This window comes from Muscardinus avellanarius (assembly GCF_963383645.1).
Source record: "Muscardinus avellanarius genome assembly, chromosome: 5".
NCBI lineage: Eukaryota > Metazoa > Chordata > Mammalia > Rodentia > Gliridae > Muscardinus > Muscardinus avellanarius.
The window spans coordinates 116,935,698-117,079,876 of NC_137790.1; the positions used below are offsets into that span (position 1 = coordinate 116,935,698).

Sequence of the window (144,179 nt, forward strand, 5' to 3'; positions counted from 1 at the left end):
AAGAAATGGGGAATTGAACTAAGTAGGCAATTCAAAAAAGAAGAGATAAAAATGGTCAATAAATACATGTAAAGATGTTCAATATCATTAGCAATCATGGAGGTACAGATCAAAACTACACTGAGATTCCATCTAACCCAATCAGAATGGCAATCATCAAGAATACAACAACAATAAATGTTGGCAAGAATGTGGGGAAATTGGAACTCTTCTACATGTTGGTGGGATTGCAAATTAGTTCAACCACTATGAATATCAGTGTGGAGATTCCTCAGAAAACTGGTGATGTATCCACCACATGATCCAGCTATACCACTCCTGGGTATCTTTCCAAAGGAGGCAAAATCAGAGACCTACATTAAATATGCATATCCAAGTTCATATAAGCACAATTTACAATAGTCAAATTAAAAAACCAACTGAGGTGTCCATTAACAGATGAATGGATTACAACTTTATGGGATATGTATATATACATAGTGAAATTCTAAAGCCGGGCATGGTGCGCACGCTTGTAATCCCAGCATTTGGAGGCTGAGACTGGAGGATCGTGGTTCACGGACAGCCTCAGCTACTTAGTGAGGTCCTCCACAACTCAGTGAGACCCGGTTTCAAAATAAAAAAAAATAGGGCAGGGGGTATAGCTCGGAGGTCAAATCCCCGTGGGTTCCATCCCCAGACCCGCAAAAAAAAAAAAAAAAAATCTAATCAGCAATAAAGAATAAATATATCATTTTCAAGAAAATGGAAGGACCTGGAGACTATTTTAAGTGAGATTATCCAATCAAAAAAAGTGAAGGGTCATATGTTTTCTTTAATATGCACAAGATAGCGAGTAATTGGGATATTACGGGATTCCAGATAGTGGAGGAGAAACCTCAGTGAAGCCAGGGAAGTGGTCTAGGGGAAGGGAAGATCATTCTTTTGAATGATCAAAGAAGGAATGAATATCAATGGCTTTAAGTACATATGTGAAAATACCAATGTCAATCTCAGTATCTTAATGGGGAAGAAGGATGGAGAGAGATGAAGAGAAAGCCCACCAAGTGCTGCATTCATGTATGTCATATTAACATGATTCATAGTATGATGTGAGGTTATAATGCACCAATACAAGTATATTTAAAAATAAATGATTATAACTACAATCAGTATGGAAGTTTATCAGGACTGGAAATGGAACCACCATAAGACAGAGCTATAGCACTCCTTGGTATTTTGCAGAGAATTGTCATTAGAATACTGTAGTGATACATACCATGTGTATATAATCATATATACCAATGTGTATAGCAGCACAAATCATAATAGCCAAATATGAAACCAACCTAGGTGTTGGTCAGTAGATTAATAAAGGAAATATGATATATAATAAATAAAATGTGGTATATGAACACCTTAGAAGATGGAAAGATCTTCCATGTTCATGGATAGGCAGAATAAATAGCATCAAAATGGCCGTACTTCCAGAAGTGATCTACAGATTCAATGCAATACCCATTAAATTATCAAGGTCATTCCAGACACAGTAAAATCAGTCCTTAAATTCATTTTTAACAACAAAAAAATCAGAATAGCCAAAGTAGTTCTTAGCAACAAAAAATATGCAGGAGGAATCACAATACCTGACTTTGAACTGTACTAAAAATCCATAGTAATAAAACAGCATGGTACTGGCATAAACACAGATACATAGACCAATGGAGCAGAATAGAAGACTCAGAAACAAATCTGTACACTTACAGCCAATTGATTTTGAACAAAGGGGCCAAAAACATATGCTGGAAAAGAGATAGCCTGTACAACAAATGGTGTTGGCAAAACTGGTTAATTATATGCAAAAAATGGAAATAAACCTCACTTTCTCATCCAGCACAAGAGTCAATTCAAAATAAATCAAAGACTTGGAAATTATACCAGAGACCTTGAGAAGAGCCTCAGTGCAACACACAGGCACAGGTAAAAACTTTCTCAACAAGACCCCAAAGGCACAAGAAACAAAAAGGTGGATCAATACATGGGGTTGCATGAAAGCAAAGAGCTTCTGTTCAGCAATGGAAACTATCAAGAACATTAACCAAGAGTCAACAAAATGGGAGAAGATTTTTGCCATTTTCTCCTCCAATAGAGGACTAATATCTAGACTATACAGAGAACTCAAGAAACTCAGTACTAAGAAAACAAATAACCAGCTGGGCATGGTGGCGCACGCTTGTAATCCGAGCACTTGGGAGGCAGAGACAGGAGGATTGCGCAGGTTCGAAGCCAGTCTTGCTGGCTTAAGAGACCCTATTTCCAAATAAAATATAAAATAGGTCTGGGAGTGTAGCCTGGAGGTAGATGGATTCCATCTCCAGTACCACCAAAAAAAGAAAGAAAACAAATAACCCAATTAAAAAAATGGGCAAGTGAACTAGACACTTCACGAAAGAAAAAATTCAAATGGCCAATAAATGCATGAAAAAAATGCTCAATATCATTAGCAATCAGAGAGATGCAAATCAAAACTACCCTGAGATTTCACCTAACTCCAACTAGAATGGCACTCATTCAAAACACAAAGAATAGCAAATGCTGGCGAGGATGTGGAGAAGTGGGAACTCAAAAACATTGTTGGTGGGATTGCAAATTAGTGCAACTAATTTGGAAAACTGCATGGAAGATCCTCAGGAGAATGAAAACAAACTTACCATATGACCCAGCAATACCACTTCTAAGTATCTACCCAAAGAATGAAGTAACTACCATCTGAGTATCTACCCAATGCTTGTGTATCTATGTTCATAGTGGCACAATTCACAATGGCCAAATTATGCAACCAGCCAAGATGTCCATCAACAGATGAATGGATTACAAAACTGTGGGATATGTACACAATGGATTTTTTCCTCAGCCGTAAAGAAAAACACAATCATGTCATTTACAGGAAAATGCATAGAACTGGAGAACATTATGCCATGTGAGATTTGTCAGTCATAATAATAAGAAACCGGATGCTCTCCCTAATATGCAAAAGCTAGGGAGAAATTGGGTCATAGGAGAAACTCTAGACGAAGAAGGGGATACTACAGATGAGCAAATAAGGTGACCTGAGGGTATGGGAGGGGGGAAGAGGGAAATTCTCTAATGTTCATGATGTACATTAACAAACATATCAATCACTGAGCCAAACATGAGGAGGGAGGGAGAGGGAAAGGGACAGGAATTGGGTAAGGGCGAATTGGGTAATGTGTACATGTGTGCCTCCACCATCTTATACTCCATTAAGGTATATGACTACAATGCACCAATGAAAAAGTTAAAAAAATAAAAGTAAAAATCTATTAGATTACTTAACTAGAAAAGAAAACATTAAAGCTTCCCAGGACTTTTAATTTCTAAACAAGTAAACATCAGCCTCTACACCCTACTGAAGCTAAAATGTTTCCAGAACTTTTCTTATTCTTACTAAAGTGGAAATGTCCAGAGGCCCAAAAGTGAGAGGGCCCCAGTGGGCCACATCCAGCTCTGACAGGGCCCTGTGACCTCACAGGGCCATTGTGATGGAGTCTCCAGCAGCGGCCATATAAGGCCCTCACCTGGCTGGGTTTTGTCCATTGGTGCAGGGAGCTCTTGGTGGTGACCTGTAGGGCTCAAGATAGTTACAAGTTTGGCAGCTTTGGTTCTGATTTGCTGGTTGGATATTGGCTTTGTTGTTTTGTGATGTGTTTGTTTGGGTTTATTATTTTGTTGTACCTTAGTTTGTTGGTATTTTTTCTTTTTAATTAGCATAGTTAGTTGCTGTTTCATCTTTCAATAAACAGTGCTAAGAGAGTAGAGGGGCCAGGCCAGGCCTCATGGCCATCTCTCCCTGTTAGGATAGGCACATGGACAATTATGTGATCCTGAGGGACTTTAGCAAGGGCAATTTTGTCCAGGTCAAACTGGCCTGCCATTACTTCACCAGGACCGAGGTGGCTGTGAAGATCTTACCTACATTTAGTGACAACCCCTTCCTTTGATCAGAAATTGGCATCATGAGGACAGGGGAGCACCCGAATAGGTCCAGCGGTTTGAGATCATAGACTTGGATGACTCCATCTACCTGGTGATGGAGCACGTGAGTCGGGGGGGGGGGGCTGCTGCTGCACAGCATCTGGCAGACGGCTGGCATAGAGGAGGAAGAGGAGGCCTGGAGGGTACTCTGGCAGGTTATAAGTGGGGTGCACTCCTGTCACTAGAAAAGCATTATGTACTGGGACATGAAGCCAGAGAACACCCTTCTGGATGCCGAAGAGAATGCCAAAGTCACTGACTTTGAGCTATGCTGCTGCTTCACCACTGGGCAGAAGCTGACCATCATCTGTGGCACTGTCTGCTACTGCACCCCGGAGGTTGACCAGGTCCAAGGCTATGGCCCCGAGGTAGAGGTCTGAGGCCTGGGTGTCGTCCTCTACTGTATGCTCAAAGGCCACCTCCTGTTCAACACCACCACCTTGGAGCAACTTAGGTTGCGGGCACTGCAGGGATTGTGTTTGGTGCCCCCCTCACATTTGCTCCCAGGCAGAAAGCCTCATCATCTGCTTACTGACTGCTGACCTGGCCCTGAAGCCCACAGCCATCCAAATACTGGGGCACCCCTGGCTGAAACAGGAGAGGGAGCATTAGCTTCTACCCAGCTGCTCCTCAAATGCCTGAACCCCACAATCCTGACCATGATTGGCACCTGCGGTGTGACCTACACCAGACTAGGCTGTCAGTGGTGAACAGTTTGACAGTGCTATGGGGATATGCCACCTCCATCCCCAGCAGACCCTTTCCCCTTCCTGCTGCCCAGGAAGAGAAGAATCAGCCAGCCTGACCTTGGCATCTGCCAGCTGGCGCCCTCTGAGTACCCACCAGACAAGGAGCACACACGGGGATGCAGGAGGTTGGCAGGAGGGCCAGCCTGCCTGCCATTTTCCTGAGATTCCCAGTCAAGAGGATCCCTCTTTCAGTGCCGCCCTCAGGCATGGCCCTGAGCCCCCCCCCCCAGGCCAGCTATTTCAAGAGCAGCAGCATGGGGAAGCAGAGAGAAGCAGGTCCTCCCAGGGACCAGAAGAAAAAGCCTCCTTCAGCATCCTGTGACCCCCCATCCATTGTGAGCCCAACTCCAGTGTCCAGGACTGCAGGGAGGGCTGGAGGCTGGCCACCAGGAGGATTTGCACAATATGCAGCTGCTGTGTGCCGGCCCCAAAGCCAACAAAGTTGCTCAAAGGGAGGGGCAGAGGCGCCCACATTCAGCAACAGTCGCTTCCAACTCCCTGGATCCTGACTTGGGCCAGAGAGGACAACTCAGGACAGAGGCCAAGGTGCTCCACCTGCCAACTGCTTTGGGTGTCTCCACGCTGATTCCAGTCAGAGGCCCTGCCTGGGAGAACCAGGGACTTTTCCCCAGGAAACTCCCATTTTTTCTGAGATGATGATGACTATTATTTATTTTGAGGTACTGTGGATAGAACCCAGGGACATTCTACCTCTGAGCCAACCTCCAGCCCTATTTTTAATTCTTTATTTTGAAACAGGGTCTTACTAAGTTGTGGAGGGTCTCACTAAGTAGCTGAGACTGTCCACAAACCAGCGATTCTCCTGTCTCAGCCTCCCAAGTACTGGGATTACAAGTGTGTGCCGCCACATCTGGTTTTCGCTGAGATCGTTCTTAAATTGTTTTTTGTATAAAAAAAAAATCCAAACCATAACACTTGGCAAATACTCAACTTGATACTTTCAACGTACTTATACATACAAATCAACTAGGATATATGAGACAGTTACAAAAACAAACATCATCATATAATTTTAGGCTTTAAAAAGCCCTCCAGAGAACATGCACCAAAAATCCTTTAATAATTTTTGAAAAATACACACACACATATGTATGTACGCTATATATGTATGTGTACATATATGTGTATATTTTAGACTGTCTTTAAAATCTTTTCTGTTGCCAGACAATTGATGAGCTTTGTCTTCTGTTATCTTAGACTTTTAAATAAAATCCATACTCATTTATATTATGGTTTTTAATGTCAATGCAGGCACTGAATTAGCCAATACTAAACCATCATTCCTTGCAGAAAAAAAAGTTAAGTTTCTGCAAAGCTTTGGCTACCACATTTTTGTCATCCAATTAGTACATAACTTTGTTTTAGTGTATTTCTGCTTAGACACTTTTATAATTTTTTATCTTTGATCTTATGGCAGACAGTATTGAAACTCATGTCTAATTCATCCAACCCATCTCTCTGTGAGACATATCACAGCCTTCTTGCACTCAGGAATACTGACAACACTTAAGTTCTGCAAAATCAGTAACAGCTGAAATGTAAAGGAAGACTGTTGCCTATCTGACTTGGTAGGAAATGTGTGTGTTATGCAAATCAAAGGTTTTTTAACCTCTGTACATGTACACAAATGATCAGGAAACTACTGCCAATATTAATTAGGGGGTGATGAATAAATTTTAGGGACAGATTTTCAAATGCAGAATCTGTAAGGATCTATTTTACTGAAATTGGTGGCTATGTCTTTTAGAAGGGATTTTTATAAGGGTTGTTAAAAATTCTCTTTACTATTTAGCTAAATTCTACTTCTTCAGTGTTGGGGATGGGTATAGTTTATGGCTATGAAGATTGTGGTACAATTATTTTTAAAATTCTAATAAAAAAAGCTCTCAAACCTCATTCTAATTTGTTTAAGATAAACCCAATGTGACCATTTTTCTTATTTTCTGATTTATAGATGAAGAAAGCTAAGAGACAAGGTAGCTGACACAGCAGGACAAAGATAGGTTTCCATGATATATCCTATATTTCTTCACCAGGCCTCAGCCTAGAAAGATGGACACTGACATCAGTATCTTTCTATTATTAAATAAAAATTATAAAAGGCCAATTGTGACCTCCGGGAAGATGGCGACCGAGAAAAGCGGGGCTTAAGAGTCCCGCTAACAACCAATCTCCATTACCACAAAAAGAGCGCCTTTCATAGCCAGAAAACACCATCACCAGAAAAACAAAAAAACCACCAGGCTCCAGAGAGAAAGCGGACTGAGAACAGAGCTCAGGGCCACAGAGGAGACACACGCGCCCAAGGACGCGGCAGCAGCGCCATACTGCCGGTGGCAGCGGCGAACTCAACGGACGGCTACAGCAAGCCGAGGTGAGCCAATGCGGAACAGCCAGGCGGGATCTTTCGGCGCAGACAGCATTTAAAGCTCCCAGTGGCTGAGCTCAGCACACGCTGAAGGGATTCAGAGTGGAAATCAAAACCAGAGAAGAAAAAATACGCCAGCCTCATGGCCGAGGGCATGGCTGCGGCACCATATTGTCACCGGCGGCGGCAGCAGCAGTGAATTCACCGAGTCCAGTACAGCTACATCTATGTACTCAAGAACAGTGAGTCAAATTGCGGGCCACAGAGGAGAAATCCCAGTATTGTGCCTTCTGGGACTTGACCCAGTGAGGGAGTGGTGGTGGCAGAGATATCACACCATAGGAGAGCGTGCAACCTGGCACCCCCCATAGTTTAAAGCAGCCTCTATCGACTCCCTGGGTCGGAGACTCTGTGATACAACCCAGTAAAGGAGTAGTGGGGTCTGAGATAATACAGACTCGAGATCCAGAGCACCTTAAGTGAAGCCATAGTGACCCAAGGGAAGAACCCAGAGAAGGCACAAACCTCCGAAATCATGGGAAAGAGGAATAACACTGAAGTAATGAATGTGCACAACCCCACAACATCAGAACCTGATAAAACAGAAAATCAGAGATTTCTAGAAGATCAAATCAGGAAAATGACTGTAGAAATAATAGAGGTGCTTCGAAAAGAACTCAGAGAGAGCCAAAAAGAGATAAAGGATGCAATTAATGAAGTAAAGGCCTCAATTCAAAGCACAAACAACCGATTAGACCACATGGAGAACAGAATCTCGCTCTTAGAAGATGAGCAATCCAAAAATGAATGCATAGTTTCTAATCTAGAAAAAGATATCCAACAGCAGGAATCTGACATTGAAGAAATATGGGCCCATCTTAAGAGAGCTAACCTAAGAATAATTGGAATAGAGGAGGGAAAAGAAAGTGATACCAAAGGGATCAACAATCTCTTCAAGGAAGTAATAGCAGAAAATTTTCCAAATATAGAGCAAGAGGTTGATACACAGATCCAGGAAACTTATAGAACTCCCTTTAGACAGGATCCGAGAAGAGGATCCCCATGCCATATAATTGTCAAAATGACCAATGTGGAAGCCAAGCAGAGAATCTTAAAGGCAACAAAAACAAAGGGCCAAGTGACATTCAGAGGCAAACCAATTAGAATCACTCCAGACTTCCCAAACCAAGTCATGAGAGCCAGAAGGGCTTGGAGTAACATATTCCAAACTCTGAAAGAAAACAACTTCCAGCCAAAAATTTCCTATCCAGCAAAACTTTCTATCAAATTAGATGGAGAAATAAGAAGCTTCCATGACAAACAGAAACTGAAGGAATTTATGTCTTCAAAACCAGCGCTAGAGAAAATACTCAAAGAGATTAACTACAAAGAAGAAATAGGTAACACTCACCAGAACCAGAGAAACAAGAGTTTCCATCCAACAGACAACTAAGATTGGTTATCTGTGGAGATTCATTATTTATGTTAGTCTTTTACCTATCTCTAAATTGTATTGTTTGCCTTTATTGTTGTTAATTTTTAGGATTTCTAGTTGGAATATTAATATACCTTCAGATATAGCATTTGGAAATATTTTATCCAATTCTATTAGTAACTTTTAACTCTGTTTACATTGTCTTTGGATATACAATATTTTCTTTTATTTTTTAGGGAGTTTGTATATTCTTCTGTTGCCTGTGCCATTGAAATCATATCCAAGAAATCACTGCCAATTTCAATGTTGTGAGGTTTTATGACCCAGATTTTCTCCTAAAAGTTTATAGTCTTAAGATTTATATTTAGGTCTTTTATCTAGTTTGAGTTAATACTTGTATGTGGGATTAGGTAAGGGTCCAATTTTATTCTTTTCCATGTAATTATTATTTTTCAACAATATTTAGTTAAAAGATTATTATTTCCATCACCAAATCTTCGTGGAAACCTTGTCAAAAATAACTTGACAATATAGGGAAGAAGTTAGCCCTAGGCTTGTATTTAACTCCAATGTTCTATATATCTGCCTTTAGAACAGTACTACACTGTTTCAATTATTGTAGCTTTATATGGTTTGAAATCAGAAAATATACATCTTCTAGCTTTGTTTTTGCTTCGAGATTGTTTTGGGTATCTAGAGTCCATATTCCATATCAGGATACATTTTTTTCTGAAAAATAAATATATGATAGTTTCACCTAAAAAAAAGAAAAAAATATTCTCTGGTAAGAAAGAAAGCAAAAAAGAAATATTGAAATGTTATCTTTAAGTCATCAAAAGCTTGGTATCAGACAAATGAAACTGTTATGTGAGATTATCATTTTTAATTTTGGATAAATTGCTATAATACTAGATGTCAACCACTAAGCCAAGCATGGGAGGGAGGGATGGGGAGAGAATGGGGTGGGGATCGGGTGGGGGCTGACTGGGCGATGTGTGCATGTATGTCTACAAAAGTTTGTATCCCACTATGATGTATGAATACAGTGCACCAATAAAAAAAAAATAAAAAAAAATATCTAAACTAAACCATGAATTCCCTAGTTGAGAGACAGGAGCTCTTAAAATGTACACAGTTCAAGTTAGAGCTCATGTGGCCACAGGGAAAAACAGTGATAGGTTGCCAACAAGTACCGATAATGTTTGTGCCCGTGTCATTTGGTAAAAGACCTCATCCCTTCCTCGAAGCCAGATGTTTCCCAGGCAGCCTACATAGGGGCAGCTTTCTCTTCCTCTGAACCCACAGTACTGATCTTATGAGTTTCTCGCGTACTTACTACAGAGGAAGCAGTTAAGCTTACATAAGGACTTATGTGGCTCTTCTGTCTTTTCCAAGAGTTCCCCCATCATTCTGGATTTTTTTTTTTCATTCCTTCTACTACACACAGCTTTAAAGTAAGCCCTTCAAGCACAGGAACATCATACCTTCAACGTATAATTAGACACCTTGAAGTTGTTTGCCGCCGACAAGGATGAAACGTTGCCCAGAATCGATACTACTGAGGCCAGATCCCCAACTGTATTCGATGGGTTTTGCTCAACAATGACTGAAAGATTTTGTACCACAGATGACACGTCTGCCTCTGTGGCGTTTTGTGAAATCACACCAAAATTCTAGAAATAAAAATGGTTGCATTCTAAAAAAAATAAAAATAAAAAAAAAAATAAAAGGCCAATTGTTTTGGGCTAAGCCTCTGCATTAGGCCCCAACAGACCAGCCTAAAAATAAAAATAGAGTCATCCAAGATGACATTTCACATCACCAAACTGGAACAAAGCTGTTCAACTGAGCTTCAAAAAATAAGGTTTAAAGAGACTCTAGCAAAATTTCCTGAATCGGCGAGTTCCAATTGGCCTCATATTGAAATTTCCTCAGTCTTAACCCTTATTCAAAAAAAGGCAATTTAAAGTAGCATGGTGCTAGCAAGCCACTTTTGTCTCCTTGTCTACACTCTACAAGCTTGAAAGTAGGGAAAAATATACTTTATGTTTATGCTTTAACTTTTTTCTGTCAAATCAATCTCCTCTGCCTGGCTCATTACAATACTTATTCTGTTTTATGGACTGGAATGTTGCCAGACTCTAAAGTGAAAATTAATCTAGTTAAGATCTTTAAACTATTGTTCTCAACAATCGTCTAGTAGTTTCCTCAATGTAGAAATAGTAGAAAAATTTCCTTTTCATATACAACTAACATTTGACTGCAACTAGGAATGGAGATCACAGAGCTGCAGACAGAGAAAGAAGGATTAGGGGATGCCAAGAAGGAGGTGGACCAGAATGCACACCAGAGTTTGGATTTTAGTTTATGGGGAAGGGGAAGCCACTGGGGAATTTTAATCAGGAAACTGACATGATCTTACCTATTTTGTGAAACTCTCTGACTTCAGCATAAAATAATGGACTTTGAGAGCCAAGAGGGAAGCTGTGTCCTCAGTCCAGGACAGAGATGATGATGGCTTGGATGGGGTGCTTAGATAGATTGGTGTCAGTAGAATAGAAGGAGTACATGGATAAGAGAAATATTTTGGACAATGAACTGGCAGGTCTTGCTATGTGTCCAATATCCAGTGACCTTAGACAACGAATCAGGGTAGTGAACCAGTTGCTGACACATTGATAGAAAAGCCTGCATCCCAATATGAGCATAAAGCCATCAAGAATCTTGACTTTCCTTGTGTCTAGGTGTTTAGTCACAGACAGGTGCCTTAGGCTTTGGAGCCCAAATAGGTGTGGTCCAAAATGTAGCCCATACAAGACAAAGTAAAGCAACCGACACAGAAGAAAAACATTATTTGTAAGTGGGATATAAATCTGATAGCTATTCAGACTTTTTCAATTCCTCTGTAATTCTCACTTTTATAAAAGAAATAGTCGTTCGTGAGTGACAGAATGGTCATATACAAGAATTATGGAAACTCTGAACTCCACACAAAAATTTTTAAACTCCACACATTTTTTAAAAACTAAACTCAAATATAACATGCATATTTTCAAGAACGTTAATGTTTTTCTGGACTGGATATCCATTTTGCTGGTCATAGGTTGTCCAGCAAAAACTGACTTTGTAAAAAAAAAAAGCACATAGTTACCTGTTTATAATGGAAGAAGAAATTGTTGAGTATCGTTGAACTGTTATAATCAAATTAGGAAGACAAACAGAGAATGTATGTTGTACAATGCAGCATGTCCTATGCAGAAATCTACATTTTTTCAAAGAAATCTTTTAAAGGAGAATACCCCTATAAATATTTGCTATGAACAGTCTTCAAATTTCCTGTAGTAAAGTAACACTGGACAAAAACATCCTTATGTTTGCACTGAGGACTCAGCAAATTTTTACCTTAGGTTTCCACCACTGAAACTACTAAGTCGACCGCCACTTATTATCTTTACAGTTTAAATATGAGCCAGTTACTTTTGTCTGAGACCACATGGGCAAAGCATACATTTATGAGTCTGCAGCAGTCCAAGATCCTGATTCATTGACCTATTAAGAAATCTTTGATTTTCTTCCTGTAAGTAAAGTGACGGGGAAAAAGAACATGAGAACCTGAACCAAAATAGTGTTTTTAATGTTTCTTTTCCCTCATGGATTTCTCAGTTTTTTGAAATGGATACCCACCATGATCACTTTAGAAAGATTTTTTGTTACCAGAGAAACTTTCCATCTGCTTTTTTGCTTTTCTAAATTATTAAGACCTCCTGGGATGATGTGTGCTAGCCCAATAATAATAAACTCTACCCTTAACATTTTAGCTACATGTAGAAAGACAGCTTCAATCATATATTTATTTTGCCACTTGTGTTTTAACTTGGCTTCTGTTTTTCTTCCCTTTTTAAAAATTATTAAGATTTATTACTTGGAAACTGTATTAAGGCCTAAGCTGGAGAAGTATTAGTTGGTAGGAACTATGAGGGAATTCCTTTCTAGGTTGAGCTGCTGACTCACCTTTGGTTTTAAGACTTTCTGCTACTAAGTAGGAAAATTGATCACATGTGGAAAGTTACAGAAGCTCTGATGACTTGAATAGAAGTTGGAAGGTAAACAGATCTATCATAGGACCATTTCCTTCCCATCCTTTAGTCTTTCCTTTCCCCCAAAGTAATGCTTTTAGGTTGTTTTTCTATAGACTCCATTGTCCAACTTCTTGTCTTTTGCTCCTGTATCTGGAATGTACTGTTTTTCCCCCTATATTTTTTATTACGTTATATCAATTATATATAATGATGGGTTCCACTGGGTACCTTGGTACAAACATAACATAATTTAATCAATGTCCACTTTCCAATGCTTCTCTGTTCCCTCCTTCTCCTGCTCTCTTCTTCTACTTTTTGGTTTTTCTTTTGTGTTCATGATATCATCTCCCTCCTCTCCTGGTTAGCTTCCACATTTGAGAGAAAATCTAGGATATTCCTTTTTCTGAGTCTGGCTCACTTGGCTTAACATGACATTCTACAGTCCTACCCATTTCCCGGCAAATAACAATTTTGTTTTTGTATGTGGCTAAATAAAACTCCATTGTGTGTCTCTACCACATTCTGAGTGTTCAACAGCAGATGAATGGCTGAAGAAAATGTGGAAGGCCCTTCTTATCCAATCCAGTTCTTAAGTTTTCCAGCACCTTCTACCCAGACTTCATAAGCTTGCTGAAATCTTGGCACACCAAGGAATATTCTGGAAATGAACAGGTAAACATTTTCCTTTTCACTCCAGTTTTTTTTTGGAGGGGTGGCCAACACTGTATAGATAAAATGATTTCTCAGCTCAATCCCAGGCTGCTATGATCATAAAGGAACTTTGGTTGTGTGACACACATATAACCCAGAACTAGTAACTTCAACAGCATGACTTTTTCAGGTGGTTTGGTTAACCTCTAAGTTTTTCCCTTCCAGTACAAGGCTAGAAAGATCCATAAAATTCTTTCCTTTAAAGAAGGCCAGAGAGAGAGAGAGCAACAAAAAAGTATAAGTAGAAAAGAAAGACCTTCTACCACTCTTAAGCTATTTTAAGACAACAGGTATCTTCAGCCAACAAGTTGTTGAGAATTTTGTTGAAGTGTACTGATTTTATAATATAATCAAAACCAAATCATTAGGAATGTAGATATACAAATTAGAATAACTCTATACTGACCTTTGAATTTGAGATATGAGAGAGGCTGAGAATTCTCCTCAATGGGTATTAAAGGCCCAATATAAAGAAAAAGTTTTCGAAATGAATGCTCATGAATCAGGACCAGTGCAGAAGGTCAGGAAAATGTAGTCAACCCACCAAAGGGAAGGAGAATTTGATCTGAGTCAGGTATATTTCTTTGGTATATCGTATCCTATTGCTGCTGAAACAAGTGATGATGAATTTAAATGACAATACAATACAAATTTATTATCTTGCAGCTCCAGAGGTGGGAAGTCCAACACGTGTCTCACTGGTTAAAATGAGAAAGTCAGTAGAAATGCAGGGGTGCCTGACTTCCAGAGCATGTAGGAGAAAATCCACGTCTTCCCTTTGCTAGCTCTTACAGGCAGCTCTTTGCATGTGGCCTCTTTCTGTCTTCAAAGTCAGCAATGGCCGATTAAATGACTCTGACACCTGCCTCTGTCATCAGCCTGCCTCTCCTGACTCTTTCACTGATGGAGACTCTGGTTTTGTTAGACTTACCTGGACAATCCAGAGTATTCCTCCATTTCAAGAGCCTTAGTCTCATCTGCCAAGGGAGCATACTTAGAGACGTAGAGATTAGGATTTGGGCATTTGGGGGTCATTAGTCTGACTACCACATGTGGATACTACATGGCTAAGAGTGTCACCAAGTCCTTCTAGTAAGGAGAGTGCAAAATTAACCTCAGGCCACATGATATATGGCTGATTATATCATAAATGTGGGAGAAGTTACTTTTTTTCTCAGAAGCATAAAGAAATGAGAATTAATAATAAAGTGCTTGGTTCATAATAGGTACTCAACACTGGGGTTTATTATTGAGTCTATATTTATATGTTTGTGTCTGCCCTAAGTCTTTGATATTACATGAATGATAGTGCAGAAAATCAAAGTAGCATAGTCATGTAAACTCAGTATTTGGGAGGCTGAGACAGGAGGATCACAGGTTTGAGGACAATGTAGCAATGTAGTGAGACTCAGCAATCTAATAAGACCTTGTTTAAAAAGTAAAAGTAAAAAAAAAATGCTAGGGGCATAGCTTAGAGGCAGAATACCCTTAGGGTTCAATACTCAGTATCACAAAAAAAAATTGAAGGAAGAAAAAGAACATTCAGAAGAGAAAAAAGTTATAAGACATATGCAGCAGACATCATGATTCATGACTTCAAATTATACTTTAGAGCTATAGAAATAAATAACAGCATGATATTGGCACAAAACAGACAAATGAAATAAAAGATACAGAAACAACAAATATACACAGTTATAACCAATTTATTTTTGACAAGGTGCCAAAAAACATGCTGGAGAAAAGAGTATTTTTAACAGATGGTGCTGGGAAAACTGGTTATCCATATATATATAAATAAAATTAAACCCCAACTTCTCACTCTGCACAACTCAAGATGGATCAAAGGTCTGAAAATTAGACCAGAGACATTAAAATTACTAGAGGAGTTCATAGGACCAATACTACAACATACAGGCACAGAAAGAAACTCCCTCAACAAGATCCCCATAGTTCAGGAAATTAAAATAAGAATTGATAAATGGGATGGCATTAAACTAAAATGTTTCTGTGCAGCAAAGGACACCATCTACAGAATGGGAGAAGATCTTTGCCAGATATTCCACTTATAGAGGACTAATATCTAAAATATAACTTAAAAAACTTAACACTAAAAATTAAGCCAGTCAAAAAATGGGCAATTGAGCTGGGCATGGTGGCGCATGCTTATAATCCCCGCGCTTGGGAGGCTGAGACAGGAGGGTCGCACAGGTTTGAAGCCAGCCTCAGCTACTTAGTGAGGTTCTCAGCAACTTAGTGAGACCCTGTTTCCAAATAAAGTATAAAATAGGTCTGGGAGTATAGCCTGGAGGTATAAAGCCTCTGGGTTCCACCCCCAGTACCACCAAAAAAAAAAAAAAATTAAAAGAAATAGGCAATTGAACTAAATAGACACTTCAGAAAAGAAATACAAAAGACCAATAAATATATGAAAAACTGTCCAATATTATTAGCAAATCAGGAAGATGCAAATCAAAACTATACCGAGACTTCATTTAACCCCAATTAGAACAACAATCATTAAGAATACAAACAATAATAAGTACTAGTAAGGATACAGGGAAATAGGAACTTTTCTACACTATTGGTTGGATTGCAAATTAGTGTAGCCACTATAAAGATCCGTGTGGAGATTACTCAGAAAACTGGGAATGGATCTACCAGCTATAGCATTCCCAGGTATATTTTCAGAGGGATTAAAAACAGAATACTAGCATTACTAATATCAGGATATTAGCAATTCATGCATATATATGTTTATAGCAACACAATTCACAGTAACTAAATTATGGAACCAACCTAGGTGTCCATCAACAGATTAATGAATTACAAAATTATGAGATACGTATATACAATAAAATTCTACTCAACAATGAAGAAGAACAAAATTATCTCATTTTCAGAAAAATGGATGAACCTGGACAACATTGTGTTAAGTGAGATTAGCCAGTCACAGAAAGTGAAGGGTCATATGTTTTCTCTCATATGTGGAATCTAGGGAGTATTGGGGATACAAGAGGGATTTTATTTATTTATTTATTTATTTTATATCCTTCATTGAATTGTCTTTATTTGATTTTGGTAGTAATGTGATGTTGGCTTCATAAAATGTACCTGAAAGAGTCCTTTTTTTATATTTCTTTTTTTTCTTTTAACAATTTTTTTTATTGAACATAAATAGTATACATTTAAACTATATTTTGTGCCCTCTCCCCCCCGCCCCTGTTTTCCCTTCCCCTCTCCCACCAATGTTTGTCCAGGTTAACCATGTCTTATTTATAATTTTACACATGTTCAGGTGTAGACCCTCATTAATCAAGGTCGGCCTTCCTCCTCTCCTACCTTTCCATTCAAACTTAGCTAGTATTTCCCCTCTAATATCTGGAGTCCCACTGGTATCCTTTGTGGTTCCTAGTTTGGGCATATTAGAGGAAACATGTGTATCTTCTCCTTCTGTGCTTGGCTGATCTCACTTAACATAATGTTCTCCAGGGCTTTCCATCTTCTTGCAAATGATATAATTTTGTTCTTCTTTATGGCTGAATAGAATTCCATTGTGTGTATTTCCCACAGTTTTGCTATCCATTCATCTGTTGATGGTGATCTGGGTTGGTTCCATATTTTGGCTATTACAAATTGTGCTGCTATGAACATAGGTATGCATACAAGAGGGATTTTAGATAGAGGAGGAGAAACCCCAGTGGAGAGATGGAGGGGGTGTAGGGGATGGTGGTGGTGATGGAGAGAATTAATGATGGGAGCACTTCCCTTGATGTTATGCATATATGTGAACTCACCAATGCCAATCTCAGTATCATGTACAGAGAAGGGGAGGGAGTGGGGGGCGACCTGGGGGGAAAGCTCACCAAGTGCCCTGTGCATTTGTGTCACTATCACTGTGAACTCCATTATATGAGACTACAATGCATCAAGAAAAATATATTTTAAGAAAATAATAAAACTTCATAAAATGGAAAAGCTCACAGGAAAAAAAAAGGAGAGTACATAGGATGTTCCAAGTGTATTACATACTGAAAGACAGTAACGTTCGCGTTTACATTTTTTGAGTTAATATTTCAAAAATAAAAGTTTTTTCTGATTGGCTGTATTACTTTTGTTTCATATAAATAAGGTGAATAATAGTTTTCTAAATTGTTTTGCTTTTAGTATTTCTGTTAATGTTTGCTGGAAAATATATGCTTTAAGTTATAAATATGGTTTGCTTACAGTATGCCAAATTATTTTTTAAAACAAATCCTCCTTTCTACGTGGGAATACATCTACTTTCTTTGGTGCGTCCTTAAGGCAAAAAAAGTATAAGTAAGTTGTCATCATCCTCATTATCTCATATTTTTATTGACTCCCTTAGGCCTGCTTAATTCTCTGTAGAGCATATTTAACTCTCATGCTAATTGGTAAATAATATATTCTAAAAGTCATTAAAGTAATTTTGGTTCTTACTGTCCTTCAGGATAAAAATAACTTTTATCTGCATCTAATAATAGTTTATAGGTAGTATATTATTCTCTTTTTACTTTGCTTCTGTTTTATCATTGAGTATCTTTATGTATTTTTGTTGTTGTTCTCTTGAGAGTTATGCTAAAGAGGAGCTGGGAACTTGCCTAGATCAAATAAGTCTTTGCTTCATTACAAAATGATTACTGCATTTTCTTCCTGGGTATTTTTTTCCCCAGTTTTCAGTTATAATTTAAAGTTTGTACAAAAGTCTTTTTTTTAGAATCAGTTCATAATTATAAAGCTTCTTAAAGGTACATTTTATTCTTTTCTCTGGCAGAGACTTACTGGACTAATAATTCGTCTTAGGAGCTAGAATTTTTTTGTTTAGTCCTCTTACATACAGCATCAAAATGATATTTCATTAACAGGAAGAAAACATATCTTTTTAAATGAAATGTCTCTATAAACCCAGTTTCATAGCACTCTGCAGGTTTTTATTGGCCCTTAGTGACATTTATTTTCTTTACCTATCAATGCTTTTGTTAATGAGGTGCAAGAACAGATATAACTAGGTGCTTTGCAATCAGTCTGGTTGCCTTTATTACACTACCTTAGGGCATTCCCTCTGGGGCACTGGGTCACAGCGGCTTTCCCCATGGACTGAATGGTTGGGACAGACTCTCTAAACCCTAGTGCTCACGCCAGGTGTGGTGGCGCACGCTTGTAATCCCCGCGCTTGGGAGGTGGAGACAGGAGGATCGCGCAGCTTTGAAGGCAGCCGTGCTGGCTTAAGAGACCCTGTTTCTAAATAGAAATATAAAAAATAGGTGTCTGGGAGTGTAGCCCGGAGGTAGAAGGTTTTCCAGGAACCCTAGTGCCACCAAATAAATAAATAAATAAATAAAAATAATAATAATGAAATAAAAATAAACCCTAGTGGTCATTGATGATAATAGAGGAGAGGGACTTTGTCAAGACTGCTACAACATCAGTATTAAGAGCTCAGGATGTTATTTATAACTGTGGCAATGTTGTTGGACTTTGAACCTCCTATTAAAAAAAATGACAGCTGTTCTCCTAATGATAAATGACTTCAGAAGCTTGTAACCCCCTAAAATATACTTAAAAGTATTTCCTGAGGTCAGAAAACTTTTATGCCACAATTTTTAGTAAGTATTGTTTTTCTTTCCTTTCTTTCTCTCTCTCTCTTTCTTTCTTTCTTTCTTTCCTTCTTTCTCTCTTTCTTGTACTGGACATGGAACACAGGGGCTTTTCTACCTTCAGGTTTTACTCCCAGACTTATTTTTATACTTTATTTGGAAACAGGGTGTCACTAAGTTGCTGAGAGCCTCAGTATGTAGCTGAGGCTGGCCTCGAACCTGTGCTATCCTCCTTTCTCAGCTTCCCAAGCTCTGGGATTTCAAGCCTGCGCCACCACGCCCAGCTTAAGTATTGTTTTATATACCCATGGTGTGTGTGTGTGTGTGTGTGTGTGTGTGTGTGTGTGTGTTGTGTGTGTATCACTGCTTTTTGAGAAAATATGCAAAGAACCTCTACTGTGGTTTAGACGCACTTCTATTCTTTAAAGTTAATTTGATGGAGGTGTTTACTACAACTGAAAGCTACTCTAATTAGAAGACTGGTTATCAAATTATCTCATGAGCTATGGCAAGGATGACGCTTTTGCATCTTTAGTATCGACACCACTCTTACTATTTTGTAATTTTTCCTTAAATTTTTATATTTATTTTATCATGCACATGAGACTTAATTTTATTTAAAAATTTCCTTGTAATAGGTCTGGGAGTGTAGCCCGGGGGTAGAAGGGTTTCCAGGAACCCCAGTACCACCCCCCCAAAAAAATTTCCTTGTCGCCTATTAAAGACTGCATACACATAGAGGTGTCTCTCCTACATTGTTCCTCGCTGTGTCTTCATTACTCTTTTGCTTCTGCTTAAATTATTGAAGTGAGAAAGTAAGGAAATTGGCATTCAATAATAAATAAGAAGTCAAATTTGGCTAGGCATATGAAATAAGCTTAACAAGAACCTAACAATGTGGAATTAATAATTTTTCCCATAAGATCTTTATGGATAAAAAAAAAAAAACTGCAGCGGGAAGCAAACACCAAATGTGGAAAGGACACTGTTTAAGGGCAAATCTCTTTTGTTCTCAGCACTGTGCTCGGTGCTAGGTGTGGCCACAGGAAATAGAGTGCTAAATCTAAAACGGGGGAGGGCTATGGGACTGGGTTTAAAGTAATCTCGATGAGGCAAACATGCAAATGAGGAGATGCAACATCATGTAACTCCTGTTCTCAAAACAGTTTACAAAGGCTCAACCCGCAGCACTAAGGGGAAACAGCGTGTTCTGCTAGGACAGGGGGTGGTTGGATAAAATTTTATATGGGAGCCAACCCTTGAAATAGGTTTCAAAGAATGAAGAGGAAGAGTGAGAGAGAGGGAGAGAGAGAGAAACAAAGGGAGTTGTAGATAAAAAGAACAGATGTAAAGTTTGGGAAATGGCCAGGTGATCAGAATAATTCAAAATATCTGCAGGTGTCATTTTACATAAGAATATTTTCTTCTTACCCCCGTTTTCTTTTCAGTGTATAGGTCTCGCTTTTCTACTTAAACCGAATGTGTCTCATGCACAGGAAATCTTTTTGTATCCCACTTGTCGGCCAGATCTGTGTCTAGAGGATGTGCAGTGCATACTTTGATTATATTGATCAGTGGTAACTGAGATGATTAGGAGAAAAATATCGTGGTCTGTATTATTGGACCAGCTTAGTGAATTGTTGTTTTTATGGCTTTTTCCCAGGAAGGATACATTTAGGTGATTCCCATAGGAACTCAAGCAAGTAGCTCTTTTTGACTCTGTAATTTATGATTGTTTCCAACATTGGGGGCTAGATTGATAATAATTATTACTTTTAATAAGTCATAACAAGAGCACTAGCCTGATACTGGTGCTCAGAGGAATGAATGGATACATGTGTATATCACATTTTCATCACCAAGGGCGAGGGGAAGTCTGCTGATAACTCAGTGGAAGAGCTGGACCTGAGAAGAATTAAGGGAGGTGTAGGAAGAGAGAGGAAAGATTGATAATAACACTATTAGAAAATGGAATTTATTTTTAATAAAATTAATCTCACTTTTCTCTCAGAATCTGCATTTAGATATTTAAGTATATGCACTAGTAAGAGCTATCTAATGTTTCTTTATTAGGAAAACGAACTAAATTTTTTGAGAGAAATATACCCCAATCAGAAGACACAGAGCCAATAACTGGCAGACCCAGTAGCTGAACGCAGGTCTCTCTCCTGGATAGACTTTGCAGGGCAGCGGGCTGCCCACCTTAGCTTTGGCGTGTAACTTTGACAATGGACACTTCTCAAAGATTCTGTTATATAAGCATCCAAGCGCTACTTGTTTATTGCATGTGAACATTCGCTCTGCCTGGTGCTTAACTTGAATCCCTCCATTTAGAGAATTGTTATCTGTTACTAACAAATATCAGGAAATAGCAAAAAAATAAGCTAGTCTTTATTTAGAGGTTGAGGGAATCCCCTCATCCTGGACATTTAATGTTTTGCTCAGATAGACAAAGATCTAGTTCACAGACATTTTATTTTTACAACTATCATTTAAAGCTGTGGTCATGTCAGTTAGCTGCCACCTGCTCCTTTATGAGAATTTCTTTTCTCCTTGCGGATAGAAACAGTGCCTCTTTATTGGTGATTTTATGAAACTTTGCTTTTCAACAGAAAAACTACCTTTGCTTTGAATCCCTCTCCAGTAGGCTACAATTTCCCTCCAGACTAAAAATTCCTCACTAGACTGTACATTTCTCTATACTTCAGTTGCGTATCTTAAAGATGGCAGATACTTTATTTATTAGCTATCTAAATTCAGTGCACAGTATTTTCAACCTGTTTCTATGGAACTTAATTTTACCCACATCCGGGAGCTTAAAAAAAAAAAAAAAGAAAAAAACATAATTCGAGTCAGGCATGGTGGTGCACGCTTGTAATCCCAGCATTCAGGAGGCTGAGACTGGAGGATAATGGTTCGCAGACAGCCTCAGCTACGTAGTGAGGCCCTCTACAACTCAGTGAGACCAGGTTTCAAAATAAAAAATAAAAAATAGGGCTGGGGGTGCAGCTCGGAGGTAGAATGCCCCTGAGTTCCATTCCCAGTACTGAAAAAAAAACAACATAGTTAATGGATAATAAGAAATATTAAAGCATCAGTCTTGGTGATGAAGAGGTACAAGGAAGAAAATGGTGCTGTACCTAAGGGCTGAAAGGGAGGGAAAAAAGCTATGGAGGACTTTGGAGGGGCAGCAAAGTACATTCACAAGGTCCCAATTTGCCAAATGCATTTCAGATATCAGAAATAGGGAAATGTGGATAGTTGAAAAGCACCATGGTGGGTGATGGGACTGTTAATCGTTTGATAGAAAGGGATCTTTGAGCCATACCTTCTGCATTGGCCAGGGGTCACTAGAGTAACAGAACTCAGAACCCATATGTGGTTAAGGGGGATTTATCAAATCAGCTTACAGTCCAAAGCAGTGTAGTCCTAATCTGCTGACTGCACGTGGAGAGCCGGAGGAACCAGCTGCTGGATGAGCGGCCCAAGAGCTGGAGTCTCAGAATCAGAGGGAACACTGATTCAACCTAGTCCAGGATGGAAAGGCCAGGCAACTCTCCAGAGGAAGAGTTAGTGAAGGTTCAGTTAAAAGAGCTGAAGGCTGATATCTCAGATGAGAGCAGATGCGCTTCTTTCAGGAAAAACCACACCTACATTTGCATGGCTTTATCCTTCTTTTAACCAAGTCCTATGCCTATGGACTGTGCTGCCTGCATTCAGGGTGGGACTTCTCCTTCAATCTCAACAACACACCCAAAGTCACATAATTTTAGGTGTTTCATTATCTAATCAAGTTGATGATTCAGACTAACCACCACTCCTTTTATATTGCCTGTGGATGCACCTTGACTGATAGACTTATTTCCGAGGGAAAATTGTGTTCCTTTGTGCAGCCTGTGACAAGAAATGCTCAATTATCACACCAGCAAGGCATCACCATCTTTATCTTTCTCCTCTTTTGGTTGCTTTTATAATCATAGTCTGATTTCACTGAGAACACCCAGAATGACTTTAGGTCTCTGGGCCCAGCTTGGATTTATGTGCTGCAATTAATAAAAATTCCTTTAGAGAACATTAAGGTCTTAAATCCCAAACACATTTGGATATTTAGTGCCTATTGTTAGCCAAAGGAATCAGAGAACATGTGGCAAGAAGCTGTGCTCTCTGCACCCACTCTGAGGAGGAAGGGATGGGGAAAATGGCCAAACAGCCCAAGTCTACCCTGGATTCCTCACCCCAGGAAGCCAGGGCATCCTAGCCCTCCTTTTTATTCTCCACCCTCCAACCTCACACCACTCCTAACACCATCATCATCAACGTCTTCTCTTGGTCTCAGATAGATCTGAGCCAGTTTTTCATTCTGAGGTATGTCTGTGAGGTCATGATGTAGAGACGCTGTTAGCGATTTTTTGAAGAAACAACCTGCGATAGTTTTAAAGAACAAATGGACACCTAACTGTGTAATATTGGGCATGAAGGAGTTGATCAAGGAAGAATATCTTTGGACTGTGTCAGGTCTTCCTAACAGAGCCTACTCTGACCCTGGAAGATGGTCATCTGATCTTGAGGGGGAAGGCCAGGTTGAACATCCCTAATCTGAAAATCTGAAATCAGAAATTACCTCAAATCTGCAACTTTTTGAACACAGACATAAGACCACAAATGGAAAATTCCATACCTGATGTCCTGGGAGGTTAGCTTGCAGTTATAATACAGGTGCATGGAAAGTATCATATAAAATTGCCTTCAAAAGTGCATAAAAACCATAAATGAGTTTCATATTTCTATGTATATAAAGTGCATAAGAAACATAAATGAAATTCACATCGCACTAGGGTACCATCCCCAGGTATTTCATTATATGTGCACAAATACTCCAAGAAAATATATACAAAATCTGAAACACTTTTGGTCCTGGGACTCTCAGCTTGTAGCTACCTGGAAGAAAATTCAGAGAACATCAACTTCACATGAGAAAACCAGCTGTTTAAATTTTGGTGTTAGTAACTGATAAAAATTTTCATTTATTTGTTTTTTATTGCCAATTGTTTATAGAATGTTATTTAAAACAACATTTATATTTGTAGGATACCTAAAATGAAAATAAAATGAAAATTCTGTAAGGGGAGGAGTGGGCAATGGTTGAGAGAGACATGAAACTATCCCAGAAGTTCTCACATCTGCAGGTGGAGGACTGAATTATTTCTTTTATCTCTGTCTAACTCCTCCATGTACCCATAAGTCATTTGGGGAAAATAGCCAGTCAATACCTCCCCTCCATGGTCAAACCTAAAATGTTCTCCAAAGATCCCACTCTGCTCACACCACGTGTGTGTGTGTGTGTGTGTGTGTGTGTGTGTGTGTGTGTGTACTGGAGATTGAACCTAGAGGCATTAGACTATTGAGTTACATCCCCAGCCCTATTTTTATGTTTTATTTTGAATCAGGGTCTCACTAAGTTGCTGATGTTCTCATTAAGTTGCTGAGGCTGGTCTCAAACCTGTGAACCTTCTTCTCAGACTCCCAAGTACCAGTTTTATAGGTGTGAGCCTCCACACCTGGCTTCACAACACTTTGAAGAGATAAGCTAGAATACTTCACAGATAAGCCGAACAGGTTAAAAGCACAGATGTTACTTTTAGAAGCCACACATGGCAAGTTTGAATTCTTGCCAACACCAAGTACTAAATGACATTAACTGTACTTTTTTTAGACTTATTTAAAATGTAATGCAATCTCACCATCTCCTCATTGTTGATCCTTCTTCCAAAAGGTTTTGAAGGAAGATCTGACCTACATTAAAGTTTTTTACTTTGAACACTGCATGTGTTTTCCAGAAGGGAATCAATAAAATTTGAGGGTAGAATAAAAAAAAAATGTATTCATTTCCAGGGCAGCACCTAGATGACCCAAAGTGCTTCATTTAAAACTTTGCAAAATCTCTTGGGTGTGTTCTTTTTAGGTTTTCTTGTTTATTACTAATTCAGCCAATATTTATGGACCACTTGTAGTGGCCAAGAATGGTAAGAAATAATTGGAGAGATAAAGATATCTCAGCTGTAAAGAACTTCATAATTTGAAGGAGACCTTTCCATGAAGAGATGATCAGAACTTAATGAGACCAGGACTATAAAAAAGAATTATGGACAAAGGTTCACAGCAGAATTTTAAGTCTCTGAAGTGAGGGACTAGATGTGACAGGAAGGTGTCACTAAAGAGTCTTTTTATAAGGGCAGAGACCTTAGACAAGGGAGCAAAAGGCCTTTGGGGCTTGAGGATGATGTCCCATGTAAAAGTGTGGGGCACTGACCAGCCTGTCTTTCCTGCTGTAAGACTGTAGCACACGCACACACACTGTTGTACTTAGCATTTGATTTTATGTTATCATTAGAGAGCAAAGTTAGCTGGCAGTTGGCTTTTGCATTGACTTTATAATCATAAAGATTTACTACAATGATTGGATATTTTGTGTTTTTTGCATATTGGTTTTCTTTTGGTTTTGTGGTTTACTTGTGGTTAACTTGGCTGCCTTGAACTTTAGACTATGAAACAATCAACTCAAATTTATTAAATATGCAGGACTTGGGTCATCTCAAAGGGGATGATTCAATAAACCTTGGTAGAGTCTAAGAACCTAGATTTTAAGAAGCCCTGAACTAAGCAGGGTACTGTGGTACATGCTTATAATCCCAGTACTTGGGAGGCTGAGACAGAAGGATTGCAGATTCAAGGCCAGCCTCAGCAACTTAGAGAGATTCTTAGCAAATAGGGTCCCTGCTCCCCTCAAACAAGTGAGGTCTTATTTTAAAATGAAAATAAGAAGCCAGGCATGGTGGTGCATGCTTATAATCCCAGTACTTACCTGAGACAGGAGGCTAAGACAGGAGAATCAAAGTTTCAAGGTCAACCTCAGCAACTTAGTGAGGCCGTCTACAATTTAGTGAGATCCTGTTCCAAAATTGAAAATATAAATAAATAAAACAGGGCTGGAGATGTAGCCCAGAGGTAGAATGCCTCTGAGTTCCATCCCCAGTATCACAATAAATAAATAAATAAATAAATAAATAAATAAATGGCTGGTGATACAGCTCAGAGGTAGAGTATCCTCAAGTTCAATCCCTACTACTAAAAATAAAAAAGTAAAAAAAAGGCCTGCGCTTATTTTAAAGTTGTCAGAAGATTGCACTTTGAAAAATGCTGTATTAGGGAGGTTAGAAAGCAATAAATCTTGTGTTTCATGTTATAAAAGTGTCAGTTACTCTTTCTACCTTGTGAACAATGACATAGACAGGTGAGAAAACAAGGCTGGACAAGGCTGGGAGTGCACTTTTTCTACCTTATTCTGCATCCTGACAGCTTGTACCACAAATGCAACTGTGTTGCAGGTTGAGTGGATTCCTTGTAGGAAAACTAAGGCACTGAGGATAAAATTCTGTCTAGAAATTCTGAAGCTGCAGTCATTCTGAGCCCCCAATATGGGCAAAGAAACTATCAGGGTAGACTTTGCCATTTTTACTACTGTAATCTAAAACACCTGACCACCACACAACTTAAAGAAAGGCAGATTTACTTGCTCACAGTTCTGGAGATTTCAGGGGTTCGGTTTATTTCAGGGGTTCAGGCCAGATTATGGTGGTAGAACCTGGCAAGAGGCCAGAAGTAGAGAGAAAGAAATAGAGTAGGCTTACAGGGACTTTTTTCTCCCACCATGGAGGCCAAAAGCAAGAGAGAAAGTGAGAGATAAAGGGGATTAAAGAACACAAATACAATCCCCAAGGCCATTTTCCCAGGTATCCTCCAGCCACACCCCAAGTGCCCAGGTTGCCAATGGATTTATTCACTGATGAGATTACAACCTTCATGATTTAGTTATATAAATTCTGAACATCAGAGCATGAGCTGACCATGTCTGATGATTTCATGTCTAAATCATGACACCCTTTATGCAGGCTTCCTCACCATGTGGCTGCCCCGAGCAATCTGGTATACTGCTCAGGTTCTCAAACTTGAGCCTGAATCAAAGTCCCCTAAAAATCTTGCTAAAACACACAAATGCTTAAATCCCATTTCCAAAGTGTTGACTCATTCGATTTGATGTGTGGCCCAAAAGTTTGCTTCCTTTCTCTTTTATTTTTATTTTATTTATTTATTTATTTATTTATTTATTTATTTATTTTGATACTGAGGATTGAACCCAGGGGTGTTCTACTTCTGAGTTTTACTCCTAGCCCTTTTTTATTTTCTTTAAACAGGGTCTTAATAAGTTTCTGAGGCTAGCATCAAACCAGAGAGCCTCCTTTCTCAGCCTCCCCAGTACTGGAATTATAGGTATGTGCCACCATGCCCAGGGACAAGTTCCCCAGTGATATGGTGGCTGCTAGTTTAATGATCACCCTTTGAAAACCATGCTTTAGTTAAGAGTATAGGCTCTGGAGCTAACCTTCCCAGGATTCATCTTAGGCTAGTTATTTAACCTCTTAGTGCTTGATTTCCATATTGATATAATGAACATAATTATAGAAACTATTTCATAAGTTTATAGTGAGGGTTTTATAAATTGATAAACAAAGGGCTTAGGACAGAGGTTGGCTCATCATAAATAAATGCTTGCAATTTCAGAAATCTTGAGACAATGTTCCTGGAAATAGAATGATCATCTGTTTCTGGGAAAAGTTTCCTTCAATTGCTGCAATTTTTCATCAATATTTACACTGAGGGCATGAGGAGAAATAAAAACAAATTGCATGAAGCAAAAATAATGATACGAAGCTTGAGGAGAAATCAACTCTATGAACATCAAGTCATGACCAGGCTGAAGAGTTTCTAGAACCAAGTCAAAGAAAAATAAATTGCATTGCTTCTTATCCTTAACTCATATTGATGGCTGTAAAATACCACACACACACACACACACACACACACACACGGGGGGGGGTGGGGGTGGGGAGAGAGAGAGAGAGAGAGAGAGAGAGAGAGAGAGAGAGAGAGAGAGAGAGAGAGAAGATATGCCTTTGGCTTCCAAGTGAGACACATGGCAATCATTTAGTCATTTCTTACCTTGCACTGTGGTTGAAGTAACTGGTTTCATGCCACGGATCAGGTTTGCTGAGATTTAAGCAATTCTTTGGCTGTCCTATGCCTGAGACTTTTGCTTAATCATCCAGAGCCATGAAATCTTGCATCTAGAGTTGCAGTAATTATTTCAGCATTTATGGTACTCATGGAGTGTTCTTGGCACTGTGTATTTTAATGTGATTTAGGTACAAATAGCCTCCCCCAGACTTAGGTTTTCTTTATAAATGTTCCTCTTTCCTTTCTAGCACAAAATGTTGTGCTGTTTCACTAATTACAGCCATGAACTGGATAGTGAATTTGTGATACAGATAAGCCTATTATTATTATTATTATTATTATTATTATTATTATCATTATGGAACTGGGAATGGAACCCAGGAGCATTCTACATTTGAGCTACACCCACAACCCTTTTCTTATTTTTTGTTTTGAAACAGGGTCTTGCCAGGTTTCTGAGTCTCACTACAGGGCTGAGGCTGCCCTCAAACCTTCCATCTGCTTGTCTCTGCCTCCAAAGTATTCAGAATACAGGCATCTGCCACCACACCTGGCTGACTCATTATTTGTGACATAATTCTGGGCAAAATTCAATGTCTTCAGCAAATATATTTTTCTACTCTACTTTAGCTATCCACTTTCATGACACTACTCAGGATATGGATTAATTAAGATTGATTTATCTCTGAAAATTTGCCTGTTGGCCTTCCATACTTTGACTATAACTCTTGTTTCACCTAATTTTCTCTTGCCGCCCTGTATCTCTGATTGCCAACTGAATCCCCATGTTCTCAGCTCATGTCCTTCCTTTCCCAACCTGAACCCTCAGTAATCACTCTATCCTCCTCCATGGTCTTTCCAACAACCACTGTCAAGTCATCAATCATGTCCAACCAAACCATCCTTTCTCTTTGGATTCAGGAGCATGCACCTGAACAGGTTAATTAGTGTCATAACTCATGTGTGGTTGACAGTCAGGGCTGAACCTTTAGTGACTTGTAACCACAGCAATGGGCTCCTGTCTTTTCTGTGAACTGGGGCATGTCGTGTGCTATGCAGAAGCAGGACCTTGCTCATTTAATGATGACTAATATTTCTCTAGAGGAAGATTCTAGGAATCAGTTAATATAACAATAGAATGAGTCATACAAGGCACACTGTGTTCGAACGTTTTACTAAAGCTGTTTTCACTGCCAAACTTTCTCCTTCCACTAGCAGCATAGCGGCCCTCTTCCTGGATGGGATCTGAGAAACACAGATTTCTCTGGCTCCTTATGTCTTTGATGTTTCGTTTCAGCAAGAGGCTCATATTTTTAATGCTATATAGACATCAAGCAATCACGTAACTACAGGCACGGGCTTCTCAGGGTCCTGTTGCAGATGCAGGGCTCAGGATGACTTATATTTCTGCAACTTTGGTTTTTCCAGTTGTTTACCTGAGTTTATCTCTTCCCAGCTCATATTCTCTCTGTCTCTCTCTATTTATTTATATATTTTTTGAGAGTCTGGGGATGGAAGCCGGGGGCATTTGACCTCTGAGATACACCCCCTGCACCTACTTTTTATTCTTCATTTTGAGTCTCACTGAGTTGCAGAGGGCCTCACTAAGTAGCTGAGGATGTCTGCAAACCATGATCCTCCAGTCTCAGCCTCCCTCATGTTGGGATTACAGGTGTGCACCACCACACCTGGCTTTCATATTCTCTTGATTAATTCTTCTTTTCTCAATTCAGTTTCTAGCTCAATTTAAGATGCCATCGTTAGGATCCCTTCTATTGAAGAGTCTTGGAGAAATTATAGTTTCTTTCTGGGATGACCAACTCTCTTCACCTGCCTGGGGTTGAGGGGTTTCCGAGGATGCAGGACTCTGGAGGGTACAGTCTGCACAATCCCTGGAAAACCAACATGAGTTGGTCATGTTATTTTATGTTCCATGCTTCCCTGTTATCCCCCATATACCCCAAGCTTGCTTATATCAGAAAAATATAATTCTCATAGTATTGAGAAGTAATATTCTCTAGGGACTTCTCTCCAGTTAGCCAGTTTTCCTGTGAGGCAGTTAATTTTAAAACAAAACATTTTCATGCATTACAAAAAATCACAAAAGTGGCTCTTAGTTGCTACATAGATACTTGGTGAAGTGAGAGTATTTGCTACTTAGAGGTAAAGTTGTAATCACTTTTAGCCAAATATTTCACTGGGGGTATGGATCCCCACTGTAGAAGGTGGGTGTACACACCATCAAAGCTCTTGAAAGTGAAACTCTTTGGAATTGGGTATACTTAGTATAATATTCTCAAGTTTCATCCATTTTTCTGCAAATGGTCTAATTTTGTTCTTCTTTATGGCTGAGTCATATTCTATTGTGTGTATATACCAAAGCTTTGTGATCCATTTGTCCATTGATGGATATCTAGGCTGATTCTATAGTTTGGCTATTGTAAATTGTGCTGCTATGAACATGGATATGCAAGTCTGATTTTAATTTTTTTTATTTCACTTTCTTTGGGAATGAATAAATATATGTTCTCTCTTATATGTGGTTGCTAGAAAGATATTTGGAAATAAGATAGAGGAACAGGGACTACAGGGGTATGACTGTGGATGATTAGAGAAGGGAGAGAAATAGTTATAAAGAATTCATAGTTGAAATAATTCCATGAACATTTATAAAATTGCCAATTCCAATCTCAAAGACTTGTGGGATGAGGATGAGGGGGAAGGACCTAGTGGGGATGGCAACAAGAGTTGTGTGCATGTATTTTTCTAACACTTTCTGCCCCAATGTGATGCAAAATGACTATGCATCCAATAAAAAAAAATAAAATAAAAAGCAAGGCTCTACATCACCCACTTCACTTTACCTTGGTCCCTGCCTTCTCCAGTGAGGGGCACACATGTAAAGGACAGGAGGTGTGCCCACATGTTTCTCCTTCTGCTCTGCTCTGTGGTTCTGTTGTGTTATACTGGGGCTCTTTTATTCCCCTGCCTGATCATACTCTTAAAACTCATAAAACTGTTGTACATGCCACATGGGCCAATGGCACTCATTTGGAGAAAAGTACATCCTGACTTAAGTCTTATGCGGCAGACATTTTCTTTCACTATCTTTCATGATCCAGGCAGTATGTGTCCAGAGTCATGCATTGAAAACATGGCCATCACCTTGGTTTATGAACATGATACTTATCCCCTCTCTTTCATGGTTTTCATGTTTTCAGTGGGCCTCAAGGAAAGGGATGGAAGAAAGCCACTGTTAACTGATATCTTCACTAGAACCATTACTTGGGAAAAAAATATCAATGAGACTTTTTTCTTCATGAGTATTAATTTCTTCATGAATATTTATTTTTTCTCTCCCTTCTCTTGGGCATGTGTGGTATACTGAAGACTCACACAGACATTGGTTTCTCACACTTTATCTCAACCAACCTGAAGATCAACTAAGCACAGACTAAGTATATTTTCATTACTTCTATACATTCTGTTACATGTCTTTTTTTTTCCAGAGAAGAAAAACAGTATAATATTTTATCAAACTGTAGATGGCATTTGGGAGCTCTTTAAAATTGATGGGAAATTCTTTTTACTTTTTTGCAAAACTTTTGGTGGTCTTTCCTTAAATGCTTTTCTCATCATTTAAAAAAGACAGGTTAAAAATCCAAGATTCTCTTTATCTTAATAAGAAACATCTTGTAAAAAATTAGGAAAGCGTTTCTGATTTAAAAAAATGTAAGGAATGACATTCTCTCTCAAAGACTCAACATTCCCATTTAAAGAAGATTATGATAATTATGATCATTTTATTTGTTTCTTTGTGGCTTACAAAAATTTTTTTATAATAAAGTGAGGCTCTTCCCTCTTGTGTGGTTGAATATACATCTTAAATTTAATTAAGCTATTATAATTAAAAATCTAAGTTCTTCCTTATGTGTCTGAATTATGTAAGTTTACATACTAGCTTGCTAAATGTCAAATGCCTACACATTTATTACTTCATGGTGTAGTAGTAAAGCTCCTTCAAAGGCTGAACTCTGCTTTGTAAATAAGACTAAACCCAGTGATTCAAACTGCATTAGCAGAACTGAAGGTTTATTCTGTTTAACTGGAGGGGAAAAAAAAATAACTACTTTGACTCTAAATCTACAAACATTGCAAACCTAATGACATGTAAGATAGCATTTTCTCTTCAAACCTACCTACATTAATTTACAAATAAACTTCTCTGTGATATGTCCAATGTCCAGGCAGTAGGAGAAGAGTTGAAACGTAGAGTCCCTTTTGTCCAGGGGCTCATTCTTGTCATTCCCCTTGTGACAATGGCCACTCTGTGCTTTGGGGTTCTGGAATTACACTTTAAATTCACATAGCCATATGCGTTCAGCCACATTCTGGAAAACATGGCTCTTGGATTTACGTTGAACATGAAGCTTCTCATCTGAAAAGCAGTAAGAACTGCCACTCATCCTCTGGCCCTTGAGGTGCCACCCCTTGCCCCATATTTGGCTTGATTACATTTTAATAAATTTCTTTCCTTTATTTTTCTTCTTCTGTACCTAGTCCCTTTTCCTGGAGACTTTAAACAAAGCTGGCTGTTCCGAACAAACAGGGAGAGGGTAGCAGGGTATCAGATTCCTGTTTTTTTTCCCCCACCTTTCCAAATTTTTGTTCCCCAGACTCCTTTTATGTACCCAACTCCTATACTTGGCCTCAAAATATTAGCATTCCACTGGATACTAACCTGGACGGGTATTCTCTTTTGACCATGTACTCTCCTTAGGCAATATCCCTATTTCCATGATCATAAAATCCATTTACCTACTGACTCCACAAAAGATTTCTAAATTCAGTCTAGAGACTGCCTGAATTCAAATCCTGGTTATGACCTTTGTCCATTCTCTATAACTTGGGAAAATTACTTAACCTCAGATGCTTCAATTATTTTCATGTGAAATGTAGTCTTAGTAATAGTACAGAACTTGGAGGTTTGTTATGGGGATTCAATGAGTTCATGCAGAAAAATGAATTTGATAATATAAAACATATGGGTTTCTTATAGGGCCTGAATTAATGTGTATGTTTGTGTGTATATATATATATATGTGTGTGTGTGTGTGTGTGTGTGTGTGTGTATATATATATATATATATATATATATATATATATATTTGTATACACACATATGAATAATACATATTAGTCAGTTTGTACTTTTATAACAGTAATACAAACCAAATGCCTTAAACTGCATGGCTTAAACAACAGAAATTTACCTCTCACAATACTAGTAGAATAGCCATTCTTCCGACTCATGGAAGCTCCAGGTCAAGGCATTGATAGACATGGTGTTTGGTGAGGCCTCACCTCCTTTTTGCAGATGGCCATGATCTTGTCATGTCCTCACATGGCAGAAAGCAGACGAGGGCCCTAATTTCATCCAGGAGGGCCAACCTTCATGACCCTGTCACTTCTGAAAGACCCCTTGCCCTAATACCATCACATTTGGAAATTAGGATTTCAATGCATGTGTGTGGGTAGTAGAGAGACACAATATTCAGTCTAACAACATGTAGGGCTGTTCGATTCAGAACTCAGCAAGTCATCAGTATCTATTGGCTGGCACACCTAAATCCTGCCCCCCCCTGCCAAATATATATATATACTTTATACTGAGGGTTGAGTCTTGGGGCATTCTACCTCCAAGCTACACTCCTATCCCCCTCTTAAAAATTTTTGAAACAGGGTCTTGCTAAATTTCTGAAGCTGGCCTCAAGCCTGTGATCCTCCTCTCTCAGTCTTCTAAGTAGTGGAATTACAGGTGTGCACCACCACACCCAGCTCAAAGCGTCTTGAAGTCACAGTCGTCCCTCATCTCTTTTGGGTGTCACTCTTTTTCATAGCAGAAAGCACTAACTTCTACATAGTTATTCAGACCAGAAGCCAAGGACTGCTTGGTAGTACTTTTCCATCCTTGCCCCTGATATTAGAGATATCAGTAAACTCCCCTAGTCTCCAAAATTTTATAAACCCACTAGCTTCTCTTCAGTTTTATGTCTAATTTTCTAGCCAGGTCCTTGTTAGCTAGTCTCTGGACCACTGTAGAAGCTGTAAAGCTGATTTGTCTCCTTTGCCCTAATCTCCCACCCCAACCTCACTCACCCTGTTGTCCACACTGCAGATGCCATCTGCGCCTGCCACCTCCCCACTTACATGCTGTGGCGGGCCCCTGGCTCCCTTATATCAAGGTCTATCTCCTTACCACGTTACCACGACGGATGGGTGATGTGTGGCCTCGCCCCTCTGCCTTGCCGGGGCCATTTTGATTCTCATCTCCTTGCCTGATGTGCTCAGATTACGCTTTCATGATGGCTCACAGAGGAATCAAGTGCCTTTCTGTCCAAAACCTTCAGGTTGCTGAGTCTGAGAAGTCTTCCCTAGCTCTTCATACATTTCTACCATTCTAATTCTTCAAGTATCAACCTTCATGTTACCATTGGCCGCCCCATCGGAAGCAATCCCACCCATTTCAGACTCGTCCTGTTCTTTCATAGCTCCAAGACAGCTTGCTCAGAAGCCCTTTCATCAATTTCTTTCAGTTTCATAGGTCTGATCTGTTCTGGTCCCTTGCTCCAGAATTGAGGAAAGGGGCCTTGTTGGTTTTGTTCACTACTGTATTTATTGTTCAGCTCATAGATACTCATTCAATAGTGTTGGAAGGAGAGGGGGGAAGGAGAGAACTGAGTTTTACAGCCCTGACTTTTCTTAAAATATTGAATAAACTCATAAAATATTCAAAACTATGTGCAATGAAAAGTAAGTTGTTCTTATATTCTATCCCTATGGAAATCATTAGTAATAGCTTCGTGTTTACTTTAGTGGAGATATTCCATTTCACATACAAACAAGTATATATTACATATATAAACACATTAACAGAATAAATGCAATATTCTGTATCTTAATTTTTGATGATAGCAATACATAACAGATAATGCCTTATTCTTTTTTTATTTTGGTTTTTATTCATTTGTTTGGTTTTTATACTGAGCATTAAAACCAGGGACATTTTACCTCTGAGCTATTCCTCCCCTAACCCTTTTTAAAATTTTTTAATATTTGGTCAGGTGTAGTAATGCACACTTGTAACCCAAGTACTTAGAAGGCTGAAGGAGGATCAAAGGTTCGAAGCCAGCCTCAGCAACTTAGTGAGATCTATTTCTAAATAAAAAATAAAATAGGGCTGGGTTGTAGCTTGGAGTTAGAATGCCCCTGGGTTTAATCTCTAGCAACACACACAAACACACAAACACACACTTTGAACCTGCAATCCTCCGTTTAGCCTCCTAAGTACTGGGATTACAGTACTTATCTTATTCTTTTAAGAGGCGACCAACTATTCTATTGCGTAGATATGTATGCATGATTTATTTAGCTTGACTCTTAGATATTATGGTTACTTGGCTTTTTTTGATCTTGTAAATAACACCAACGTAATTATCTTTTTTTGTCTGTGTGGGTCTGGGGGTGGAACCCAGGGGCATTCGACCTCCGAGCTACACCCCTGCCCTATTTTTTATTCTTCATTTTGAAACAGGGTCTCACTGAGTTGCAAAGGGCTCACTAAGTAGCTGAGACTGTCCTCGAACCCGGGTCCTCCTCTCTCAGCCTCCCAAATGCTGGGATTACAAGCATGCGTTACCACGCCTGGCTAGCATATTTTGACATAACATTTATACATTAGCTTAATATATAATATTTTATGTATTTTCATATTATTTTATCTTCTGATGAACTAAACCCCTCAGTTCTCTGACTTTTTATCACTCTACTACAGATTTTTCTTCATTATTTTTGTATAAAAATTTTAAAATCAGCTTATTGTTGAAATCATTCTCCCGGACATCTTATGATGTTGAATCTGTCTTCCTGAGGACCTGGTCTCTCCCAGCTCCTGTCTTCTCTTGTATCCTCCAGCAACATTTTAAACTTTCCCCCAGAGAGATCTTTTATACCTCTGTTTGATTTTTTTTTTTTTACTATGTTCATAGTTTTGCTGATATTGCAATTGAGGCTTTCTTTTAACATTACATCTTCTGATTGATATCGTATGCTAATTCTTTGCATTTCTGTATTTAATTTTATGTTCATTTACTTTGTTGAATTCTCTTGTTATAGTTTTACATCTGGTTCTCTGATTTTCTTTTTAGAGGCAGTAGTTTTCTAACCAAGATATACAGTGAATCATCTGGGATATTTAAAAAATGCAAGTGCTTGATTCCTGCACTTGAAGGCTCAGTGTTCTAACCGTCTATATTTCATTTACTCTCACATGTAATTTTCAAGCTTATCTACCACAAAAGTATTATTTTAAAATAACAAAACATAAGCTAAAATACTGAGTTCTGAATGGTCGATACTAAAGATAACCATAAAATAGAAATTTCACTGTTTTATAAGCATTAAAAGTGTTCACAAGAGTGTGGAGTATAGGCCAGGTGTGGCGGTGTACACTTGTAATCCCAGTACTTGGGAGACTGAGACAGGAGGATCACAGTTTCGAGAACCTCCTTAAACAACGTAGTGAGACTCTAAGCAACCTAGCGAGACTTTGTTTCAAAATAAAAAATAAAAGCAGGTCTAGGGGTGTGACTCAGAGATGGTATACCCCTGAGTTCAATCTCCTATACCAAACAACAACAATAACAAACAATTATAAACATACCACCCTTCTTTCTTTCTTTTGTTCATTCATTTCTTTGTTCTTTCTTTCCAAAAGGGAAATGTAAATAATGCAACCTCGAGGTATAGCTATAAATAAAGTCCAGGTCATATACTCTGTAAGCTTTCTTTTCCTCATTTTTTTTTTTTTTGTGGTACTGGGAATGGCATCCAGGAGCACTCTACCTCCAAGCTACACCCCCAGCCCTATTTTTTATTCTTTATTTTGAAACAGGGTCTCACTGCCTTGCAAAGGGCCTCACTAAGTAGCTGAGGCTGTCCGCAAACCATGATCCTTCTGTCTCAGCCTCCCTAATGCTGGGATTACAAGTGTGCGCCACCATACCCGGCTCTCTCACTTTCAAAAATTATTATTATACAAGTATCGGTCTTATGTTTATGTGAATTTAAAAAAAATTATTTACATAATGATCATAGTGTGAGTTTTCTCTTTCAGAGCAGATTCTATGTAAAAATGGTTAGGCAAAGAAGGTTGGAGGGATACCACGGCACAACTTAGGTGTGTAAGGGAATATACCATTAATTTGTAAAATATGTGTTAAATGAATGTTGATCAATTTACAACAGAATAATTTATATCTATAGGGAAGCACAGTAAACGTGCTCAGTTCTGGTATTAATTAGATCAGGACCATTCCCCCCAAAAAATTCAGAGGTGGGACCACGGACTGGAAGTAAAAAGAGCTCAAAGGGAAATGAACAAAGACCTCCTAATTCCCTCCTTTACTTCTCTACACCTGACAGTCTCCTTAACCCTGACACATAAGCTTGCAAACAAACCAAAATAAACTTCTGATCATACTGGTTGTCTTCTGCCTGTAAAATGTTTAGCTCTTCTTTTGTGTGAGTAATGATTCCTATGATCTGCTCGAGGATTGCTGTGATTTGAATATATTTATGCCCTTAAACTCATGCTAGAGTTTAATCTCCATTGTGAGGGACGATATTAAAATTCAATTCAATTATAGGGTTGAGAAAAGGGGCCTTTGCAAAGTGGCTAAGATTTAATAGGCTTTTTAGGCTGGAGCCTCCATCACTGAATTCTGGTGGCCTCTTAAGAGAAAGAGAAATAGACACACAGGTTCACTCTGTCTCTTGCCAGGTGACGGGCCACCGCAGGACTCTGCCAGCAAGAAAGCCGTCACCAGATGCAGCCTCTTGACCTTGAACCTTGAGAACCATGAGCCACGATGAACCTCTTTTTTTCACAAAGTAAGCTGCCTCAGGCGTTTCATTATACATCTCACTCAATGTTGTTTCATTACAGCAGCAACAACAACAAAAAAACCCCCAGACAACTACATAGATCTTCCAATGATGGATTAAACTACTGTTACAGTAGAAAATCTTGAATCTTAAAGGCAGAATAAATCCTTCTAAAAGGCTTTGCTCACATTCTCTGAATTGTCACAGCATACATATCAAGAAAAGCTTTGGCTAGGTGTGGAAGAGTGTCATCAAAAAAGTTCCTCACAAAACAGGAGCAATGACATATGTAAGGCTTGTATTTTGGCATTCAGCCTTTACATAGTAAGCCCTCAATAAATTACAGAACAGAGGAAAGAGATCCCCACTGCATGGCGATCGGGTACAGGCTCAGAGGAAATTATTTGTATTTGTTCATTACAGGAGTTCCACTGTTGACAGCTGACAATTCTGGAAAAACCATCCTTGAATCTTCTTGAAGCTTGGCTCCCAAGTTCTGGAAAGCTATTCACAGTCCTTCTGGTTTAAAAGTCAAATGTTATTGAAATTTCTTTAGATTTTTTCTTCCTGGCAGACCACTTTGTTTGAGGCTATTTATAGTCAAACTACAACCACAGCAGTAACTCTAAATGGCGTTTTTTGGTTCTTCAGTCTCTTCGTAATGAGATGGAAGAAACCAGAAAATCCCAGAGAGGATGAATGACTCCTTTTGGCTTTAGACTCTTACAGAGATGACTAAAAATCCTTGCTCCAGGGTGACATCACAGGTTCAAGGGGCTTTCTGGCTTGGTCCCTTCATAGACTTATGAAGTAGAATCAGTCCCTGTGGATTTGCTTAGCCTCATATCAGGGCAGGCCCGGTTCAGCACTGGGGATATAACAAAGCCTTGTTTTCTCATTTGGGCAACATCACTCAAGACAAGAAGTGAGAGCTGTCCTGATGTTTGTCCCAGCTGTGTGAACCTTCTCCCCTCCTCGCCTGTCCGTGGAGTCTGCCTTTAACACACTCTTCTTTCAACAATAGACATACTTGAAAAAAATCTTTTGGACACTATCTTAATTCTTACTTTCTCCTTCACATTTTAGGAATGAATTTACAAGTTTTTTCTGTAACTCATGTGGATGTGTGTGTTATTGCATACACACATATCCTTTTTTTAAATTTTTTTATTGATGCATTATATTCACACATCTTACTGGGATGCAAGATGGTGGAGACATATGTGTACACATCACCCAATTAGCCCTTACCCAATTCCCACCCCGTTTCCTCCCCCTCCCTCCTTCTCATGTTTGGCTCAGTGATTGACTTTGATATGTTTGCTAAAGTACATCATGTACATTTGAAAATTTCCCCCTTCCCTCCTCCTATCCCCTTCTGTTAGGTCGCCACCCTGAATGTGCCCAATCTCATCTGATCTCCAAAGCTAAGCAGGGTTGGGCCTGGTTAGTACTTGGATGGGACACACATATTCTTAATGCAAATTACTTCATAATTTCTTTATGCAGCTGTTTGTTCTCATGAGGAATACTTTTGCACCACTGATGTATCAAAGGAGTTAATTACAGAGTCTTTCTGTAAGGACGAAGGAGGAAATCTAGTAAGAATTACTTCTCAGGTCCTACCTGTGGCCTAAGGAGCAGTCAGAAGGAAATACCATAGATGTACTGTATTTTACTCAATGAAAAATAAGAGACTGACTTATCTGGTAAAGGTTTATCGACTACACACAGTATGCCAAACGCTATGGTCTGCTTTTGCTCTTTACAAATACAGTTCTCTAGCTTGTAATAAGGGCATTTTGATTTGGTAAAAAAAAAATTTTTTTGTGGTACTGAAGATGGAACCCAAGGGCTTTCTACTCAGACCTATTTTATGTTTTTTATTTGGAAACAGGGTCTCACTAACTTGCTGAGACTGGATTCAAACCTGTGCAATCCTCCTGTCTCAGCTGCCTAAGTGAGGGATTACAAGTGTGCACCACCATGCCTGGCCCTGATTTGGTAAAATTAAAGGACTATCTCCAGTAAGGAAAACAAAAACAAACAAACAACACCAAAGCAAAACAACACCTTGGGAATTGCAGATTAAAAAATAAAAAGATGTGGAAGAAGATACCTGATCTGGCCAGGTGACGCACACATCTGTATTCCCAGTACTTGGGAGGCTGAGACGATAGGACTGCAGGCTCAAGGCCAACCTCAGCAACTTAGTGGGACCTTCAGCGACTTAGTGAAACCCTGTTTCAAAACAAACAAATAAACAAACAAACCGGGCATGGTGATACATCTTGTAATTCTAGTACTTGGGAAAGAGAGATACTGGAGAAAGAAATTGACCAGGTTATGTATGCACATGTTCAAATACAGAATGAGTTCCGCTCTTATGTGTGGTTATATGCACTAGTGAAAATATGAAAATGAATGGTATTGATGAGGAAACAGGGGAGCAAGAGGAAGAGAAGACCAAATGCAGAACTCAGAAGATTGGTGCCGAAACCGTAACCTAAGGAAGGAACATCCCAAAGGGAAGAAGGCGGGGTACTGAATGGTGTAAAGCAATGCTTCTGTCTTCTTATACAGAGAGAATTCCAAAGTCATCTCATGGCCAGGCAGATGATACAAATTTAGCATTGCTTTTCAGTTTCACGAAGTGCTTTATCAAAGGGACAAGATGACTCTGGTTTGGTAGAGAACTATGGAAATATCATTTAATACCACCTTTCCTGAGGAGACATGACATTATGTCTGCCCCTCTTAGGGAAATCTTCAAAATAGGTAACACACACACCAGAACCAGAGAAACAAGACTTTCCATCCAACAGACAACTAAGATTGGTTATCTGTGGAGATTCATTATTTATGTTAGTCTTTTACCTATCTTTAAATTGTATTGTTTGCCTTTATTGTTGTTAATTTTTAGGATTTCTAGTTGGAATATTAATATACCTTCAGATATAGCATTTGGAAATATTTTATCCCATTCTATTAGTAACTTTTAACTCTGTTTACATTGTCTTTGGATATACAATATTTTTTATTTTTTAGGGAGTTTGTATACTCTTCTGTTGCCTGTGCCATTGAAATCATATCCAAGAAATCACTGCCAATTTCAATGTTGTGAGGTTTTATGACCCAGATTTTCTTCTAAAAGTTTATAGTCTTAAGATTTATATTTAGGTCTATTATCTATTTTGAGTTAATACTTGTATATGGGATTAGGTAAGGGTCTAATTTTATTCTTTTCCATGTAATTATTATTTTTCAACAATATTTAGTTAAAAGATTATTATTTCCACCACCAAATGTTCGTGGAAACCTTGTCAAAAATAACTTGATAATATAGGGAAGAATTTAGCTCTAGGCTTGTATTTAACTCCAATGGTTTATATATCTGCCTTTAGAACAGTACTACACTGTTTCAATTATTGTAGCTTTATATGGTTTGAAATCAGAAATATATATCTTCTAGCTTTGTTCTTTTTCAAGATTGTTTTGGGTATCTAGAATCCATATTCCATATTAGGATAGATTTTTTTCTGAAAAATAAATATATAAATATATGATAGTTTCACCTAAAAAAATAGAAAAAAATATTCTCTGGTAAGAAAGAAAGCAAAAAGAAATATTGAAATGTTATCTTTAAGTTATCAAAAGCTTGGTACAGACAAATGAAACTGTTATGTGAGATTATCATTTTTAATTTTGGATAAATTGCTATAATACTAGATATCAACCACTAAGCCAAGCATGGGAAGGAGGGATAGGGAGGGAATGGGGTGGGGATCGGGTGGGGGCTGACTGGGTGACGTGTGCATGTATGTCTACAAAAGTTTGTATCCCACTATGATGTATGAATACAGTGCACCAATAAAAAAAAATCTTCACATGCTCAGAAAGTAAGCATTTTACAGTAATTCTCAATGTTTAGTAATATTATTATTCAGTATCATTCGCAAATTATTTCCAGTAGCTTGGATGAAGTTTCTTTTACATAAGCAAATAATTCTGGAGAATTTCATGGAGTGGTTTTTAGCATATGTTAAATATTAGCTTTTATTTTATTTCTGCTTTTTTTTTCTTTTCATTGAGTCGTCTAGTATAAAGATACTGTTTCAACAACTTTAGAAGCAATTGGAAAATAAAAATAGTAAAGTCCATTCAGAGACTTTATGTAATTTTCCATGCAATTTTGACACGTGTAAGCCATCAAGGCAGGTGCAGAGGTCAAGAACTGAAACTTGCTGTCCCTTTAATAGGAGAGAGCTGTCACACCCCACAGGTCTAGAGATAAGATCAAGCTCACTAGAGATACAACTAGGCAAAATGTCCTGAGCTTCAGAGGCTCAGTCACAGGAAGAGAAACCTGTGAGTGGGTTGTGCGACATATAACAGGCTACCTGTGCTTGCTTTTATTTATAGTCCTTAATAGGTGTGGAATGACAGAAGCCCTTAGCAATATGTTACATTCATTCCTTGCTTCACTTATTATGCACTGAGTTACCTAAGAGTAGTGGAATAGTCTGTTAAAGGCACTTGGGATGCTAGATGACTCAGTCAACTAGTCTCGCCTTGAAGTATTCATTTAATGGCTTCTGTGATCTGCTCCTTGCTCTCGTTTCTGTCACTTTTTCTCATCTCCTCTGCTGTGTCCTCTCCATCTGCTGTCTCAGTTTTGGGCCTTTGAACTCTGGATTTGTAAACTCATCTGTCTTCCTGAAATATCCACTCTACTAAGTAGCGCATGTTCAACCTAAAACAGATACTACCTCCCTCTAGCTACTCTGCCTAGCAGTTTACATTTCCCCTCGATCCAGAGTTGATCATGCCAAAAAGATGGGAGCTATTCTAGTCCCAGTATCTTTGTTCAAGGAGATGCTTATAGAACCCAGGTTATTGGACTATATGGTGAATTTTATAACGTAAAATTAACAGAAAGGGATTGCAATAGCTAATTGTGTATGTCAACTTGTCTAAGCCTGGGTACTCAGATATTTGGTTAAATACCAATTTAGATGTTGCTATGAAGGTATATCTTTCTGATGAAAATAACATTTAAATAGTCAGAGTCTGAATAAACTAGGCTATTCTCTATTATGTGGGTAGGTCTCACCTAATCAACTGGAGATCTTAAGAGGAAAGACTGAGTTACCCCCGGAAAAGTGAGTTTCTGCCTTCACACTGCAACCCCAACTCTACCCTGGGTCCTTGGCCTGGCAACCTGCCCCACAGAGTTTGAATTTATTAGCTTCAGCAATTGCATGAACTAACTTCTTAAGATCAATTATCCCCCTCCCTGATGTGCGCACCTGGTATGCATGCACGTGTACACACACACACACACACACACACACACACACATACCCCTCTAATGTAGATTTTGGCAGGGAGTTTGTGGTTGAACTGTTCATCTGTTCATATTTTTCTATATTTTCTTCTGGCACTAACGTTTTATGATTGATAGACCTTCATTGAGGATTAGGGACTGAGAGAAATCTCAGTCTTAAAACTACCTTCACTTGGTTCTTTGATTGAGGTGTTCTTCCCTATGGCTTCTTTGTTCTTTCTCTTTGAGTAACTCTGCTACTCTCCTCCCTTTCTCTTGAGTAGTCCAAGAGTTTTGTGTGTTCTGAAAGATTCACATCGACAGCATGCATTCAGAAACTTTTGTTGTTGTTTTGTTTCTTTTGAGCCTGTGTTTTTCCTTCTGTGTGAGCTAAAGAAAAAAGTTAAAAAGAAAGAAAGAACAAATCACTGGGTTTTAAAAACAGAGCAGAGTGAAACACCAGAACACACAAACGATCTACCTCCCCCACAGCTGTAAGCCAACAGCAAAACAATAATTATGCCTGAAATATGCCCAAAGTCTTGTTTTCTGGGTCTCATGAAACTAATCATTGTTATTCACCAAATTGCTGTAGGAAAACATTTCGCATATATAGCCTTAGTTCCAAGAAATATCTCTTCTTGCTCTGTTTTTCTTTCAATATCATCTCCGAACACTAAATAAATTACATCTTTCTTTATCTCAGAAGAATTTGTTGGAAACCACATTGCATTCAGTGCTCAGTGGCTTGAATCCTCTGTTTGGTTTGTGTGTGACTATCATGATCTTGTAATCTCTACTTTAGACTTACATTCTATAGAAAACAAAAAAAATGGTATTTACCTTCAAAAGAATTATAGCAATATTGAGTGTGCCTTCTTTTACCTATAAAATCAAGTAGGTTATATTGTGATTTTGAACCAAAAGATAAAGCCTCTGGAGTTATTTAAGATTTGGGTTTAGAAAATAGCTTCAGTAGGACATTTTTTTTTTCTGATTTGGTGCTGTACCTTATCCAGAGATCAGACATTTCAAATATAACTTTTTTTGTGTGTATGTGGTACTGGGGATGGAACCCAGGGGCCTTCTACCTATGGGCTATACTCCCAGACCTATTTTATATTTTATTTGGAAACAGGGTCTCTTAAGCCAGCTGAGGCTGGCTTCGAACCTGTGGGATCCTCCTGTCTCAGCCTCCCAAGCGCGGGGATTACAAGTGTGCATCACCACTCCCGGCATAATATAACTTATTAAAATGCTTTCATTATTTTGGAAAAATGTAGTAACATAAAGATGGAAAAACTTGGTGCTCCATATTTCTGCTTTAGATATTCTAAATATTTATTTTTTTATTTTCTGCAGTACTGGGGATGGAACCCAGGGGCATTCTAACTCTGAGCTACAACCTCAGCCCTATTTTTTATATTTTATTTTGAAACAGGGTCTCATTGAGTTCAGAGGACCTAAGTAGCTGAGGCTGACCTCGAACCACCATCCTCTTGTCTCAGCACCACCACGTCATTTTGATTTTAAAATGGTCATTCTATGAGGTACTTCTCAGACTAACTGCACCACGGGTGAGGCGGTCACCTTCTTTTTTGATTTCAGTTTTCACATATGGGAATTGATTGGGTCTTTGCCAATTTCAGGTTGTACTGTGTATCTTTTCAAAAGTTACTGGTGGGGTGTGGTGGCGCACGCTTGTAATCCACACATTTGGGAAGCTGAGACAGGAGGATCGAGGTTCGAGGACAGCCTCAGCTACTTAATGAGGCCCTCTGCAACTCAATGAGACTCTGTTTCAAAATAAAGAATAAAAAATAGTGTTGGAGGCATAGCTGAATTCCCTCCCCAGTACCACAAAATAAATAAATAAATAAATAAAAATAAGTCACCAGCATGGCCTTATCTGTGGCTCAGTGTCATTGCCTTAGACGCAATTGTATTTCATAGGGAACTTGCCTGACCCTGTCCTTACCCAGGGCTCACCAGAGGAACATAGGAATCAGGAACACACAGCAGAGGGAAGGAGAAGAGAGGAAGAACGAGGGCTAAAGTGCAGGGCTGACTCTGAGAAGGAGTTCAAGGCAACTGTTGGCCAGTATTCAAAACAGTGAGCAGGCCCCATGTTGATGTGGGCAGACAGATGCTGAGTGAGGTTGAGGTTCCGTTAACAGGTGAAGTGCGAGCAGGTGAGTCGCTCCAGTTAGCAGGTGGAGTCCTAGGGCAGGCCGTGTCCTGATAGGCACTGGGCTCCTACTGGTTCTGGGAAACGGAGGCTTCTGAGTAGGGCCTATGGCATGGTGGGGATAGGGTGGGACTATGCTTTCAAGAACCAGAAAGTTTCAGGCAGCCTCAGATAAGCAAGCTGGATATATAAAGTTTGAGAACAAGACTGAAATCTAGTTTAGAAATTGGGTTGATCCAAAAAAGGGAGATTTGGAGACCTGATAGGCGAGCAGGTTATTTACAGACAATGCTTGAAGGTGAGAAACATTAATGCTGACTGCTTTACAGGCTGACTTGCTGGTGGGATGATCCCTTTGGCCTGTTTGAAGGATGCCTCAGTATGTGGTCCCAGGCAGGACATTTGTAAGGCTCTAATGTTCTCCACTGAAATCTTACCCTTTTCTTATTTCTCCTTTGATTTTCCTTTTATTTTATAGATAAAAAAGAAGACATCCTTTACCATCCTTGAGTTCATGATAGACTGTACCACCCTTTTAACAGTAGTTCTATTACATTCAGACTTTTGTTGTAAGTGTAAACATTGAAATATAATTCAGTTTTATAGAATTATTATTTAGGCCTAGCATCTCTTCTCAAAATACTGGGAAACTCAATAAAAGAAAAAAAAAGTATCTCTCTTAAATTCTAAGAGATTCCACACAAAATGAAGTGGTGGTATATTTATATCATTTATATCATATATTAGTGTACCTAACAGTGCTTCTACTTTTTCCACTAATCACCTTTGTATTTTCTTCACCAAGATAAATAAGATTAATATTTTATCACCAAGATAAATAAGATTAAGTAATAAAAATTAGGGGAGGGAAAGGGGATGGAATGGGACCTGGAGGAAGTCTCAAAAAGTACTGTGTGCATGTATGACTCTATTACCCTGATTTTCATCAAATTGTATGGATTACAATGCACCAATAAAAATAATGAAAATTATGCTCTGAGAGGGAATTTCCAAGCCATAAGTCAAAAAAAATTTTATAACTAGGAGCCAGAAGGTAAAGTGTTAGTTTGAGATCATATACCAATTTTGAGAAGAAAATACAAACTTATCAGAGACTTAAAAGAAAATACAAACACAACAGAAACTTTTAAACTAGCAAATCTCTTTTAAAGTGGACTCAGTGATTTGATAATTTATGTGTAAATGAATCAGCAACATTTAGATTTGATTTCTCTTAGGTTGAATGTGATTGTCCAAAAATGAGATTCTTTCTAGAACAACATATTTTGAATTTTAGTGATCATTTTTGGAAGTATGCTTACTTTCAAGAAGAGTGAGTTTAAATACAGTTTATTTTTCATTATGAAGTTCTGCTCAAAATCTCCAAACATTCTTGGGCCCTGTTTTTAATCCATGCTCTTGAAATGTTCATATTAATGTTTTTTTCTCAAATTCCTCACTACCTTAATCTGAAAGCATAAAATCATGGAGGTACATATTTGCAACAAGTTTTGCTGTACATTTTTTACTTAAAATTTAAAATACTATGTATTAATGTAGTTCTGGACCACATAATGAGGTTTTGGTCAACTTTGGACCATATATATAGCAGTAGCAGTATATGTTAGGTTACATTGCCATAGTTACCTATAACCATCCTAGTTTATGTAAGTCCACTTTATAGTGTTAATACAATGAAGTAATTGACACATTTTTCAGAATACATACCTGTGGTTAAGCAGCATGCAACTATACTGTAACTGCTTGGAATCCAGATACTGAGACAATCTTATTTTATTGTTGAATATTTAATTACTTTTTTGAAAGGATTCCAGCTTTGTCTCTGGTCTCTTTAGAAATAATATCTACTCTATGGTTTGGGGACTTTTTCAAAAACAGCTGTGTAATCTATGAAAAGACCACTTATAAATGCACGATAATTTAACAAAAAATACATTGGATATTTTTGGCTACATAGAACATTCTCTTCTACCTGACACATGAATTATGCCTTTGTATGTAAAACTCTTCTTCTTTTGATGAATGATTCTTTGGCCCCGGCCAGCCCCAAGTGCATGTAATGTCTCATCTGGGTTTACTTTTCTTTTCTGGAATCATGTTTACTGAAAGGATGGTTTACAAAATGAAGCCATTTGTTTCCATTTCAGCAAGTCCTAATCAGGCAATTAATAACAGATTTTTTTAAATGAGAAAGAAAGCTGTTCTCTTTTGCTTTAAAAATTTTCAAGTAACCCTTTTAATATATTGGTATAATTTGAAGATTCTCTATTAAAACAAGTCACATTAAATGGGCTCTTCTACAGGAAACCATTCTTTCAGCAAATCTATGCCTAAGACCCTGCCATAGAAGAGTTACCATATTACAGTTAGTCTTTTCAAGGAGGGGAAAATAATAAATCTTTTTTCTTTTTCTTTCTTTTTTTTTTTTTTTTTTTTTTGCAGGTCTGTGGATGAAACCCAGAGGCGTTTGACCTCCAAGCTACACCCCATGTCCTATTTTTTATTCTTTATTTTGAAACAAGGTCGTACTAAGTTGCAGAGGGCCTCACTAAGTAGCTGAGGCTGTCTGCGAACCGCGATCCTCCAGTCTCAGCCTCCCTAATGCTGGGATTACAAGCGTGAGACACCTCGCCTGGCTGGAAAATAATAATTTGCTCATTTGATTTTCCTATGAGTCAGAGTCAAACATCATTACACATCTCTAGCACTAAGTATTTCCAAACTCAGGGAGCTAGCATCTTGGAAAATGAACTCATGGCATTACTTATTTAGGAACCAGTGCAGCAAACTTAATGTCTCTGCTTTATGGTTTGAGGATAGGAAGATGCCTTTCCTTGCATTCTTATGTGAGGTGCTCAATAAAATTAGTAGTAGGCCAGGTAATGGTTTTGCTCTTAGTCTTTGCTTCTGGGAAAAATGACCGAGCATATTATATTTTCTCATCTTGAATAGACTAATTTTGTATCACTTCTTATTTACGTTTTTGGCTTCTAGCTTATGTAAAAAAATGCCTATTTCTCAAGTATCTTATATAGTTTTTTTAAACATCAAGTTATTCTGAAATCTGGACAGTTTTTACAAAATATTGCAAAAATATTTATTTATTCTTATAATTCACACTGAGGATGCACAGTGAGTGGCTCAGTTAGGGGCTTGTATTAGCTGCAGGGACCAAAGTTCTCTCTACTGATTTAACTAAAATTATTTACTATGAGTTTGTTTATGTTTTGCTTTCAAATCTGTCTTTTACCCTCATGCTTGCTGTTGGATTTTTCCACTGGATTTGTTTCAATAAAATTACTTGCTAAAAATAGGTATTCAGCTCAAATAAGATCCTGAGAAATGTTGGATCCATTTATTTTCCAACCCCTATGACAATAAATACCCACTTTAGAATTTTTCTGTGAAGCCATTTTTTCTTAAGAACACAGGTTTCAATTTTCTTGGATGTGTTACTAATTAAATGGCTACTTTTCTGGTTGTATATGAGTAGAGCAAATAAGAAAAATAAGAAATGGTAGATGATTTTCTCATCCCTTACATATAATAAAATCATTAGGAGTAATGTTTGTATGTTCTGAAATTGAAGAATATTTGCTTTTTCTTGGGAAGAAAGGATTATATTGGGGTACTACAGTGCCTCTCAGTGGTTCATTTAATATTTCTTTCTTTTTTTCTTTCTTTCTTTTTAATTTTTTTGGTGGTACTGGGGTTCCTGGAAACCCTTCTACCTCCAAGCTATACTCCCAGACCTATTTTATACTATTTTATTTGGAAACAGTCTCTTAAGCCAGCACGGCTGGCTTTGAACCTGCGTGATCCTCCTGTCTCCACCTCCCAGGCACGGGGATTACAAGCGTGCGCCACCACTCCCGGCTTAATATTTATTTCAATGACATTTTTTTTTTTTTTTGCCATACTGTGGATTGAACCCAGGGGCATTCTATCTCTGGGCTACATCTCCAGCCTTTATTTTTATTCTTTATTTTGAAACAGGATCTCACTAAGTTGCAGAGGGCCTCACTAAGTAGCCGAGGCTGGCAGTGAACTTGTGATCTTCCTGTCTCAGCTGCCCAAGTACTGGGATTCCAAGCATGTGTAACCATACTTGGCCCAACAAATTTTATAAAATAAGAAGAAAAACCCTGAAATTTTGTAGTAGTAAGTTTTTCAGGCTCAGTGAATTCCCACAAGTGACAGTAATGTGAATTTCTTTGTGTCACATGTTCGTATGACCTCATTAGTGAATATCTAGGAACCATATTGTCTCATGAAGAATTTCGGGGTCTGTTTTCCCTGAAGCAGGAATGATTGATTCTCTATGGAAAAAAAGCATTGATCTAAGGAAAAGGAGAGGGTAACAAGTCAGGCTGAGGAGAAGGCACGTTGAGTTTGGAAATATCTCATCTCTATAGATAGATTATACTTAGGAATAAACTTAACCAAGGAGGTAAAAGACCTCTACAAAGAAAATTATAAAACATTGAAAAAAGAAATCGAGGATGATCTTAGAAGATAGAAAGATCTTTCATGTTCATGGATAAACAAAATAAATATCATTCAAATGGCCATACTTCCAAAAGTGATCTACAGATTCAATGCAATTTCCATTAAATTACCAAGATCATTCCTCACAGACATAGAAAAATCAATCCTTAAATTCATTTGGAACAACAAAAGACCTAGAATAGCCAAAGTAGTTCTCAGCAACAAAAACCATGCAGGAGGAATCACAATACCCAACTTTAAATTATACTACAAGGCCATTGTAATAAAAACAGTATGGTACTGGCACAAAAACAAACACATAGACCAATGGAACAGAATATAAGACCCAGAAAAAAATCCACATCAAGTTGCCTTTTGAGCAGATTGTTTCAAGATCAAATTTATAAAATAGCTCTTTGATTTATACTTTAGTGTCCTAAGAATAAATCTTGCAAATTACAGAGTTAAGAATTTACTTTGCTACCTCTGTGGATTAAATTGTTCAACATGTGAGCATGTGTGTATGTGTGTGTGTGTTTGTGTGTGTGAATGTGTGCATATGCCTATGTTTCTGTGCATGTATACAAAGGTATGTATGTATGCCCACAGTTTCCTATGAATGGCATTATGCAGGTGGTACTCCTGTGTAAGCCACAATTTCCTATGAATGGCATTATGCAAGGGTGGTATGTTTGCCCACAGTTTCATATAAATGACATCATACAGGTGGTACTCCTTTGTGTCAGGCCTCTTTGGCACAGCATTATTTTAAATCCATCTCTGTGTAAACATTCATCCAGTGGTTGATAGGCATCTCATTATGTGATAGCCATAGAATGTACCACTCAGACTTCCTCCACAGAATGGGCCACAGCAGGTGCCCCTCAAAATCTACCACCATATTCATGTCATGGCTCCCCTTCTCTAGGACTGCTCCCAGCATCAAGTGGGCAGAGAGAACACCATTGTCACGTTCCAGCAGAATGTGTGTGTCCTCTAATGGGAAGTTTTGGCTCTGAGAATCTCAGTTTATCTCATCTGAGAGGAAGAGGATGAGAAGGAAAGAAGGAAGGAAATAAGGAAGACAGGAAGGAAAGAAGAAAGTAATGTAATATTTTTTTCTTTCATGAATATTTTCTTTACACTAATTCACAATCCCTACTGGAAAGCCTCAAAGATAGTGCCCAGGTGCTTAATAAAGTTATCTCTCATCCTCATTCTCTCCCCCCTTCCCCAAACATACTCACTGGTCGATGGTCAGGCTGCCAGCCACAGCCAGACTTCATCAGCCTCCTTCTGGCCCCTCTAATCTTTCTGTGCCTTAAGTAACACACGTCCCTGTTTCTCCCATCCTGGTTTCACATCCTCATTGTGTTTCCCTTGACACACACATACGAGCCTGCCGCCACCATCAACACTGCCCACACAGTGGCTTTCCTGGCTATGGCTTCTCAAGACTGAGTTCTCAAGACCAATGGGGAAAAAATAACAACAGGAGTATGTGCGTTATTATAGCCTAATGTGATAGCATGGAGAGCAACAGGGCACTTTTTGTGCTGTACTTAAGCTTTGGATGTCATCTGAGGGAACATGGGGGAAACATGTGTCTCGCTTTGTAAAGAAGCTTGATAAAAAGAGTCCAATGAGACAGTGCAGAAATACAAACAGGAGGTGCAGACAGGACTGAGGTGTGGAAAAGCACCCTGGCCCCCAGACAGGCATTAATTAGACACAGGTACCATCTAATAAATACTAGCACTGCTTCCTGAACCATTTTTGTTTCATAGTCTAAAAAAAAAGCCAAAAATTATCCTGGAATACTTCTGGATTCAGCTTCAGCCTTAGATTTCAGTTGGACTATGTAGTTGATAATTTAAAATGCTGTTGAAATGTATCCATGAAACAACAGGCTCTGGTTCCCAAAAGAATGAATCTCAAGGGTAAGAGGACACAGCCAGTGAAGGTGCTGATGAGCATCTTATATCTAGGGGTGGGAGTAGAAAGGAGCTGCTATGGCTAGATTCTCCTTGTTTCAGCATGGTAGACTCACAGCACTTTCTGTAGTTATTCCTGAGAACTACAAGTGAGAAAAGGGGAGAAGTGGGTCAGTTCAAGACCACCTGGAGAACTATGCTAAAGTCCTCCCCCTGACCCAGATATCTGACTTAACAAAGCTCATTTATTTCATGGGACCAACAACTTCCCCAGACCTGGATGTGGAGGATTGTCTCACAAGATTTATGTAGCCCCTGGCTCATGCAATCCCAGGGCAGCATCATTGAGATATAGTCAGAAAAGATTTTACTGGGCCAAGAGGACATCTACAAGAAGCACAATGGCTGGAAATGTTGGAAAAGTGCCCCAGCCCAAGGTCACAGGGATCCCTGTGAGCAGTTGCCAAAGAAGTGAAAGACAGATCCTCCAAGTAGTCTCACTCCCTGCACCCAGCACGCCTGCTTCCAGATCCCCTAACTGAGTCTACAAAGCATTTGTCTAGGTACAGGAGTAAGTATTTGTTTTCAATCACTCTCTCTTTCCAGCTGGAAAGATCTGGTGGAATTCTGCTGTTTAAAACAGCCTTCCTAAAGGCTTTGAGAGGTACCTATGGGGCTGCCAAGGCCTCAGCACTGGAAAAGGCAATGGCTGCCATCAGAAGGGGCAGATTTCTTAGTGTTTTTTTTTAATTTTTAATTGGTGCATTGTGTTCATACATCATAATGGGGTAAAAAACATGTGTAGACATACATGCACACATCACCCATTTAGCCTTACCCAATCCCTACCCCATTCCCTCCCCACCTCTCCTTCCCATGCTTTGACTTAGTGGTTGACTTTGATATATTTAAGTACATCATGTGCTTTAGAGCTTCCTCCCCCCCCCATCCCCTCAGTTAGGTTGCCTTGTTTGCTCCTCTATAGGATCTCCTTTTTCATCTAGACTTCCTCCTATGACCCATGTCTCCTTAGCTTTCACATATTAGGGAAAGCATCCGATTTCTTATTTTTTGTTACTGACTAATCTCACTCAGCATAATGTCCTCCAGTTCCATCCATTTCCCTGTAAATGATGTAATTGTGTTTTTTTAAATGGCTGGGTAAAATTCCATTGTGTACATATCCCACAGTTTTGTAATCCATTCATCTGTTGATGGACATCTTGGCTGATTCCATAGTTTGGCTATGGTGAATTGTGCAGCTATGAACATAGATACACGTGCATTAGTTTGGTAGTTGATTTCCTTTCTTTTGGGTAGATACCCAGAAGTGGTATTGCTGGATCAAATGGTAGATTTGTTCCCATTCTTCTGAAGATTCTCTATACTGTTTTCCAAAGTGGTTGCACTAATTTGCAATCCCACCAACAATGTCTTAGAGTTCCCACTTCTCCACATCCTCACCAGCATATGTTGTTGTTTGTGATTTGAATGATTGACATTATAGGTGGAATTATCTCAGGGTAGTTTTGATTTGCATCTCTCTGATTGCCAGTGATGTTGAGTATTTTATCAAGCATTTATTGACCATTTGAATTTCTTCTTTCATTTACTGTCTATTTGGTTCACTTGCCCATTTTTTTAATTGGATTATTTGCTTTTTTAGTGTTGAGTTTCTTGAGTTCTCTGTATATTCTAGATATTAGTCCTCTACGGAGGAGTAGGTGGCAAAAATCTTCTCCCATTCTGTTGGCTCTCGATTGAGGTTCTTGACAGTTTTCTTTGCTGTACAGAGGCTCTTCAGTTTTATGCAATCCCATGTATTGATTCACCTTTTAGTTTGTTGTGCCTTTGGGGTCTTGTTGAGAAAGATTTTGTCTGTGCCTGTGTGTTGGACCTATACCCTTTTCAAGGAGCCTCAAGGTCTCTGGTCTAATTTTGAAGTCTTTGATCCATCTTGAATTGATTCTTATGCAGGATGAGAGAGTAGGATTAATTTCAATTTTTCTGCATATGGTTAGCCAGTTTTGCCAACACCATTTGTTGAAGAGGCTATCTTTTTTCCAGTGTATGTTTTCGGCCCCTTTGTCAAAAATCAATTGGCTGTGTGTGGATTTGTTTCTGGGTCTTCTATTCTGTTCTATTGATCTATGTATCTGTGTTTGTGCCAGTACCATACTGTTTTTATTACAATGGCTTTGTAGTATAGTTTAAAGTCAGGTATTGTGATTCCTCCTGCATGGTTTTTGTTGCTGAGAACTACTTTGGCTATTTTAAGATTTTGTTATTCCAAATGAATTTAAGGACTGATTTTTCTATGTCTGTGAGGAATGATCTTGGTAATTTAACAGACATTGCATTGAATCTGTAGATCACTTTTGGAAGTATGGCCATTTGAATGATATTTATTCTGCTTATCCATGAACATGAAAGATCTTTCCATCTTCTAAGATCTTCTTTGATTTCTATTTTCAATGTTTTATAATTTCCTTTGTAGAGATCTTTTACCTCCTTAGTTAAATTTATTCCTAAGTATTTTCATTTTGTGGAAATGGTGAGTGGAAGTGTTTTCTGAATTTCTTTCTCAGTGGGTTTATGATTATTGTACAGAAAAGCTTCTTATTTTTTAAGATTAATTTTGTATCTAGACACTTTGACAAATTTGTTGATCAGTTCTATAAGCCTTTTGGTTGAGTTTGTTGGGTCTTCTATTATATAGTATCATGTCATCTGCAAATAGTGAAAGTTTGAGTTCTTCTTTTCCTATTTGTACTCCTTTGATTTCCTTTTCTTGCCTTATTGCTCTGGCTAGAGACTCTAGTACTATACTGAAGGGAAGTGGTGATATTGGACATCCTTGTTTTGTTCCTGTGTTTAGGGGGGATTCTTGAAGTTTTTCCCCATTTAATATGATGTTGGCTGTGGGCTTATTGTAGATTGCCTTCATGATGATGAGATATGTTCCTTCTATTCTGATTCTCTGCATAAATGGATGTTGGATTTCATCATATGCTTTTTTAGCATCTATTGAAATGATCATGTGATTTTTTGTGTTTGGTTCTGGTTATATGATCAATTACATGGATTGATTTCTGTATATTGAACCAGCCTTGTACCACTGGGATGGACCCTACCTGGTCATGGTGTATGATTTTCTTTATGTGGTTTTGAATCCATGTTGCTAGTATTTTGTTTAGCAGTTTTTCATCCAAATTTATCAAAGATATAGGCCTGTAGTTTTCCTTCTTTGAACTGTCTTTATTTGTTTTGGGTATTAATGTGATGTTGGCTCCATTGAATGTATTTGGGAGAGTCCTGGTTTCTTTTTTTTTTTTTCTATCATGAAATAGATTTAGGAGTATTGGTATTAGGTCTTCAATAAAGGTTTTATAGAATTCACTTGGGAAACCATCTGGTCCTGGGCTTTTCTTTGATGGTAGGCTCTTTATTGCTGTTTCATCTCTTTGATTGTTATTGGTTGATTTAAGAGTTCTATATCGTCTTGACTCACTTTAGGAAGGTTGTATTTATCTAGAAAGTTGTCAGTTTCCTTCAGATTTTCCATTTTATTGGAGTTTAGTTTTTCAAAATAGTTTCTCATAATCCTCTGGATTTCTACATTATCAGTAGTAATATCTCCTTTTTCATCTCTTATCTTCATAATTTGGGTTGATTCTATCTTTTTCTAGTTAGGTTGGCTAGTTGTTTATCTATCTTGTTAATTTTTTTTTTGAGAAACCAGCTTTTGGTTTTGTTGAGTTTCTGCATTGATTTTTTATTCTCTACTTAAGTTAATTTCTGCTCTGATTTTAATAATTTTCTGTCTTCTACTGGCTTTGGGGTTAGATTGTTCCTGCTTTTCAATAGCTTTGAGGTGTGTCATTAGTTTATTTATTTGATGATTTACTGTTTTTCTTATGTGATCACTCAGTACTATAAATTTTCCTCTTAATACTGCCTTCAAAGTGTCCCAGAGGTTTTGATATGTTGTATCTCTATTCTCATTTGTTTCTAGCAATTTCTTAATTTCACCTCTTATGTCTTCTATGACCCATTCTTGATTCACAAGTGTGGTATTCACTCTCCACATGTTTATGTTGTTTCTCTGGGTCTTCTTATACTTAATTTCTAATTTCATTCCATTATAGTCTGAGAAGACACAGCGAAGTATGTCACATTTTTTGAATTTGCTAGTGCTCACTTTGTGGCCCAGGATGTTATCTATTTTGGAGAAGTTTCCATGAGCACTGAGAAAAATGTGAACTCTGCTGTAGTTGGGTGAAATATTCTATATGTGTCCAACAGGTCCATTTGATTAATGGTGTTATTTAGGTCTGAGGCATCTTTACTGACCTTTTGTCCAGAAGACCGGTCTAATGTTTTGAGAGGTGTGTTGAAGTCTCCCAGTGTTATTGTATTAGGATTTAGGTGTGACTTAATGTCACAAAGAGTTTGTTTTATGAAAGTAGCTGCAGCTATGTTTGGGGCATAAATGTTGATTATTGTTATTTCCTCTTGCTGGATTTTTCCTCTTACCAGTAAAAAATGACCTTCTTTGTCTCTTCTAATAAGCTTTTGCTTGAAGTATAAGTTGTCTGATATCATAGTTGCTACTCCTGCTTGCCTTCAAGTTCCATTGTCATGGATTACCTTCCTCCAACCCTTTACCTTAAGCTTGTTGCTATTTTTGTTTGTAAGGTGTGTTTCTTGCAAGAAGCAGATAGATAGATTCGTTTTTTAATCCATTTTGCCACTTTATATCCTTTTATTGGGTAGTTGAGGCCATTTACAATCAGTGTTATTATTGAGAGATGATTTTTAATTCCTAACATGTTAAGATTTTATTTCTGTTTGAAATACTGTTTGTTCTTTTTTGCTTAGTTAGTTGTCTGCTGGATGGAAATTCTTGTTTCTCTGGTTCTGGTGTATATTACTTATTTCTTCTTTGTAGTTAATCTCTTTCAGTATTTTCTCTAGTGCTGGTTTTGAAGACATAAATTCCTTCAGTTTCTGTTTGTCATGGAAGCCTTCTTATTTCCCCATCAGTGTTTCTTCTTTTTTTAAGCACTGACTTTTATGCATGGTGCTAGCGATCTCATAAAGAATATTCTCCCAGAATTATTGACACCTCCTGAAAAGTGCCTAGTAAACCTGAGGTACAGCTTTATGATGTTCATTCAATAGTCTACCTCATTCCCAGGAGTGACATCTAGGAGTATCCCCAGCCTCTCTGGCTACCTCCCTGTGATGAGTGCCAAACCTTCATGGTGTAGATGAGGGTTTGAGTTCTGTTGGTGTAGTTCATCTCTGACAGGATTAGAAATTGCTGTGGTTTGGGACAGAACAAGATCTGGAATGGCAGAAGCAATACTTGGTCATTTTTGATAGCTATAGCTTGGGAGAAATTAAGGAAAGATTTATGCTTCCAGCCTTTGCTGCCATATACTTGTGGAAAGAGCAGATTGACAGGTTACTCAATCCCCCTGTCTGGAACTCAGTTATTCAATACCTGTTAGAAAGGTATTGAACTGGGTTGGGATCACATCCCAGTCCTGAGGCTACTATCTCTGCGGGTACTCATTGTCTTTCTTGCTCAAATGAGAACTTCAGTTTCAGTCAAGCAGTATAGAAAAGGAGGTCACATTCTGTACAAAATTAATTTGTCTGATAATGTCACCCACCCTACTGAAAGGATCATGGATTCTGGCATCCCCCAGAAAGACTCAAGCAGCCTAATATTCCTTAGTCCTCATTGGTACCCCGTGAGATCCTATAGATTACAAGTACTAGGGGATACATTTCCTCCAGATTAGATTCAGAGGGCTTTGTTGGGTATTATGAAGGACAGCATGATGAACCACCCCAGCAAGTACAATCTGGAGGGGAAAGAAGAAAATAGTGGCTGGGAACACTAAGATTGGGATTTCAAAGACTCAGCCTAATCAGGTAGCTCACTGGGCAACTTCACTATCACCAAACATCAATTTGCAACATGTTATGCAGTGCTGTTTCTTTTGCACTGAAGCACAGTGTTTAGACTCTGTCCTATCTATGCTAGTGAGCATTCTGTTTTTCCTAGAAGGAAAAAAGAGAATTAAAGGAGTGGGTAGGGGAAAGGGGCCAGGGACATGAGATACCTATTTCCTCCAGCTAGGTCCCACCATGAAGCTTCCATCACCTCCCAATATCCCATTAAGTTATGACCTATCAATGGAGTAATCCATTGGTCATTGCAGAGCCTTCATTCTCTAATTACTTCTCTAAAGCCCTGCCTCTGAATATTGCTGCACTTGGGACCAACCTTCAACACATGAGCCTTAGTGGGGCATTCCGGGCCCAGACCACCTTGCTGTCCTAGTCAGACTGAGGCATCTCCACACTAGCAGGCCACTTTAATGTTCTTTCTTAATTTGCTGTGAGTCAGATCTTCTATTTCCCTGTGACTTCCTGGCCACAGATGGTAGCCACTGGCCTGCAAATGACAGAGCACATTGAAAGCCTGGTGCATACCAAGAGAGTTTGCACAAAATAGTTTTTGGGCAGGGAAGGATATTCATTGATGCCATGGCTTGGATGTCGTTAGTTTCCTAAAGATGCTAGAAGCTTGGTTTTCAGTGTGGCAGTGCTGGGAGATGGTGGAACATTTAAGAGGCATGACTTAACACAAAGCAACTAGGTCATCGGGGGCGCAGCTCTTGGAAGAGACTAATGTAGTTCATTCTGGCTACTTCCTTTAAGGCTGTTATAAAGAGTGAGCCTGGCCCCTAAATGACTCTGGATTCTCATTTCACTGGGTGACCTTTCCCTCTGGCATGTGCTCCCACTGTAATGCTACTGGCCATGTTGTGATACAGACAAGTAATCTCAGTACCCATGTGAGTGGTGTATTTGTGCCTTTCAGGAAGCAAGCTGTGGCCATCATTCTTGTCCCCACACAGGAGATTCTTCAACAATCCAGTTACTCAGTTGTCATTCTCCTGTACCAAAATATAGGCTTTTGGCAATGGCTCATGATTCAGTGAAAATGTAGTAAGACCTGGTGATAGGCCAGGCCGGAGTGATCGTCAAAGTTCTATCACTATTTGGTTCACTATGCAGAATGTTCACATCTGACCTCAGTTAAGAAAAATGGCCATCATCCACTGGCCAGATGGTGTCTGTAACCCAGTGAACTGTGTCTACTTGCTGTTACACAGAACATTCTGTAAGTGGTCCATACCACCTGTATGTCTCTGGAAGCTGTCCTTTGCCTGTGGAGCCTACTAGTCTCATGAGATCTTAGCTGGGCCATAACTTGAATGAGCAATTTCCACTTGATAACTGAGATCTATCCTCTGATTGAATTTTATTAGTGGGGTTCATAAGGGCCCAAGTAAAAATGGCCAATTCGGGTAGCAGTGTTTCCTGTGTCACATCAGCTATAAGATGCTGCACCTCTGTTAGAGCTCAACAGTGAGTGCAGAACTACCCTTCAAAACAGATACATCTGATGACTTAAATGTCCAAAACCAGAGAGGCTGGTCCCTCCTCTGGCAGCTTTCTGTGGCCACAGAGTTCAGTCAGTAGGTACAGTGGTTTCAGACCTTGTAATTTCACCAGGCTAGTAGACTAAAGGGTTTAAAGGCAATGCCTGGGCCACAGCCCGTTGACTGGCTTTCAGGTCCTTTTACTGCAAAGCATCTTGCTCAATGTGAGTGGTTTCATTGTTCACTTGACTAAGAGGTCCTAAAGAACCCAGGTGTAGTGCATGCTATTTCTCATACCTGAAGAGATCTGCCAGGTATTGGTCCTACTTTTTGCTAGTGGTGCTGCTGGAATCAATTTTTTGGTGCTGCTGGAATCAACAATTTTTTTCTCCATTATCTCTGGAATACCTCTGTGGCATCCCATCCTCCATGGTATAGGCATTTGGCCTGTGATAGTCCACAATTTGTTTTCATGTTTCAAAGTCCTTTTGATCAGCTAAACTGGGCATTAGACTAGCTGGGCTTTGTACCAGCTAAACATTGTGACAGGATCACAGAATGTGCTGAATTAACGAAGTGCTCTACTGCTCTCTACTTAGTATGTTGTTAGTTTCCTAAAGGTGCTAAAGGCTTGGTTTTACAGTATTGCTTTGCTTGCCTTCTTTCCTTCCATTTCTTTATTTCTTTTAATTTTTCCAGGGTACTGGGGATTGAACCCAGGGCCTTTCATATGCTAAGCAAATATAATACAATGAGCAACACCCTGAGCCCCCTCCCCCCCTTTTTTTTTTTGAGACACAGCCTCACCAAGTTGATTAGGCTGGCCTTAAACTTGTGTTACTTCTGCCTCAGCCTACTGAGTAGCTGGGACTTCAGGCCTGTGCATACCAGTATTATCAAATGATACCCACTGGGAATTGGGTAGCTTGGGTGACATTTAAGACTGAATATGCCCTACTGGTATACCTTGGATTCCCAGCTGTGAGGAGAGATGCCCCTTTAGGCAGAGGTGATCTTCCATGCCACATACAGCCACACTGTCAATGCCTATCATGTACTGAGTGGCAGGAACTCTGATCACTGTCACCCCAAGACACTGAAGAGCTCCACCCATCCACCTGTAAATATAACCCTAAACAAGGAAGCACCGTGGGCACCTCTATTCTTCCTTGATCCTCCTGATGTTATCAGTTTAATTTTTCCTTTCAAGTGACCTGGAAACACTGTCATGTGTGCTCCAGTTCTCAAGAATCCTAGAGAAGTATGAGTTTTCTTACTTTGACAAAAGCATGGGATTATTGGCCTTTGAAAGGGATCCAAAGACCTGAGCACTAATCCTGTCTGCAGTCCAAGGTATTTCATTCCCTGATATCTATCAAACAAATACACCAACAGGCTCATAAGGCTTCCTTGGCCTCTCTTGATCTCAGCGCTTTAGCTCCTGAGCCTCTCCTTCTGCAAAGGGACACATCTGCCCGTTGAGCTGTCCCAGGTCCCCCAGGGGCCATTTGTACCTTTCTTGTCCATTCCAGGTGCCTGAAACTCCATCTGAATATCCACTCTAGAAAACTGGTTTCCTGGCTCCAAGAATGAGCCATCACATTCTTTCTCTCCAGTTTAATTTGTGCCGCCAACTCTTTTGTATCCGTGGCAGGGGAGTGACTTACGTCCCACTTACCACCTCTCTGTCCCCATAGAACACCTATCTGTGTATGTCTGTCCCTTAACCTCTAGGATAAGTTCTCTCTTTTGAACCAGATACTGGGAGGTGTCATACCTCTTGTTCTATCAGACATGACTATGATTTCTGAGGCAATGATTTAAAGCAGGTTCACTATGGACTGGTTATCAATTTGACTGACTCTTGGAAGAGACAAAATATCCATACAACACAGCAATTTACATGAAGTTTATTACTTAGATAGGAAGAAAGAAACGACAGAAACACAGCATTCATTGTGAGCTGGCCTTGAGGCTGAGGAAAGATGCCCAGAGGACTTTGTGTGTGTCTCCTTTGTAACAGGGCTGAAGAACCCCAAAGGCAGCCTTCCTGGACTTGTATCTCAGAGAAAACAGAACTCACTGGAGTAAAATACAGAAGGAGCCAAACTCTAAGATCTAACCCCTTCTTCTTCAGAATTTGACCATGTGGGGAACTAGGACCTTCATGGAGCTATCTAGTTTAAGTTAGTTCATTAGGTGTTTCATAATACAAACTGACTAGTGCCCTTCTAAAAAAAGGGAAATTTGGACAAAGTGATACACAGAGAATAAGAAATATAAATATAGAGAGGGAAACCATCCAAACATAGAGTGCTGGAATAATCCTTTCATCTTGTCCCCCAAAAGAATTAACCCTTCAATCATTTTGATTTCTGGTTTCTATTTTCTATAACTATGAGACACACATTTTTGTAGTTCTAGCCATTTTGTTTTTTCATACTTTGATACAGCAGTTCTAGCAGATATAGTACCCCTCTGTTATTTTCCAAGAGAGATTTTACTGCAGTTTTTCCTCTTTACTCAAGAATTAGGCAAATTTGATCTCTGTCACATTTTGTATTCAACATTTCATTGGGGGTCTTTAGCTAGGCAGCTTGGTAAGGCAAGAAAATGTAAGAAATAAAAGTAAGAAAGAAGGACTATTATTTTTCATGTCTGATTTTCTGATGACATAGGAGAGTTAAAGAGCAAAGATAATAATTTTAGCTGAGCGTGGTGGTGCACGCTTGTAATCCCAGCATTCGGGAGGCTGAGACAGGAGGGTCACGGTTCGAGGACAGCCTCAGCTACTTAGTGAGGCCCTCTGTGACTTAGTGAGACCTGGTTTCAAAATAGAGAATAAAAAAAAGTGGAGGAGGTTTAGCTTGTTAAATGTCCCTGGATTCCATCCCTAGGTCCCCCTCCCCCCCCAAAAAAGATTATCATTTAATAGCTACAAGAAAATAAGAAATAGAATCTGTCTAGATAAAATACAATAAAAATCTAATATATAACTCTATTGGGCGAGTAATGAAATATTACCGAAAGAATATTTATATTACTTATGATTACAAAATCCTAAGTGAATATACCCCATGTTCATTGACTAGAAGAATAAATATGGAATTGTCAGCATAATAAAATAACTAATAATTTCAGCAAAATTAAGGAAATATTTCAATCATTTTTATGGTAAAACTTGACAATCTTATTTCAAATTTCGATGGAAGCCATCTCATGAAACACTTCTGTTTTTCATTTTCAGAGTGGTTCGAAAATATCAGGTCTTGTTTGCTGTAACTATTACTCTACTTCTTGTTCTGGTTCTTCTCACCACCGGCCTTTCTGAAATCTCATCGTGAAATCTATCTTTGTTTTTTCAACATGACTACCAAACAGCTTCACTGGCCTACGATGTATGAAACTCCCAGGGATGAAGTAACAACCACAGAAAAATATTTCTATACTTGAAGGGCCTGCAGATTTCAATCAATTACATAATTTTATGTTCTCTAGAGGATCTTTGCTGTTAACATAAGTACTTTGATTTGAAAAAGCAGAAGATAAAAAGACTATTAAATTTTTTTTTCTGTTTTCTGACCATATATTCTATTCTTCAGATAATGAGAAAGGAAAATACCAACTGCCTAGATGGGGAAAAGGCAAGGCCGGTGAAGTTCCATGTGAACTCCAGGGTGGTCAGAGGAGGCAGAAAAGAAAGAGCACGCAAAAGTAGCTAATATTTCGAAATCAGGTTGACGTTGCTGTGATGTAGATGTTGGATTATTCATATTTAGTTAATTTTCAGCCTCCCAATCCTTCCATCTCTGGAGTCCTTTTTCCTCAGCTGTTTTAGGAGAATGACCTTTCTTCCTATCAGTCTGGTGTTCAGATAGATAATCAAATGATGTTGCAATAAAAAAAATCACTGCACAGAGTAACACAGAACCATTAAGAAGAACAGTAATGGTTGGGTGAGGTGGCACACACCTGTAATCTTATTATTTGGAAGGTTGAGATAAGATAAGATTAGATAAGATAAGATTATAGGTTAAAAGCAAGACACAGGAAAGTAGAGGGACCCTCAGTAACAGTGAGATTCTGTTTTCAAATAAAAATAAAATAGGGCTGGGTGTTTTAGCTCTGAGGTTGAATATTCCTGGGTTCAATCCCTAGTACAAAAAAAAAAAAAAAAGTAACAACTCTGTAGCAAAACAAATGGAGAAAAATACCTGGGAGGGGCCTCAGGCTCAACTGAAAAAACTATTTTATGACAAAATTTGGGAAATAGTCAGAAAAATGAAAATTAGAAAGATGGTTAAGTCAGTCATGGTGGCACACGTTTGTAATCCCAGTAGTAGGGAGGCTGAGTCAGGAGGATCACAGGTTCACAGCTAACCTCAGCAAATTTGTGAGGCCCTGTTTCAAACTAAAAAATAAAATAGGGCTCGGAGTATAGCTCAGAGGTAGAATGGCCCTGAGTTCAATCTACAGTATCAAACACACACAATAAAGAAAGAAAAATAATTAAAGAAAGCTTCTATGAAGGAATGGGAAAATGCCAGGTTTGACTCAAGTTTCTAATCCTTTCACCTAATATTAAACTTGGAATAAAGAAGGATGCAATATGTATTTGCTTAATTAATACGTACTTCCCCATGATTACACAACTGTCTAGATTTAAATTTTTTTTCAGGTTTAATGTAAAAATGCATAAATACTTCTGAACTAGATTAATTAATTCTGGTATCTGGACATGAATATCAATTTCCACTCTTCTTGTCGAAAGCTCACCTGTTCATAGTGGATTTAAATTTTTCTAATGAGCTCTGCTATAATATAGACATTGGCCTTGAGGTCAATTAAATGTTACCTAACAGGTTTTGTTTTTGACCTCTTGTCACTAATCTTTGCAAAACAGCCATCAGGAAAAAAAAAAATAGATCTCATATTTCTTCTTGCGCTCTGGTGAGAATCCTAACCTGGTGTCGTCTTGCCAGTGTCCCGGGTGGAAGAAAGAATTCCTGCTAGCTGGTAGGTAGCATTTTAAGTTGTTTGCTATTGATATGTATTTGATTGATTTGTTATACATTCAATTTCAGAAAGCTATGTAACTGCAGAAGCAGTTACTGTGGTCACTGTTAATGTTGGAACTGGATGGTAAGTCAGCATTGCCACATTTGCCATCCACCTATGTCCTACTCTGTAGCACTCAGTATATATGTATGTGGTGATACTGAGTTATTGCCATACAGAAGTTGGGAAGAGAATATAATGGAGTGCAAAATTCTATGCTTGGGATTGTCTTGTATCTTCTTTGCTTACTATATGCATACAAAATTGCCAGAAGACATTGAAGAGCGCTGGAAAGTAGGAACCTTGGATGCTATTATGAAAACAGTTTCCTCTATGGTAATTTTTTTTCTTAGGGAATTGGGATGCCTTATACAAGTATATAAACTTTCTTTCAGTTAGTATTGTGAAAGAGGCTTTGATTTTCTTTTAGAATAATCAACCAAATAATATGAATATGTTTAATTTAGTTCATTATTAATATATTTACTTGAATCTTTATAAAGCAGAGAAAGACAAATATTTTTCTAAGAATATCTATCTAAAGATTATGACCATATATTGTGATGAGAATAAAAGAAACTACATTGTCTAAAATGATATTTAGGGAAGATTTTTAATAGCTTGAAAATATTTGTCATTTTTTAAGGGTATTCTGGGGATTGAACTCAGGGACATTCTACCTCTGGGCTACACTCCTAGCCCTATTTCATTTTTTATTTTGAAACTAGGTCCCACAAAGTTGCAGAAGGCCTTGCTAAGTAGCTGAGGCTGGCCAAAACCCTGCAATCCTCCTGATTCAACTTCTCAAGTACTGGGATTACAACCATGTTATACCCTCTTGGCTATTATTTGTCATTTCTGATGTAACCTAGTCTCACACATTCTTTTAAAACTTACAAATAGCCAGGCATGGTGGCGCACGCTTGTAATCCCAGCATTCAGGAGGCTGAGACCTGGAAGATCGTGGTTTGCGGACAGCCTCAGCTACTTAGTGAGGCCCTCTGCAACTCAGTGAGACCTGGTTTCAAAATAAGAATAAAAAAAAATGAGGGCAGGGGGTGTAGCTCGGAGGTCAAATGCCCCTGGGTTCCATCCCCAGACCCGCCAAAAAAATAAAAATAAAAAATAAAACTTACAAATATACATCAATTATGTCTTTACATTTTGATGTATTTTTAGGACTTTTACTATTTTATTATTTTTCTCTTTCTAATTAGTTCCCAAACTTTCTGATCTTAAAAATTACATTATGTGAGTTATTGAGAACCTAAGAGACATTCTAAATCAGCTACATTTATTAATGTTAACTGCATCATAACTTAATCTCATTAGAATTAATTTACCCAGTGATAATAATGATTTTGGTAATCTCATTGAAGTTAAACCAACTGATATATTCTTATTAAAACAATATGTATTTGTTAAATAGAAAAAGATTTATGAGCATGGCATTTTCCCAGTTTTTCCAGAAAGATACAAGTGAAAACTATTCTGAAATTCCACCTAACTCCTATTAGAATGGCAATCATATAAATGCAAACAATAATAAGTGCTGGTGAGGTTGTGGGGAAATAGGAATTCTTATACATTGTTAGTAAGATTGCAAATCAGTGCAGCTACTTTGGAGTTCAGTGTGGAGGTTTCTTAGAAGACTGGGGATGGAACTACTAGATGTTTCAGACTCTTTTAATGTGTGTCTTTGTAGCTGGATTCTTCTAACTGCTCTTGCATTTGGTCTGTATTTATATCCCATGTCATGTAGCCTTCAGAAAATTCCATTTTGTACTCCCAAAAAAACTTTAGATTTTTATGTAAAAGAGGGAAGAGTGATGACATTACGCATAATCCCAGAACATGTGTCAGAGAGACTCTCAGGGACTCTAAGACCACACTTTGAGATCTGCTGCTTTTATCTATCTTTAGTTTTAAGTTTCTAGATTTTATTTCTTTTTTGCAACAATGCCAGAATTTGAACTCAAATCTACCACATGGAAAATAACTGTGCTCCAGGTCTCGCTAAGTTGCAGAAGGACTCACTAAGTAGCTGAGGCTGGCTGCAAACCCACAATCCTCTTGTCTCAGCCTCCCCATTAAAAAAAAAAAAATAACTGTGCTCTTTCTTCTAAAATATGCTTTTTTTTTTTTTTTGGTGGTCTTGTGGATGATAGTAACAAGGAGAAATGTTAGGGAGAAGACAACAAGAAACAATAAATGATCAGAGAAGAGAAAAAACATATAGTACTTGAGGAAGAGGCTGCCTACAGTCATGCCAGAGGCAAAGGGAAATTTCTCATGCTAGATATCTAAGGCATCGTCTTCTGAAAGTCCAATGTTGGCCGAGTCATCCTGGGCAATTTTTTTTTTTTTGGCAATTTAATTTCTAGTGTCTCATTTTACTCATTGAACAATAAAGGGAAAGGTGAGTGATAATTGTTCTACAGAGAAACTGCTATGTCATCTTCCCCAAGGAGCAGAGATATCTTTAGACTGAATGGACTTTTTTGGTTGTTGTTTCTTCATCAATATAAGCATATTCCCAAAACATGCAATTATGGAATTCAACATTTACTTTTCCAAAGGCAAAATAGAATTCCCATATTGCACAGCTAAAGTAGAGCCAATTCCACACACTTGCTTACTTATGAGAACACATATGTATGAAATAAAATGAAAAGAGAATTATTTCAGTGATCATACTAGTAGTGGATCTGCTTCCCCACTTGTTCAAGGGATAACTCTCTTGTTAGCATCATAATTGAATTACAACAACTCAAGTGATTCCCAAAAGAAATAAAATTCTGAGTATATGTCAGGGAAGCCAACATCACAGTTCTTGATACAATAGTGTTGAGAAAAACACCCACAATATTTTGAAATAATGCATTTAAATTATAGATTGTAAAGGTAGGAGAAAAAGTGTGAGCTTTAAAACCAATTCGATCTTAGAGAGTTTACTTAATCTTTTTGTGGTTCAGTCTCTTCAACTTCAAAATAAGGACACTAATAAATATATTGCAGAAGTGCTGTGAGAATAGCTGGGCACGTGTTGCAGAACATCAGTTAATGTCTGGAGTGGCAGCTGATGATTATGTAATCGACTGTGGTCAGCATCTAATGCACAGTAAGAGAGGATAAAAAGCCAAACGTTATTTATAAAACTTACTTTAAAATGACACACATACTAGATCAAAAGGATTAACACCAACTCGTATTTAAGAGGGTTTTTTTTTTGTACTGGGGATTGATTGAACCCAGAAACATTATATCTCTGAGCTATACCCTCAGCCCTGTTTTATTTTTATTTTATTTTGTTTATTTATTTTTGTGTGTGGTATTGGAGATAAAAACCAGAGGTATTCTACCTTCGAGCTACACCCCCAACCTTATTTTTTCTTCTTTATTTTGAAACAGAATCTCACTGAGTTGCAAAAGGCCTCACCAAGTAGCTGAGGCTGTTTGTGAACTGCAATTCTACAGTCTCAGCCTCTCAAATTCTGGGATTACAAACGTGAGCCATCACGCCAGGCTTTTATTTTTATTTTGAAACAGGGTCTTGCTACCTGTGATCTTCCTGGCTCAGCCTCCTTAGTCCTGGGATTGCAAGCATTGACTACCATGCCTATGTATTTTTAGTATGTATTGAAAAAGATAAAATTCTCTGGGCGTGGTGGCGAACACTCGTAATCCCCGCGCTTGGGAGGTGGAGACAGGAGGATCACGCTGGTTTGAAGCCAGCCTTGCTGGCTTAAGAAACCCTGTTTCCAAATAAAAAGAAAAGAAAGAAAAAACTAAAATTCATTTAACAGTGTGCCTTGCTTACTTAAATTTTTTCTGTGTATGTGATGCAGGGGATCGAATTCAGGGATGCTCTTCCTCCAAGATACACCCCAGACCTTTTAAAATATTTTTATTTGGAAACAAGGTTTTGCTAAATTGCTGAGAGCCTCGCTAAATTGCCGAGGCTGGTTTTGAACCTAAGTATGGGAATTACAGGTGTCTGCCACCACGCCCAGCTTATCCTTTATCTCTTTTTGGCTCTCTCTAAATTCTTTTCGAAACACCTCTATTATTTCTACAGTTATTTTCCTGATTTGATCTTCTAGAAATCTCTGAATTTCTGTTTTATCGGGTTCTGATGTTGTGGGGTTGTGGGCATTCATTGCTCCATTGTTATTCCTCTTTCCCATGATTTCGGAAGTTTGTGCCCTCTCTGGGTTCTTCCCTTAGGTCACTATGACTTTACTTAAGGTGCTCTGGATCTCGAGTCTGTGGTATCTCAGTCCCCACTACTCCTTTACTGGGTTGTATCGCAGAGTCTCAGACCCAGGGAGTCAATCGAGGCTGCTTTAGACCATGGGGGGTGCCAGGTTGGGCGTTCTCCTATGGTGTGATATCTCTGCCACTGCCACTCCCCCACTGGGTCAAGTCCCTAGGAGTACAGTACTGGGATTTCTCCTCTAGGGGCCGCAATTTGACTCACTGTTGTTGAGTGCGCTGATGGAGCTGTAGTGGACTCAGTGAATTCGCTGCTGCTGCCGCCAGTGGTAATATGGTGCCGCTGCCACACCCTCAGCCGTGAGGCTGGTGTATTTCTTCTCTGGTTTTGGGCTCCGCTCTGAGTCCCTGCAGAGTGTGCTGAGCCCAGCCCCTGGGAGCTTTAGACACTTCCTGCACCGAAAAATCTGCAGAATTCCACCCAGCCTTTCTGCAGCAGCTCACCTCGGCTCGATGTCCACCACTCCTCTCTAGAGCCTGGTGGGCTGTTGAGTGCATTTGTCTGGAGCTGTCCGGTGAGGTTGCCGCTGCCGCCGGCAGTAAGGCACTGCTGCTGCGTCCTCGGCCATGAGGCCGGCGTATCTCCTCTGTGGCTCTGAGCTCCATTCTGAGTCCCCCTCCTCTCTGGGGCCTGGTGCTGCAAAAGAAGATGGCGCCCACCGCTCAGCGCCGCAGCTCCAGCCGCAGCACTGCGGTCTGGTTTCTTTCTGGTGTCTCGTTTTTCCAGCCCTCTTTTTCTCTGTCCCTTGTATTTACATTTTTTATTTCTCTGCTGATGGTGTTTTCTGGCTATGAAAGGTGCTGATTTTGTGGTAATAGAGCTTGGTTGTTAGCGGGGCTCGTAAGTCCCGCTTTTCTCCATTGCCATCTTCCCGGAAGTCCGAGTTCTGGAATTCTTCCATTCATGTTTTCTTTTAAAAAGTACAAGCTGGACGTGGTGGCACACACTTGTAATCCCAGCATTTGGGAGGCTGAGACTAGAGGATCGTGGTTCACAGACAGCCTCAGCTACTTACTTTGCAACTCAGTTTCAAAGACCCTGTTTCAAATAAAAAAGACTAAAAAAAGTAGGGCTTGGGGTGTAGCTCAGAGGTACAATGCCCCTGAGTTCCATCCCCAGTACTGCAAAAAAAAATTTTTTTTAAAGTACAATTTAACAATTAACTATATATAAAGGAATATATATAACAATGGCCTCAAAAAATAGGGTTATACCTTGCTTTGCCAGTCACTAAACTTTGTTGGTAACTTGGGCTTTCTGGGTTTCAACATTCTCATTATTAAAGCAGATGGATTAGATGACCTGTAATGCCTGATAAAAATCTTAGCATCCTCAAACAAGTACAATAGATACTCTATGATATGTTAGTTCTATAAAGTATTATAAAATCTTGTTTTATGGGAATAATTTTGTAGCTACTAGTCAAGGACATGTTACAAAGTTGTTAGAAAATTTGTGAGAAATAGTAAAAAGAGCTCTTTTTCAATCTCAGAAAATAAACCAGAGGTTTTCTTTCTTCTTATCATTAAAAAAAAGCTGATTCATAGTTTTTTAAAATTTTGATAAGGTTTATTTTATTTTATTTTTTATTTATTTTTATTGGTGCATCGTAATCATACATCACATTGGAATACAAGACTTGAGAGAATATACAAGCATACATCATCCAATTAGCCTTCATCCAGTCACCTCCCTCCCTCGATCCCATGCTTGTTTGGTGATTAACTTTGATACATTCATTTATGTACCTCCTGCATTTTAAAGAGGCTCCATCCTCCCCTATTCCATACCCTCTGATTGGTCACCTTAATTGCTTCACTATAGGGCCCTTTCTATAGCTCGACCTCTTCCTGTTGTCCCTTTCCTCCTAGTTATTGCTGATTAGGGGAAGCATCTGGTTTTTATTTTCTGCGATATTTCTCTGTGTATGCCGCATTGCAAGTACCGATCCCACTCTTGTCGGCCCCAGTAGTGGCCTGCCTACCCAGTGGACTGATCCAGACTTCGCTGGCTCAAACAGCAGCCTTGCCTCATGGGAGGCCCAGATTCTGGCCTCGCTAGCCCCGACACCAGCCTAACACCTCAGCTGGCTCCGATTCTGGCCTCAGTGGCCCAAGCACCTGCCTAGCCTCAAGGCAAGCTCAGATCCTGGCCTCGGAGGCCTCAGTAGCAGCCTTGCCTCATGGCAGGCTCTGATCCCGGCCTTGCTGGCCCCGGCACCGGCCTAATCCCTCAGCAGGCTCTGATTCCGGCCTCGGAGGCTTTAGTAGCAGCCTTGCCTCACGGAAGGTTCCGATGCCATCCGCTGACCCCAGCACTGGCCTAACCCCTCGGCAGGCTCCAATCCTGACCTCGGAGACCCCAGCACCGGCCTTCCCTCACGGCAGGCTCCAATGCCGGCCATTGGCCCTAGAACCGGCCTAAACCCTCGGCAGGCACCGATCCCAGCCTTGGAGGCCCCAGCACCGGCCTTGCCTCATAGCAGGCTCCAATCCCAGCCTCACTGGCCCCAGCACCATCCTAAGCCCTCGGCACACTCCAATCCCAGCCTCGGAGGCTCCAGTACCGACCTTGCCTCATGGCAGGCTCCCATCCCAGCATTGCTGTGTCCATCGCTAGCCTCATCCCTCGGTAGGCTCCAATCCGAGCACCCTCTTCGCCCAACCATTTGTCCCACGTTCTCGAGGGTGTGTGGTGGTAGCATTCTGCCTCTGGGGTTATTACTTCAAAGTTTCCAGGTATAATGCATCAGATCTCTGCCTCCCCTGAGTACTGGCCACTGCCATTGCCACTGCCTCCACCATTTCAAATCTTTCCTAAGCTCTTTTTCCACTCTGAATGTTGTCCAGTGTTCCTAAGCATGTGCGACAGTAGCATTCAATATTTGGTGTAATTTCTCCAAAAAATATAAGGTTGATAGGATCTGATTTCTGCTTCTCTTGAATACAAGTCTCCACCGCCATCGCAGAGAGTGCTTTCAACACCGCCTTTCTCCTTGGTCTCCGCTAAACTCTCTCATTACAGGTGATGTCCAAGATTCTTAGCAATGTAGAGATGAAGCAGTCCTCCTTCATGGGGAATTTTTCCAAAAGTTCCAGTTCATTTGTATAAGTTTTGTCTGATCTCCAGCATGCTGGTATCCGCCATGGCCTTCTTAATCCCCCTTCTATATTTTCTTTTTTCTTTTTCTTTTCCTTTTTTTTTTTAATAAGAGAAGACAGTATGTGTGGTTTGAGGAGGTTGTGGGATCAGGCACTCAGTAGCACTGTGACCCAGCTGGGTCTGGTGATGGAACCCAGGGACATTCGACCTCTGAGCTATACCCTCTGCCCTATTTTTTTATTCTTTATTTTGAAACTGGGTCTCACTGAGTTGCAGCAGAGGGCCTCACTAAGTAGCTGAGGCTGTCCTCGAACCACAATACTCCAGTCTCAGCCTCCCATTCTGGGATTACAAGCGTGCACCACCACGCCTGGCTTATACCTTCTTTTAAGTAACTGCAAAGTCTCTAGTCTAATTTTCATGTCTTTGATCCATCTTGAGTCAACTTTTATGCAGGGTGAGAAAGGGGGATTTATTTCCATTTTTCTACACATGGATAATGAACTTTCTCTTTTTTCCAGTATATGTTTTGGGCCCCTTTGTCAAAAATCAATTGGCTGTAAGTGTGAGAACTTGTGAGGGAGAGGACCTGAGGGATGCAGGAGGGGGGAGGAAGACTTGAAGAAGGAAACACTTCAATTGACTTCATGTAGGTACACAAATTATCCACACTACCCACAGTGTCAGACATGGTAAGCTGGGGAGGGAGAGAGAGTGGGAACTGGGGAAGGGCTCAACGAGTGCTGTATGCATGTATGCCTCCATCGTCCTGAAGTTCATCACGTTGTATGATTGCAATGCAACAGGTAAAAAAAAGAAAAGAAAAGAGAAAAGAAAAGAAAAGGAAAGAAAAGAAAAGAAAAGAACTAGATCCAGCCAGGTGGTGGCACACGAGGTACTTGGGCAGCTGAGACAGGAGAATCACAGGTTAAAAGGTTAAAATCGTTCCCAATATTATCAGAAACCTAGGGAGATCCTGTTTCAAAACAAAAATAAAAGAGATCTGGGATGTAGGTTAGAGGTAAAATGTCTCTGAATTCAACTCATAGTAGAAAGGATGATGTAGAGAAAAAGAAAGGAAGAAAAGAAGGAAGGAAGCGAGGGAGGGAGGAAGGAAGGAAGAAAGGAGAAATAGTAGATGGCTTTAAATGAAATTACTCTTATTCTCAAATATGGCACACTGAGATTTATCTAGAAGCAACAATAATAATACATGTATTAGGATATATAGTAAGACAGTTACAGTATTATCACATTATTTATTTTTAATTGCAACTTCATATTCATTTGATGATATTAAAGTCAAATTGTTTAATGTTTTAAATTTTTTTTTATTTTGACAGGCTATGTTCTTTGAAAATGTAGGTCTTATGAACTATGAAGAATTGTTTGTGGCACTGATGTCACTGCACACTATAAAGCCAAAATCAGATGAAAACCTTACAGTTATTCTCACAACCTTCAATGACATTCCAGTATGTTTGTACTTGCCGAAAAAAAGGTCAGAAAGAAAGAGACCAGCTGTAATTTTTATTCATGGTGGTGCCTTTATCGTAGGAACTTGCAGTAAGTGCATTTCATGTATCTATGTGTATATTTTGTTTAATATGTGTGTATATTTTATTTATATAAATGTATATTAAAATATATGGTATATAATTAAAATTGACGTAATATTGATACAGCAGTCATTTTGTGAGTATGCACATGCATCTTAGAATAAATAGATTCTATAATCATGTTTTGCTTATATTTCTTCATATAAAACTTGGCAAGTAGCAATAAAATATTAGAGAAAAATCTTGTCTTAAAAATCTTACTATTGAATAAACTTATACCAATAGCATAGTATAAAAGGTTTAAACAGTAAACTGGAAACAAGTTTAAAATGACCAAAACACCTGACTTCACCTTCAGATAAACTGAAGTGAACTATTTGTTTTAAATTCTGGGTTATAAATGATATAATTTGTAGCCACCAAGTAGTGAACACATGCTCTAGCTGTAGACTATGATGCATCTGTAATGTTGAAGCTTAGAATCCAGGGCCCAACTTTGGCCTCAAAATGAAAAGCTAAAGAAGAGCTAAGTAATCATCTCCTACCTTAAAATATGTGCTCCTGTCTAAAATATAGGGATGGTTCCAAATGCAGTCGAATAACATAGACTTGGAAGGCTGAGACAGGAGGATTGCAGGTTCAAGGTCAGTCTCAACAAATTATACCCTCAACAAATTAGTGAGAGCCTGTTTCAAAATACAAAAAATAATAAAATAAAATATAACTGAAGATCTAGCTCAGAGGTAGAATGCCAATGGGTTTAATCCCCAGTTAAAAAAAAAAAAAAGAAAAATAAAGAAAAGGAACTAAGCGCTAAAAAGCACTTAGGCTAGGCAAAATTTAACATGAACTCCAGTTTAACGGAAATTTGATAATTTAAATTTTGTTTTATTTTGACAGGGCATGTTCTTTGAAAATATAGGTCTTATGAACTATGAAGAATTGTTTGATACACTGATATCACTGGACATTATAAAACCAGTGTCAGATTTAAAGCTTACAGTTATTCACATAACATTTAGTGACATTCCAGGATGTTTTTACTTGTCAAAACCTACCAAACTAATTTTAAAATTAGTGGAACTTTAACAACAGTGAAATGCCGACAATACAAGCAAGGGAAATTATTCCTCAGCCTGTGTTGTCAGTAAATGACCAGGAGGTCAATTACGGAATGTTCCTTAGTGGTCACAGCTCATAACCAAGGCCTTGCCACCCTGTTGTCTAAATTTCTTCTCCTAATTGCCCAAACTCAAGGAACACTTTATCATTCAGATACCTTTCTGCTGTTTCTTTATTTATGCCACATTCTTTCAAATGAAAGCTTTATAATATGTGACTCTAGCTATATAACTTGTTACTAAAAATTTGAGTAATATCCACCACCTGTTGACAAAGAAATATTAAATATGACATCCTAATTAAGACACCTACATTCTTGTTTCCTGTGTTGTCTTATTTCCTTTTCTATTTTTTTCTGTTCTTTTCATGGTACTGGAGATAGCCTCTGCATACATTATTTTCCACAACAAATACATTTTTTTTTCTTGCAGGAAACATATTTTTTCCTTCTTATTTGACAGAAATGACCAGATCTTTACCTTTGACAGAATGAATGCCCAGTTAATGTCTTCTGAATGATTTATATTTAGAATGACTAAAAAGAATTTTGACATTACTTTCTAGTAGAATTTTATTACAAAATTTTACCTAATCTATTTCATCTTTCTGCCTCTGATACAGTAATTAGATTCAATCTATAACCAATTTTATAAAGAATTAGAGTGGCAAGAATATTTCATTCTCTGATTTAGACTGAAATTTAAGCTGTCACTTCCGTTCAGAAAAATACCTAAAGCCCCTTTACAAGTTGAATGAATATGAATGTGTCCATGTAAATACCCATGGCTAATAAAGGAAAAAACTCACTTTGCTTTAATTACACTCAGGAATATATCTGGCATTAGATAAACTAATAGCCCTTTGTTGAAAAGGAAAAGCATACTGACTTGAAGATTTTGAAAAAACGAACCACCGTTGAACCTCTGAATATGTGAAAAATTTCCTCCTAGGTATCATAGTATCTTTTTAAAATTTAATTTAACTTTTTAATTTTTTATTGGTGCATTTCCTTATTCGAACATGGTTTTATTGGATTGTTATAACTAAACATCATGGGCTTCAGAGTGATAGCCGTGCACAGGCACACAGTGGTTGGTGTGTTTTTCTCCACACCCCATCCCACTCTCCATCTCTCTGTGCGTATTATTGAGATGGGCATTGATAATTTCCTTTATGTCCATAGCATTATTTGGATTGTTTCTTTCATCAAGTCTCCTTCCCCTCACACCCCAACTCCCTTCTTTAATCCCTTTCTGCTTTTCTACTGATCCCTCTCCTCCTTTATCAGAAGCCCCTTTGTTTTCCAGTGTCTCCCTAGATTCCACATAGAAGAGAAAATGAAGTCCCTTGACTTTCTGAGATTGGCTGATCTCACTTGACACAGTATTGTCTAGTTCTATCCATCTTCCTGAAAATGACATAATTTTGTCCTTTTTAAATGGCTGAGTAAAATGTCACAGTGTGTATGCATATACCACACTTTTGTAATTCTTCTGTCTATTGATGGATACTCAAGAGTTTGGGCTTCTTTTAGCCAGATAGTTTTCTGGGACAGCATGGAAATGAGTATTTCAGTGATACAGAGTCAGGGCATAGACTTCCTTCCTCTCCAGCAAATGCTAAGAAATAGAAGATTCGACCAAGGGACAGTCAAAACATGGTGTCTATCACAAATAAAGCTTGACAGTTTACCAAAGTGAGTATTAGATTGCATCCACTAGTCACAATCCGTGTTTGTATCCCATGTTAATCATTTTTAAGTGGCTTTTCCTTTACTTTTAGTTATAGGGGATGTCTTGATATTTCTTCCTTCCATTTCAGAGTTGGAGAGTTACGACTTTCTGAGTCGACTGACGGCAAACAAGCTCGACGCCATGGTTGTAGCAGTGGAGTAAGAGAATGATTGTTGATAATGCAGTCCTTGCTGGGCTTAGGGGCTCACACCTGGGACACCAGTAATTAGGAGGCTGAGACAGGAGGACCGCAGGCTGGAGGTCAGCCACAGCAGAGTAGTGAGGTCCTCAGCAACTTAGCGAGACCCTGTTTCAAAATAAGGCTGGCGTGTGGCTCAGAGGTGAAATGCTCCTGGGTTTAATCCTCCATATCATTTTAAAAAATGGTCCTTGTCCCTATGACATAGGCATGACTTCCCAAGCAAACCATTCTAGCCTCAACAATTACTGGGTTCTAGAAACTGGAGGGGTTATACTAATTTTGTACCAATAATATAACATCCATGCCTTCTCTAAGGACCTGGCTAGATGTGAATCTGCCACTGTAGAGGCCTCTGAAGGCCACAGTGGGTGAGCATCTTTGCTAACATGGCCTGAAGATCTCTGGGCATGTTAAACTCAGGATCTAGAAGGACCAGGTTACATCCCCAGGTTGGATACTTAGGAAACAGGAGCTTCGTTCCCATCGCACATTGGGATTTGGGGCTTCATTTAAGCTGGTAATGAAAAGAAGAAGTTTGGAAGTGTTCTCGGTTGGAGGAACATTTGAGTGACAAATGATGGAACTATCTGAGCGTTTCAGTGCTAAGTTTATCACATGTTTCATATGACAAAATAGCAAGAGACATCTAGACACTGAGTTAATATCGGCATGTGATTAAGTCACCAATTCTTATGAAAATATAGTAAAAATAAAAAATGAGTCTAATAGAGTAGTCCTCTTAAAAGAGAAGATGGTTTGTTAAACACCACACACACACACACACACACACACACACACACACACACACACATGTCCACATGCAATGCATTAAAACGTTCTGTAATAAATTGGCACATACCTATAATCTCAGCACTTTTTTGGGGGAGGCTGAAACAGAAGAATTGCAGATTTGAGGTCAGTCTCGGCAACTTATTTAGCCAGGCCCTCAGAAACTTAGGAAGACCCTGTTTCAAAATAAAAAATAAAAAAGAAATGGGAGTATAGTTCAGAGGTAGAATGCCCCTGGGTTCAACTCCCAGTACCACAAACTAGTTTTACAGCAAGTATAGTGATCAAGCAAGAGCCCTTGCTATACTGAAATATCATTCATGTTTTATTCTAAGTCAAGTTTTCTTTTTTTTGATGAAGGATTTATTTTTTTAGTTTTATGTGCATCATATTGAAAATGGCATACATTTATTTTTTAATATATTTTTATTGGTGCATTGTAGTCAAACATCACAGTGGAATACAAGACTTGTGAGGGCATACAAGCATCATATTGAAAATGGCATACATTTATTTTTTAATATATTTTTATTGGTGCATTGTAGTCAAACATCACAGTGGAATACAAGACTTGTGAGAACATACAAGCATATATCATCCAATTAGCCCTTATCCCATCCCTGTCCCATTCCCTCCCCCTCCCTCGATCCCAAGCTTGATTTGGTGATTAACTTTGATACATTTGTTTATGTACATCATGCGTTTTAAAGAGATTCCATCTTCCCCCATCCTATCCCCTCTGATTGGTGTTCCATGGGGCCCTTTCTTCAACTAGCTCTCCTCCCATTACCCATTTCTTCCTAGTTTTTGCATATTAGGGAAAGCAATCTGGTTTTCTATTTTCTGTGATGTTTCTCTGTGTATGCCATATTGCAAGTTTCGTTCCCGCTCCTAAAGACCCCACCACCAGCCTTGACCCTGGCAGACTCTGATCCCAGCCTCACTGGCTCCAGCAATAGACTTGCCTCATGGCAAGCCTGATCCCTGCCCCACTGACTCTGGCTCCGGCCTCACCCCTCGGGAGGCTCCGATCCCTTCTTCAGAGGCCCCAGCACCGGCCTTGCCTCACAGCAGGCTCCAATCCCGGACTCGCTGGGCCTGGGATTGGCCTCACCCCTGGGCTGGCTCCGTTCCCAGCCTCGGAGGCCCCAACACCGGCCTTGCCTCATGGCAGGCTTCTATCCCATCACGCTGAAAATGGCATACATTCAGACAGTATGTGGTGCCCTTCCTCCCCCACCCGCTTCACCTTCCCCTGTCCCAACAATGAGTGTCCAGGTTGACCTGCTACATTCATACTTTTCCACATATCTGAATGTAGCTTCTTCATTTTCACATAGTGTTTAGGCTGTGAAATAGGACATACTAACTTTTTAAAATTTAACCTATATACATTTTTAATCTAGGACACCTCTGACTCGTTTTCTTTGAGATCTTCTGCTTTTTAGATCTCTTATGCACTCCTATCAGTTTCTTGGAACCGCCAAGTCTATGGAGAGGTGATGAAGGCTATATAAGTCTCTCTGTTATGGTGAAGTTACGTCTTTGACTCGCGCATCCTCCTGACAATCACATAGGAAAAGGCTCAAATCTACTTTTTATTTTCAAACATTTTCGAAGAAAGCCCAGATTTAGTTGGTGAAATGAAAGATTCAAGGTTTTTTTTTTTTTTTTTAAATCAATGCCTCTGTTGGTTACATTGAGAGATACTTATAATATAGACAACTTAAGTTTAATCATAAGTGTTTTTGTCTCTTCCCAACCTCCTGAAGCTATAGATTGGCTCCTCAATATCAGTTTCCAGTTAGTTTGGAAGATTGTGTTTCTGCAGCCAAGTTCTTCCTTCAGGATGAAACCCTTTCAAAATATGGAGTGGATCCCAGCCGTATCTGCATAACAGGAGATAGTTCTGGGGGTATTTTGGTAGCATTGGTGACTCAAATGGTATGTTTTATGTATTATACATGTTTACCACATGTGCACTATAATTCTAATACACAGAATAATTTTACTTTAGTTAAAATGTGTGTATAATCCTTTATTTATTTATTTATTCATTCTGGTACTGGGGGTGGGAGGATCCAGGGGCTTTTCTACCTCTGGGCTATACTCCCAGACCTATTTTATACTTTATTTGGAAACGGTCTCACTAAGTTGCTGAGAGCCTCACTAAGTAACTGAGGCTGGCTTCGAACCTGCGCAATCCTCCTGTATCAGCCTCCCAAACGCTGGGATTACAAGCGTGCGCCACCATGCCTAGCTTCGTCTTATATTTTAAACTCTGCATGTAAAAATAAGTGAAAAGCCCCGTCCCAATAAACAAAATAACTTTCTGTCCTTTTGCATGATTTTACCTTTAGGTAGATGATATGGCTTTAAAGACAGATAGGGGAGACTAAATACAATACCAAAAAATGTTCTTCTTTATCCTACAAGGGAACTATCTTGTGATATGAAAGGGGGTTTTATATTCCATTGGTAATTTGTAAAGTTTTCCAGGAATATGGGATTATTGTAATTGATGTGTTACATGAAATAACATTTAGTCTGTGTGCCATGCTTATAGAGAAGAATCATCACTGCAACAATAGAAGAAACTGGCTCATGCTAGTGCCCTTGCTGTATATATTTGCATAAATTCTAAATATACCAACTCCTACAAGCTCATAAAATGCTCAAATGTTTTTCTGGAATTGTTATTCTAGTGTTCTGTTTGATTAAAATATTATTGCACAAATAGAGGATAAACAGAGGAGAACAGCAAATGTTTTTCTGGAATTGTTATTCTAGTGTTCTGTTTGATTAAAATATTATTACACAAATAGAGGAAAAACAGAGAAGAACGAATGAAACGTTTTCATTAGAGAATCTCTAAAGTAGGAAGTAGTTTTTGTGTGTGTGTGTGTGGGGGGGGCTGGCGACTGAACCCAAGAGCATCCTGCCTCTGAGCTATACCTCCAACCCTATTATATTTTTTTTATTTTGAAATATAGAGTCTCGCTAAGTTGCTGAGGGCCTTGCTAAATTTCTGCAGCTGGCCTCAAATCTGCAATTCTTCTGTCTCAGTCTCCCAAGTACTGGGATTATAGAAACGTGCCAGGTTAGGAAGTAGTTTTTAAAAAAGAAAATCAAGATATAACTGGACATGAGTTTAAAAGATGTACCATATCTGGTTTTAAATTAACACAAGACTTAGTAACACAATCTAGTGTGAATTCGCAGGTAGAGAAATTCTTAAGGGCCCACCACCCCTCTCATATTAGGTCTTACCACTTTAGGAAGAATTTTTAGAAGTGGAAAGATTTAATGTTTGAGACTAGGAGACTACTGCTTGCCACCGGATATGCAGATAGGTGTCTGCTTTACTTCATTTCTACAGGTAGTATGAGCATAATCTTTGCTAATTTGTTTTCTAGAGGATTTTTCTTTATAATGAATAATTATTTGTCAACTAAAAATGTTTACCCCTGTCTGCAATGAATTTTTGGGAGTACATTTCCACTCATTGTGGGTTGTAAGCCTTCTTCTTTTTTTTTTTTTTTTTTTCTTTCTTTCTTTCTTTCTTTCTTTCTTTCTTTCTTTCTTTCTTTCTTTCTTTCTTTCTTTCTTCTTTCTACTGGGGATGAAATTCAGAGGCATTCTACCTCTGAGCTCCACCCCCAGCCCTATTTTTTTATTCTTTATTTTAAAACTGGGTCTCACTGAGTTGCAACGGGTCTCACTAAGTAGCCGAGGCTGGCCACGAACAGGTATCCTCCGTCTCAGCCTCCCAAATGCTGGGAATGCAAGCGTGTGCCACCACGCCCCGCTGTAAAGTGTTTTTTAAAATTGGAAATATTTCCTTTTTAATTTGATTAACACATGAATTTTGGCATTAACGGTATATTAGGAATATTTTCTTTAATTTGATGAATTTCCTCTTGAGTTTGGTTAATATGAGTTGAGGTACTACCATTTTATTATTTCATTATTATCTTCTTTATTATTAGTATCTTCTTTATTCTTTATTCTCAGTTAGGCAACTTAAAGCTAAAAATCATTTTTAAAACTGGGCATGACAGTGTCTACTTGTAATCCCAGTACTTGGGAGGCTGAGACAGAATAATTGCAGGTCTGAGTACAGCCTCAGGAACTTAGAGAGACACTGTTTCAAAATAAAAAAAATATAAAACCAGGCATGGTGGCACATGCTTGTAATCCCAGCATTTGGGAGGCTGGGATAGGAGAATCGTGGTTCTCAGACAGCCTCAGCTACTTAGTGAGGCCCTTTGCAACTTAGTGAGATCCTGTTTCAAAAACAAATAATTAAAAAATAGGGCTGGAAGTGTATCTCAGAGGTAGAATGCCCCTATGTTTCATCCCCAGTATGGCAAAAAAATTTTTAAAAATGTAATAGCTAGGGGTATTGCTTGATGGTATAATGTCTCTGAGCTCAATACCAAGTATAAAAATTTTTTAAATATAAAGAAAAAAATTTTTTGGTGGTACTGGGGTTACTGGACGCCCTTCTACCTCTGGGCTACACTCCCAGACTATATATATATATATATATATATATATATATATATATATATATATATTTTTTTTTTTTTTTTTTTTTTTTTTGAAACAGGGTCTCTTAAGCCAGCGAGGCTGGCTCCGAACCAGCATGATCCTCCTGTCTCCACCTCCCAAGCGCGGGGATTACAAGCGTGCGCCACCATGCCTGGCAAGAAAAAATATTTTTAAACATAGATATATTGTCTTCTCTAAAGATCTCATAATTATATCTCTATCTGACAGTCATATATGAGCAAACGTGTGTATGTGTGTACACGCATGTGCTTGTATGCAGGGGACTTTATTGATAAAAGTAGAGCAGCAACTTTTAATGTTTTTACAATAAAGTTTAAGTATTATGAGCATACTCACTGGAATTGTGTAAGTTTTTAAAATTTATATATTTCAGATGATTGAAGTAAGGACTTTTACTCCTATGATTGGAAAAACTTTGATTCATTAATATTTTCTTATTTTTCAGCTCCGGGATAATCCAGAATTCAAAAATAAAATTAAGGCACAGGCTTTAATTTACCCTGCCTTGCAGTTTTTTGATACCTTCATGCCATCTTACGTGGAAAACGAGCAAGGTCCAATTATGACAAGGGCAATAGCAATAAAAATGGCATCCCTGTATGTGACTAGAGACAAAGAAATGCTCCAGGTCTTTCTGAAAAACCAACACATGCCTGAAGGTTCAAGACATCTGTTCAAGTTTGTAAACTGGAGTCTCTTTCTTCCCGAGAAGTATAAAAAGAATCATGTTTACCACGAACCCATTCTTAGGCAAGCTGACTCTACACTTCCACAACTTTTGGACAGCAGGCTATCCCCTATGATAGCCAATGATTCTCAGCTGAGGAATTTACCACCCACCTATGTTCTCACTTGTGAACATGACATCCTAAGAGATGACGGGCTCATTTATGTCAGCCGACTTCAAAGGGTTGGAGTTCAGGTCACTCACGACCACATGGAAAATGGATTCCATGGAGCAATGTCATTCATGGGATTTCCAGTATATTTACGTTTAGGCAATACAATCAAAGATAAGTACCTTAGTTGGTTAGAAGAGAATCTATAAACCTAAATAGCACATGTAGCTACCTAGTCATAGGTTGCAATAAAAGGTTATATTTTGAAATGGTGGGAGTTTAATGGACAGAATGATGAGTTTGAAATAAATCAAAGCTTAAGTCTGAATTAAGGCTACTGTGTATCTTTGAGCAAATTATTTTCCCAATTTTAGATTTTGCTAAAGGGAAGGCATTCCAGTAATTATTCTCATTGGATATCATTTGTTCTGCTCAATACGCTCTACGTATGCACTAATAGTAGTAGATTATTAAAATGCCATTATATTTAGAGGCAAGGAAAGCATGGCAGGTTCTGGGCAGACAGGTAGTGGTAGGTGAGGAGAAAGTTTAAGGAAGAAAAATGGCAAAGCTATTTGTATGGAGGAGAATATTACATGACATTTCAGCCATTGTTCAATCAGAGATTGGCCGTACATTAATTGGGTCATATTATGTTGTTGCCTTTTTCCTATTCATCTCATGAAAGAATCTGTGTATTGCTAGGCTTCTTTGCTCCTAAATGTTAACATCTGAACTGAAAAACATCCTTACAGTCTAAATATTTGACCTTTACTCAAACAATTAGCAGCCATATCCCTGAAAGTAGGTAAATTAGCTACGTTGTTTGCTTTGTAGTGTTTATTAGTCTAAGAAGTTCCTTAGCAATTGTACCTGTACTCGGAATTATTTATTCTAATATTTTAAACTCCTGGAAGGAATTGTTTCCCCTCAAAGAGGCTATGTATTAGCAAGATGTTTAAGCTGATGACATGCGGGGATCACACTCATGTCAGCCTCCACTAACCGCACAATCAAACGCCCGCCTGGGAGGGGTGCTAAGAGCAAGGTCTGAGGACCTGAGATCCCTGTGATTCTGTCTTCTGAGGATGGTGTTTTCCCTAGTCTGTGATTTTTTGTTTCTTTTGTACTTTTTTTTTTGGTGCATTGCAATTATACATCATGGTAAGGTTCGAAGTCATACAAACAAATATTGGTACAAGTCTTGCCACGTTTCCCTTCAGACCCCATCTCACCACCCACCCTTCTCCATACATAATAGTGAATTGATAGTCATAATTTCATGCATGGGCAGAGCACAATTTATTTACTTATTTATTTACTTATTTATTTTTGCAGTTCTGGGGATGGAATCCAGGGACTTTCTCCCTCCAGGCTATACTCCCAGACCTATTTCATATTATTTTTGGAAACAGGGTCTCACTAAGCTGCTGAAAGCCTCACTAATTAGCTGAGGCTGGCTTTGAACCAGTGCGATCCTCGCCACCACGCCCGGCTGGGCAGAACACAATTTAAATTGTTTCTCTTATCAATTCTTTTTTCCCTTTTCTTAATGATGAGTAGATTTGTTGCTATGTAAGATTAATCATATCTTATGAGTTTGTTTGATAATCTAATCCAAAATCACATTATCATTATTATTATTATTGTCTGCCATTTGAACATTTGATTTTTGTTCATCTTAGCAATATTATGTTCACCAATCTTTCAACAGATTTCATCATATGAGGCTCTTTCATGAAATTCAAACATTGAGCTATCCCATCAAATCTAGAAAATGTTGATTAATAGATTTTTTGTTATCAGTTGCCCCATGATTGTATGAATATGCAGCAAGCCTATGTTTCATTTGTAAAACAAGTGGATATTGATCAGTTCATATTAAACCAGAACTAACAAAATTTTTCTTGCCTGGGTAGATGGTATCTGTTCGATATTTGATTTATAAACATTATCTTCCAGAAAGTCTTTAGAATAATCGCAGCCTTTGTAAATACATTTGCTTCATCCATCAAACTTTGTTGAATGTTTTCTGTAATGGTTCAGACATAAAGAAGCCCTGCACATGGAGAAAGCATGAGAACACAGATATTTTCTAGTTCATAATCATTATGCAAAGATTTAGACATTAGCTCTTCAACTATCAAACATGCTCTCAGAGAATTGAAAGTAAAAAAGAAAAAGGGAATTAATTGTGGAGTATATTAATCTAGTCACCATTCGGATGATTGATCTTTCTGTAAATATACATAATTTAATATCAGTTCTGTTATATGACATATTTCTATAGGGACACAAAATACTTAGGTAAATTAAAAGTTTCTGGGTAATCGAAAATATGTTTTATATAAAGGTTTAGCATTACTGATCTGTTTTAAAACATGAAAGAATTAGTTAATTATCTCATTATATGTAAAGTTTACTTAGGATCAAAGTAATTGATAACCTTAATTAACAGTCTATTTAAAATGGCACCAGAGACAGATAAGTTTATAGCCAAATTTATTACATGTTTAACATCCATTTATATAAGTTTGTGAAAGTATTTTGAGTAAAATAACAAGTTAAAAACTATACAACTTATTTTATGAAATTAGTATTACTTCTATACCAAATTTTAATAAAATAAAAGTTAGGTTTAACAAAGAAATTTTACTATATGAATGAAAAGTCTATGTAAAATTTTATTAGAGAGAAGTCAACAATAAACTAAAATAATTATTCACTGTGACCAAACAGGTCTTCCAGAAATACCAAGGTATCTCAAACAGAAAATATATCCAATAACTTAAAAAATTACAGAGAAAAACATAATCAATCTATCTATCTATCTATCTATCTATCTATCTATCTATCTATATCTGAGTATAACCCATGTTTTCCAACACTAAAAAATTTTAACTAAAATTAAGATATATAAAAGATACCTAACACATTTATTTTTAATATGGATAGTGAAGCTATAATAAATGTAGAGAAATAAGGAAAGCAAATATTGTAAGTATAAATTTGTAAATAATAAACATTTCTTATTTGTTAATATTATTGTTTATAAGATTTAGAACATAGTTTAGAACATATAAGAATTAATGAGATACAATGGTAAAGTAGTCCACAGCAAGTCATATATTAGAATATAGCATTTCTCTGAGCAATTAACTTAGAAATGATGTTAGAAAAAATTCTCTTGGGAAGAGAAAAATAAAGAGATTAAACATTTAGAAAAGGGCATAGCTTACTTGAAGGAGAAAAATCTGATGGGCAAAAAATATGAAGAGAAAGACATTATTTGTTCTTGGATGGACAGAAACTATAGTAAAAAGTTCATTTCTCTCCAGATTAAGTGTACTGAAATTTATAGTCAACCTGCAGCATTTTATTGATTGATTGATTCTATTGGTGTTAGGTAAAACTCTATTTTTTTAATTGCAGGAAAAATAAATGTTAAAAAATAGACAAAAACCAAGTGTGCAAAAGGACAATGAGCCTAGAACTACTTTTCCAGAAATTATAACATCCAGGGTTATCAGAAAAAAAACTAAACCATTTAAAAATCATGCTATTCTACAACCTGGTTACATACAGCTATGCATGCTAAATTGCAGAGAGCTGAATCTTTAAATCTGCATGTGTGGGTGCCTTGTTACAGTTTTTCTGTACACTAGTTTTTGACAGTTTTATGCTGGTACAAACAGATGTACCCAAAAGAGCAAATCTTTCAGAGACAGAACTCAAGCTTGAAGTGAGGGTCAGAGAAACTCATAATCTCATTTGTATTGCCGTTGGGTAAAATCTCAAGCAATAAACAGATTCCGTGAGCTGTGGGTTCCCCATCCCTCTGAATAATCGTTCAGAAGCCCAGAGCTGCCACTCTACTGTTTCTGCTAGTTTCTGGTGTTAGGGGAAGCAAATGATACGAACCAATACACCTTTTGCTAAAGTTTTAGTATGGGAGATGAAGATCCCATTTTTCCTCCTGTTCAGCATGAGGTTATCTATTAGGTAGAAAAGTGAATAATTAAACCAACTGCCCCAATTAAACCATGTAGAGAATACCAAAGTCACACGCATTTGATCTATCATGCACGCTAGTAATTTGGTACAGACTTTTCTAGTGAAAAACATTATGTGCCTGGATCTTCTCATGCAGTGGTGCGTCACAGAGCTCCAGGATACTCTGGAAACTTCATTTACAACAGGATCTAGCTGTATCACCTCACTGCATCATCAGAATCTTCCTCGATGAACATTTTCCTTGCACTTGGGTTTTGTGCATAGCGTTGCCTGCCTGTCCTCTGAAACAGTGGTTATCGGATTACCAGATACAGTTTGCTGTGTATAGGTCAAGAAATTCAATTTTATATTTCCTGTATCATAAAGTCTTGAGTAAATAAAGACATGTAATATGGTCCCAATGTCACAAAGACTCCAGGTTGCTATAGACTTTGGGGTTGCTGTTCTTCCTGTGATATGAAAGATACACACTGAGTATTATAAAATCATAACTGGATCATTTTCTTTATTAATTGAATTTGATTACATATTGACATACCAAAGTCACACGCATTTGCTCTATCATGCACGCTAGTATCTGGTACAGATTTTTCTAGTGACAAGCATTATGTGCCTGGATCTTCTCATGTAGTGGTGTGTCACAGAGCTCCAGGATAAACTAAAAATATGGTTGGAAATTTTAAGAGCTAGCCATCTATTTGGCTTCCCCTGCAGTGAAAAGGTTGCCTGTGAAAATTCTAGCTATTGATTCTCCAATTGAAAAGCAATCTTCCTGGGAATCACAGTCTCCCAAACTTCTTTTTGTTTATGTTTTTGTATTTGGTACTGGGGACTGAACCCGGGGGCATTCTACCTCCAAGATATACTCCTAGTCCTATTTTATTTTTTATTTTTATTTTATTTTGTAATGGGTATCACTAAGTTGTTGAAGACCTTGATAAGTTGCTAGGGTTGGCTTTGAAGCTGCTATCCTCCGGTCTCAGCCTGCAAGTACTGGGATTACAGGTGTGTGCTTGGTACCAAGCTCACTTCCTTCAAACCATCTTAAAAGAGCTTGGCATGGGACTCACTTCAGTACAGTAGGCACCACTTTTTTGGGGGTTGTAATAAAGGAGTGTGCTTTGTGTTTATGTGTACAGGAAAGACATGAGATTCTCACCTCAGCATCATGCTGCAAAAACATATAAGTGGTATACCTCTGGTATAGGGCTTTAACTCTGTTCCTTCTTTCTGCCTTTGTAATGTTGTACCACTGTAACAGTTTGGTGCCCATGCAGGGCTCTCTATTTTTGGAGCCAATGGCAGTTTCAGCCAACATTGGTCTTAGTACCACCCCAAAAGGTATGTACCTTCCTGGAGCGATAAGGAGTTCCTCCATAATGACCATGATCATCTGGTGTCTGGTAGGCAATTCTAATTTGTGGGGACTCCCCAGCCAAAAAACTAGCCCACAGTCAAATCCCCTCCAAGAAGTAACCCTTTTAAATAGGATAGGAGACAAGAACTTTAAACCTCCTCCCAGCTTACTAAAGAGGCTTAGTGGCTGCCAGTATGTGATCTGGGATTCATACTCTTTGGGGATAAGATGCTATCAGCCTATTCCCTACATAAGGGGAAAAGGTCCAGTATTTGTTCCTTATTGAGGCTTCAAGAAAGCCCACTATTGTCTTGTAAGGTCCAAATGAGTGCTCATCCATTCTGCCCCCATCAAAGATGGGACACTCTTTTAAAAAGCTCCATAAAAGTTAAACCTGAAACATGCCTATAGCCCACCTCCAGAAAACCCCCAACCAGAGGAGGCATCAGCCATCACCCCTTGCTAAGCAGCAGCTGAAGGACAGGGAGATAAGCCAGGCACACCTGCTAGCTTCTAGCTGTGGCACCCTGCAAATATTGCCACTAGCAACCACAGTCATCAGACAAACTTGGCCCCTAATTGCTCACAGGGCAACTCGTGTGCACCCGTTGGTCTGTAAACCTTGGCAGTTCACGTGTCCCAGCGGTCCTGAACTACCAGCAGCCTGAGCCCTGGAGTCTGAATTTTGTATTTAGAAGCTTAAATGGCTGAGTCTAAACTTCGCTTCTGACCACTTTAAGACCAGCTCCAGTGGCTTGGGATCCTCAGGGTCCTATTGCTGCCAGATTAGCCTAAGCTCAGCCTCTGAGAGCCTATCTCTCTTGGCCCAGCTCCAGCGTTTTAGGATTCTCAGGGTCCTATTGCCACCAGATTAGCCTCGAATCAGCTCTGCCCATATACATATGCTGTTACTGGTCCCTGGTACAAAATTTAGAAAAAAAAATCTGTTTGTGGCTATCTCTGATTTACTGGCAGTTTTAGGCTTCTATCCCCACCTAGGTAATGCAACTGTTTGAAGCAGATAATTGAAAACAGGGACCACCCATTCTAGCTCTCCTAGCCACAGTCTGGGTCACAGATAAAAAATATCCTGGAAAATACAGAATATTAGCTGGTAGCACTGAGAATTTCTGTGCTTTACCTAATCCACAGGGAGAGAGAGGAGGGTGGGATTATCAACAAAGGCAGATTCTGGGGCGGCTCAGACTAACACTCTTAACAGGCCCACCCTGGTGAGCCGTGAGGAGCTGCCATCATGAAACTCACACACAAGGTGCTTGGCCAGACTTGCCACCGGCCGAGCTTTAGGAGCTAAAGCTTTAGGAGAGGCAGGGAACCTCAAGTGGATAAAGAGAGGCCATGCAGCTGGTGGGGAAGTGTGGAGGCGAGGCAAAGCCTCCTGATGGGCAGCAAGCCGGTGGGTAGTGAGGACACTCTCATTAAGCCCACAAACACAGGGTGCAAGGATGGAGGGCAACCTTTTGCGCACCCTTCAATACCTCTCTCCTTCTTAGATGGGATCCCAGCAATATCCTAAATGCACAGGTAACTGGTTTTAGACTGGGATGTGCCGGGAAGGGGGCGACCTTACCCAGATAGACCGATAAAACCCATCCTTTCTCTCTCAGATGGGATCTCAAGAATCCAAAGTGGAAGCCAGATCTCCACTAAGCCTGGCCACAGTCAATTTTAGCTGCAGCAGTGGAAGCAAAACCCAAAGACCAGGTAGCCCTAGCAAAGCAGCTGAGAGGGTTAAAAGGAATGTTTCTCCTGACAGCAGTGTGAGGACAGGGAGGTTAGAGTTCGAGCTGTCCAGAGGGTTAAAAGGAATATTTCTCCTGACAGCAGTGTGAGGACGGGGAGGTTAGAGTTCAAGCTGTCCAGAGGGTTAAAAGGAATGTTTCTCCTGACAGCCGTGTGAGGACGGGGAGGTTAGAGTTCGAGCTGTCCATAAGCCACTTTTACTGGCTGAGCTTAAAGAGATTAAAAGGAACCTTGGAGCTGGGCGTGGTGGCACAGGCTTGTAATCCCTGCGCTTGGGAGGTGAAGGCAGGAGGATCGTGCAGGTTCAAAGCCAGCCTTGCTGGCTTAAGAGACCCTGTTTCCAAATAAAAATATAAAAAAGGTCTGGAGGTAGAAGGGTTCCATCCCCAGTACCACCAAAACAAACAAACAAAGAAATAATAAAATAAAAGGAACCTTGGTAGTTATACCACTAACCTCAAACAACAGGTGCAGGCATTCAGGTTGCTCAATTCTTTACCCGGTAGAAGGAGAGGCCATCCTCAAAAACAAAACTCTAAAAACTGGTGTTAGAGTCAAATAAATTTAATCTAAAATCACTATGGCAGGCTACTAACTCAGTTTGTAATGAATTGAAAAGGGAGAAACAGAAGGACAAATGCCATGAGAGAATTCTGACTGAGCATTAAGCCCAAAAAAGCCTGGGCTCAAGTCTGTTTTAAGTATGGAGAGTCAGGGCATCTCTGGTGTGAATGCTCTTAACCAGGAAGCCTGAAAGGCCTTCCAAGGCCCTGCCCATGGTGCAAGGGGGACCATTACAATTCTGAGCATCCCCAGGTCCAGAGTGACCTGGAGTCCAAAGGTACAGGTTCCCAGTGATGAGTCCAGGGCCATTCCTCCAGGCTCCCACCACCTAAGTTAAGACTATAGAGCCTTAGGTGATCACTGTGGAATTTCAGACTGCCCGGTTCTTTGTAGATACTGAGGCAAGATTTAAGGCATTACCCTTCTTTCCTGGCCCAAGCTCCAATGTAGCTATATTTGGGCATATCAGGCTAGCCCCTAAAGTGTTTCTTTACTCAATATTTAGCCTACACCTGGGGTGACCTCCAATTCTCCCATTCTTAGTTATACTAGAGATTCTAGCTCCTCTGTTAAAAGGAGATATAATGTCAGGAAACCAAACTAACTTGGGTACAAGCCTCTCCCTTAGTCTTATGGTGTGCTTTGCCTCATCCTTCCAGAAAAGCCTCAAAAGATAAAAAAAAACCTTAAGGTATTCTTTTTTCTCTTTTGCTGGCTGTACTAAGACAAGGTACTGTTTGAAGTTTTTTTTTTTATTATTTCAACCAATTCTACCTAAAATATAAACTTCTAAAACGGTGTCCAGACCATCATAAAATTTAGACCTCTGTGACATGTGATTAAATACAATATGCATTGCCTTTAAAGTTCTTTTTTTTCCCTTTGGCAGGATTAATGTTTTAAGACAATAGTGATGCTTATCCGATGCCTTAGCTTTCCGTGGTAATCTATAAAAGTTATTATATGATCAAATACAATATGCACTGCTTTTAGTTTTATTCATTTGGGAGGATTGATGCTTTAAGGCACTAGTGATGCTTACCTGATGTCTTAATATTCTAGGGTAATCTGTAGTTCAAGTATTAAGTTGAGTAAATGTAAAATTTAATGCTTTAAAATGCTCTTAACTTCATAAGGTTTAAAGTAACACTTAAGTCTTTTATTTTTTTAATTATTTTTAATTATTTTTAATTTTTTTTTTTTTTGGTGGTACTGGGGTTCCTGGAAGCCCTTCTAGCTCCGGGCTACACTCCCAGACCTATTTTTACATTTTTTATTCGGAAACAGGGTCTCCTAAGCCAGCGCGTGTGGCGGGCTTCGAACCTGCGCGATTCTCCTGTCTCTGCCTCCCAGGCGCGGGGATTACAAGCGTGCGCCACCATGCCCGGCCTCACTTAAGTCTTTTAAATGAGTTTCTAAATTGTTGATATAAGAACAACATTGTAAAATGGTATTGTTTTCGGTTTAGCTCAAATATAGGAAAGCATTTGTGGGATGTTTGTTTGCATATGTGATGAAGATGGTTTTATTAGTTAAAGGACAGTAGGTTTCTAGTAAGGCTGCCTCTTTTAAGATCTGTGGAGGCCATTCTATTCATACTTATATTTGAACCATAATTTCTTTTCTTTTCTTTTTTTTTTTTTTTTTTGGTGGTACTGGGGTTCCTGGAAGCCCTTCTACCTCCGGGCTACACTCCCAGACCGATTTTTACATTTTTATTTGGAAACAGGGTCTCCTAAGCCAGTGTGCACGGCTGGCTTCGAACCTGCGCGATCCTCCTGTCTCTGCCTCCCAAGCGCGGGGATTACAAGCGTGCGCCACCACGCCCGGCCTGAACCATAATTTCTAAGTTATGTGGTTAAGTTTGTCTTCAACAGAGTTAAAGACATCAAGTTCCAGATGATGCTCCAGATAATATCCCAGATGAACATCTGCTAAAAACCCTTGGACAGCCATAGAGACTCAAGACACTCACCCATTTAACTCCCTCAAAGCCAAACTGCTTACATGCACCCTAAAGCTGGGGCCCCACTCCATCCCTTCTCAGCACTGAAGCAGTTAATGACCAAGTTGACAACCCTATTCCTTTGCTATGAGTGCATGCAAGTGGGAAAAATGAGGGGGGGATTGATGGGGATTGAGCTTATATTCATTGTTAATAAGAGCTGTACAAATAAAAATGTATTCCCTATGTTTACCTTTGGCCTGACAGGTGTCTGGAAGTTAATAGAAAGAGGAGGGAATGTATCAGTATTGTGAAATGGCTTCATAATGTATTTGAAAATAGTTTGGTATTAATGTGCTGGTATTGGAAAATAACTTTGTTATATTAATGTATTGGAAATTAATTTGGAAAATGAATTTGGTAGTAATATGTATTGAAAATTGGTTTCAAAATGTAAAAAGCAGGGCCTGGTTACTGATAGGCACTCAGGCAGCTGTTATAATGCAGAATCCCCTCACTAAAAGTAATTAGCAAGTAGATAGAAGAGTTGGGACCTAGGGCCTTCATCTTCTAAAACCAGGTTTACATAATACATGACATCTAGCTAAAAGCTAAGAATTTTCCAAGAGTGCAGGAAGAGGGCACAAAGTGTGGGAGGAGAGTACAGGCCTCTGTCAACGGGGAGCAGATGCCACGTGACCCCTGATTTTATTAATCATTCTGGTCCTAACAAAGAAACCTAGGCTAACACCTGCAGTAAGGCAGGAAGGGTTTTTATGGCCAAGCTAGAAATCCCCATAATCATAATCCCTATAATCATAAAAAAGGGCCTGCATGGAGTTAATGGGTGGACTTACACGTAGGTCAAATATTTACTTGGTAGAGCAAGATAAAGGATGATGTATCTATAAAAATGCTCTGGATCCAAAACCTTCGGTGACTTCTTTTCAAGTCACCCCACTATGTCACCCTCTATAACATAGTGCTTTAAGTTATGCCCTATTTTTTCATCTTTGTAATAATAAAATCATTTAAGCTTAAAAAAACATATCAATGGCAGAGAAAAAGACATCAATGTCCCAAGAGAGATATGGTACTTACAAGCCATGTTCCTCCTGTTCATGCATTCTTTTTTTTAATTTTTTTTTTTTTTTTGGTGGATCTGGGGATGGAACCCAGGGGCATTCGACCTCTGAGCTATACCCCCAGCCCTATTTTTCTTTATTTTGAAACCAGGTCTCACTGAGTTGCAGAGGGCCTCACTAAGTAGCTGAGGCTGTCCACGAACCACGATCCTCTGTTTGTAGTTAAACATCTCAGTGGAGTACAAGATGGTAGAGGCATACATGCACACATCACCCAATTAGCCCTTACCCAATTCCCTCCCCATGCCCTCCAGCTCCCTCCTTCTCATGTTTGGCTTAGTGATTGACTTTGACGTTTGTGAAGGTACATCATATACATTAGGAAATTTCCCTCTTCCCTCCTCCCACCCCCCTCAGTTAGGTCACCTTATTGCTCACCTACAGTATCTCCTTTATCCAGAGTTCCTCCTATGACCCATTTTCTTCCTAGCTTCCACATATTAGGAAGAAAACATTTATGTATTTTTAAATTTTCCTCTTTCCTTTTGTGCCAATATCTTAATATCGCAACACTGCTTCTGAATTCTTTTGACTTAAAAACATGGGGAGATTTGCAGATCCTCATAGAAACACCAGTGCTATTGCTTAAAATAAAAACAAAAACAACTATGGACTTAATTTAATTTCTAAGTTTCTTCTGTATTTCAGTATAATTTGGCAAAGAAAGAGATTGAACCGTGTGCTGTACAAAATTAGAACAAGCAGCACCTACTTCTCTTTGGGGTCAGGTGTAACTATTGCTCAGAGGAGGGGGAGGAGGAATCGTCTATTCACTTTTGGCCTATGAGTGTTTTCCTGGTCCTCTTTTTTATTTTTTTCCTTTACACTTATGTTGTCAAGGGTGGTGTGATGATGAATAGTCTATTTTTTCTAGTAAATCATTTGGTTGAGGCCCTGTAGTTGATTTAAAACTGGCTTGATAAATACCAAGCCATGAATGGGTCACAGTGATACTGTGTGTACCCAAGGGCTATACCTTTCTTTGAGGGAGTTGTAAGGGCAACCCAAATATGAGATGGATAATGTTGTGCCTGGACATTTGGTGGATAGTGGGATCCTGCAAATTCTGTGTGTGTGTGTGTGGGGGGGCACTCCTGGATGTCACCTCTGGGATCGAGGAAGCTTACTGGGCCAGCAGCCTAAAGCTCCACACCAGACTTACTAACCAAGCACCTGCCATGTGGGGTCACTGATTCTGGGAGAATGTCCTTTTTGAGATCTCTGGTCCCATGCTTAAGTGTCAGTGCTCAGGCTCATGAATAAGGCTAAGAAAAATGTTCCCAACCATGGCAGGTATTGCTTTTTCCTTTGCCAGAGTCTTGGCAGCCCAGTATGTACCCCTCATCTCCCACAGGAAGGCTGTTCTAGTCAGTGGAACTGCTCCAGTTTACTGTCAGTTCCACTGCTCCAGTAAACTGCTGGTTTACTAGGCTAGAGTTCTGTTTTTAGTAGACATGCCTTGCATGCTTGAAGTGACCATTTTCTAGAGCTGAATGCAGTGTACTCTGGTTATAGATCAGTGATGTTGCAATGCGGTTGTGTTAGTTAAGGCATTATGTCAATCTGATGAGACAATCCTCCTCTGTGTATATGTTTAAGAAGGTCAAGGGGCATATGAAAACTAGTGTATTGCAAGAGAGTTTTCTAGGTTGTTTTAGAACAACCCAGTTCTCTACATATTTTGTTCTTATTTGTAATTCTCAGGAACGACTGTAGAATGTGCTGGAAATGCATCATCTTGAGATAAAGGGGAGCAAGCCAGAGCAGCCTGGACCCTGTCTTAATCCCCCCTGAGGAATGGGATGTTCTTCAGGGCTTTAGCCCAGCACCTCATGCCTGCCTGGCTTATGATATCTCTTAAAAAGGACCAGTATAAAGCCGGGCGTGGTGGTGCGCGCTTGTAATCCCCGCGCTTGGGAGGCAGAGACAGGAGGATCGCGCAGGTTCGAAGCCAGCCACGCGCGCTTGCTTAGGATACCCTGTTTCCAAATAAAAATGTAAAAATAGGTCTGAGAGTGTAGCCCGGAGATAGCAGGGCTTCCAGGAACCCCAGTACCACCACACACAAAAAAAGGACCAGTATATGGAGTGGCAATAAAGCTCAAAGATAGTAGAGGGTTTGCTTTATGCAGGCACTGCATAGTTGTAGAATATTTCAAAGGCAAAAAAGGACTGGAATCAGATAACCTAGAGAGGTGTTTTCTATGCAACATATTTTTTTAACTAAAGTAAATTTCTTCTATAGTCAAAAGAAGGACAAGATTTTTAAAAAGATAAAATTCTCTACTTCTCAAACCACAAGAATAATTTACAAAGTGGATTCTACCTGTGGGCATATTCAAATGGCTGGATTGAGCTCATCGGAGAGCATTCGTCATACAGTTGTTTAAAGCAACAACAAACTGAAATCAGCAATGTAGGCTGTTTCAAAAATAGAATACTGGTTGAGCGTGTTGACACATGCCTAGAATCCCAGTACTTGGGAAGCTGAGACAGGAGGAACACAGGTTGGAAGCCAGCCTCATAAACTAAGCAAGACCTTCAGCAAGTTTGTGAGACACTGTTTCCAAAAAAAAAGAAAAGAAAAGAAAGGAAAAGAAAAGGTAAAATGCTCCTGGGTTCAATACCTAGTATCAAACGCAGACTACCCAATTTTTGAAACTTGACTACCTGATATTTAAAAATTTGTGAGATGTGTGAAGTGATTACCATTACTCTCATAAGAGCAGGCTGGTCACATACACGGGCTCAGTCCATGTCAGTGTGCTAGTGTGCTGTTTCTGACGCTCTTAATGTTACTACCAAAGATCAGGTGAGATTCTTTAAAGGAAAAGGTGATTTAGCTAGAGAGGAGGGCTGGGGGAGCTGGTTTCTGGGGAAATCCAGACTGTAGAGGTGAGCGAGGAAAAGGAGCAGGAACTGGGATCGGAGACTCCTGAATTCAGAACTGGCAGCCTGGACTCTGTCCCGCTGCCTCCAGCAGCTGAGGCCAACTTTAGAGTGAGACAGGGAGCTGAGCCCACTGCAGACTTAGTGGACATCACATTTTTTTTCCCAGGGCACAGGTGGCAGCTCCTCAGCTTTGTGCTGGACTGGACCTTTTTTTTTTTTTTTTTTGTATTGGAGATGGAATCCAGGGGTGTTCTATCTCTGAGCTATACGTCTAAGCCTATTTGATTTTATTTTTTTCATTTTGAAATAGGGTCTTTCTAAATTGTGGGGGGGCAGGTCACAGTAGTGTTTTAGTTTTGTTTTGTTCTGTTTTTGTTTGTTTGTTTTAGCTTTGATTGTATTTCCTGCTTGTAGTTCACATGAGGATAAGCTCTTTGTGGATCTGGGAGCTTAGTTTTGGAAATCTGGTGTTTGGTTTATGAAGCAATAGGAAAGCGATTACTTAATTCTCTGGGTTTCCATCACACACAGTCAGACCATCTGTGGTACTTGATGACCTTCCAGGACCTCTTACCTGGCAGCCTTACTGTAGGCAATCAGATATAGTCAGATCTATGAATCAGCTTTATCAATGGGCCACCAAATAACTGATGGTCCAAAACAAGATCATCAGAAAGGTGAAGGTGGTGTTAGCCACACTTCATCCCAAACAACAGAAATGAACTGCAGAGCCCTCCAGAGAAGAGGCCACTCTCTTTGTGGTTCCCAAAGATCAAATTCCAGAACCCTGCGTGTGGCCTCCGAAGTTTCCCTTTGATCAAGTCAGCTTATCTGTGTATCTACAATTGCACTTTATATTTGCCTAGAGTTGCTGTATATGGCACAATATAAATAACAATAATTGGTTTAGGGTCTTTTAGTTCATTCAGACTGCTATAACAAATATTGTACACTAAATGGCTTACACAACAAGCAACAAAGACATTTTTTTTTTCTCTCTCAAAGCTTAGAGGCTAAGTATTCCCAGAAGGAGATGCCTTCAGATTTGATGTCTACCGGGGTCTGCTTCCTTATTCATAGATAGCCATCTTTTCATTGCATCCTCAGAGACAGTGGGAGCCCTCTGGAGTCTTTTTTTTTTTAATTCAGTAATGAGGATGGAACCCAGGAGCATTTTATTCCTTATTTTGAAACTGGGTCTCACTGAGTTGCAGAGGGCCTCACTAAGTAACTGAGGCTGTCTGGGAACCACAACCCTCTGGTCTCAAGCTTCTCAAATACTGGGATTACAAGCGTGTAATCCTTACATCCGGCTCGGAGTCTTCTTTTTTTTTATAAGTGAATTAATCTCTCATGATGAATCTCTTTTCATGACCTACTTGCCTCTCAAAGGTCCTAGCTCCTCCTATCATCATGTTGGGGATTAGGATTTCAATAATAAATTTTGTGGATCAAAGACATTTAGTCTTTTAAAGTATTTAAAAGAATTATTTGTGTGTATGTTTATTTTTCTGTTCCTACTGCTATAACAAAATACCTGAATCTGGATATTTTATTAAAAAATAAGATTTATTGAGATATGAATTTTGAAGGCAGAAAGTCTAAGGTTCGGTGGCCCTCTTGGTTCAGCCTCTAGAAAGGACTCCCTCGACTGTCAAATCATGCCAAACAGCATCTTGACCAGAGTGGAGTGATCACGAGGTGAATATCAGGAAGGGATTATTCTTGCTCTAGTATAATGACCTATTCTAATGAGCATTAACTGGGGTTCTGTAAAAACTACTCTCACTTCCAGAGGTCTAATGCTTCAAATGACCTACTATCCCCTAGTTGGCTCTGCCTCTTACTCCTATTATCTCCAACATCTCCACATTGAAGACCAAGCCTCTGACACATGAATTTTTTGGGGGGAAAAACACATCAAAACCATAGCAGTAAGTGTCTTGTATGTGTCTCTCAAGAGATCCAGACTTAAGCCCACTAGGTTGAGTTCAGTTTGGTGTCACTGGCACTGTGGTATCAATCTATACTTTTTTAGAAGGAGTTAAAGAAGACAAATTGTTCAACTCTGCTTGATAGAGTTCACAAAAAGCAACCTCATTTAGTAAGCTTATTGTCTACTTGAAAAGGTAGCCACTAAAGCAAATTACATTAATAATGGTGATACCATCGCCAGGCGTGGTGGCCCATGCTTGTAATCCCCGCGCTTGGGAGGCTGAGACAGGAGGATCGCACAGGTTCAAAGTCAGCCTCAACTACTTGTGAGGCTCTCAGCAACGTAGTGAGACCCTTTTTCCAAATATAATAGAAAATAGGTCTGGGAGTGTAGCCCGAAGGTAAAAAGCCTCTGGGTTCCATCCGCAGCACCACACACACACACACACACACAAAAGAAAGTGATGAAGAATGGTGTAAGGGTAAGACCATAAACCCAGTTTTTTTTTCAGCTTATGTTTATTACTAATAAGAGAAGAGGTTGAGCTAAAAATTGAAAGCAGAAAGATATATAAGGAGGAAGGACTTTCGTGGTGTGATTTAGGAAAGGGAGGTGGGGGTTGGGGAAGGAGATAATACTTTGTACATATACAGAATTATCAATGCCTATATCAATAAGAGGTACAGGTAAGGGGAGAGTGGGTTGGGATTCAGAGAGAGACACACCAAGTACTGCGCACGTATATTCCTATCACTCTGAACCCCACTGTGATGTACAATTACAATGTACTAATAGAAGTATATTTAAAAAGTAGGGAATGTAAAAGAAAGAAATGGGGTCAGAGAGCAATTGAGCAGTCACATTCTACAAAGAGACAAAGATCTGGAAGCCTTCTACAGTGTGTCCCTATAGAATGGTTTCCAGCATTTGAGGTCATCCTGGGTTATAGAATAAGAGGAGTCACATTGTAAATATGGCTGGAAACATACAATGCCTCATGGAAGGATTGGGGTTTTATCTTAGAGGAAATGCAGAAAATATTGGTTACCGTGAAGGTGTCTGAGATGGATCTGGATATAAGTAAGGTGTGGAAAGAAGCTTTCCAGACTCCACACACAGAAGCCTACTGATAATGGCTGTGTGATGTAATAAAAAGCTTGTGGGGAGCCAGGCACAGTGGCGCACGCTTGTCATCTCAGCATTGAGGAGGCTGAGACAGGAGGATCGTGGTTTGTGGCCAGCCTCAGCTACTTAGTGAGACTCAGTGAGACCCTGTTTCAAAATAAAGAATAAAAAATAGAGCTGGAGATGGAGCTTGGAGGTAGAATGGCCCTGGGTTCTATCCCCCAGGATAGAACCAAAAAAAAAAAAAAAAAAAAAGAAAGAAAGAAAAGAAAGAAAGAAAAAGAAAACTTATGGAGAAACTTAAATAAGTATACTTTGTTCTGAACTAGTTTCATGACCTCACCAACCAAAAGCCAAAGGTTAATAAACCAAGCATTGTCTTTCATTCTTCCACAACCCCTTCTGATCACCCACTAATTTATTTAAAATATTTATTAAGTACCTTTGCATGCCAAGTATTGAGTATTTAGGAATAACAAGGCTAAAATATGATGGCCTCATTCAATAATCTTATTGTCTACTTGAAAAGGCACACAAGTTAATTAAATCAAGAAAGGTGTTATCATCAGAGTTAGACCTTAAGTCCAGGGTTTTTTTTTTTTTTTTGGACAGTTCTAATTTATGCTTAATAATAATAATAATGCTTAATATCGCTAACCTTTAGGAGTATCCTAATTTTTAAAATTAATTTTATTGGTGCATTGTAATCATACATCACATTGGAATACAAGACTTGAGAGGATATACAAGCACACATCATCCAATTAGCCCTCATCCAGTCTCCATCCCATTCCCTCCCCCTCCCTCGATCCCATGCTTGTTTGGTGATTAACTTTGATACATATGTTTATGAACCTCCTGCTTTTTAAAGAGGCTCCATCCTCCCCTATTCCATACCCTCTGATTGGTCACCTTAGTTGCTTTAGGAGTATCCTAATTTAAAAGGTAAGTCATATTAAGTTTTGGTTAGGGGATTCAAGAAAGACTTCAAAATAGATGAATAAAAATAAATATTTTAGTACTTATGATCAGCTTTGGGGTAATTCTTATTCTTCAAGTATACATATTGTATCTCTGATTTGAGTGAATCCTATCACAAAAATTATTTCCATTAACTAGAAATCCTTTAATACTATTTAGGAGATCCTGATACATCGGAGAAGAAATTGCCAATCCCTTGCATTTCTGAAGACACTGCAGATGGTCAGCTCTGACATGGCCGTGGTCTCTCCCAAGCGGTGACAGCTGCGAGTCTAAGAGTCACAATCGAAGTTTCCTGCCACCCTAGGTTAAAAGCACTTTTATATACAAAGCATTGTGTATTACTTAGGCTTCTCTAGAGAACAGAACCAATAAGAGATAGTTATGAACACACACACACACACACACACACACACACACACACACACACAGCATTTCAATTGTCTAATGCTATTATAGAAACCAACAAGTCCCACAATCTGCCATCTGCAAGCTGGCAAACCGGGACAGCTAGCGGTGTGATTTTATCTGAGTCTGAAGGCCTGAGAACCTGGGGAGAGATGCTCTTGTGTAAAGTTCCAGAATTCACACCCAAGAACTAGGATCTCTGACATCCAACTTGGGAAGAGATGGATCTGTGCAGTGATAATGCTCAGGGAAGTCTTTGAGTTTGACACAGTGAGGGATAGAAGGGATGCTAAAAAGAAGAGCTTTATTTATTCGCAGATCCCAGAAAAAAGGAGGGCAACTTGTCTGGCAGGGCCAATGGAAAGAGAGAAGCTGTCGGAGACACAGGCTTTCCACCAGGCAGTGAAAAACAAGAGGCCAAGGAAAGGGCATGTGGGCAGAGGCTTGCAGTGGGGTTCAGCCTCCTAGGTGGGTTTCCTGAGCTAGGGCGGGGTTGGCTTATTTCAAGGGAGCAAATGGCTAAGCATGGGAATTTGGGGGGTTTATTACCAGGCTTTAATTCTTAAAGCAGAATTAAGGTAGTTAAGTGGTTCAGAGAACGAGGCCTTATCTATGTAGGACACAAAAATGGGGATGAGCTGGAGACTGTCTCAAATATTTAGGTCAATGGCAACAAGCCACAGGGCAGGAAGATGGAGACTGCGATAGCATTGATATAAATGTCTCTTTTTGAGAAGAGAAGGTGAATCACCCTTCCTCTGCACATTTCTTGTCTTTAGGCTTTCAGTGGACTGGATGAGGCCCACCCATATCCAGAATAATCTTTTTCACCCAGTCTACCAATTCAAATGATAGTCTTTCCTGGACACAGACATACCCAGAAATAATGTTTTATTAGGTATCTAAGCATCTCATAGCCCAGTCAAGTTGACACATAAAATAATGACCACACTATCCTAAAAATCAGAATGTGCCAAACACAATGGTACATGGTTGTAATACCAGTACTTGGGAGGCTGGGACAGGAGGATCACAGCTTCGAGGCCAGCAGTATGAGAAAACATAGTGATATCTTGTTTCAAAATTTTAAAATATAAAATAAAATAGGGCTGGGGGTGTCACTCACAGGCAGAAAACCTCTTGGCTCAATGCCCAGTACCATAAATAAATATGATATTTATATTTTCTGAGATACTTATGATAAGCTTGCTGGTACATCAGCCTATTGAGAAGTTCTAACTTGATGAATGATAGAACTTAAAAAAGTCTCTACATGCCCTATCTTTGGGTCTAAATCTTGATTCACCATAAGCAAGGTTTCTTAACATAGTTAATCATTGATGCTAATGGCAGGAACTTGAATTTTGACTAAATACCAACTAACCCCTTTTCCAGATCTCTTCTTAGAAAATGGTGCAACCGACCACTCACAAAATTTTGCTCCAAGGTTTATTCAGTGCTTTTATATAGGCTCTGATCTAAGTCTTAATAGGTACACTATACTCTGCTGCTCCTGATATCATAGGATAAAGAAACATTGTAGGAGTTTTTCACCGTCTCCTAATAATAGGTGTTTGGCCTGATGAATTACAACATCTGTTTCAGACTCTGTGTTTGCAAAACCAGTTACTACTGGTGCCGTCATATTTAAATTAAAGATCAGCTTCATGTTGTTAAGACGGTTACATTACTAGAGAAGGCTCCCAGGCTACATATGCTCTGCTGACTATCATTCAATATTTATGGAAAAAGTTTAATCTCAGCACTGTGAAGAGGCTGTAAAAGGGGCATTATGACATTCAAGACTCTCTGTGTGGGGCTGTTTTTTGCTCTTTTTTTGACTCATATGTATACATCCATTCCAGACAATATTGAAGAACGCTGGAAAGTAATGGCCTTGAATGCAGTGGCTAAAACTTGTATATTTATGGTAAGACTAATATTTATTCTTCTTTTGTGGAGATAGGAATGTCTCATTGATTAAAATGAATACTCATGAACTTTTTATTAATATCAATTTGAAAGAAATATTGCTTGTTTTTTTAGAATAAATTAACTGAATAATATTAAGTAAATATTAAGTAAATATATATAATATATATAATATATATAATATTAAATAAATATTAAGTAAAACTCTTTGCATTTGTGAAAACAGGATGAAACAGAATCTATGCCTAAACAAAAGGCATCCATGTACCATGATACTCATAAAAAAAAAAAACTTGGTATTGATCAAAGGAAAAGTGGTGGGGTTTATTTATTAATTTGACTTTCACTTGAATTTTCAAAGATAACAGTCTCATAATTATTATAGAGTATACAGACATTTATTGTTGTTGTCTCACAATACTTTAAGATAATTATGGGGCTATGTTATCCTTGAAAATTCAAGAGAAAATCAATATCAGCAATTCAGAATTGAATATGAACAAAAAATTCTTTGGAATCATTGAAGTAAGAAAGGCTATTTCGTGTACTTTGACCATGTAACTTTTAAGGCTTTTTTTTTTTTTTTAGTAAATTGTTCAATGATTAGACACAAAGGTTCTACCTGGAGTGGTTGGTCAGAAAAAACAAGAAGGGTTTTTGTCAGTGGCGACAAATATGGCATTTAAGGGAAGCAGCAGGGACAAAGGGTATTAATCTATTTAGAGTTGAAAACCAAAAAATTTGGATCATTAATTGTGTGGTCATATGAAGATATTTTAAAGTTGGGATTAAATGAAATATTAAATTTGTTTTAGTTCACTCATTTATCACTGTGACCAAGATACCTGACAAGGACAACTTAAAGAAAAAAGTGCTTATTTAAAAAAATACATTCTGTCCCCAAGCTATACTCCCAGCCCTATTTTTATTTTTATTTTGAAATAGGATCTTGCTAGGTTGATGAGAGTCTCACTACTTGCTGAAGCTGTCCTTGAACCTGCAAACCTCCTGTCTCAGCCTCCTGTCTCAGCCTCTCAAGTACTGGGATTACAAGCATGCACCACCAGGTCCAGCTTCAACAACAGTTTTTAGAAAAAATGCCGGTAATGATGGTTTTGTAATGAGATTACTTTAGTCTAAAATACTGAATACTTGAGGTTTTCAAAGAATGTAATTAGATCTTCACAATATTGGTTGAAAATTATATTCATAAATATTTTACTTTTGGAGTTTATTTGGGGGGCTCTTTTTTCTCTTTTTTGAATTTATTTTTTATGCATTTGATGTTATTTAAGGATCTAGCTGGGTGTGGTAGTACATACTTATTATTTCAGTACTTGGGAGGATAAGACAGAAGGATTATAGGTTTAAGACCAGTCTCAGAACCTATCAAAACCCTATTTCAAAACAACAACAACAAAAATTTGTCAGTGGTGTATCTTGGAAGTAGTAGAATATCTATGGATTCAATCCCCATTACAAAAAATATTTGATTTTATGTGGATTTTTTTTTTTTTTGCTCCTACAGGCTACCTGTCTTGAAAAAATAGGTATTATGAAGTTTGAAGAGTTTATTGACATGATATTCAGACTGGATTATGTTCAACCACTATCAGATGAATACATTACAGTGGTGGATACGGCCTTTGCCAATATCCCAGTTCGTCTGTACTTGCCAAAAAAAAAGGCAGAAACCCCGAGGCGAGCTGTGATCTATTTTCATGGTGGCGGTTTTTGTCTTGGAAGTTTCAGTAAGTTCATCATTTATAAAAAGAATTATTGACTGTCCATTTTTACATAAAAACTATTTTATATAAACATGCATATACATACATGAATGCATAGACATAAACATGCTCATATAAATATGCATAAACATGCATTCAAATATCTGAGAGCTAATCGAGCTATACATAGACCTATGTCTGGCAGATAGCATCATGGAGATTTTGAATTCTGATTTAGTTTTGTTTTGGTAAGTATTTTATTCACCCCTTTCATATTAAATGAACACATATTAAAAAATTAGGGCATGAACAAGACTTTTGCGGGTGGGGAGATCAGAAGATATTCAGGAACATAATGGCAAATCAGAAGCATGTGCTACTGGTTGCTACAAGATCAAGTTTGTAGTTACTGAAACATTAATACAAATGGTAGTGAAGCTTAGAAGGCAGCTTCTCATCTTGGCTTTAAAGGGGAAATGCAAAACAGAACAATAGAACAATATAATAAACCCTTCCTGTGAAGACTAAGGTTCCTACTGGCCTCTGGTGATATTTCTAAAGGGCATATATTGAAGATTCAAAACAAAAACATGAATACATTTACCTTTATAAAAACTTTTAAAAACATCCCCATCATAAAATCGTGCTGATATATGGGGAGCCACTGCTTTATTTAAGTAAAATAATAAATTAAGTAAATGAATGGAGATGAGAAACTTCAACAAATAGCATGATTCTTCTTCCCCCACCCATTCTTGCTTTCTCTTTTTCATTTGGTTCTAAAAAGTTTGAGAAGTGTAGAAAATATATGCAATATTGCAATCTACTTAGCCAAAAATTAATAATGAGGTTAGGCTATCAGAAAACAATTAATGGTATGCAAAAACTAGATGCATATAAAATGCCTAATAGGTAAGGCTGGAATTCTGGCTTTTTTGGTTTTCTCCTTGTTAGCTTTCTGACCACTAACATAGGAAAAAAAAAATCTATACTGTCTCATGAAAAGAAAATGATTTAAGTGACTTACACAGAGTTTAAACACTTTTCTTAGTTGAGTGGCACAGGGTATATCTGAAGATCACACAGGCTCCTTAACTAAGGAAAGATTGTTTCCTTGCTTGCTTATTTTTAATAGGATAAGAAGCCGGGTGTGGTTGTACATGCTTGTAATCCCAGTACTTGGGAGGTTAAGACAGAGGAGTATCGCAGGTTCAAGGCTAGCCTCAGCTACTTAGGCCCTCTGCAACTTAGTGAGACCCTGTTTCAAAATAAAGAATACAAAATAGGACTGGGGGATCCCTGTTTCAAAATAAAAACTAAAAAATAAGGCTGGTGTTGTAGCTCAGAAGTAGAATGCCCTGGGTTCCATCCCTAATACCACTCACACACAAAAAAAAATTAAGATAAGAAAAACTGAATATGTGCTCTTCCAGTTCTGGGTTTAGGCAGCAGTGTACGCCTTAGTAACTTATGTTTGCATTTTTGCTCACATCTCTTGCTTGATTCATTTGGTTCAACTCTGAAAATCCTTGGAACAGTATGGGCACGCTTTACATTTTATCAAATACTCAAAATTCACAGGGTAGAAAAAATAAGTAGCAATACATGGTAAGTTAACAGGCAAAGGTAGAAGGCCAGGGAAAAATAAAAACCCTCTATTGTTCTCATTTTATTCTTTTTGCAGTTTATAAGGCAAACAAAAATATAAAACTGCGTAACTTCCAATACTGAAATGGGAATCTCAGCTCTTTGACCTTAGAAACAGAATCTCTGTACATCTTAAAACTCATCCTCATAGGCAGCTGTTGATTTTATAATCCTCCTTACAAATGTGTGACATAGAAACATAATTATGAAGAGCAATTTGAGGAGCTGGCAATATGATGTAAAACTCCTGGAGAGGACCTGTTTAGAGGTGAATGTTATAATATCTAGGGAAGCAGATGTTCTGTATATCCTTCTGGAAGTCCCCATAAAGACTGCTTTCCCTTTTAAAGATAATGAAAGAACCTGAGAAAGTGAATTCTCGAACACACACTATGGCAAGGAAGGAAAGAATCCTTTTCTACTGCAGTAAGATTTAAAACCTTAAGACTGTGATTCTCATATTTTAGCCCTTCAGAATTAGCTGAAGGGATTATTAGATGAATCCTTGGGCCCCACCTACAGATTTACTGTTTCAGGAAGCCAATGGCCGGGTCTGAGAATTTGTGTTTTTAGTTGTTTCCCAGATGTTGCTGATATCAGGGCAGCACTCTATGTTGTTGCTGGTAATCAATGCCCTTTCTGGGCTGAGAAATCCCCCAAAGCTTCCAGTCAGCTCTGCCTCTCATTCCTGTCAAATAATCATTACTCGAATCACATAGGCCACCGAGTCCCTCCCAGGTTGCCAGAGAGCAAGCTTATTATTATTTCAGAGGAAATGGAGGCTTCAGACTTCCGGGAAGATGGCGACCGAGAAAAGCGGGGCTTAAGAGTCCCGCTAACAACCAATCTCCATTACCACAAAAAAAGCGCCTTTCATAGCCAGAAAACACCATCACCAGAAAAACAAAAAACCCACCAGGCTCCAGAGAGAAAGCGGACTGAGAACAGAGCTCAGGGCCACAGAGGAGACACACGCGCCCGAGGACGCGGCAGCAGCGCCATACTGCCGGCGGCAGCGGCGAACTCAGCGGACGGCTACAGCAAGCTGAGGTGAGCCGATGCGGAACAGCCAGGCGGGATCTTTCGGCGCAGACAGCATTTAAAGCTCCCAGTGGCTGAGCTCAGCACACGCTGCAGGGATTCAGAGTGGAAATCAAAACCAGAGAAGAAAAAATACGTCAGCCTCATGGCCGAGGGCGTGGCAGAGGCGCCATATAGCCACCGGCGGCGGCAGCAGCAGTGAATTCACCGAGTCCAGTACAGCTACATCTACGTACTCAAGAACAGTGAGTCAAATTGCGGGCCACAGAGGAGAAATCCCAGTATTGTGCCTCCTGGGACTTGACCCAGTGAGGGAGTGGTGGTGGCAGAGATATCACACCATAGGAGAGCGTGCAACCTGGCACCCCCCATAGTTTAAAGCAGCCTCTATCGACTCCCTGGGTCGGAGACTCTGTGATACAACCCAGTAAAGGAGTAGTAGGGTCTGAGATAATACAGACCCGAGATCCAGAGCACCTTAAGTGAAGCCATAGTGACCCAAGGGAAGAACCCAGAGAAGGCACAAACCTCCGAAATCATGGGAAAGAGGAATAACACTGAAGTAATGAATGTGCACAACCCCACAACATCAGAACCCGATAAAACAGAAAATCAGAGATTTCTAGAAGATCAAATCAGGAAAATAACTGTAGAAATAATAGAGGTGCTTCGAAAAGAACTCAGAGAGAGCCAAAAAGAGATAAAGGATGCAATTAATGAAGTAAAGGCCTCAATTCAAAGCACAAACAACCGATTAGACCACATGGAGAACAGAATCTCGCTCTTAGAAGATGAGCAATCCAAAAATGAATGCATAGTTTCTAATCCAGAAAAAGATATCCAACAGCAGGAATCTGACATTGAAGAAATATGGGCCCATCTTAAGAGAGCTAACCTAAGAATAATTGGAATAGAGGAGGGAAAAGAAAGTGATACCAAAGGGATCAACAATCTCTTCAAGGAAGTAATAGCAGAAAATTTTCCAAATATAGAGCAAGAGGTTGATACACAGATCCAGGAAACTTATAGAACTCCCTTTAGACAGGATCCGAGAAGAGGATCCCCACGCCATATAATTGTCAAAATGACCAATGTGGAAGCCAAGCAGAGAATCTTAAAGGCAACAAAAACAAAGGGCCAAGTGACATTCAGAGGCAAACCAATTAGAATCACTCCAGACTTCCCAAACCAAGTCATGAGAGCCAGAAGGGCTTGGAGTAACATATTCCAAACTCTGAAAGAAAACAACTTCCAGCCAAAAATTTCCTATCCAGCAAAACTTTCTATCAAATTAGATGGAGAAATAAGAAGCTTCCATGACAAACAGAAACTGAAGGAATTTATGTCTTCAAAACCAGCGCTAGAGAAAATACTCAAAGAGATTAACTACAAAGAAGAAAAAGGTAACATTCACCAGAACCAGAGAAACAAGAGTTTCCATCCAACAGACAACTAAGATTGGTTATCTGTGGAGATTCATTATTTATGTTAGTCTTTTACCTATCTCTAAATTGTATTGTTTGCCTTTATTGTTGTTAATTTTTAGGATTTCTAGTTGGAATATTAATATACCTTCAGATATAGCATTTGGAAATATTTTATCCAATTCTATTAACTGTTAACTCTGTTTACATTGTCTTTGGATATACAATATTTTTTTTTATTTTTTAGGGAGTTTGTATATTCTTCTGTTGCCTGTGCCATTGAAATCATATCCAAGAAATCACTGCCAATTTCAATGTTGTGAGGTTTTATGACCCAGATTTTCTCCTAAAAGTTTATAGTCTTAAGATTTATATTTAGGTCTTTTATCTAGTTTGAGTTAATACTTGTATGTGGGATTAGGTAAGGGTCCAATTTTATTCTTTTCCATGTAATTATTATTTTTCAACAATATTTAGTTAAAAGATTAGTATTTCCTCCACCAAATGTTCGTGGAAACCTTGTCAAAAATAACTTGACAATATAGGGAAGAAGTTAGCTCTAGGCTTGTATTAGAACAGTACTACACTGTTTCAATTATTGTAGCTTTATATGGTTTGAAATCAGAAAATATACATCTTCTAGCTTTGTTTTTGCTTCGAGATTGTTTTGGGTATCTAGAGTCCATATTCCATTCAGGATAGATTTTTTTCTGAAAAATAAATATATGATAGTTTCACCTAAAAAAAAGAAAAAAAATATTCTCTGGTAAGAAAGAAAGCAAAAAGAAATATTGAAATGTTATCTTTAAGTCATCAAAAGCTTGGTATCAGACAAATGAAACTGTTATGTGAGATTATCATTTTTAATTTTGGATAAATTGCTATAATACTAGATGTCAACCACTAAGCCAAGCATGGGAGGGAGGGATGGGGAGAGAATGGGGTGGGGATCGGGTGGGGGCTGACTGGGCAATGTGTGCATGTATGTCTACAAAAGTTTGTATCCCACTATGATGTATGAATACAGTGCACCAATAAAAAAAAAATAGTTTGCAAGAATTTCACAAAAAAAAAAAAGAAAAAAAAAAACGAAATGGAGGCTTCAAGGAATTATGTGCCCTCAAATTCCTGAACCTTTTATCTTTTCCTCAATCTCTCTCTTCTATAAATTTTTCATAACAGTACCATCCCATTTCCTCCTAATACTTTCAAAGAAAAGATCTCCTTTCTTTTCCTCCTCCTCATCCTCCTTATCCTCTTCCTCCTCCTAGTCCTCCTCCTCCTCCTCCTTTTCTTTCTCCTCTTTTTCCTCCTCATCCTCCTCGTCCTCCTCGTCCTCTTCCTCCTCCTAGTCCTTCTCCTCCTCCTCCTCCTTTTCTTTCTCCTCTTTCTCCTCCTCCTCTTCCATCTCCTCCTCCTCCTCTTTCACCTCCTCCTCATCTTCCTCCTCCTCCTTTTTTATTTGTATTACTTGGGATTCAACCTAAATGCATTCTACCTCTGAGCTATATCCCTAGCCCTTTAAAATTTTTGTTCTGTGTTGAATTAGGGTCATTTGCTAAGTTGCTATGAGTCTCACTAAGTTGTTGAGGCTGTCCCTGAACCTGCGATCCTGTTTCAGTCTCCCTACTGGTGAATTTACAGGTGCGTATCACCACCTCCCAGGTATAAGGACATTGGTCTTTTTACCTTTCCTGAGTATCAGTAATGGTTCTAAGCCTATTTTTTACTTTATCATTATATTCTCCATCACACCTCAGTCCTAAAGTTTTTGTGTGTTTGTTTTAATTTTAAAATGAATCATTCTAAACATTTTATGGTCCAGTTATGAGAAAAATCATCCTCAGCTATCCGTATACTCCTATTCTGATTAGCCACTCATTATTTTCCTTTTGAAATATGGCAAAGTAAAAAAAAAAAAATGGAGGTTTAAGGAACCCTGTTACCGAGCATTATTGTTTTAGAAAGGCAACACATAGCTATTTCTTTTTCCTCTGAATTCTGAACCAGTTAAAAATGGAATTCAGATAAGTGAAAATCAAAACAACATCATATTTCTAATAAATATTTTGAAGAATTTAGGTTTAGGTGCTGTGGATATGTCATTCTCAAATTAGAGACCCAGCATGGCCCTACAGATCAATCATCCATCTTCTCTTGATGAAAGTGGCTGCTTAGGCAGAACAGAGCAGAGTAGAATGTACCAGGCCACAAAAGGACCCAGGGAAGACCATTATGTACAGACAGAAGATGGCAAGAGAAAATTAGAATGGATTGAGCCTAGGTTGTCCTCTCCCAAATACCAACTGGCAAGGTCATGTTTTCATCCCCGGAGAGAGGCTGATGGATGAAGCCCCATGTGTCTTGGTGATTTGGGTCTCCCTGTCTGGAAACAGGGATGGAAAATAAAGGTTCCTATATAACATTCACAAGCTACATTTTTTCTTTGTTCATCACTATAACTGCTTCATTTTAATGCATTTTAATCATAACTGCATTTTAATTATGGGGAGTACTTTGAAATTTCTTTTCTTCATTTTAGAACAAAGAGCTTTAGACTACCTGAATAGATGGACTGCAAACAAACTTGAAGCTGTCGTTGTAGGAGTGGAGTAAGAGAATGATTTTCTTTGGTTATTTTGATTTTTGACTTTATCACATAGAGGTTTGATCCAATTCCTTTTTTCTTTCTTGGTACTGGGGATTGAACCCAGAGCCTTGTGCATGGTTGGCAAGCCCTCTACCACTGAGTTACATATTCAGTCCCTAGAGGTTTAATTTCCAAATCATCTCTACTTCAAAATAATTTTAAAAATTAATATATTTTGCTTCTCACCATTGCAACATAGGAATCTTTTCAAAAGAGCTCAAGTATCTCATTACTTATTCTTCTATGATTATAGTAATCTCCAACTTCCACCTTAGGGTGAGCTTGAAGAAACTCATTTGGGGAAACACTTCTGTTTTAAACACATAAAACTCAGGTTCAAAGGCCCTAGATAGGGGGAAGTAAAGTAAACGTTACACATTTGGAATATTGCATTGCATCAGGGCTGATTAGAAAATGTGTAATTTTAAAATAACGTTTGTTTGGAATGCTATAGCTGTCAAAGGTTGGGATAATTCTTAGAAACAGTAATTTCACATTCGGAATCTTTTCAGGAACATACAAACACCTTTTATTTGGATCTTCTTTTTTGTGTGTGTATGTGTAGTACTGGGGGTGGAACCAAGGGGTTTTTTTCTATTTCCAGACCTATTTCATACTTTATTTGAAAACAGGGTCTCACTAAGTTGCCGAGAGCCTCACTAAGTAGCCGAGGCTGGCTTTGAACCTGTGATCCTCCTGTCTCAGCCTCCCAAGTGCTGGGATTACAAGTGCACACCACCACGCCCAGCTGCATCTTCTTTTTAATCAAGAGGTAGTAGAAAATTTGAGCTTGTTTTGTGGAATATCAAACCATAGGATCTGATGTTAAAGTGCAAAGGGCCTCACCTTGGTAGGCCACTGCCCCCTGCGCAGGTACAATCTTAAATGCTTTCTTGTTCTTGTTTAAAGCTATCGGCTAGCTCCTCGACATCACTTTCCTGCTCAGTTTGAAGACTGCAGCGCCGTGGTCAGGTTTTTTCTTCAGGACAGCACTCTTGCAAAGTATGGAGTGGATCCCACCCGAATCTGTATCTCAGGAGACAGTTCCGGAGGCGCCTTAGCAGCAGCAGTGACTCAGCAGGTATGCTATGTTTGCCTGAGAGGTGGGGAGGAAAGGTGGAGGCTTGTTTTCTCCCCATGAAATACTCAGTCCTTTAAGCAACTTTGCTGAAAAGACCTTTCTTCCCAGTGAATTACTTCTGTCAAAATCAAATTCACTGTACTCTCCATTTTCTGAGTCTACTGTTCCATTGACCAGCATATCTCTGTTCCTATCAATGCTATGTTTATTTCAACCTTGTTTTTTTAAAAAAGTTGTTTTTAGTACTCCATATCTTCTGCATTAAAATATTAGGATACCTTGCCAATTTTTTTAAAAAAGAGAGCCTAATTGGATTTTGATTGGAATTTCGTTAAGTCCGTAGATTTGGGTAGGATTGACATCTTAATATCTGAGACTTTCAACTAATGTGTATAGTATACCTTATTTCTTATTACATTCTCTCCAATTCCTAGCACTATCTTAGCCTTTTAAATTAGGGAATTGTAATGTTGAAATTGAATTGGGGATCGCAAAGAAGGCAAGAACCAGGCAAGTTATTAAAAGCCTCATTAATCAACCTGCACCTTTGGGTGAAGTCTGCCAACCATAGGGGAACGGACAGATGACTGAGCAGCAGAGTCACAGCTAGCACGGCAGAGAGGAAGTTAGGGTATTTATGTAGCCGGTTCTCGGGATAGGGATAGCGGTATGGGAATGCTGGACTTCTCGCGACATCTGAAATCCCATGACCTCTGGAGTCTCCCCATGATGTAGGGAGTCTCGGGGCATCTCTGCTCTGGCTTCCCGGGTTCCACCTCCTGTCTCCTCTGTAGGGGGTCCCACAGGGGAAAGGAGGGACCTGACCTATCAAGAATCATGCAAATCATTTCTCAAATTTATTCCTAAGTTATTTTGGAAAAATAGCTTTATTTAAAATATTTTCCCATTACTTATTGACAGTACAATAGATTTTTGTATTCATCTTTTATTATAATATCTCCTATAAGTTCACTTATAATTCTAGTGATAATTTTCAAGTTTTCTATGAATTTTGTTTTGTTTTGGATTTTGTTGCAGTCCTAGGGATTGAACCCAGAAGCATTCAACCTCCGAGCTATAACCCCAGCCCTATTTATTATTATTTATTTTGAAACAAGATCTCACTAAGTTTTAGAGGACATAAATAGCTGAGGCTGGCTGTGAATCTGTGATCCTCCGGTCTCAGACTCCCAAGTACTAGGATAAGAGTGTGCTACCTCGCCCAGCTCTTATGATTTTTTTATACCATCACATCTTCAGTGACTAGATATAGTTTTTATTTGTTCTTTCTAATCTTTATGCATTTTTGCTTTCCTTTATTAGCATACAAGGAGTAATCTGTAGTACAATATTGAATACAATTGTCTTATTTTGAATCTTAGAAGGAAATTGCTAAATATATCATCAATAAACATGATAGTTAGCTTTCCTTAGATTAAAAATGTCATTTTTTAGTCCTAGTTTGTTGATTGTTTTTGCCTAAATGGGTATTGACTTTGCCAAATTCTTTTAACACCTTTATTAAAGGAGATAAGCAAGCAACATATTGTAATGTTGAAATTGAGCTGGGTTGTTGCAAAGGAGGTAAACACCAGCCAGGTTATCAAAAGCTGCTGTTTTAATCAAACCCAGTGCCTTTGGGTGAAGTCTGCTGCTGGTGGAGGAAGGGACCAATAACCAAGGAGCAGAGCCATGCGGTCAAGCAGGGTCACGGTTGGTCAGCAGAGTCATGCAGCAGAGAGGAAGTCAGGATATTTTATAGGAATGCTGATTCTCTCATGACATCTGTAGTCTCACAACCTCTGGAATCTGCCTCGTGATGCTTGGAGTCTCAAGGCACCTAGATTCTCACGATATCTCCACTTCTGGTTTCCGGGGTTCTGCCTCCTATCCCTGCTGCGGGGTTTCATGGGGGCAGGGAGGGACGCAACCTATCATGTCTCCTTAATTTTTTAATGTGTATATTATGTTTGTCAACCTTTAAGTATTAAATTATACTTGCATTCTAGACATGAGCTTTGCTTAGTCAAGAAGAATTACAAGACATTTATTACAGGCATGGCAAGGTGTCTGTTCATAACTTTTGGACAGCATTCAGGATCTCTACATCAACAAAACTGGTTTCAGATAAAATGTAAGATGAACTTGCTATACGGCTTGGTAGAAGACAAAGTAAAATAACCTCAAAGAGGTCTATTCTCCACTTGTCACTACCCAACCTACTCGACACCACATGCCAGCAAGATCCTTCAAATGAGTGCACATTTAAACACACAACAAACTAGTGCAAATGGGAAGAAACCGTGGGTATCAACTAATGTAGTGGCTTGCATACTTTATTTTGACACTGAAACTCTTATTTTTACCCTAAGAAAATTTACACATACCTCTAATCAGGGGGCTAATGTAGATTAGACTATGATGAAAAAAAGCCCAGAATATAGAACTAAATGTGAGACCTTCCTATCAGTCACATTGGGCTACACAATAGGGCTTCATGTGTGTGTGATGTTACAGATTAATACAGGTATATAAACATATGTACACATATGTATGTGTATTTATATATATGTGTATATATATTTATGTATTTTTCATGCATATATGTATATGTATATGTGTGTGTGTCTAAACTTCTAAGTGTTCCCAGGATAGAGCTTTGTCATCACTTTTCAGATGATCTTAGACCAAGTTATACTTTCCTAAGACTAAGACCTTTCAGAATATCCCATGGTTTCATTTCCCTGCCCTTCTTTATTTTATTATATCAGCAACTTCTTTAACCAGCCCATTATATAACAAAACACACTCTTGCTGATCAGCCTCAACATGTCTCTGAGAAGTGAATTTACAGATTGAGTCCACTGTCATGCATGCCTCTAGAAGCAGCAGTAACTGATGACACATGTTTGGAATCAGGCAGAGTTGTTTTTCCTGTATGGTTAGAAAGGCTGTGGGTGAATTCACTCCATTTCCTCTTTGTGTGTATAGTCAACTCAGGGTTCTGAGTCTGAACAAATGAGTCTATAGAATGCATATCAATTTACTCTAGATGTGTTATATTCAAGATTGTTTTTTCCATTATTATTATTATTATTTTTGGTACTTGATATTGAACCCAAGGGCATCCTACCTCCGAGCTACACCCCCAGTCTTTTTTTTAATTTAATAGAAAGTCTTTAAAAAAATTTTTTTTTTGAAGCAGGATCTTGCTAAGCTGCTGAGGGCCTGGCTAAGTTGCTGAGGCTAGCTTTAAAGCTGATATTCTCCCATCTTTCCTGCCCAAGTATTGGGATTACAGGTTGTACTGCCATTGACTTTTGACAAATACCATCATTGTATGTTTTTCTCTCATCTCTTCCTTTTCCTCTCTGTGCTTATATCCTTCTCTTTATCACTATTGTTCTTTTTCACCAATAATTGCAAAAATTTAATGTTTAGAAGTTTCTACATTTTTCCATGTCAATAAGAGATATTATAAGTATTATAAAATAATTATGATATATAGCACAATTTTATGCAGAAACATTTATCTCATTGTAGCTTAAATAATTAAATTCCATCTCTTGCTATTTTGGAAACATTTGCCTTACAGGATATCTTATCTTTCAGGTGCAGAATGATCCTAAAATAAAACATAGAATTAAGATACAAGCTTTACTTTACCCCATTTTACAGACAATTGATATTTACTTGCCATCTCACCGAGAAAATGTGCATGGTTTATTTATTACAAGGGACGTAGGCATAAGACTTTTAAGTTTATACTTTTCCAAAGATGAAGCACTGATGCAGGCAATGAGAAGAAACCAACACATGCCTCTGGAGTCCAAACATCTGTTTAAGTTGGCTAACTGGAGCACTCTTCTTCCTGAGAAGTACAGAAAGGACCATGTTTACACTGAGCCCATTCTCGGAAGGTCTACATTTTCACTGCCAGCACTTATGGATCACAGAGCATCACCCCTGCTGGCCAACGATTCCCAGTTACAGAACTTGCCACTAACCTATGTTCTGACCTGCCAGAATGATCTCGTACGAGATGATGGATTTATTTATGTCTCAAGACTTCGAAATATTGGAGTTCAAGTTGCTCATGTCCATATGCAGGATGGAATCCATGGAGCTTTATCTTTCATCACATTACCATTTTATCTACATCTGGGTGTGAGGATAAAGGATATGTATGTTAATTGGCTGGATAATAATTTATAAATATAAACTGGGTTCTCTGGCACAAGCCTGTAATCCCAGTACTCCAAAGGCTGAGATAGGAGGAAGACAGGTTCAAGGCCTGCCTCAGTAACTTAGTGAGACCCTGTTTCAAAATAAAAGCCAGGTGTGGGGGTGTGATGATGTACACTTGTAATCCCAGCATTTGGGAGGCTGAGACAGGAGGATCATAGTTTGCAGACAGCCTCAGCTACTTAGTGAGGCCCTTTGCAACTCAGGGAGACCCTGCTTCAAAATAAGTAATAAAAAAATAGGGCTGGGGTGTTGCTCAGAGGTAGAATGCCCCTGGGTTCCATCCCTAGTCACACCCAATAAATAAATAAATTAATTAATATAAAAAAAGCAGAAAAGGCTGAAGGTGTAGCTTAGAGGTAGAATCCCCCCACTACCAAGAGAAAAAAAAGAATTTAGAAATACATAATATATATAAATGTTTATATATTATATATATATATTTTTCCTCCCACTGAGATGATGACTTAGGAAATTTGACACTGCATGCCATACCACATTGTAGTTCTCATAACTACTTTTTTATGATACTGAATCTAGTTCCATTTCTTTTTTATTTAATATACTAGATACTTGTTTTAATCAGAAAAGAAATTGGAAGTCTCTGTGTTATAATAGCCTGCTGTAGCTATCAATATTCTTACTACTATCATCCAAAATGACTGACTACCCAACTTAGAGAAAGGAAGGTTTATTTACTCACAATGTTTTTGTCATTTATTTATTTATTTATTTATTTATTTATTTTGAGATTTTGGGGTCAGTCCATGTGAGACCAGGGTCTGAAGCTCAGGGCATGGCAGTGGGAAGTAAGGAGAGGGAGATGGCAAGGGCTCTGCTAGCTCATTATGAAGGCCAGAAGCCCAAGAGCGCAAGCCAGGTATCTTGGGCCACCTATAATCCCCAAGGCCATACCCCCCAGGAGCCCACCTTCCCACATTAGCTACACCCATATTCCCAGGAAATCACCCAGCTAAATCCATTACAATGGATTTATCTACTGATGAAATTATAATACTCATGATTTAACTAGACAAACCGTGAGTTCTTTAGGGAATGTGCTATATTTGACAATAACACATGTTCAGGGTTTTTTTTTTTTTCCCCCTCTCTACATAAGTATGTGTCCAAAATAGATACTATCTTACTTTTTACTGAATATATCTTATTGACATATAACATTTTTTTTACTCTAAAAATAGCTATATAATATCAGAAGACAGTCTGATAGGCATGGTGGTACAAACCTATAATTTCAGTACATGGGAGGCTGAAACAGAAGAATCACAAGTTTGAGGACAGACCCCATTCAAGAGTGTAGAAAGATTTTCAGCAACCCAGCAAGACTTCATTTCAAAACAAAAGATAAAAAGTTCTGAGGGTTTAAGTCTAGGAATGTATAGACCTGGAGTATAACTCAGAGGTGGAATGCTTTTTTTTTTTTTTTTTTTTTTTGGAGTACTAGGGATTGAACCCAGGGGCATTCTACCTCTGAGCTACATCCCAGCCCTATTTTTTTATTCTTTGTTTTGAAACAGGGTCTCATTGAGTTGCAGAGGGCCTCACTAAGGAGCTGAGGCTATCTGTGAATTGCAATCTTTCTGTCTCAGCCTCCCAAATGCTGGGATTACAAGCATGCTCCACTATGCCTGGCTCTAGAATCCTTTTAGATTCAATCCCAACTATCACCCTCCTTAAAAAAATGTGCAAGGAACTTTAAAAACCTAACTATTTTATAGAAATGTGTTAGGATTAACTATTTTGTTTGATATTTTCACGGGATATGTAGTTTACCTTATTAATGTGTATCTTCAAATATTTCACAAAAATTACTTTTTTTTTTGGTGGTACTGGGGGTGGAACCCAGGGGCCTTCTACCTCTGGGCTATACTCTCAGGCCTATTTTATATTTTTATTTGGAAACAGGGTCTCACTAAGTTACTGAGAGCCTCACTAAGTAGCTGAGGCTGGCTTCAAACTTGTGCCATCCTCCTGTCTCAGCCTCACAAGCAGGGGAATTACAAGTGTGCACCACCACATATGGCAGGAAAATTTTCTTGAATTATAGTTTTAGAAGTTGTTCCAGACCCTCTGCTTAGTTTTTCTTTTGTGGTACACTTCACCATATTTTTGTGGGCTAGACTTTCCTTTTATAAAAATTTTTTATTTTTTTGCTTGACTTATACATTTCATACTATCAAGTTTTCATACTTGATATGCAATTCTATATATTTTGACAAATGCATACCATCATGTAAATTTCACCATGACTGAGGCACAGAAGATCTCCATCACTCTAAAACACTTCCTCCTGTTTTCCTTTATAGTCAACCCTCCTATACCAACCCTTACTTTAAAGAAAGGTGCTGTTGAGTAAGGTGGAGATGGTGTAAACAAATCTGTACATTTTCAAGCTCTGCTTCATATATCACCTGCCTAGTTGAGAGAACTCGGGAATGATCACAGATATGGGAGGGGTAGCTGGTTACTACTTTTTGTGTGTGTGTGTGGTTCTGGGGATTGAATCCAGGGGCATTCTACTTCTGAGCTACACCCCCAGCCCTAATTTTTTATTCTTTATTTTGAAATAGGGTCTCACTAAGTTGCAGAGGGCCTCCCTTAGGTAGCTGTGGCTGGCCGCAAACTGGCAATCCTCCTGCCTCAGCCTCCCAAGTACCGGGATTATAAGCATGTGTCACCATGACCCTCTTGGTTACTATTCTTGATTTTGACCAAAATGCATAAAAATTGTCTCTAGAGTGAAATAGTATTATCATAGACTTTAAGTTATTCCTATAAACATGTTTGAAATTTAATGCCTACAACACTGTAAAATATACTTAGGAATAAACAAGAAATCAGGAAGGAGAGCAATCTGAATCAACAGACCATAAGAAGGTACTCAACAACATTCAAATACTAGAGTCTTCAGCCACCCGTCACTAAGCAGTGAAAATATGTATTTTAAATTTAAAATCAGAAAGTGCTTTGAGATGTTCTTATTGATTCTGATTCTTGTTGAGATTCCAAATTGATCTCATATCAAGGTTCTTTTAAATAAAATATATTGTGAAATGAAAGTTATTTATTCTAATAACTTATCATAAATTGATTTTCAGCTCATGGAGGATCTAGACATAAGACCAAACTAAAGGTCCAGTCCTTAATACATTTTACCTTTCGGACTCTTGGTGTGGATCAACCATCGTATCAGAAACATGCAATTCATTTCTACCCATTCCTTGGTCAAGTGTGGAGTAAATATTTTACTACTGACAGAGGATTTGAAAAAGCCTTTTTCTTCAACCGACTGTACTAGTACAACCAAGTGATCTGTTTAAATTCATTAATTGGAGCTCTTTGCTCCCTGAAAATTATAAGGCAGGCCACTTTAATAATGGTCCCAATCATGGTAGTTCTGAACTGATAGAAACTATACAGGATTCTCAGATGTGAGAGCAGTTCCCTGTTGGTCGATGACAAGTTACCACTGACCCACATTCTCATCTGTCTTTGAATGGACATGTGTAATGTACATCACCAGATTTCAGAGAACTGGAGTTCAGTTGATCCATGACACATTGTGGATGGATTTTTTTTTTTTTTTTTTTGATGGTGGTACTGGGGTTCCTGTAAACCCTTCTATCTCTGGGCTATACTCCCAAACATATTTTATATTTTATTTGGAAACAGGGTCTCTTAAGCTAGAGTGGCTGGCTTCCAACCCGTGTGATCCTCCTGTCTCCACCTCCCAAGCGCGAGGATTACAAGTGTGTGCCACCACGCCTGGCTTGTGGATGGATTTTTATTACTGGAATTTAAAATGAGTTACAGGATGATCAGTTAGTATATAACTTGGCTAAGTGAAATCTAGCCCAGTGTGGTGGCACATACCTGTAATCTTAGTATTTGAGAGGCTCAGAAAGGGTGATTGCAGGTTTGAAGGTAGATTCAGCAACTTAGCAAAACTCTATTTTCAAACAAAAAATAACAAATAGGACTGGGGGTGTAGCCGAGGGAAAATGCCCCTGAGTTCAAACCCTAGGAAAGAAAGAAAGAAAGAGAGAGAGAGAGAGATTGAGAGAGAGAGAGAGAGAGAGAAAGAGGGAGAGAGAGAGAGAGAGAGAGAGAGAGAGAGAGAGAGAGAGAGAGAGAGAGAAAGAAGGAAGGAAGGAAAATCTAGCAATGATATATTAAAACTATATTAGCTTCCAAATAGGAACCAAATTAAGGAACATCAAAAAATTGAGGTTTAGTCTGGGCATGGTGGCACACGCTTATAATTCCTTCAATCTGGAAGCGGAGACTGGAGGCAGCCAGTCTCATGGTTTGTGGGCAGCCTCAGCTACTTAGAGAGGCCCTTTGCAACTCAGTGAGACCTTGTTTCAATTATTTTAAAAAAAACTAAAAAATAGAGCAAGGAGAGTAGCTCCAATGTAGAATGCAAAAAATAAATAAAATTGATTGTTTAAATTGATTTTTTATTATTATGTAACTAAAATCATCATACTGGTGTTTTTCTGGAGGATCGTTAACAGAGTATTTTCTATCTTATTCTTTATTACTCATACACTTCTATGAAAATTTCTTATTTTCTATTTTATCCTAGTACTGTTGATCTCTTCTTGTATCTTTAATTTTAAAGCCCTAGTTTCTTATTGCCTAATAGCATTGCCCTTTCAAAAGAAAGTTTTAAGCAAGCTTATCTGGTTGGTACAATGCCATAATGTAGTCAGCATAGACTTAGATCCTTGCAATGCAGCCCTGTGGAGGACAAGGGGAATTATGTAACAAGTTCTTTCAAAAGGATTTGTCCCAACCAAATGTCACTTGTCTGTCCTTTCACATTTTATTTTCTAAGATCTATTCCTCTGCTAGTGTAGCAAAATTAATGCCAATGATCTCTGAGGCACTTTAGGGGAAACTTTTGATGTTACATTTCTCCGGAGAGAAAGAGAAAAGGACAAAATAATTAAAACATAAAGTGTTCTTTCTCAAAGGCCCATGCTTTGGTAGAATTACATCTGTGTGGGTTTAGGTGCATAGATGAGGTTGACCCTGTTTTGATGCTCTTTGGGTGGGACATCAATGCTAACTCCTGTCCTAAAGCTCATTGTACTTAACTATTACCTAAACCACAAACCTTGTCAAGCCTGAGCTGGCTAAAATACACAGGAAATCACTAAGAAGGGTGGAGAAATATGGTATTTTCTTAGCTTTGTGAGAGCATTCAGAGTCTTGGCACCCAGAGGAAGCAACATGATATAGCTAAAAATTCTGTGGGAGGAAAGTGCTACAGAGTGAATATTGAGTACCTCAAAAAATTTATGTGTGGAGCCGAGCATGGTGGTGCGCGCTTGTAATCCCAGCATTTGAGAGACTGAGACTGGAGGATTGTGGTTTGCGGACAGCCTCAGCTACTGAGTGAGGCCCTCTGCAACTCAGTGAGACCCTGTTTAAAAAAATAAAGACTAAATATTAATGCTAGGGGTGTAGCTCGGAGGTACAATGTCCCAGGGTTCCAGCCCCAGTACTTAAAAAAAAAAAAAAAATTATGGGTGGAAGGCTTGTTTGCAGCCTGCAGTCTACTGAACTATTCCACTTCCTAGTGGAAGGACATTAAGTCTTTGGGGGCATGACTTTGACTGGAATATTGAGACCCCAGCCCCTGCCCCTCTTTCTTTTCTTTCTGGCTGGAAAAAGCTGAAAGGAGCAGATTCTTCCATCATGGGCTCCTGCCATGATGTGCCAAAGGCATTGCCCCAACTGCGGACTTAAAAACTCTGCAACAATGAGCACGTAGAAACCTTTCCATCTTTATAAGTTCTTTATCTCAGGCATTTTGTCACAGGATACTGACCAACCTAAGAAGGCCATCCCCCCATGTTTCTGTGCTCCTTAACCTACAACTTTGGAGGACAATCCATGAAGGAAAAGTCAATTTGAAAGTTTATCAGTCCATAGTCCCTCCTGCCGTAACCCTCATTGGAGTGAGGGGCTGAGTGGCAGAAAGAATTGCCTCGTCTTGAATAGCTCTATGTGTATGCAGAATGCTATCTCTGTGTGAGCCTTGAGTCTTTCTGTAGCAATAAAGATTGCTTTGGTGAAATATCTGTTAATCCATTAATAAGTAGAGAACCCCCTTTATAGATAGATTGCTTGGAGTCAAGTCTACATGAGGTGTGGAGATGGAGGCGGGTAAATATAACCAATTTCATGATGGTTTTCTACCCTGTAGGAGTTCTTTTTCAATATCCACAATGATGTTTCAGATTTTCAGGCAGATTTCTGACCCTTTAGAAGGAGAGATAGGTATTAATTGAGATGCTGGGATGAATTTGGCAAAAATTCTATACTCTCAGATCACAGAAATTTTCTAAGCATTAGAGAAAACCTTAATTTGCTATTGGAAATATTACAATCTTAACACATAATTGGGGTCATAGGCTTCCCTAAATTTACTCATTTTATAAGAATTGATCAAAGAAAAAGCCTGATTTTATTTTAAGCCTTATTTTAAGAGAAACTTTCTTGTCTAAGTCAGGTACATCTCTGTTTCCAGCTACTACAGTCCCTTTTAGATTCTAGATTTTACTTCTTACCAAGTCACTCAAAACACACTTTGAGAAGTTTTAATTAAAACACTGAATATTTTATGGAGTGCATATAAAAAAGTAAACTAAAAATGTGCACAAGTCTTTAGTTATATGTAAACCTATAAATATTATATATTATATTAATTATATTATGTAAATATCATATATTATATTATATATTATATATTATACATATTATATATATTATATATATGGGGCCAAACATGAAACTATCTCATTTAAAAGTATATATTGCCAACTATTAATATTATTAATATTCTTTGTGACATTTACACCAAGAGCATTCAAATTCTTTGTTGTATAAAATTTATGTAATATTTAGTTGCACAAAAAGTCAAAGTGTGGGGTTGCAATTTTAGGTGGTAAATATTGAAGACTTTGTAATCCCAGCATTTGAGAGGCTGAGACAGGAGGATCACAGTTCACAGTCAGCCTCAGCTACTTAGTGAGATCCTTTGCAACTCAGTGAGACCCTGTTTCAAAATAAAGGATAAAAATTCAGACTGGGGGTTTGCTTGAAGTTAGAATGCCCCTGGGTTTCATTCCCAGTACCAAAAAAAATTGAGAATTTATTGCTCTGGAGTATAGATCCATATGTTCATGGTAACACATCTGAAGCTTAATTAAATGCCAAAATGAAGCTGAAATAAAGTAATTGGGTCATAAAAAAATAAGATTCTATATTCTAGTTCTTATTTAAATTCTGAAAGCATTCCCATAAAAGATTCTGGAAACATTCATAGCTGCAAGATTGTAGATCAAACCCATCCCCTTCCTGGGTTATGATTGGTTTGAATATGAAAGAAACTGAATATCTGAAAAAATTAGTTTCGGAAAGAATTTCTTACATTAATATTTTTACATCATTATTGACTATGGCACTCTGATGTTTTATTATTTTATTTCTATGTTTTGTTCTATAGGACAGATTTATGCAAAGGAAAATGTCCTTTTCTTTTCCTAGAGAGACCATTGTTTCCTACCATGCCTGCCCAAGTACCATACTTCTCTATATTTGCTCATAAGGAAGAAGCGCTTAGAGTTTATGCATTAAACTGCTATACTACTATGCACATCAGCTCAGTGTTTTACAGAGCCATTTTTAAAGTTGTGTTTCAACATTATTTATTTCAACATGAAATAAATAATAGATAATTTATTATCTATTTCAACATGAGTTGTGATTTTACCCCTTGCTCATTATAATGATAATAATATCATGTACAGTGATAACTACAGTAATAGTAACAATAATATTATCATTAATTCAGGACTGCCTAGATGTCCAGAGCTATTCCTAGTTAGTAACATTTGTTACTAACTTAATCCAAACACAACTATATTAGATATGGATTATAAATGAAATCTCTATAAATGGAATACTGCATTAATAACAGTCTAAGAAATTTTTTATCATACAACTGGTAATTATGTATTTTAAATCATACTTAAAATGGTAATCATTATGCAGATTTATTATGGATTTTTTTTCATTTCATTTTCTCCAGAAATGAGCATGTACTTTTTTATTTTTTTATTTTTTTAAATTTCATGTGCTATGATTAAACAGAAGGGTTTGTTAAGCTTTCCGTGTATTGCTCTTATTCATAACATGATATATTGATCTTGCTCCATCTTTTTGATCTCTGGCCCATCATGAGCTTTTGCTCACATTTAGAATTGGACTGGCCTCAGAGGAGCGGATGTAAGACTGTGCTCTGCTAGAACTCTGGCCGACTGAGATCTACCAAACTTAGCATCCATCAATCATGTTGCATATAAATTCACCCCCCACCTTCCCCTCCTTGGCAGTTGGCAAATAAAGTATACGAATTGGTGAAACAGAATTCTGTAGGGCATCCAGCTCAGACAGCAAACGTCATCAGGAGGACAACCTGCTTGAAACAGCAAGGCTGAGCTTTGGAGCAGAATCTATCAATTGTCCAAATGATTAATTAATCAATAGATGTTATAGAAACACACACACACACACACCTGAGACGTATCTTGAGAAACTTTTCCCTATTGTATAAACCTAAGAGGGAAATGGAAGTTGCTACAGAAGGACAACAGGGATCCTTAACTTTTAGCTTTCCCATGAAATCAAATCTTAATATTCCCGAGAGGCTGGGTGTTGTGGTGCATGCCTGTAATCCCAGTCCTGAGGAGGCTGAGACGGGAGGTTTCCAGGTTGGAGGACAGCGTCAGCAATTTAATGAGACTCTCAACAACCTAGGGAGACCCTATTTTAAGATTAAAAAAAAAAATCAAAAGGGCTGGAGGTATAGCTCAGAAATATTAAAAACAAAACAAAAAATGCCAGAGAAAAGGGCACACAAAACAGTTGACCCTTAGGTTTTGGTTAAAGCAAGTTGCCCCTGCGGGAAGGAGGACAAAAGAGTATCCACAGTGCCAACAAATACCTGTGCCAAGAGGAGGAAAAGTCTTTGAAAACGAAAACATTACAATTACAAAAATGACTTTAATGTGGAGTTTGACTTCCATATACCTATCTTTATCTTAGAAAAGTTTGCTTTGGATAAGATTAAGTTATAGCTCAAGGTTTCCATCATACTTAGATTATTGAAACTAGCTCTCCCTGTAGGGTAGATGAATCTAGATGACTATACGCAATTGATTTAAACATGTCCCAATGATCATTAGAAAATAATCTTTTGTCAGATAAAAATCAGGATTATGGGGTTGATTAAGGTTAATCATTCTTAAAAGCATCAATGTCCAAAGAAACATATCCTTAGGTTTTGATTCTCTTGGAAAGTATTAACATGAGTAAAAAAAAAAAAAAAAAATTTAGACCAGCCACCCTCTATTCAGGAAGAAACACTGAAAAGGTTGATACCCAAATTCCTTTTCTTGCTTTTCTAGAAAAACTGTTTCAAGGAGGAACATCTTGTAATTTATCTTTATTTTTAGAATAAGCTTCAGGATGCACCCTGCATTCTATAGGAAGTGCAGTTTTCACCTCTCAGAGCTTTGGCTAAATTCAGGTATCATGTTGGTTCCAGCTATTTAAGAACATAAGAATCCTGGCTGTATATTAACCATGATAAAATGTGAAAGAGCAAGAAGTTATATATTAACCAGGGAAACTGGCTTTCATAATTAAACGTAAGAATTCTCCCTTTGCACTGTGCTTTTTACTTTATAAGGTTCTTTATCTTGTCTGGTGTCCTAAACAATTTTTCTAAGACACGAGTCAGCCCCCCCCACCCCCGTGGTCAAAAGCACGCCACTAACAATGAGACACGAGGAGGAATTCAGTTTGTATTTCTAAACTGGTCTACTCTGGTAGCAGTAAAACCATAAAAGGTATGTTACAATTTAAAAAATTAAGTTTCACCTGGACATGGTGGTATACACTGTAATCCCAGTACTTTGGAGACTGAGAAAGGAGGAATTCAGGTTTGAGGATAATCTCAGTAACTTAGCAAGGTCCTCAGCAGCCTAGTGAAATCCTGTTTCAAAACAAAAAGTAGCCAGTCGTGGTGGCCCACGCGTGGAATCCCCACTCTTGGGAGGCGGAGACAGGAGGATTGGCTGGTTCGGAGCCAGCCTCGCTGGCTTAAGAGACCCTGTTTCCAAATAAAAAAATATAAAAAAATATGTTTGGGAGTGTAGCCCGGAGGTAGAAGGGCTTCCAGGAACCCCAGTACCAAAAAATAAGTAAATATATATATGTATATATATGGCTCAAAGGTAGAATGCCCTCGGGTATGGTCCCTATGAATAAATTAACTAATAAAAAATGAATACTTTCTACTTATTTGCAACAATGGTTTCCGCTATTCACTCCAAACACTACGATCGATCGGTACAGTATGTAAGCTATTCAGTTTGGAACAAGTAATTGGCTTTTATTAAAGTCTTATAATACTATGTCATTAGAGTATATCAAACCTTCTTTTAGCAGCATTTTTCCCTCCTCTCTCCTAGGAGGTGTATATTCTTCTACAGTATATTCCAGAATATTTGAGAATTAGCAAGCCTTTTCCCAATTTGGTGGCCCTTGAATCTTTGTCCGGCGACTGTCTAGAGATACAGTGTCAGTTTAATCAGAACTTATCAGAACTTCACAGTGCTTGCTGGAATTTATGATTTATCAACAATGATAATTCCTGTTTTCTCTTTTCTTAATTATAAATACGCACATTTAATGGATAGTTATAATCATTCATTAGCACACATTAATGTGTAAAATATGGGTTTCTTTGTGATAGCTTCATACATGCATATAACGTGCTTTGACCATAGCCACTCTCTTCCCTCTTGTCCCTCCTCCTCCTTTTCCTTCCCTGATAGTCCCATTTACCCTACTTTTATGGGATGTTTTTATTTTCTATATTCCACATAAACAAGAAAACACTTGCTACTTATCTTTTTGAATCTGGCTTATTCCACTTAACATGATGATCTTCTCGAGTCCATCCTCTTTCCTCCAAATGCTATGATTTTATTTTTCTTTATGGCTGCAAAATACTCCATTTGGAAAGCACTAATTCTTCATATTTACATCATGAAAGCCTGTTTTGCTAATAAGAAAACAGTGGCCTAGGAAGTTAGATAATAGTCTGGGTGGGCGTGCCCAATGTGTATGTACTGTTGAGAACTGAAATGTTATCTTGGTGAAGAAAGAGAGGACACATAATATGGGAGCATTCTTTAACTGTGGATATCGGGAGTTCTCATAGCATATTATATTTATAAAGCCCTCCCAGATAATGTTCAGAAACCAGAAAAATATTACTATTAAAAGCTTTTGTGAGCAGGCATAATGGTGCACACTTGTAATCCCAGCATTTGGAAGGCTGAGACAGGAGGACTGTGGTTTGTAGACAGCCTCAGATACTTAATGAGGCCCTTTGCAACTCAGTGAGAACCTGTTTCAAAACAGGAATGAAAAATAGGACTGGGGGTGTAGCTCAGAGGTAGAATGCCCCTGGGTTCTATTTCCAGTACTGCAAAAAAAAAAAAAAAAAAGAAAAAGAAAAAAGAAAAAGTTTTTGTGGCCAAGTACTTGGGAGGCTGAGACAGGAAGATTGCAAGGTTCGGGACCAGCCTTAGCTACTTAGTGAGGCCCTCTGCAACTTAGTGAAACCCTGTTCCAAAATAAAGAATAAAAAAATAGGGCTGGGGGTGTAGATAGGAGGAAAAATGCCCCTGAGCTCAATCCCCCATACTACAGCAAAACAAAACAAAACAAAAACTGTTGTGAAGACATCCTATTTGGTAAGTAAACTTTTTAAAAAATTATTTTAGCTATTTAAATTCTTGTATTTTTCAAGGCACTGTGTGATCATTCAATACATATATACCATGTGCAATGATCGAATCCAGATAATTACCATTTCCTTAAACATTTTTTCTAACGTTTTATTAAAACACAGTAGTTGGGGGCACCCAAGCTGGGGCCCGGGTCGCGGGACTCTGGGCACCGGGCCAAACTGTGCGTAGCACACCAGACCCTTGGAGAAACTGGGCCCAGTACTCTGGGTCCATCCGAGGCAGGGGTCACACGGGGCACGCCAGCTGGGGCCTGGGTCACAGGACTCTGGGCCCCAGGCCAGAATGCTTGTAGCACGCCAGACCCCTGGAGAAACTGGGCCCAGTACCCTGGGTCCTGGGCAGGGGTCACGCGGGGCACGCCAGCTGGGGCCGGGTCGTGGGACTCTGGGCCCCAGGCAGAGTAGTGCAGAGCACTCTGGACCCATGGGGAAACCGACTGGGTCACAGTGCTACTGAGTGCCTGATCCCACTACATCCTCAAACCACATATACTGTCTTCTCTTATTAAAAAAAAAAAAAAAAAGGAAAAGAAAAAGGAAAAGAAAAATATCAGAGAGGAGTTAAGAAAGCCGTTGCAGATGCCAGGACACTGGAGATGCAGACAAAACTTATCTAAATGCGCTGGAACTTATGGAAAAATTCCCCGTGAAGGAGGACTGCTGTTTCTCTATATTGTTAAGAATCTTGGACATCACCTGTAAGGAGAGAGTTTAGCGGAGACCAAGGAGAAAGGCGGTGTTGAAAGCAGTCTCCGCAATGGCGGTGGAGACTTGTATTCAGGAGAAGCAAAAACCGGATCCTACCAACCTTATTTTTTTTGGAGAAATTACACCAAATGTCGAATGCTACTGTCACACATGCTTAGGAACACTGGACAACATTCAGAGTGGAAAAAGAGCCTGGGAATGATTTGAAATGGTGGAGACAGTGGCAATGGCAGTAGCCAGTACTCAGGGGAGGCAGAGAACTGATACATTACACCTGGAACCTTTGAAATAATAACCCCAGAGACAGTGATTGGAGCCTGCTGAGGGGTTAGGCCGGTGTCAGGGCCAACAAGGCCAGGATCGGAGCTCACCGTGAGGAAAGTCCGGTGCTGGGGCCTCCGAGGCCTGGATAGGAGCCTGCTGAGGGGTTAGGCCAGTGCTGGGGCCAATGGTCGGCATCGGAGCCTTCCGTGAGGCAAGGCCGCTACTGAGGCCTCTGAGACCGGGATTGGAGCCTGCCGAAGGGTTAGACCAATACTGGGGCCAGCGAGGCCAGGATTGGAGCCTGCTGAGGGGTTAGGCCGGTGCTGGGGCCAGCGAGGCCGGAATCGGAGCCTGCCATGAGGCAAGGCCAGTACTGGGGCCTTTGAGGCCAGGATAAGAGCCTGCCAAGGAGTAAGGCCGGTGCTGGGGCCAGTGGCCATTATCAGAGCCTGCTGTGAGGCAAGGCCAGAACTGGGGCCTCCGAGGCTGGAATAAGAGCCTGCCGAGGGGTTAGGCCGGTGCTGGGGCCAGCAAGGCTGGCATCGGAGCCTGCCGTGAGGCAAGGCCAGTGCTGGAGCCTCCGAGGCCAGGATCGGAGCCTGCCAAGGGGTTAGGCCAGTGCTGGGGCCAGCGAGGCCGGCACTGGAGCCTGCCGTGAGGCAAGGCTGGTACTGGGGCCTCCGAGAACGGATCGGAGCCTGCCGAGGGGTTAGGCTAGTGCTGGGGCCAGCAAGGCTGGCATTGAAGCCTTCTGTGAGGCAAGGCCAGTACTGGGGCCTCTGAGGCCAGGATAAGAGCCTGCTGAGGGGTAAGGCCGGTGCCAGGGCCAGCAGCCGGCATCAGAGCCTTCCGTGAGATAAGGCCAGTGCTGGGGCCAGCGAGGCCAGCATCGGAGCCTGCTGTGAGGCAAGGCCGGTGCTGGGGCCTCCGAGGCCAGGATAAGAGCCCGCCGAGGGGTTAGGCCGGTGCTGGGGCCAGCAAGGCCGGCATCAGAGTCTGCTGTGAGGCAAGGCTGGTGCTGGGGCCTCTGAGGCCAGGATAAGGGCCAGCTGAGGGGTTAGGCTGGTGCCGGGGTCAATGGCTGGCATTGGAGCCTGCCATGAGGCAAGGCCAGTACTGGGGCCTCCGAGGCTGGGATAGGAACCTGTCAAGGGGTTAGGCCGATGCCGGGGCCAGCGGCCAGCATCGGAGCCTGCCGTGAGGCAAGGCCGGTGCTGGGGCCTCTGAGGCTGGGATCAGAGCCTGCCAAGGGGTTAGGCCGGTGCCGGGACTAGCAGCCGGTATCAGAGCCTTCCGTGAGGCAAGGCTGCTACTGAGGCCTCCGAAGCCGTATCGGAACCTGCTGAGGGGTTAGACCGGGGCTGCGGCCAACGAGGCCGTCATCGGAGCCTGCCGTGAGGCAAGGCCAGTACTGGGGCCTCCAAGGCTGGGATTGGAGCCTGCCAAGAGGTTAGGCCGGTGCCGGGGCCAATGGCTGGCATCAGAGCCTGCCGTGAGGCAAGGCCACTACTGCGGCCTCCGAGGCCGGGATCGGAGCCAGCTTAGGGGTTAGGCCAGTGTGGGGGCCAACGAGACCAGAATCGGGGCCTCCCATGAGGCAAGGCCGCTGCTTGAGCCAGCAAGGTCTGGATCAGTCCACTAAGTAGCCAGGCCACTACTGGGGCCGTCAAGAGTGGGATCGGTACTTGCAACGCGGCATGCACAGAGAAATATTGCAGAAAATATAAATCAGACGCTTCCCCTAATCAGCAATAACTAGGAGGTAAGGAGCAACAGGAAGAGGTTGAGCTATAGAAAGGGCCCTATAGTGAAGCAATTAATGTGACCAATCAGAGGGTATGGAATAGTGGAGGATGGAGCCTCTTTAAAATGCAGGAGGTACATAAACAAATGTATCAAAGTTAATCACCAAAGAATTGTGAGATGGAGGGAGGGGGAGGGAATGGGATGCGGGATGGATGAGGGCTAATTGGATGATGTGTGCTTGTATATCCGCTCAAGTCTTGTACTCCAATGTGATTGATATATGACTACAATGTACCAATTAAAAAATAAATTAAAAAAATAAAAGATAAAAAAATAAAACACAGTAGTTTACATCTTTAGGAAGTACAGCATGATGTTTCACAGGTATACCAGTCAAATCAGAGTAATTAACATTGTTTTGTGTTTGGAGACTTTAAACTTTTTCCTACCAGTTAATATATAACAAATTTTTGTGAACTCTAGTCCTCCCCCTGTGCAGAAGAGAACTAGGATTACACCTATCTCTCCGTGTCAGGTACTTATTACCTAACTTCCCAGCCCCCGCTTCCCAACTCTAGTAACATTAAGTGACATATTTTATTATCCAGAAGAGGAAATTTTTCAAGGATTCTGGGTTTGTTCATTCGTTTGTTTTATGAATCATACATGTGTTCAGCTTTTTATTGTCAAATTTTAAGGACTTCTTTGTTTTCTCTTTTTGCTGCTTTGACTTACTCAAAGATCCAGTAGTTGGTCTCCAAAAATGTAACAATTGGTGCCACAATGCCAGTTCAGATCTCTCCATTGCTTATTAAATGTTCCTTATATATTAAAACTCTAAATTTACTAGTTGTCTTATTCATTCTAACCCATGAGAAGAATACTAGTCACTTCACTGCGATTTCTATCATTACTGTCATCACTGATTTCATAACTACCCTCTGAAGGTAGTAACTACTTTCTAATATTTCTGTCCCTTGTGAGATGATGTCAATTTTGTAGGGCCGGAGATACTGGTTTTGTTTTTCCTATATCCTCAGCAGTTTAAAAAATCTGTTCTTTTGCTTTTCCATATTACAAGATGAGCTACCTTACAAGAAAAACTACATCCTTTAATTTTTCAATGGACAACTGTGTTAGGATTAGAGAATTTTCTTCTAACTTCTTGCTCAATACATGCTTGTTCCGGGAGCACAGATAAGAGTCTGATCATTGACAGAACTTGCCTGGGTCTTGTATTACTCATTAAGCATTGGATTCATACTCAAGGAAATCATTTGCTGGATGACCAATGAAATTTCAACTGTTTTATGCCAATCATTGTTCTAAGTGAGCAACTCTGTATTCAAAGATAAAGTGCAGCAGCGTCTGGGTGGAGCTGGAGCATGCTGGCTGATAAAGTCTCTACTCAGGCACACACAGAGTGTTTAATTTCTGTGCTTCTGAAGACAGAGAAACAGAAACTGCAGCATGGGAAGAAAGCTGTGGCTCCTTCTGATTGTGGGGGTCTTTACTGCATATTATATTTATACGCCTGTCCCAGAAAATTTTGAGGAGCCATGGAAACTAATGTGGTTAAATGCACCTATGAAAGTGGTTCTACATTTGGTAAGTGTGGAGTTTTATGAATTCATATATATATATATATATATATATATATATATATATATATGCAACTATTTGATCCAAATAAGTTCATTTTCCAGCATTCGTTGCTTTTGATTTATTGCTGTATTCATTTTTAATATAAGAAATATGAATGTTGACTATATACTACTTAGAAATATAGCTTGTTCACTTGGAGATGTGTTTACAAATATCAAGAGCAGTAAGTGAGGATCCATTTGGGGGTAGATTGTACTGAAAAAGTGCTCTGTTTAGGTGGCACCAAAGTCATGAAGAAGGTCACCTTTGGAATTCTTATCTTAGGTATTGGTTGGTATAAGCAAGCGAAAGACCCTCTGCCCACACAGCCGGGTTACTTACAGACTTTATGCCGTCTTCCATAGGACTGAGAGTGTAGCATCAGGGCCAGCGAGTAAGTACTCCAGGGTAAACTTGGCAGTCAACCTGGTGGGTACCAGCCAGCGGGAGGGGAATCCAGGAGAGGCCCAGTGTACAGAAATGGGGGTGCCTCTGGCTTCTCGGATGTGCATCTCCCCCCATTACTTTTTTTCCTTTCAATTCAAGTTCTCTTATTCAGAACTTTTCTTTTTCACTTAATCAACAACTCAAACTCTAATACTAGGCCAACAGTGAATTTGCCTCCAAAAACTGTCATTTTAGTGTGGGAGATAAAGTAATGAATTTAAATCAAGTGAATGAATGCTCTCACATCATGAGAAGAGCCTTGAGGGAAATGGAGGGGAGTGGATAAAAAGGTAGAGCTACTGTGTTTATTTATTTACTTACTGGGGATTAAACCCGGGGTCATTCCACCACCAAGCTACCCCCCATTCCTATTTTCTTTTTTATTTTGAAACAGGCCCTCACTAAGCCACTGAGGCTAACCTTAAACCTATGATTCTTCTGTCTCAGCCTCCCAAGCACTGGGATTACAGACATGCACCATCATAGCCAGCTAGGGCTGTATTTATGATCTGAGAAAGCCATTAGGTCCCAGAAGTATCTGTTAGACTCCGGAGGGAGCAAAGAAACCAGCTCCCTAAATACTGAGGGGTTTTCCAACAGAGACATCAACATGTGCAAACTCTTGACAAGAAATCACATAAAATTCAAAAAATCACATAACATCTCAGGAATCAATGGGAAAATACTGGAAATACAGTTTCGAGAAGTTGATTGCCCTATCAGGCAGTACTTTCTGGGCACTGGTAGTAAGTTTTAATTTAATTCTATGTGTAATATAGAACTATCAAGGAGTTTTAAGAAGGGAACGTTCCCCCACCCCAATATTTTTCTCTTTGTACTACTATTTGTAAGAAGTCTTTTTTTTTTTTTTTTTTTAGTTTTGGTTTGAGTTGATTCTAATTATTCATTTAAGCGGTCATTTGTTTATTAAATTTTTTTAGCATCTCTTCCTTTTTGGAAGTCTTTCTGGCTCTACTTTGCTTTTCCATCTGTTAGGTATCTAGATAGAAATTAGCAGGTCAGATCAAGACTAGGAAGGATCTGAGAGGTCTTTCTCAGCAAATTCTCATGTAGGGAAATATGGGGCTTCCCTGCCCCGCTGTGGTTAGAGAACCACAGTGAAATTAGAAATTTAAATTTATCTGCCCAAAGATAGTCTCTGGCAGTTAGGGTAGCATTTACTTTGACATTTTTAGATAGCCAACCCCCTCCCTGGGGTTTCACTTAGCCACCATGGAGTAGTTTCTAACATGAGAAAAAAAGGGTAGATAAGGAAATGCTGAGACAGGAAAAGACAATAACCTCCCTGACCGCACACAAGAGAAGGCAGGTTTCCAGATTGAATACAGCTCCCCACGTGGAAACCTTCTCACTGTTTTCCACTCTGTCGGCGTAGCCCTTTCCAGTCCTGTTTTCTGGAACATGACCTCTTTGTTCAATGCCTTTTCTTTTTAACTCCAGGGAAATGGCTAACTCCAGGAATGTAAACCTCTTATCAAGGTCTCTCTTAAACTTTCCCCTAATAAACCTCCCATATACCCCTCTTCTTGGTTTCTGCTTGAAATCCTTTCTTGGAGGCAAGAGCCAAGGAAGAAAGATCTCCACCTAATAATATTTATTTCTAGGACAGATTATCACTCTATAACATACCCATGATTTATAAATATCATCATACTTTCACATAAATCAGAACTTTCACATAAATCATAAATTTCATATAATTTCCCAGCTTTCAAAGGGTAAAAATTTGAAAAGTCATTTGAATATATTTTCATCTTCCTGCATTGTTTCTTTCTTTGTTTCGTTGGGATAAATTATTTTTTTGATTCATCTAGAGTTTTCTGATTAGTATGGCTAACTTCCCTGAATGTCAGTTAATCTTTGAGTATCTAGTCACTTATTACAGAAATATGTTATGAATGAAGAATCAAACTGACTGCGTGTCTTGTCTACTAACTTATCTTCTCTCTTCTTGTTTTCTTCATCTCTGAAAGAGACATGATAATATTACCTACTCCCACACAGGCAAGCTGTAAATATTATTGAGATTAATACAAGGAAGTGTTGGGAAAAGAGTCTTACTCCAAGTGAGGCCTGGCTGCAGGTAGACAGACCATCCTCCCTGCTTCCCCTTTCCCAAGTCCTTTCTCCCAGCCCTGCCCTCCTGCACCCAGCCCTGTAGCAGACCTGCCTGCACCAGGAGCACCCTCATCCCAGACTAAACTAGCTTCTCCTGGGAAGAGTTTTTCTTTCCAATGGTTTTATTTATTTATTTATTTATTTATTTATTTATTTATTTTTGCGGGTCTGGGGATGGAACCCAGGGGCATTTGACCTCCGAGCTACACCTCCTGCCCTATTTTTTCTTTATTTTGAAACCGGGTCTCACTGAGTTGCAGAAGGCCTTACTAAGTAGCTGAGGCTGTCTGTGAACCGCGATCTTCCAGGTCTCAGCCTCCCAAATGCTGGGATTACGAGCATGCGCCACCACTCTCGGCTTTTTCCATGGTTTTAGTTGAATTCTTAGCAAAAGGTCTTTCTTTGAAAAGTCTGTGAACATTGTGCTTCTTGTTTGAAAACGCTTTTCCATTTACTACTCCCAGGCAGCTTTTGTGCCCTCTGGGTGGGCTGCCTAAGTACCTGAGCACAGTTCCATCAGATCTTCTCAGCGGTCTTCCCAGTTTACTCATATGTCATTCACACTCACCTCTGGGGCCTTCAGGATGGTATTTTCTGTGCTCAGTTTATATAATCCTAAAGCCTGGACCCTGATGGTTTTTTGCAATACAGACCTAACAAGTACCTTTCCTCCTTTTTAAATTTCTGTAGGTAGACCTCTGTGGTCTCGTCCTTCTAAATGCGTGAAGGAGATTCTCATGTGAGAATCTGATTCCTTTTATTTGGGCTAATGAAGGATTAGTGTATTTATAAACCTCTTTACAATTTAGAATGTGAATTTTTTTTTTTTTTTTTTTTTTGTGTGTGTGTGTGTGTGTGTGTGTGTGGTACTGGGGTTCCTGGAAGCCCTTCTACCTCCGGGCCATGCTCCCAGACCTATTTTATATTTTTTGAAACAGGGTCTCTTAAACCAGCGCGACTGGCTAGGAACCTGTGCAATCCTCCTGTCTCTGCCCCCCCCCCCAAGCGCGGGGATTACAAGCGTGCGCCACCACTCTCGGCTAGAATGTGAATTCTAAAGATGTGCTTGAATTTCATTTTTAGGCTACCTTTGCTGAGTTTCTGGGACTTGGCCATTTTGTTGATATAATTACAAGTGCCTTAAACACTGATGAAGTCCCAACTTCAGATGAAAATGTCACTGTGACTCAGACCAAATTTGACGATGTTCCAGTCTTTGTATATGTGCCAAAGAGGAAGTCAGAGGCACCAAGAAGGGCTGTGTTTTACATCCATGGTGGTGGCTGGTGCATCGGAGATGCAGGTAAATCAATGCTGTGAAAACTCTCAGCCCCTGACATATTTTGTAAAATTCACACTAGGATGCATACAACGAGCCCTGCAATCTCTTTGGTGTGTCTCCTCTGTCAGTCTGTCTATCTGTCTGTCTGTCTCTTCCCAATGTGCTTTATTGGTGCTTTATACTTATTGTGCATCATACTGAGGTATAGGGTAATAGGAATCTACATTAACACTTGGTGTGTTCCTCTCCATATCCCGCCCTACCCCCTCTCCTTTCTTCACTGTATGTATTGAGATTGTTATTAATAATTTAATATGTATACATAGCATTATTTAAACTTTACTTCCTTTATATCTATATCTCCCCTCATCCCTTCCCTAAGCCCTCTCCATGGCTTCATTGGAGTCTCTATCCTTTGATCTTAGATTTCTTTTGTTACCCAATTTCTCTCTAGCCTCCACATATGAGAGGAAACACAACTATTTGCGGAGACTGGCTAATCTCACTTAGAATAATGTTCTCTAGTTCTATCTATTTTCCTGCAAATGACATAATCATTTCCTGTATGGTTGAGTAAAATGCCGTTGTCTGTATATACACTGTTTTGCAATTCATTCACCTGTTGGTGGATACCATAATTTGGCTGTTGTGAATTGTGCTGCTATACACACAGATATGCATGAATTGCTATAGTATTCTGTTTTCAATTCCTTTGGAAAGATTCCCAGAAGTGCTATAGTTTGGCCATATGGTAGTTCCTTTCCCAGTCTTTTTAGCAACCTCCACACTGATCTCCATACAGATTGTACTAATTTGCAATCCCACCAACAGTGTATAAAAGTTCCCATTTTCCCACATCGTCACCAGTATTTATTATTGACTATATATATATATATATATATATATATATATATATTCTTTTTTTTTTTTTGCAGGTCTGGGGATGGAACCCAGGGGCATTCAACCTCTGAGCTGCACCCCCTGCCCTATTTTTTATTCTTTATTTTGAAACTGGGTCTCACTGAGTTGCAGAGGGCCTCACTAGGTAGCTGAAGCTGTCTGGGAATCGCGATCCTCCGGTCTCAGCCTCCCGAATGCTGGGATACAAGCGTGCGCCACCACACCTGGCTATTGTTATATTCTTGATGATTATCATTTTAACTAGAGTTAGGTGGAATCTCAGTTTAGTTTTGACTTGCAACTCCCTGATTGCTAATGATGCTGGACATTTTTTTATATATTTATCGGCCATTTGAATTTCTTCTTGTGTGAAGAATCTAATGAGTTTAATTGCCCATCTTAAATTTTTTTTAAATAGGCAGTTACACTGAATAGATACTTTATCATCTATTGCTTTGATCTCCTGACAAAATCTGACTTTTCTTTTAAGCTTTAAACTACTCTTTCTCAAATGTGTTTCTCCTCAACAGCACAGATAGAGCTGAAAAGACAAAAATTTTCCAAATGTTTGAGTTATTTTGAGGAAGCATAGCTTGCTGCTTTTATCATTCTCCAGTTGATGTTATAAAAGCACTTTTTGTGTATTCATTTCCTCAGGTAATTGGCAACACTCTATGTGTCCGTAGGTATACTGGACTAAACAAAATTCTTGGAGCTTACATTCTAATGGAGACAGTCTCTAATGAAATAGTACAGTGATCATGAAATAATAAATGTAAAAAATAATAGAGCAGAGTAATCAAAATTGGCAGGAAATTAGGCATATCTCTTGCTGTATATATTTGCAGTAGAAAGAGGCATATACGCCGGGCGTGGTGGCGCACGCTTATAATCCCCCGCTTGGGAGGCGGAGACAGGAGGATCGCGCAGGTTCGAAGCCAGCCGCGCTGGCTTAGGAGAACCTGTTTCCAAATAGAACATATAAAAATAGGCACGGGAGTGTAGCCCAGAGAAGGGTTTCCAGGAACCCCAGTACCACCAAAAAATAAAAATATAAAAAATAAAGAGGCAAATACTTGGAAGTAGCACTGAGATAAAAGTCTGTGACTGAGAAAATCACTTGGGTCCCAGAGTACTTGATAATCACCTGCTTGCCTCCAATGAATAGAACATAGACCAACTGGGAGCGGATATTAAATAGGGCCTAAGCTAAAAGCTTAACTCCAGAGAGGAAGAATAAGTTAGTCTAGGGAAAGAGTGTCACAGGCCTGAAATGAAACAAAACTTGTCAACTGATGTGGAAAGTTAGGAGAGCAAAACTGAGAGAGGTGTGTGTGGGTGGAGGGAGAGAGAACTCAGATGGGTTGATTGTGCTTTTTCTGAACGCAGCACTGGCAGGGGGAGGACAGGACCCTGGGAACACAAATGGCACTTAGGTGTGAGTGGGTGGCCAGCATTGAATTCATTTCCCTGTTACTTTAGTATGCCGAAGAAATTTAAAACAAGCGCAGTGGGTTTTTGTTAACATGATGTTTCTTCTTTCCTTTGTCCCTTCTCCCTAACATCCTGCTTTTATTTCAGCTTCTCCTTTTTACGACCTACTGTCACGATGGACTGCGGAAAGACTGGATGCTGTTGTCGTATCTACCAAGTGAGAGCTGTGTTGTTTTCTTTGGGCCAGATTTCCTACATGGCAAGATTCTGCAGCTTAACGACCCGTTGATGGGATGATGCCAAATGTAGATGTTTCCCTCTGTGGCTGGCCCGTCAGCATCTTGCTGGATAAAATGAGTCATGGCAGAGTCACACAGTGAAGTAATATACGGGAAGTCAGAAGCACACAGCACAGTACTCAACAATCAAGCCCAGACGCACTGATGTGGGTGCTGTGTGGGTCTCGCTATGTCCATGACAAACCGGGCAAAATGAATGGACTCTGTAACATAACATTATGCTTTTGTGACCTAAAGAGTGACATGAAAACCATGTTTTCTCTCCACAGCTACAGATTAGCACCTAAGTATCACTTCCCAGTCCAGTTTGAAGATGTATACAGTGCCTTAAAGTGGTTCTTACAAGAAGATATTCTCAAAAAATATGGTGTGAACCCTAAGAGAATTGGGGTTTCTGGAGACAGTGCGGGAGGGAACTTGGCTGCAGCAGTGGCTCTACAGGTGCGATGATGCTCGTCCTTTTATAGATTTTAAATAGTCTTTTCGTAAATATTAAATATGTATGATAAAGCATACATACAAATATAATGGTAGAATTTTGTAAAAATTACTCAAGAGAATATTGAAATTAGTGCCTTAAAGCATCAAAATGTCCATTTCTGCTCTTGTAGCAGAGTTCTTTTTTTCTTAAATGAAATTACAATACTCTGGGTAGATCACTGATTTAAAATGTTGTCTGTGGCTCCAGGCGTGGTGGCGCACGCTTGTAATAACAACATTTGGGAGGCTGAGACAGGAGAATCGCAGTTTGCGGACAGCCTCAGCTACTGCCTAGCAAGGCCTTTTGCAGCTCAGAACTTGTTTCAAAATAAAGAATGAGCCAGGCATGGTGGTGCACGCTTGTAATCCCAGTACTTGGGAGGCTGGGACAGGAGGATCACACAGGTTTGAAGCCAGCCTCAGCTACTTAGTAAGGCTCTCAGGCTCTCAGCAACTTAGTGAAACCCTATTTCCAAATAAAGATTAAAATAGGTCTGGGAGTATAGCCTGGAGGTAGAAAAGCCCCTGGGTTTCACCCCCAGTTTTACACACACACACACACATACACACACAAACACACACACACACACACACACACACACACACACACACACACAGGCTTTCACGTGTAGTAGAGAAAACACTACATTAGCCATCAGAAAACTGGCATATTCTTGAAACTCAGTAACTTCTGTATTTAACCAGACAGGTCATTGAAACTATCTAAGCACCTGTTGCTTATTTACAAGGAAAAATTAACCTTTTCAATCTCACACAGGTGTTTTGAAGATCACATGCATGGATTTATAATAAAAATATCTGGCAACCAATAATGATATTTATAAATGTTTTCCAAAATGTTCAGTATGATTTTTGACCATTATGGTTTAAATGTAGAAGCATGCCACAATTAGAAAATATTTGATTGCTTTTAATATCTATTTTCATATAGAAGTGATATATATCTTTTATAGTATAATATGTGCTTCAAAAACATAAAAAGTTATATGTTCTACATATACTTTAAAGTATTTTTTCAAAATCTATGTGCAAAAGTATAAATATTTTAAAGTATATATTTTCAAAACATAAAACATATTTTCTAAAATCGTATGATGAGTCACTTTTTTGGCACCTTCAGGTATTCATGCACTCAATTTGCAAGCCACTGATCATTAATAACATTAACATATCAGGCTTGATAAGGAAGAGTGATAATAATGGAACTTTTTGCACAGAAAGACTGCCCAAATCTGAAGCAGCAGGTCTCACGTTGACATCAAGGCCAAGTCAGAAATCCCTCCTAAGTAATCCTTCCTCTCCATGCAAAACTCTACCAATTATCATATTAGTATGTTTTAGTAAAGTTTGCATTAACAGGAAAGTGGTAAAATTTACACAGTTCTTCTGGTTGGATTATTGACAGAAAGGGTAGGATAGTACCTTACTGATCATTGCTTATGATCTGTGTTATTCTTGAGGAATTTAAGAGGATTTTCCTTAAGTGTATGCCTTAATTCTAGAACATCTAGTTCTAGAAACCCATTTTGGATATTTGAAAGTTAATTGACATGTTAGATTTCCATTATTACTCAAGTCTTTTTTGAGGCGATGAATCATTCTATAGACTATCTAGTTACACTTGTTTCATTGGTTTCCGAATGAAAAAGTATTTGTGCTTATCCTCTTAATTCTTTCCCAGCTATTACATGACACGAATGTCAAGATCAAACTCAAGATCCAAGCTCTGATTTACCCCGCTCTTCAGCCTCTTGATTTTGATTCACCGTCATATCAAGAAAACACCCATATGCCAGTGCTGTCCAGATCGCTCATGATCAGGTTCTGGAGTGAATATTTTACGACAGACAGATCACTTGAGGAAGCCATGCTTTCCAAAAGACATGTGCCTGCACAATGGGGCCACCTCTTCCAGTTTGTCAACTGGAGTTCCTTGCTCCCTGAGAGATATGTGAAAGGACACGTGTATCACGACCCCACTTACGGCAGCGTCCATTTGTCTAAGAAGTATCCGGGGTTCCTTGATATCAGGGCGGCTCCTCTGCTGGCAGAGGACGATAAGTTGCGTGGTTTGCCTCTGACCTATGTCCTCACTTGTCAACATGACGTCTTGAGGGATGATGGCATCATGTATGTCACTAGACTTCGGAATGCTGGGGTTCCGGTGACCCATAACCACGTGGAGGATGGGATGCATGGGGCACTTTCCTTTTTAAAACTTAAAATTAGTTACAGGCTGATTAAAGAATACATCAGTTGGCTAAAGGAAAATCTATAGTAAAACAAGATATATATATATATATATATATATATATATATATATATATATATATATATATATATTGCATGTCTGGGGATGGAACCCAGAGGCATTCAACTTCTGAGCTACATCCCCTGTCCTATTTTTTTATTCTTTATTTTGAAACAGGGTTGCATTAAGTTACAGAGGGCCTCACTAAGTAGCTGAGGCTGTCTGAGAACTGCCATCCTCTGGTCTCAGACCCCCAAATGCTGGAATTACAAGCATGTGTCGCCACACCCTGCTAATGAAATATTTTTAAACTGAATCCCCAAACTGAAAACTTGCATGGTAGAAATTGATCTTTCTTAGAGGTCAGCTTCTTTTTAAAATGAGCTAATTGCTGGGTGTGGTGGTACACTCTTGTAATCCCAGTATTTGGAAGGCTGAGACAGGAGGACCACAGATTCGAGGATAGCCTCAGCAAGTAATGAGACTTTCATCAACCCAGCGAGAGCCTGTTTCAAAATAAATTTTAGAAAAAATATAGAGCTTCGAATATAGAATGTCCCTGGGTTCAATCCCCGGTACCACATAAATAAGTAAATTAATTAATTGATTAATGAAACTGAATCTCAAAACTAAAAATTCACGTGGTAGAAATCATCTTTCTTAGAGTTGTCTACTTAACTTCCTCATAGAATATAATTCTTATTGTAAATGGCTGCTTTTATGTTTTTCTTTTTTAGTTTTAGAGTTTTCATTCCATTTTCCCGTTGTTTATGTGCTATTTCTGACATTTCCCTCTCCTACTGTTAATGTTATTTTTACAATATCGCTTTTTCTTGCATGTTCTCTGTTTTGCATGTTGGCTACTATTTACAAGAGCAGGACTATAAGTGTAAGAAACCATTGTGTGGGTGAATAAGATTATAATTTTAATCAATGCACATTCAGGGTTTGAGACACTCTCCATAACGCAGGTGACTTGAATGCCAGCACTTTTCTCATCACAATGCTATTTTGTATCTGCTGGGAACTGTTCTCCCTTGACACACCTGTATAATTCAGGTAGCAAGTGTTCTACCATTCAATACTGAATGAATAAGGAGTTTATATCTGTCAAAGATGATGGGTGTGGAAGTAGCTGACTAACAATAGAAAAATCACACAGAGTATGAACCCATGAAAAACTCATCCTGGCATTGCAGAGAGGGAGGCAAGGTAAAATGGGTTGTGTTTCGAGGTTGGGTAGGATTATGTTTGTTGACCATGAACTACAGACTGCACTGTCCATAAGAAGCGCAGGTCTCTGGATGGTGCAGGGCTCGGTGTAATCATCAGGTTCAAAACTACTTCTCGTTTTGAACTTCACGGTTCTCTGTCTATTTGCATTTAGACTCCCGTCAAGTTCCAGTGCTATTTAAATGATCCAAATTCTGAGCAGTAGTATTTACCACTTACAAAGTGCTCAATACAGGTCACACTCTAGTTCCTAGAGTATCCTAGATAAAGAGCATAGAATTGAATATATAAATCTGTGTGTGCTGTCTAGTTTCTATAACTTCATGAGGGGACGACAATTTATTTATTTATTTATTTATTTTGGTGGTACTGGGGTTCCTGGAAGCCCTTCTACCTCCGGGCTACACTCCCAGACCTATTTTTACATTTTTATTTGGAAACAGGGTCTCCTAAGCCAGCGCGCGCGGCTGGCTTTGAACCTGCGCGATCCTCCTGTCTCTGCCTCCCAAGCGCAGGGATTACAAGCTTGTGCCACCACGCCCGGCAGGGGGCGTCAATTTTAATCAGTATTTGCAAGGAAGGAAAAGGAAAGAATGGTGGTTATGTAGATTTCCAAGATCATTAACCTACTAGTAAAAAAGCAGAGCCCAAAGTCAGCCGCAGGCTAGCTTCCAAGTTGATTTATGATATTGGAGGTTACTGTCTACTTAAGAAAGTTGGTGAAAAGAGGAGGGCATTCTGAGTCATAGAAAAACCAGATGACATAAAACAATTAACCATCTTGATTGCCTCAGGCACAGATCAAAGTTCAGGGACTTCTGC

General features: G+C 39.1%; 3 protein-coding genes across 3 annotated transcripts; all 3 read left to right on the plus strand.

Moving 5' to 3' along the window:
• Positions 1-5,189: 5,189 nt before the first annotated feature.
• LOC308263597 (arylacetamide deacetylase-like 2) lies at positions 5,190-82,920 on the plus strand (the record flags this gene model as incomplete). Its single annotated transcript, XM_080696588.1, has 5 exons — positions 5,190-5,375; positions 73,236-73,458; positions 76,356-76,464; positions 79,070-79,241; positions 82,318-82,920. The coding sequence occupies 5 exons, from the start codon at positions 5,190-5,192 to the stop codon at positions 82,918-82,920; spliced, it is 1,293 nt and encodes a 430-aa protein (XP_080552714.1).
• A 19,714-nt stretch (positions 82,921-102,634) lies between these two features.
• Positions 102,635-116,559, plus strand: LOC308262959 (arylacetamide deacetylase-like 2; the record flags this gene model as incomplete). Its single annotated transcript, XM_080695736.1, has 5 exons — positions 102,635-102,772; positions 104,303-104,525; positions 111,156-111,225; positions 112,173-112,344; positions 115,957-116,559. 5 exons carry the CDS (start codon positions 102,635-102,637, stop codon positions 116,557-116,559), a joined length of 1,206 nt encoding a protein of 401 aa, XP_080551862.1.
• A 16,138-nt stretch (positions 116,560-132,697) lies between these two features.
• On the plus strand, positions 132,698-142,151 carry AADAC (arylacetamide deacetylase; the record flags this gene model as incomplete). The annotated part of the gene is made up of 5 exons (XM_080696589.1): positions 132,698-132,835; positions 136,541-136,760; positions 139,221-139,290; positions 139,642-139,813; positions 141,555-142,151. 5 exons carry the CDS (start codon positions 132,698-132,700, stop codon positions 142,149-142,151), a joined length of 1,197 nt encoding a protein of 398 aa, XP_080552715.1.
• Between the last annotated feature and the right edge of the window lie 2,028 nt (positions 142,152-144,179).